Source organism: Cyprinus carpio, chromosome A10 (assembly GCF_018340385.1).
Source record: "Cyprinus carpio isolate SPL01 chromosome A10, ASM1834038v1, whole genome shotgun sequence".
NCBI lineage: Eukaryota > Metazoa > Chordata > Actinopteri > Cypriniformes > Cyprinidae > Cyprinus > Cyprinus carpio.
This window is the reverse complement of record NC_056581.1, coordinates 8718257-8862435: the sequence shown is the minus strand read 5'-3', so window position 1 is coordinate 8862435 and position 144179 is coordinate 8718257. Positions and strand designations below refer to the sequence as shown.

General features: G+C 36.4%; 2 protein-coding genes and 1 pseudogene across 4 annotated transcripts in view; 2 read left to right on the top strand and 1 right to left on the bottom strand.

Annotated features, from left to right (window-relative positions):
* The window catches only part of LOC109055049 (phosphatidylinositol transfer protein alpha isoform-like), a 25572-nt gene extending 757 nt beyond the window's left edge, over window positions 1-24815 (top strand). The window contains exons 2-12 of one of the 2 annotated variants that reach the window (XM_042765028.1): window positions 7288-7318; window positions 15789-15934; window positions 16624-16715; window positions 18553-18560; window positions 18794-18868; window positions 18958-19041; window positions 19109-19186; window positions 19331-19441; window positions 20521-20643; window positions 21266-21350; window positions 22077-24815. In XM_042765028.1, the coding sequence (XP_042620962.1) occupies window positions 7288-7318; window positions 15789-15934; window positions 16624-16715; window positions 18553-18560; window positions 18794-18868; window positions 18958-19041; window positions 19109-19186; window positions 19331-19441; window positions 20521-20643; window positions 21266-21313 (796 nt within the window). In that variant the 3' untranslated portion in view covers window positions 21314-21350; window positions 22077-24815. The remainder of the gene's footprint in view (window positions 1-7287; window positions 7319-15788; window positions 15935-16623; window positions 16716-18552; window positions 18561-18793; window positions 18869-18957; window positions 19042-19108; window positions 19187-19330; window positions 19442-20520; window positions 20644-21265; window positions 21351-22076) is intronic. The other variant, XM_042765027.1, reaches the window with a different exon arrangement.
* A 1064-nt stretch (window positions 24816-25879) lies between these two features.
* On the top strand, window positions 25880-36511 carry inpp5kb (inositol polyphosphate-5-phosphatase Kb). Of its 2 annotated transcripts, XM_042765026.1 has the most exons (13): window positions 25880-26116; window positions 26708-26762; window positions 28868-28972; window positions 29389-29497; window positions 30090-30206; window positions 30705-30880; window positions 30970-31081; window positions 31401-31510; window positions 33403-33610; window positions 33794-33931; window positions 34055-34138; window positions 34335-34439; window positions 35467-36510. In XM_042765026.1, exons 2-13 carry the CDS (start codon window positions 26716-26718, stop codon window positions 35533-35535), a joined length of 1380 nt encoding a protein of 459 aa, XP_042620960.1. In that variant the 5' UTR covers window positions 25880-26116; window positions 26708-26715; the 3' UTR covers window positions 35536-36510. The 2 variants fall into 2 exon arrangements, with proteins under 2 accessions (XP_042620960.1, XP_042620959.1); XM_042765025.1 differs by lacking the exons at window positions 25880-26116; window positions 26708-26762 and adding an exon at window positions 27850-28645 and having other exon boundaries at window positions 35467-36511.
* A 14936-nt stretch (window positions 36512-51447) lies between these two features.
* LOC122146336 lies at window positions 51448-143634 on the bottom strand (annotated as a pseudogene).
* Between the last annotated feature and the right edge of the window lie 545 nt (window positions 143635-144179).

The window sequence follows — 144179 nt, the reverse complement described above, 5'->3', positions numbered from 1 at the left end:
TTCAGAACAACGTGGATCCGTTCACCTTGCGCATGTTTCACTGAACCGCGCGACGAACTACAACTTAACAATAAACTCCAAACCTCCCCCCGCCAGTCACCTTTGAAATATTAATAACCTTTCTTTGCCCACAAACACAGAAGGCACCGGCAGAAAGGTTACTGAAACCATATGAGGCTGTATTCATCTCCTATTTTCTGACGTCCTTAGTGAGAAAAAAAAACCCGGCCTGATGTGTTTGTTGAATTTAATTAATTTTGGGTAGTGTACACATTTTTAAATTACTTAAAAAATAATTTCTGTTAGTAATCTTCAGGGAGTCTGTTAGCAACTCAAATCGTCTTTTGGCGCCTCTATCGTCAAACTATAGCAAAGACGTTTTCAACAAACACTAGCGATACATTTAAAGGTCTAGACCTACTCTAATAAAATGAAAAATATTACCGTAATTTTGTTTTGTTGATTTAGCACAAGATACAGACCGCGATTGAGCAGCTGTTGCCATGGTTACTTCCTAAGTAACTTCCTAAGATTTTTGTTCGCTGGTGTTAGCAGCACACTCTGAAGTAAACTTCTTTGGTTACTGTGTAAACTTAGGGCACTTTCATCTGGTTAGGCTGGGACACCAGCATTATACCAGTTAACAAGCAATCCATCTGGTTTTTCTCATAGCAGGGACACAGGCTACATTTGTCCTTAAAGGGATAGTTCACCCAAAAATGAAAATTCTGTCATTAATTACTCACCCTCATGTTGTTCCAAACCCATTTTTTTTCTGTAATATTTCTATTATTTAAGGGGATTTTACTAAATATTAATATCACTGATATGCCAGCGTTTTGGTCAGTGCACTTTGGCAAATTCTGTCATCAGAAACAACAAAGTGCAGATGTACATGTACATCAGCTTAAATACAAATTCAGTCTTATTAAAATATTATGTCATAATTTGGTAGCCTGCTTGCCTAAAATGTTATGATGTGCGTAGCTAATAGATTACATTAGGCTACAGTGATTTAAGTGCGTTTGACCAGAGACTAGAGCGCAAGTAAAGAGCTGTGATTATGTGATTAACGGTGGACGTCTTGAGAAGCGAGAAAGCTTAGAAAAACGGCTTATAAAAAGGACAAGGACGTTACTGTTTTTTTACAATTCGATATGTAAAATTACGGTAATATCACGTGAACACTTCACATGAAATTCTGTCAGTGTGAGGGGGAGATGTAGGGACGCACGCCAAGAGGCACACAAGAAAAATACAACTGCACTAGGCTGTATATTTCTGGTCAGTTTAATAAATAATTAATCACAAAACTATCACAAAAATTAAGTATCTTTGGGATGATCTAGGGGCACAAGGAAATTCTCAGACCCGGGCCTGTGGTGGGGGGTGCTGCAGCACTCTCATCACCCCTAGTTCCCGCTGCTATGCCTTCGTTCATCTTCAGAACACAAATTAAGATATTTTTGATGAAATCCGAGAGCTTTGTGACCCTGCATAGACATCAAGGGAACTACCACGTTCAAGGCACCGTAGCGTAGTAAGAACATTGTTAAAATGGTCCATGTGATATCAATGGTTCGACCTTAATTTCAAACTCTGCTTGTAAACAAATCAGATCCATGTTCTACGTCAGAACACCGGCTCCTGCGTCGGCAGCATCACACGCATGTGTCGTGGTACTGTCGTGAATGGTGGTGGAGACTGATCAGAAGAAATCACTAAATAAAGTCACTATTTTTGCTTTCTTTGCGCACTAAAAATATTCTCATAGCGTCATAACATTAAGGTTGAACCACTGATGTCACATGGACTATTTTATCAATGTCCTTACAACCTTTCTGGGTCTTGAACGTGGTAGTTGCATTGCTGTCTATCAGGGGCATCATGCACTCATGATTTTTGAGGGGGCATGTGGGGGTGGGGGGTCATGCTTGTCATGTGACACACAGCAGCCATGATAACACTATAACTGTTATAGGTTGTTTACAGGATGTCTTTTTTTTTTCTTTCCTTTTTATTCAAAATATTTCCAAACATGGAAATATCAGGAAATATCTCGATTCTCAAATATGTGTAAGTAAATGCGTTTTGCAACCTTATAGGCTGTTATTTGATCAATAAATGGTGATGGGCAAAGTATACTAATAGTGTAATCTATTAACTACATATAAAAACCCGACTTTTTACTTAAGTACCATTTATGGCTATCATGCCATGAAATGTTTTTAATACGACTGACTTTGTATTTAAATGTAAATATAAATGTATAATTCCGTCAGTGAGCAAGTGAACAAAACACTGCGTTTCAGCGATGACTCATCTGAATGTCTCTGACTGGCCATTGCATTCATAAGCTCAACAGAATCGTTGAGCTTATGAATGCAACGATTGGTTATAATGCAGCACTGTACAAACGTGTCTATCTCTGGCTCCACGCCAGCCAGCAAACGCATATTTGAATTTAGCAGCGGATGCTGTGCCGCACTGAACAATCTAATTACACCGTTGTGATTGTATCAAATATAAACAATATTATTCGGCTGTTTTTTTTCTTTGGCACTTTGAATGGTCATGACGCCTCTGCTGTCTATGCAGGGTCAGAAATATTGATCGACCGATATTGTTTTTTTTAATAACCGATACCGATACCAATTATTTGCATGTTTATGTGCCCGATAACCGATATGCAGAACCGATATTTATTAACTGTTATAAAGTTAATAAATGACTGAGTGAAGAAAGAACATACTTCACTTTGGTTTTTCTTCTTTTCAGTCATCTTTTTTTTAAAGTCTTCATGTTAAATTTTATCTTTATATTACAACAATAAGAAAAAAAATTGATTTATAAAAAGCATCAACAGCAACAACACTAATATTTACAATAAGCAAAATAAATGTAGAATGTCTAATGTTTTCAAAATAAATAAAGGACAGGAGTCATATCAGCTTCATTTATAAGCTGGTTTATAAGAATTATTCACTGGATAATGTTAATTCACTGAATAATATTCTCTGGAATATTGGAATATAACAAAACATCATATTTTATTGCATTTTTCAACTGGAATGTTATATCAAAATTATTAATAATGTTTTGACCTTCTAGATTATGAAATGCCTGCTGACAGCGCGGTTTATCTGTGCAGTTACACAGAACTATACTCAAACTGATAATAAATAATTAATTTCCATAGTGTTGTATTTATTTAGATTTTATTAGCAAAATAATGGTTGTATAGTAAATGTTAATACAATTTAGGGTGTTTTAAACAAGTGAATCTTGTTAAAAGTTACATGCTGTGGCTGTGCTGGAGCATTCCTGAGCATCAACCCGGTGAGTGAACAGCAATATGAAAGGGGCTTCACGAGACTAATGATGGAGCAAATTTACAACAGAGAGAGATAATTAAATTCAGTGCTTTTTTTTCCAACATGCGCTCATTCTTGGCTGTATTATTTAACTCATGCAAAGTTACGTCTTTATTGGGAGAGGATATTGACGGATTATCTGCGTGACTTCGACTTCATGAGACTAACGATGAGCATAGACAACAGAGAGAGAATTAAATACAGCGCTTTTATTTCCAACATGCGCTCATTCATGGCTGCATATTAATTCAGGCAAAGCTATGTCTTTATTGGGACAGGACTTGATGGATTATTTAACGTGACTCCTCTGAGTCGGTCTCTATTTCTTTGAGCCAAGCTGCATAAACTACATATCAGGCATTCATGTAATGCATCTAATTTGTGCATAACTGGCTGTTATGTTAAATAAAGTTTACTAACTACAGCAAATCAAGTACCTGCACGCCATTGTTGTTGTCTTGTCTACCCTCAGACGCACTGCAATGGCGATCCTGCACGCAGGAAAAAACCCACAAGATTGCAGCGTTTATCGGTGATTCCGATATTACAAAACCGATATCCGATTATAATAAAATGCTTGAATATGGGTGAAAATATCTGTAAATCGCTATATCCGTCGATCTCTAGTCAGAAAGCTCTCGGATTTCATCAGAAATATCTTCATTTGTGTTCCGAAGATAAACAAAGGTCTTACAGGTTTGGAATGAAATGAGGGTGAATAATTAATGACAGAATTGTAATTTTTGGGTGAACTAACTCTTTTAGAAATACCTCTTTTTCTTTAATTCCACTGTCAAGGGGTTCTTTTGTTCAGGAATGTGCACGCACACATCTTCTGTATGAGTTTAACGTGACACATGTAACAAGGACGCACTGCAAAGGTATTATCATGTGTCATACACTCCTCGTCGCCGGCATCTCTCTGACGTCACTTTCAGCCACGTCATGGAGATTTCAAGGACTAGAGAGGGTTCTGCAGAGAATGAGGTTCAGTTCTATCAGTTCAGTTCTCTTGTTTTTACTGTAGAGAATGAGGTATCTGTTATGCGTCAAATGTAGCTTATGATTTTAAATAAAAACATGACATAGTGTTAATCTTCATATATTTTAAAATTAGCTTACTGCAATAACAAACAAATAATAACAAATGGCATGTTTTTAAGAGGATCCAGTTCTCTTGGCTTTAAAGTGGATGCTTGTACACCTCAGGTCCCTCAGGGTTTGCTGACCATGGTATTTTTACTAATGCACAAAAATAACTTTCAACATTAAAAATACCCTTGGGTGAAGAATTAGACTTTTAACAGGAACTGAAATGTGGTTTGAGTTTCTGTTTTGATCAGTTGATTTAATACAGATTAAAATCCAAAATTGAATGACCCTTATACAGTATATACTATTTTTGGATAGTTAATATGAGATTGTCTTTAATTATTATTTAAATTTATGAAGGTAATAAGGTGTTTAAAAATTGTAGTGAAATGAGATCCATATAAATTTTAAAGTTAAATCTTGATGTTTATAATAAAACAGTCTATGGACATGTTATGCATTAAACTCAACATATAAGGATTTTTGTGCTTTTATTAGACATAATAAGTAGTCTAGTATTTTTGGCTATGTGAGCTAAAGCAGTAAGCTCTTGTTCTGTGTGTCTCTTTTTTTTCACTTCTCTGGTGACACTTTCCTGTGATCTAATTCACCTCCAGAATTCAGACACAATGTTTCTTGGGTCTCCTACTTAATTTATATGCCATAAAACCTTTTTAGTCACACGTGTCATGCCAATTTTACAATCTATATGGGAGTTTCTCAACCCTTCTGGCCTGTGAAATTTAAAAAAATAATCTCTTAACTAGTTTATTTCGTTTGTCTCACTAACAGCATCCAACAGTGTATAAAAATTCATGTGAATTCTGACATTTGTCTTTTTTTTTGTTACAAAATCATTTTCAAAATATAAATAAAACATGATTATGTAAATTTAGATGATCATGTTTTAATTATGTAATGATTTATATTTTCATAATGTATTTTCATAGTTTAAGACTGAAAATCTGTCTTTAGGAGAGGGTTATAAATAAGATGCATTAGAAAACTTCAAAAACAAATTATGAAATGTCACATTATTATGTCTTAATCTCTCTCTGAATGCATTTTGTTTCACATATTTAGTGAAATAGAGAAGCTGAACTTTCAGCTGAATATTGAATTTCAGAATCTATTTGTAAACTTGATTGTCTTGTTACCGAACAATAAGTAAAGCCTTTCTTATACAGTGAAATGCAGCCATGCGGGCAAAGCCATTTATAATGCAGAAAGTTGCCTGGGTGTCATGGAGGCAGAGTACATGAGACACCAAATCCAGCACGGTGACCGAGTGTTCCTGTCCAGGACACAGGCAGCACTCAGGAGGGCAAGGTGATTCCTGCTATTAGCAGATGATAACAGCACACAGTAAAACACATCTGTGCGACCATGGCATTTAATAAATAGTGAGACTTCCCTCAAAAGGACTATATACTGCAAAATCATGTTCAGAATTTGTATTTTTGATTTGTTTTCCAGTACAAATATCAGAATTATCCTAACCTGTTAGTCTCATCAAAGCATGGACTTCTTTGCCAATGATCTTGTCATACATTAAAGGTAAACCTGGTCCTTGACCTCCTGACAAGCTCATGTGTCCCGTCACAGAAGCCCTCATAAGTCAGATGTAGACAGTCCTGAGGGGTGTGTGTGTGTTTGTGTGTGTGTCATAAGGCAGATAATGAGAGAGCTGTGCTGGATTGGAGCATGGTAGTGGTGTTGTCTTACTCCTGAGAAGTATTGATTATATATGGGAGCTGCACAGAGTTTGGTACACTGCCAACTACCATCCAGAAACAGTACACAGATATCAGAGATGTGCTTGACAAGGAATAGCTTTTATAGGTTTTCTAATATGAACAGGTTCATTTTGTATTCTGATACTTTAAGCCGATAAATATAATGTGTTGAAGAGACAAAGCCAAGGATGTCCTGATGCAGAGATTGTGTTATAGTTTCTCTAGCATTTTTTTGCAAGTGCTGTATGAGCTGTAAATGACTGTGGAATGAACAGCTTCCCAAACACTGTTTTCCAATGTGCACTGAGAAATTTCATTAATGATAAAATAATTTAAAAAAAAAATTGCAAAGATGGCTTTATATTTAAGCTATATTTATTTTATATTTTAGGGTACTTATGTTGGTGTAAAAATGCAGTATTTATATATTTTTATTTGTTTTTAACTTTTTTTTAACATTATATATATGCACTATGCTGTTAAAAAGTTTGGGATCAGTAAGATTTTTTAAAAGAAATTAATACTTTTATTCAGCAAGGACACATTAAATTGATCAAACAAAGTAAAACAGTAACATTTACTGTATAATGTTACAAAATTTCTACTTCAAATAAATACTGTTCTTTTGATGTTTCTATTCATCAAAGAATCCTGAAAAAAAGTATAACTTTTCACAAAAAATATTAAATAGCACAGTTTAAATAAAACTGTTTTTAACATTGATAATAATAAATAAATGAATAAATTACATTTATTACATAATAAAAGTAAATTACATTCTAAAATATATTAAAACAGAAAACATTTAAAATTGTAACAATATTTCACAATATCACTGTTTTTAATGTATTTTGATTAAATAAATGCAGCCATTAAATAATAATAATAATAAAAACATATTTATTTCAAACTTTTCACTGTGTATGTTGTGGTAATAATTTAAGAAATTGTCAGAATAGTGCCCAAAGAAAAATCCTATTAATTTCTGCAGTTTAAGAGACATGATGGTAATAGCTATAATGATAGATTAAACATGCTTATTACTGGTAGATTTGAAATAATTAGTTTTTCTTGCTCTCTTGCAGTCGAGTGATCCTACCGATTTCTGTGGAGGAGGTAAGTGCAAATTGAGTGTGTGTGTTTGTGAGTGTGTGTCTGTGTACAGTACACAGTGAACGCTGGTAATGACACTGAACCCAAACGTGTGTGTGCGGCGTCAATCGCTGATTTGCATGTGTTGAGTTCGGATGACTCAGTCTTAGCTGGTTTTGACAGCAGAGGAGTCACGATGTAGTTTAGTGATGCTCTCCATGTGCACTAAGCCACAGATCTGCACACCCCTCTGTCATTCAGTCACTCATGAGTCAGTTATCTCAGCAAGAGGATGAATCTTTCTCCTCTCATGCTGTTTGATCCCGTACAGCCCGTGCAGAAACACTAATGCATAATTTCTCTCAGTTTGTGCCAATTCATAGCTGTGCTTTTGGCCTTGTCAGCAATTCTCCCATCTTTGCTTCCTCTCTGTCTCTCATTCTTTTCTCTGCCCCATTCAGACTGTGCATTCCCTGTGTCTCCCAGTCTCCTCATTTCCCATGATCCTCTAATCCTCTAGCGTTTCATTCTATTCAGTGATCTGGTTGTGAATATCTAAAGAGTTACCTGATACCACCTCCTTCTGCTTCTCTTTCTCTCAGCTTTTCTCGTCATCTAGCCTCACACACATTTGTGATCTGTAAAGAAATACAATTCAGACTTTCACTTTTATGTTTGAGGTGGAAAAAGGGGGGAAGTGCTAACTGCCAAGATTATCAGTTTATTTTGAGCATTAAAGGTGCAGTGTGTAATTTTTGACCACAAATCAGAATATGCTTCTTTGGCCAAGTGTGCTTTTTGCTTTGAACAATGACTGACAGTTAGAAACTGCTGTTTTGTCAAGGTTTGCAAATCTTACACACTGCAATGTTAAAGGAATAGTTCACCCAAAAATTAAACAGATTTGGCAGAGATTTGGAGAAATTTACTATTTAGCAGCACTTGTCACTAATGGATCCTCTGCAGTGAAATGGTGTTGCCAAGTCCAGACAGCTGATAAAAACATCATAAAAATCCTCAAGTAATCCGCATGACTCCAGTCCACCAAATAACTTCTTTTGATGTGAAAAGCTGCGTATTTGTAAGAAACAAATTCATCATTAAAGTATTAGTTCACTTCCATAATAAAAAAACTTTTACTCAAAAAAATTTACTCACCCCCATGTCATTCAAGATCATGTCTTTTTTTCTTTAGTCGAAAAGAAATTCAGGGTTTTGAGGAAAACAGTCCAGGATTTTTCTCCATATAATGGACTTCAAAGGGGACCAAAGGGGTTGAAGGTCTAAATTGCAGTTTCAAGCAGCTTCAAAGAGCTCTACACGATCCCAGCCAAGGAATAAGTGTCTTATCTAGTGAAACGATCTATCATTTTCTAAAAAAAATAAAAATAAATGCTTGTCTTGCACTAGTTCGACTTCACGCATTATGTAATCACGTTGGAAAGGTCATGTGTGATGTAGGCAGAAGCACCGACCCAGCATTTACAAAGCAAATGTGCAAAGAAAGTCAAATGCCCTTTACAAAAAAAATAAAATAAAAAAAACTACCTGCACAACACCTAACAGCTGGCCTCCGTTACATACGTACGTTGTGTACCCGCCTATAGGTGCAAATTACATATTAACATGTTCTTCAAATAACAAAACAAAAATATTGTGCCAGACTTTAGACCAGGTTTTTGTTGGTCAATGGCGCAGTCTATTTCAGTTGCCTCAAAATAGCAACGCACACCTCGTTTTCAGACCAGCACACCCATGGGCGCACAATACATTACATAATTGTTGATATTAAATGAAATATCTGGACATTAAACACTTATTGAATAACATTACAGATTGATCTGAATAAACAGAGTATGTGCAACTTTGGTGTATAAGGCTACGAATGATATAAATCATAATGTGATTTTTTTTTAGAAATTGTAATCAGGTGCTAAAAAAAAAAAGAGTACCCATTAAAATGTCTTTACATCAAGGACCTGATCATGGAACAATGCACAGTGCAAGCACAGTGTTGAGCTTCTTGAGTCTGTTCAGTAAGGAGCGTTTTGATTGGTGGATTAAAAGCTCATCGTGATTGGCTGAACGGAACATCCTCCAAAAATGATATTTACGAATCTTAACCTGTCAGGAAGGTCTCAAAAATACTGCACACAAATTCAAAGTATTCCACGCATGTGTGACGATTTGCAAATGCAGATTCAACTATCCATAAATACATGTAACATCATTCATAAATGTGTGATGTAATTTAATTCAAGAACTTGATATAAACATATTTGCGTAAACATTTTAATTCACACCATTGCTTCTGGCTAAAATATGAGTCCTCTATCCATAATAGTGCTGTCTAATCTGAATCAGGAGAGAAAAATGCACATATCAAGCACTATTTACAAGTGAAAACAGTCCAAAACAGGTCTAAACAAATCTGTCTCTGAATTTTGATGTGAGAGGACAACAGGGGATGGGCTTTTATACTGGAGGAAGTGTTACTATGAATTATGGACAGAATTTAAAATGCCTTGATGGATTTGTTTCTTACAAACATGCAGCTTTTCACTTCACAACACATTAATGATGGAGTCATGTGGATAACTTTTGATCTATTGTGATGTTTTTATAAGCTTTATCATTTCTGTTGGCACCCGTTTACCATCCACTGGTGAGCAAGTGATGGCCTCTGTGGGTGATTAAGTTTTCAGCAAATCTCAGGTATTCCAGCTATTATTAAACTATTCCTTAAAGATCCAGTCACATAATTAACAATCTGATCACATAAAGCATCTCAGGTGCTCTTAGACTTCCTGACTCCAGCTGTTTATGTCTTTATAAATCATGGCCTAGTAATTTGCTGGTATCTTTGGTGCCGTATGAGCAGGTGGGTTCTGCCCTGGGGGATAAACCCTTCCTCTAGGCCAGATTATACAAATTAAAGGGCTGCTTCCAACTTGTGAGGCCCCTCTTCATCTGCACTCATTTGTACATACCTCAGCATATTCTGCAAAAAAGTACTGTCAGCCAAGATCCATTTGGATAATAGTCTAATCAATTCTGTCACATAAAATATGTCTAGGACAAGACATTTTAATCTAAGCTCTTTGTGTCAGGTCAGCGTCTCCTCCTTGCACCCAGTGGGAGTTTAAAAGGTTAAAAAAGCAGCTTTTGCATTGCATTGCATTCATTAAGACTGCACAATTAAATGGATGTTGAGCAGATTAGATTTAGATTGAGTTTAATGAACCAAGGGTGGGTGAACATTTCTAGTTTTAATCATTCATCATCAATTTCATTGATTAGTGTATTTTCAGTCAGAGTAATGATCCTTATTGTTGAAATGCTTTCATTGGCATAAAGAGATTGCAGATAAAATATGATTGGCTTCAATGGAAATGGACATTTAAGGGAACCAATTCATTTATAAAGGTTGATCTATAATTCATAGAGGTTTATTTTGTACTTGCCCAGATGAATATGAAAACTTGAAAAGTATAGTTTCACTGCAGTATTTGTAAGTACTGCAGTGTACTGCAATACTGCAAGCTTGTGATTGTAATATTGATTTTATGCAGCAGTTCAATTAAAAAAAAGTTAATGTTAATATCCAGCTACATTTTCAGTGTGGAAGTAAGCGATTTCTTGTCAATGAACAAGATTTCATTCAAGACTTAGCCGTTATAGAAACAGCTAGAATAACAGTGCAGTAAACCTTGTGTGTTTATGATTATGATTATAAAATAATATGATAATATTACTTAACTGTATTATTGTACAGCAAAAGTAACTAGAATCGTCTGACACTGGAAGCCTTACACATTCTAGTAGAAAAGGGCCACAACTTCTCTTACATTAAAAATAGAGTGGATTGAGTAACTTACATTTTAAGCACAATATTGACATCTATTTAATACGACAATGTAACAGTCCCAAACAATGTCAAAGCAGGAACATCACGCATCTCAGAGCAACATGAAGTGTGTTATTCGTTTCTGAATGAATTTTTAAAATGAATCGGTTGAGTGAATGATTCAGTGACTCACTCACTTGTTTTGTTGCTGAATGAATTAGAGTTTTGAATGAATCGTTTGACTGAATGATTCAAACTCAAGATAAAAAACAGTCACTTGTCACCACCTACTGGCACAACTAAGCAAGTAAAAATCCAATAACCATTTTTTTTAAATTACAGTTAAAATGTTTATCTTATTTTATTTGTATATCCCAGGTAACGGACTAATGAAGACATTTAAATAATAATAATAATAAAAACTTTAATAAAATAAAAAAAAAATTTTATTCAACATTTAACGTTTAGTCAAAATATTGTTGACTAATATTTCTTAGATTGCTTGAGGAGAAAATAACAAGGATGAAATCTTGAATTCACATTTCAAAAACATAGAATCGTGGCATGATATAAATTCCTCTCGCTGCAAATTTTGGCCCTCTGTGCCTCCCATTTTCATAAAATTCCCAGAATCACCACTGGTCATTAGTTTCCAAGTTTGCAGATGTGAATAAATAATGAAAATCTACTGTACTTTCTTTTGAGCACCGAGAGCAATCTGTTGAAGTTTACTTCACTTCGGAACATTCATTCTTGGATTTGCGCTGCGCAACCTCTTCAAACACGGACAAGTGTGACATCATATATCTCTGTAAATAAATACAATTTAAAGTCCCGCACACTTCAGTGCACTTTGAATGGAACATATACGTTCAATTCGAACTGGAATCATGGCGGAATATTCTGTGGTGTCCACTTTACAGGCCACTTATGTTTGAATAGAACAAACGTCTGAAGCCATAAGACAGGGGTCTTAAGACGGCAACCTTTTCTGCGTGACGTTCCATTTTTTATTTTTCTAGTTAACCACTGTGCCAACCCCCCACTCTCTCTCTTTTTTTAATGCATTCTGTATTTACACCGTACATTCACATTTTTTAAATGATACGATAAAAAAAAAAAAACTTTTCAAAAGTTTCTTGAATAACAGATGTACATTGTGACCGTACTGAACACCACTGTATGTTTGTGTGTATGTGTGTGTGTGTGACAAGGCCAATGCATTAAAACTGTTCAGTTTAATCACCATTTTATATTAATGCGCTGCTTTATTTGATGCACACGCACACACACACACCACTCCCACAGAGATCTAAGAGCACGCTGTGAAAAAAGTAACATTCAGAAGCTCATAAACTTGTCAGCGCTGCCACACGACTTTTATTAATCAATACTGAATCGCTACATTATATTTCTCAGCAATGAGGGGGTAAAATTTGTATCTTTACATTATTTATTCTCAGATTCATTGTTTGTAGAGAGAGACAAATGACACAGATGATTTGGTAAAATATCTCTCTTTCTCTCTCTCTCTCTCTCTCTCTCTCTCTCTCTCTCTCAAAGTGGCCATATTTGAGAAAAAAAAATTGAGTAGTTGGCATCACTGGATATAGCTGTCGGTCATTTAACATTTTTATCGTAAAACGTATCGTTAAAAGTTGACTAATATTAAATGATTTACAGCTTCATCTTACATCGCTTTCTTTAACGTTAAAGTGATGCTTTGCGCTCTGCTTCTGTGAACAGTAAACACCACCTACTTTGAAGTAAATTCTCACACTTTAATAGTATTTATAGTTCCTAACAGGCTGTGTGACTATGAGAAGTTATTACCTCAAAATGTATGTCAGAATGCAGTTTACCCTTTTGCTCGCGTGCCAGCGATTATCCTGTTGGCACGCGCGCCGTAGGTTACCGACCTCTGCCACAAGAGAAACATACAAAATGTGCCGAGCAGGGGGTGCGAGGACTGGAATTGAGAACCGCTGCTCTACACTGCTCAAAACTTACGTTTGAGTCATCAGTGGCAAATCAAACTGTGAGTCAGAACAGCCGGCATTGTAGTCTTCTCTCCTAGGATCAGGAAACAGTCCTCCATAAAATGCATGGCACACATCTAAATATTTGGGTTGAACTGTTCTGGAATAGTGTTATAAATACAGCTTAACCACTGATTTCTAGTTGTGTCCTCTTTTAGAAGACCAAAGTAGTTTCGCTTGCACAATGAAACAGCGTCTCCACAACATGACGTTGGCGGCAACAGTGAGAATCAAAGTTATGCCTTCTTTATTTGCATGTACATTTGGGCAGCATTATGCAAATCTTCCCACATCGTTACGTAGACATGTGGGGATGTGTTTAAATGAGGTGTTTTAGGAGGGCGTGGACGAGTCTTAACTTTTATAAAGAATATCTCTTTGGGTTTGAGACTTTAGTCTTTGTAACTTTAGGGATCTTATCTATTCACAAACAGCTTGTAACACTCCAAAGAGAAAGGAAAACTTGAAATCGCATCAAATGACCCCTTTAAAGAAAGAAGGCAAAATGCTATTCCTGGAGTCCTTTCATTCAGCAGGGAATGATGGATTAAGAAAGCTTACTTGCTTAAGGACAGCTGTGCAGTTTACACCCCCTTATGACACTCCCTCATTTCTACCCTTCTTCCTCCTCCTGTTTATAATCATACACATACACAAACACCATAAGCTATCTGTCATTGTAGGCTGGCTGGTGCATGAGACATCCTTTCCCTCTGTTAGCCTGTCGGTTAGTCTGAGCTCACATCTTTTAGCTTGTCCATCACCATCAGTGAACTATAATCAGGGCTTAACCACACTCTCATGTAGCCTACACATTATTACATGCTGCTCATTCAAAAAGATTACAGTTTTGTGCACTGTCACTTTAAAAAAAAGATGTATGGCACACTAATACAAAAAAATAGCACATCTGCAGCAGACGAAACCCTGTCCGATGCTATGTGTGTGTGTGGTTTGCAGAGTGAGTGGGATGATAATGTGTGATGTAGGTTGGATTTTCATATTGCTGCAAAGTGACGCATTCTGCTACTGGAGTCTGATTGGCTAAGAGGACAGAGGAAATCTCTGATTGGCAGAGGAATGATGACACAGCATAGAAGATACAGAACCACATACTACACAGGAATCATGAAATCCATCCATATATATATATATATTTATGTATGCATGTATGTATGTATATAACTATCTATGTATGGATTGGAGTGTGTCACCTTGCTCTCCTCCCTCTCTTTCTTTTTCTCCCCTTTTCTCCTCTATCTGTCATTTTCTGGTATCAACTGGTATAAATAGGCTTTGCGTCGTCATTTTCTTTCTTCTGTTCTCTCTTTCTCGCTCTCTTTCTCTCTCTCACACACACACGCTTGTGTGTATAGGGATGAATGCCCACATTTAAACAGCTGGGCTGTTTCTAGGTAAGATTCAGGAGGTGTTTAACTCGAGTCAGCATGAGTGAAGGCTGCTGACAGTGTACACGTGTCAGGACACTAAATCTTTCAGTCTACACACTCGATCTACACTCTTAAAAATAAAGATACTTTACTGGCATCTATGGTTCCATGAAGAACCTTTAACATCCATGGAATCTTTCAATTGGACAAAAATGTTCTTTATAGTGGAAAAGGGTCTTTATATTATTCAAATGTTTTAGGGGGAAAATGGTTTAAGAACTGTTTGCTGAATTGTTCTTTGGGAAAATCATTCTTCTATTGCATTGGTGACAAAACACACTTTTTTAGAACCTTTATTTTTAATAGCATACAACAAAATGGACTAATTTTACTAAACAATATCTTCAAGTTTTCTCATTTTATATTGTCATGCCCATTCAAGTTTAGGGGGCATGACAATATATAAGTGTATATTGTGAATGCTTTTTTATTGATTTATGTATTTTTGTAATTAAGCAGCAAGATTATTGTATAGCTATAAAAAAAAGTCTAAATTACTTAAGCGATGTCTAAATGTCCAGTTCAGTTGCATTTTACAGATCATATTCTTTAAATTGAAAATGAGCATCATTAGTAGATTATATTTTTTGAACTTTGACAACACGTTGTGATATCAGAAAATCATACTGCTAATGGTACGATACTAACAGAAAACATGCTTCATTTCGATACGAACATCACTAAAATTGATAACTTGCCATTTAGAAAGTGAGTCAGATGTTGATTCAGTAACCGCAGTTCAGTGAAGAATTCATCAGATTCAAACCCCTAACTTGAATCTTTGAATTATTCATTAAAAGCCTGCTCAAAGGGGTTATTAGTCTGGGATCTTACCAGACTACACTGGCCACACTGAATGGATGAACTGGTCTTTTTGCAGTGTTTACTCTGTACGATGTGTGCATGTGTTTATATTCTAACTATATTCTCTACAGGATTATATTTGATTAAGATATGAAAGAGGCTATTATTTATTAAGCATACTTCACCAAAAGAGGAGGGAAACACACACACACACACACACACACACACACACACACACAGAAACAGGAGAAACCAGTAATAATAGACTGTAATATTCAAATATACCTCATATTTGAATACAGACATGCTTATGAAGTTTGAGATTGAGAAGTGCATTTCTATGTGTCCCACAGTATCAGGTCGGGCAGCTATACTCAGTAGCAGAGGCCAGTAAGAACGAGACGGGTGGAGGAGAGGGTGTGGAGGTGTTGAAGAACGAACCATATGAGAAGGATGGAGAGAAGGGACAGTACACACACAAAATCTACCACCTGCAGAGGTGCTCACACTTACACAAACCCACAGACACATGAGTGTAATAATAAAATGTGCTAGATTAATGTTAAAATGAGAAAAAAAAAAAAAAAAAAAAAACAGTGCACTAAAAAATAGGTTCATCATTTACACATTGTTCCACACCAGTATGGCATTTGATCTTCTACAAATAAAAAAGTTTAGCAGAATGTCCTGGTTGTTATTTTCCACACAATGAACTGTTGAGCTCAAAAAATGACAAAAAAGCACCATAAAAATGGTCTTTTGTTGGTTCCTCACATAAAACTATCAAATTGCTTTAGAACACTCAGAATATGAGTAATATGGACTAGTTTTATGTACTTATATGATGCTGATTTGACATTTTGGTGCTTGAATTTTCCTTTTGCTTCATTTTCTGTTAACTAACGCTTTAAGGTAAAAGAGATGTGTAATTTAAGTTAAAATAAATGTAAAAATAATGAATGTTTTCAAACAGATTTCCAAAATACCTCCCTTGTCTGTTATTGGTCAGACAAACAGATAGCCCCGCCCCAAACGTACACCATTGGTTGAACCATTATTGCTATGTTGACCTAGTTAAATTGCTCAAACAAACAGAGCAAAGTTTTGGAGAAAGAATTATAGCAAAAAAGACACATTTCTGTTTATTTTGACTATAGTCTACTTCTAATTGCATTTTTGCTTTTTCAGTAAAGTCCCGTCATTTGTACGAATGCTTGCACCAGCATCAGCACTGAACATTCATGAGAAAGCTTGGAACGCCTACCCATACTGCCGCACAGGTAACACACACACACACACACACACACACACACACTTAGAAGCTAAATTTCTTTTCATGTGCTCTTTGTTTTTCTTGCTTTCTTATTATTATGTCCTCCTATCTATTTCTCCCTGTCTTTTTCTCTGTCACTGCGTTTGCGGGGCACTGAATAATTCACTGTTTGAGATGAGCAGGAGTGGAGTTACAGCAGAGGAAACTGAGATTATACTGACACATTCCCTTCACATCATTTTCACAGCCGCATAGACGACAGACTCCCCATTTGCTGAAGAATGTTATCAAGATATTTCTAAATCTCACTGCAGTGCTTAAAACGAACTGAAGTCTACAGTTTTGTTTTTGAATAAATGGAAAAAGCTGATATGGCAAGTATTGAGCTGTACTGAATGTTTTAATTATTTAATAATATAAATATTGCATAACAAAATGATTTGTTTGAGATTATTGGCCAACTGTCAGCAAGCTGCATGAAGAAAGAAATGTGTTTTCCACTATTTGTCCAAGTTAAGGTGTCTACGGATACAGTAACACTGTAGTGCGTCAGAGGTATTCAATTAAGAGCCAAGAGCTCTAGCTTCTACAGTTCCTTCACAGGAAATGTCCAGACATCTGTTTCAGGAGTCAATATGGGATTTTTGTATTCAACCTTACCTAGTAAAATTAAGAAATAATAAATCTTACAGTGGACATTGGATGCAAAATTCACTTTTACATGGTGTTTGCATACTAATGCGTCTTAGCAGTGTGTGGACACAACCACCCTACAATGATAAAAATCCATTCACCCCAAAAAACCTAAGCAGTCTCAGTTATCAAGTCCGATGATGGAGTGTCTCATATTAGCATATTTCCACCCTCAATCAGTTGTATGCTGTCCAGAGCAGCTGTAGCAACAACATCTCACAATGCAGGTGTTTTGTAGTTGGATGTAAAAGTGAGCATAAGAGTCTTCATTTTCTCCCATTGTGGAATTTTAACCAAAGTATTTTGCAGACATTTCATGAAGACCCTAAAGAATCATACCAACCTGTGGAAAATGGGTGTCCGATGTTCCATTTAAAGTTGCAATAAAATGGAAGTAGTGATATATCTTTCTTCTTTATTGTGATGTACATCTGAGTGTAACAGATTATTGAAAAATTAATTAATCCATCGGTTGTTGATTGATTTCAGGTTGTGGGGTCAGTTGTGGAGGGACTGGGTTTAAACAGAATAAATTATTGGAATCGAGATTATGACATTTTGATGAAAAATTACAATGTCAAATTGAATAATAATATTAATAATAATAATAAAGCATGCCTAGGTGAATCGTTCACAATAAGATATATAACATGCTTTTGAGAAATAGATGGGGTGAATTTTCATTTCATTTCATGCTGATTTTAAGTAGTCAGAATTGCCTATTCAAGTCTGCTTTCAAATATAGAATCACAAATCAAAGAAAATACCACACTGACATTTTCATCAAAAACATCATTAGAGCAAAACATCATCTTTAAGTGTTTAACAGAGTTGCATAAAATTAACAGAATTCATTACTGAGCTGATTTATAGTTTCACACCATTTTTATGTATAAGTGTTTTTAAAAGTTTTTTGTTTTAATAGAATTTATGAGTAGTGATTCACGGTCTGAATAGAACTAATCTTAAATTTGAATTAGGATATAATTTTAGTATGTTTACTTCCAGACTAAGTTCATGTGAGCTAAAATGAGGTTAAATAAAATTAGAAATGGTCTTAAATGAAATGTAATGTTTTCTTAAACAGAAATGATCCTATTCATATTTTATTCTTTCCCCCCCTCTATTGTCTGTCCTGCATCACCCATCAGTAATTACTGTAAGTATACACTCTTTGCAAGTACACAAATATGTATTTCTCTAGTAATACTTGTCATAAGAATAAACAAACATGTAGATGTACAGAAAAAGCACATACAAACACTCTCTGTTTAAGTGAAAGAGGTGACAGTAACTTTAGCTGGAGTGAAAGAGAGAGGACAGACGTCAGTATATATATCACTGCAGAGTTTATGGTTTTTTAGTTTGTTCATTGATTATCTGTGTTTTTAGAATGAGTATATGAAAGAAAACTTCCTCATCAAGATTGAGACGTGGCACAAACCTGACATGGGACAGCAGGAAAATGCGAGTATAGTTTGTGTGTGAACTCCACAATTTTGTGTAAAACCTGACAATCGAGTTCTCAAGCATGATTGTTGTGTTCATCTGTACAGGTTCATGGGCTAGACCCAGACACCTGGAAGAAGGTGGACGTGCTGTACATAGACATCGCAGACCGGAGTCAGGTGGAGCCAAAGGTGGGCTTCACTTAGATAAAACTGCTACCTGTTACTTTCTAATCTGATCAGTGCTATCTGTCTGTAGGACTATAAACCAGAGGAAGACCCCACTAAGTTTAAGTCTGCAAAGACTGGAAGAGGTCCGCTCGGTCCGGATTGGAGGGTGATATATTTTAAAGCACTTCTAATGGCTGTGTGCTTGAATAAAATTTGTGTTAATGTAGTAAGTGCATGCTTGATGTATGAGTGGGAAGCTTATTAACGGGAAATTATATGCAAATGCTTAATGGATTTTGGGTCTGTGTAGAAAGAGCTACCTAAAAAGACAGACTGCCCACACATGTGTGCCTACAAACTGGTTACTGTCAAGTTCAAGTGGTGGGGCCTGCAAAACAAAGTGGAAAACTTTATTCAAAAGGTCAGTGTGATTGATTAAAGAGTTTATTAAAGTTAAAATCAGAAATCAGGTTTGACCATATTTAGTGCATGTTCCTGGTCTGATCGTCTATGATTCATCTGTGGATGTAATACCTTAAAAATAAAGTTTACTAAGAGGACTTACATTTTTGGCCCTCTTATTTTCACCTGTCTTAAAGGCTTTGTTGGGAAAGGCCACAATTTTTGTCTTATCCAACATTTTAATAGTCCAAAAAAAATATGTTTCGTTTGCCAACTCTATTCAAGCCACAATCATTCAATAAACACTACTGTTAAATAATAATAATAAAAAAAACTTTTATTCAAATAGGACACATTAAATCGATCAGAGGTGACAGTAAAGACATTTACAAAATGTTTAAATTTATAAAATATTTATATTTTATATATATATATATATATATATATATATATATATATATATATATATATATATATATATATATATATATATATATATATATAAAACTTTATATTCATCAAAGAATTCAGAAAAAATGTGTCAAGGTCTCCACAAAAATATTTTTCATCATTGAGAATAATAAGAAATGTTTATCGAGCAGCAAGTCATCATACCTGAATGATTTCTGAAGGATTATGAGAGACAGAAGACGAGTAATAATGCTGACAATTCAGCTTTGACATCACATGAATACATTATAAAATTTAAATATATTAAAACAGTATTAAATTTTAATAACATTTCACAATATTACTGTTTTTACTGAATTTTGATCAAATAAATGCAGCATTTTGACTTGAAATCTTACTGACCCAAATATTTTGAATGATAGTGTATGGTTTGAAGTCTGATTAAAATCTTTTTTTTTTTTTTACTCATAAACAAATGCCATCAGAAAGTTACAGTTACTGTTAACTGATATAAATTGCATGTTGTCTAATTCCTGATTAAAAAAAATGTATGTAAATAAAATGAGTTCTGATTACCATTTCATGTTGACTTTAAATGTCATGTCATGGCATCTTGTGGATATCAGTTCAACCTATATAACATTCATCTTCCAAAATGAATTTTGTACCTCTTTCTCCCTTTAACAGCAAGAGAAGCGCTTGTTCACTAATTTCCACCGGCAGCTGTTCTGTTGGATTGATAAATGGATCGAGCTGAACATGGACGACATCCGCAGAATGGAGGAAGAGACCAGGAGGGAACTTGATGAGGTCAGATGAGATGTCCTCCAGAAGATTTACATTTACAGTACCCTGTCTTTGTCCACTTTAAATTATTCCTCATCTCTGCTGTTCAGTGTGAACCAGCCTTTAAATTGTATTGATGAATTTTAGCCAGTTAGCCAAACAGTTTGCCCTGAGATATTTTGTTTTCCAATTTAACAGAGAGTACTGACAGCTGAATTCATTTGTAGCGAGATTGAGTTTTTGTTTATGTTCTGGTGTTTTGAGTGTCGCCTACGGCCTGCCACACATTTTCCCACCGTACAAAGACAATTATGTGTAACAAGGCAGATGAATAATTGAATGTGGCCCATAATGAGGTCCAGTCACTGTGAACAAAAGGGGCAGCAGAGCGGAGCAGGTCACAGTTCAGCGCTCTCAGGTGCCGTTTGGGGAATGAGTGACATCATGTATTGGCGGGATCCCCAGCTTCACATACTTTGCAGGACTATCCCAGAAATCAAGTGTCTCCTCCTTGACTTCCACAAGTGATCTGTGAAAAAAAAATCAGTAGAAGTCCTTCCTGAATCACATTTTTAACCCCTTCTTCTTCTGCAAGGAGCTATTTACTTTATGTACACATGCATGCTTTTCCATTGCTGTCTTCCAGATGAGAGTGAAGGATCCAGTGAAAGGCATGGTGGCTCTTGAAGACTGAGGCTGCTCTGTGTTCCTGGATGCTGCTGTTCAAAAAGGTAATTCGTGATCTTTAGCGCCCCCTGATGTCATTTATCTGAAACAGCAAGTGAGAACTTAAAAATTATTTAATCTTTCCTAGTCTATGAACTCAATATATAGGCTATGTTTGGGATAGCATACTCACATTAACTTTATTTGGAGTATATAGTTTATATAGTATGTACAGTATGCAGATTTTCTGTATGCATAGAATATTACCACAGTGCACTGCACTGAACTTGGCCTTTCATTGCCATTGTGATGAATGAACCAGATGTAATTGTAGGCGAAACATTTTTTAGCCACAATCTCTAGAAGAAATGTAATAAAAATGTAAAATAAACAGGTATTTTCAAGTTAGTAACCATGCCCCAGCTGATAATGTCACGTGATGTTTCAAAACAGAAATATGAAATGCTATTATAATTTAAAAGAACAGTTTTGTGGAAACTTTTTTTTTTTTTCAGGATTCTTTGATTAATAAGAAAACTCAACTAATTTTGTTGTATCATTAAAAAAAAAAAAGATTATTTTTGATCAATTTAATCATCCTTGCTGACTAAAAGTATTTATTTCTTTTTAAAAAATCTTACTAATCCCAAACCTTTGAATGGGAGCATGTACTGGACCGTATCCAATCATTATTTTAGTAATCTCTTCTGAACATAACTGTGGTGTTTAACCTTTAGAGTAAATGAATGTTCTTGTTCTCTCTCTCTCTCTCTGCCATGTCATTTCCTGAGTCTTTCTCAGATCAGACCTGAACTACTGGAGACCAGCAGCATCACTCTCCTCAATCAAATCAAAGCAACATGTCTTTTTAATCCTAATCGAAGTCCTTCATCGTTTGTCCTGAGCATCCTTCATATCCTCCTTTCAGTCTGACAATGGAGCACATTGACTAGTTCAATAGGCTGTTATTCCAGTTCTATCCTCATGCCCAGTTTCTGAAGTCTACCTACTTAAACAAATACAGGGACGATCAGCAGTTCGTCATTTATGATGTCAGATCATTACCCTAACATATGGAGCTCGGCCGAACTGTGTTTTAAGATGAGTTTAATGTAAAGCAGATGATATTTATGTGTATATATATATTCAGAATATTTATTGGCAGTGGAATTATTGTGGCAGATGTATAAACAGGGTTTTTAAGTAATTGTTCTCCTAATTTTTGTTGCGGATCAAGCAGGTTTCCTTGTTTTGTTTTAATCTGTAGTGATTTGTTTTTGTTGCTTTATTTTTTTAATTTTTATTCTACCCACTTTTTAATCTATTTACCAGCTGATTCAAGATCTAAGTGTGTCTCTTTATAGTGTAGTACTGTACAATCATAGTCGTGTCATCCTGACCATTAATTTATTTGTAACATGAATTGTGGATTCATTTTGACTGGCAGCTGCTTGGTCACCTTAAAATGTCAGACTGCAAGTACTGTTCATAATTTAATGCCAGCCAGAGTTTATTATAACTCATTGAACAATATCACATTCTTGAAATAAGTTGAAGTTAAAAGTATTGCTGTTTGTTAATCAGTCGATATTAATGGTTTCATTGTCATCTCTTCTACAGTTTCCCTGTGTGTGCTATTTTAGTCAAGTTATTGTATTTATTTATTTTTTATAAAAAAAGACAGGTGTACAGTAGGTGTAGCTCTCCCTCCCTTTGCTGTTTTTGATTGGTTTACAAGATCAGGCTCCGCCCTTTCCTTTAGTCAGGGGCTGACTGTCTTTGAAAGAACTTGAAGAAGCAACAGGTCTTGACATCTTTCATAAAAGGTTTATTATCAATATAAAAAAAAATGTTTTTTTTTTTTCCTTACTATTTTGTTCGCTACCAGATGAGGTGCTCAAGGAGGATATTTTACGTTATGTCTCTCCTCCTTTCCATTTTATTGAAGGATTGATTATTGTACTTTCCCTTTTATAACTTGTCTTGAGGATAAAGACACATTTATCCAGATGTTAGCAATAATACCTCCTTTCACAAACCCTTCCAGTCAACATAAATGATGTGATATAGAGACTTTAGAAGTGTATAATCCATCCCCTCTCAGAATGTTGCGTCATTAGGACTTTAATACAAATATACTCTCACTTCCAATCGCTCCTTACCTGGAATCAGGTAAGGAAGATGAAATGGGTTGAGGATGGGTTTTTAAATCAGTCTTTTCTTAGTAACGTGATGTATGGATGTATGTGCGTTTGAAGTTCTCAGTGTTTCTTGTTTTCGCGTGAGGGATATCCGACATGGAACTAGAATGGAGGTTTACACCCTTGTGTTTCTTTCAGCCAATGCTCAGGACCTGTTGATGCACATCTAAATTCACTCTGACAAGAGTTAAACTATTCTTGTAGAATTACATCGAATTATTTGAAATGTATAAAATGCCATTGAATTCTTAATAAGTGAATGCTGGTTTAATGGTGTAGATTGTGTGTTAAAACATCTTTACTGTCATAATACAACCACCGATACACCAGAACTGTGTTGGTCCTGAGTCTAATCAAAATGATGTATGTATGTATGTATTGAATTGTATATAATATATAAATATATGTAGATGAACACATAAATATAGATATATACATAACTATATAAATATAGCTCAGACTATCCTGCCAGGATATCAGCACATACAGCCTTCCATCAACCCAACCAGAGTAATTATATCTAGTGGTTTAGTAATGGTTGGGTGTTATCTGTGGGTGAAGTTACTGTTTTCTGGAATGTGGCGATTATGGAATTAAAAACTAGATTTGAACTATTGATTTATATGCAGTCTATAACGGGACCTTCGGATAACTCCGCCCATCACTGTCACTAGCCCCGCCCCTCCTCCCTGGCCGCTCCTCTTTGGCAGGATGGTGTCTAAATATGTTTTCATTCATTGATTGTTGTTGTTGTATTTTTGCTGTGAGCCATAGAAATCTCTCACTTTTGAATTCCTTTCAAAGTTTACACTGTGAACGAAGCCACATTTATGTCCTTTGGACTTGAGAAAAGACCCTTCCTAAGGGGTTTTTGGACTAGGTTGTCATTCTTCTCTCAGGAGACTCGAGTGGAACTTGTCCTTGATCAGTCCAAGTTGGTGTTTGAATGACAGACAGGTGTCTTATAAAAGGGAACTATCCACATGAACTGACCATCCACAGTTTGTGTTACCATTATGTGAGACAGATCATGGTAAACAGGACTTTCTCATAGATATGTTGTTGTTAGATTTCACAATATGTTGTCGAAATTAAAAACCCAGTGATTCTATAAATACCAAAAAAAAAAAAAAAAATGTTATGAATTTATGTTTAACCCCACCCTGTCATGTTTTTATTAATTTTATTTTATTATTTTTTATTTATTTATTTTACTGTGAATTTGTGCCTTTTGTCATCTTATCTTCCAATAAAACTACATTGGAGATGTGAAAAAATAAATAACTCTTAAAAAGAAATGTTTTACTGCTTTACATATCCTCAAGTTTTTTTTTTTTAAATACTTATTAAATAGTTTTTTTTTCTCTAGATTTGTACATTTTCTTCTTTGATCAAACACATTTTTCAGTTGTATGCGTAACATCAGAGTTGTTCCCCTAGTGGTTAGTGCACTGACCCATTGAGCTGTGGTGCTCATGTAGGTGAAGTGTTTGAATCTGGCTTGCAACATTTTCCAACCGAACATTTTAATGATAAAACCCATTTCTTCATCTAATTTCCACAATAAACATGTCTAGTTACTTTAACCTAACCCATTCAATGACCCCACTCGGGACAAACACAAACACGCACAAATGATAAAGAAAAAGGATCACTGCAAACCCTCCTTCCTTCATTAAGTGAAACTTTCAGCCTAATCAGGATTTGAAGAGATGAAGCCAGATTAAACTAACCCCTTCTTATGAGGCCTTCAGAAAGGGGAATGTGTTTGATTCAGACATTTGGATTTCATTTTCACAGTTACAGCTATATGTGGCATCTTTAAATGTTTATTAAATGTATTTATTAATTATACTCAGTAGCAATATAAATCGACTCGTTCAGCTCTGAGATAATTAAAGAAAGCAAAGGGCCGTGGGAGAAATTTACCCTTAATCTCTGGTCCTAGAAGTTCTCATTTAGATCAGCTTTGAGAAGCTGGCATGTTTATAACAAATAAATTATATTCTTTAAATTGACTACATAATAAAATAAATAAGAAAAAAAAGGTCGTATGTGTCCCTTATTTAAATCACTGCGTCTGCATGAATCATCACAGTGGAGTGTACAAAAACAAGTTTACGGACTTTAAATTAGGCTAAATATTAAGTTAATAATGTCGGACCTCTTTTAAGACCCTTTAAGTATAGCTAACAGCTCCTGACAACAACTCAAATGTCATATTGTTCATAAACTAAACTATTAATCAGTATTATTTAGACTAACTGTCAATGCAGAAAACACTTGGCAAGGGCAATTATTTTGAATTCATGATTCATATAAACAGTTGTTTTCAATGAACAGAGAACCCTCTGTTTCATGCACTAATCAAAAGGATTGCGATATATAGCCTACCAGATCGAGTTAGACACAGTCAAGTCTTTCATAACTTAGCCAAGGCTTTCAGGCGTTTATATGATGAAACAGTAAAGTTCTGCGGCTTTAAGAGGTTTCTGTGGATTGGCCGGACAGTGAGGAAGTAAAGGGGTGTAAACACGTACCCCAAACCCTCACACAGTCCTATAGCACCTGTTAAGTACGGAATAGATATTCAAGACACCTGCCGAATCTCCACAAGACCGAGACTAAAGGTACGATTTTTCATTCAAAAGTTTAATATCGCTTTCGTTACGGTAGGCTTTAGAGGAGCTTAGTTTAGATTTCGGAACATTTTAACCTGTAAGTCCCTAAATATGTTAGCTTTATTCTATGGCTGTTTAAATGTAGCCCACTTTTTCGTATTTGAACGTTGTGTGACAAACAATAACAAGTCGTTGTTACATAAAACTGATGTAAGGGAGAAATTAGATTAGACTATTATGCTTTTTGAAAAAAAAAAAAAAAAAAACGTTTATATTTATTACCCCCTATTCAAGCCTTGAACAAGTCTTTAAGTCGAAGTGGCCAATGTCAAGTATTCTTTTTTTTTTTTTTTTTTACTATTAAATAACATTTCGGTTATATTACAGCTAGGCCTAAGTACAGCACAAAAAAGTCACTTTTGCCGGTAACCATAGCAACAGTACTGCGCTCGAGCGTTTTCAGTGAACATATAATAATCAGTTAACCTCCAGATTTTTCTTTTAAAAGCTCGGATGAGACAGGATTGACTCTTTTAGATCAGATTAATGTTTACATTAGCCTACCATGTACGCTTGTTTATGTGGTTTTTGTGTACACAGGTCTGAGTATGAGCGCACAAAATGTTGGATCCAGGGATGGACATCAGGCTTTCAGGTAACGCCATCCTTGATCAATGAAATGAACCTCACTTTACTTCAAAATAGTCAAGAGTGAGGGGATAGAAATGTGATTTAGAGAACTGAGATGGACGGGAAGTAAAAGGAGTTAAGTCTGTTTTATTGTCCAGCATTACTGACTGTTTCTTTTTGCATGGAACCAAATTGCTTTGCCCCATGTGCCTGCTCTTTTTCTTTCTCTCTACTGCTGAATGCTTCTTTGCTCCTAAGAATTTGCATGTGATTGTATTATAGAGCAACGAGGTGGAAAGATAGTATTTATTAATATTTGTTTGCCTAGTACAATTTTCCTGGTTTAAGCAAAAAAAAAAAAAAAAATAAAATAAAAAAATAAAAATAAATAAAAATAAAAGTAAGGTGTACAGCAGTCTAATGGTGTACAGATGAGCACAAATTGCCAAAGATTTATGTCAGCACCTGAACACTGAACAGACTTTATTTATTTATTTATTTATTTATTTATTTATTTTATTTAATAATTAAAAAAGTATAATACATTTTATATCAAATGTTCATAAATATTTCATGTATAATAATAAATATTTAATTTATATTTATAATATATTTACCCATTTTTATTTAATTACATGTATTCTTTTGCTTCAACTGTCTAGCAAGCAGTTTACCAGTTTTCTCCCCTTCCTCATAGAAAGTAATTCCCAGTCTAAATAAGGCGTATTCCACCTTTTTATTAATATTTGCACATTTTTAATAACACAAACGTCAATACTATAAGTCGCAGATAACCACAATTTAAAAGCAGTGGATAACTGTGTTCATCAAGTAATCTGGAGCACAGTCTCCCACATTGTAGTTTAGTTTGTTAGGGAAGAAAGTTAATTAAACTCTGATAGAGTAACATTTAACTCCAAGGAAGTAAAAATGAGCTCGCTCAGATTTAATTTAAAACTGCTAGTTATTATGCATTATGCGCTCATATTTTAATTTAATTTCTTTGAATTTAGACACATCCCCCCACATCCCCCATATCGGTTGCAAAATTATTACTTTATTTATATATTTTGTAGAGTCCAAGAAATATTCACAGTGTTGAGGCCAGTAAGCGGATTAGCTTCTGTGGACATTTACTTGCGTCGCTAAAGACCTGCAACAATACATACAGTGATCTGGAGATCAGGCCTGTTAGTGATTTTTGCATTTTGTATTCCTGGCCTCATTCACGTGGCTCTCCACTGCTCCAGATTACACTTCATAATCCCAAACACTCTCCAAAACGCATGCTTTTACACACACTCGTCCATTCAAGCAACAAGATACAATGAGAACATGTGAGGGGTTATATTTATTGCAATTGCTAGCTTTCTGAGGCTTTCTGGGGTCAAAGGATAATGATGAATTGTTTCTGAGAAGATCGGAGAAATAAGAATCTTGGAACTATAGCATGTAGGCGTCGCTTGAACAAAACCTGGGATATCTGCATCTGCTGAACCTAAACCAGCTCTTGGACACCTAGACATTTGAACTTTTTTGGACCATTTTTGGACATTTGAACTTTTTTGGAGAAAACACAACTAATTCGATAGAGAATCAAATAATAAATCTACTCACTTCAGCTGATCTCTTGGTTTGGACGAATCAGGCTTCAGATTATCAGTTGTTTTGGAAGAACAGCAAAAAGATGTCTGACACATTTGATGTTCCACGTGTGCGCTCTGACAGTACGTCTACCATGGAGTCTCAGTCTACTTCATCACGGATGATTCTTCGCGAGCGGCTCGCTCAGTTGCTCGTCTGCTTAGAAGATCTCAGCTCAGATGATGAGGCAAATGAGGAAGTGTCCCGTACGCTAGATGAAGCCTTTTACCTCTGTGGAAAATACACCAACAGAGAGTCCTTCAGGTGTACTAAGTCATTGAAAACTAGTTTCAGATAGGCTTGTGTTGGAGTAATAGAAGATGTGGATTTTGTTGGTTATTTGCTAGCAAGTTCTTTGTATTTTTATGTTTACATTATTTTTTCATATACTTTCCCACATTTCTCAGATATTAAATTCAAAGTTTATATGAACCCAATTCATTCATTGATTCATTACTGCTCTGTTTGTCTTCTTCTCTTGTTCAGGCTGCACATGGTCACATGGAATGTTGGCACAGCGGAGCCACCAGCTGATGTGAGGTCTTTACTGCATCTTGACTCACAGCAGGCCACTGACCTCTATGTGATTGGGTGAGTTAATATCACCTGAATCACATGATCAGCAGATTTATACTCAAAAAAATAAAGTAATTAAAAAATAAATAAATAACATGTTAATTTACTAATATATATACAATACCAAGTTTGGGTTTGGTAAGATTTTTTAAATATTTTAGAAATAGTCTTTGATCAAAAATACAGTAAAAATTTTAAGTAATATAGTTAAACATTATAACAACTGTTTTCTATTTTAATATATTTTAAAATGTAATTTATTTCTTTGATGGCAAAGCTGAATTTTTAACATCATTACTCCATGATACTAAACCTACACCAATTTGTGTGTGTGTTTATACTATATGTATGAGACAGAATGCATTTCTCTGTCAATTGGTAAGCTTACTTTGTTTTGTCATATAAGATGAGCAGATGTGTTTGTGCTCTAGTCTACAGGAAGTGAATGCCAATCCAGTGCGGTATATCTCTGATCTCATTTCTGAGGACTCATGGAGTCACCTTCTCATGGATACCCTGGCACCAATGGGATATATAAAGGTACTGATTGTGCGTCTCAGCATTGCAAACTCAGTTTAGAGAGTGTGAAAGACAGAGAGGTGTTGAGTGTCCTTATACATATGCTTATATGCAGTTGCAACTGTTACAATAGAACAGAGAGACAAAATCAGGATTAGCCGTCTCCTCATTAAGCTTGTTAACCTCCATTGTTTGCTGTAGGCCATTGAAAACACTAGAGGCATTGTTTCACATCAGCACATTTGTGTACCATAACCTCTGATTTGATTGGAGCCCGTTCCATTTTCTGCCTTTCATGACTAATTAGCTCTGATTTAAAAAACTGAATTCCACTTCACCAAAAAATCCCAGGAATTTGCAATACCAATCTCCTTATTTTCTTACGTCAGCGTATCAAGGACACTTATCCATTCTAAGCTCAAACACATGTGTCCTCTTGTTTTCTTTCACTGTTTAAGGCCTACTATAGCTTTCTTGCATAGAAACCATATAAAATCCTCTTTCTGTGATGCTGTCGGTTTTAATGTGGAGGTCAAAGCGGCTTGTGACGTTTGTGTTGAGAAATGCACTGAAGCTTTGACGTACGAAAAGGCTTTTTTTTTGCTGTCCTCAGGTGACTTCAGTGAGGATGCAGGGTTTACTTCTGATACTGTTTGCAAAGCAGGTCCACCTGCCTTTCATCAGAGACATCCAAAGTACATACACCCGCACAGGCCTATTTGGATACTGGGTATGGTATAGCCTTTACATCTTTACATTTCACAGACACTTATTGTTATACACTAATTTCAATTTGATAGCATATTCCTTCAAAACTGACATTTATTCTGCTGTTCATACTGTTATTTTACTGATTTAATAAGATTTTTGAAGTCTCTAATGCTCACCATGGCTGCCATTTATTTGATCAAAGATATAGTAAAAACAGTAATATTGTAAAATATTATTAAAATTTAAAATGGTTTTATATCTATATATGTAAATGTGTTTTAATGTGGCTGGTTTATATTTTAATATTTTTTGTTATTTTTATATTTTTTGTGCATCCTTGCTGAATAAAAAATGGCAGTGTATATAATCTGTATGTTTTGTGTGGAATAAAAAATAAATAAATCAATAAAAATCAGCCTAAACCTATCCTTTTAGATGTATGAATATGTGAGTATGACTTGGTGATTTACTGTAATAATATGCAGCTAGACTAATTCATTTTTATTTATTCTTACAGGGAAATAAAGGTGGTGTGTCTGTGCGTTTTTCTTTCTATGGTCACATGCTGTGTTTTTTGAACTGTCATCTGGCGGCTCATATGAACTACGCCCTGCAACGCATGGATGAGTTTGAATATATACTGGACATGCAAGACTTTGATATGTACAACACTCCACAAGTGCTTGACCACAAGTCAGTGCTAAGTTGGGGTCAAATTTGCTCACGTTCATGCATTCTCACATGCATCATGGTTCTCATATTGCTGTTATTCTGTATCTCAGGGTAGTCTTCTGGTTTGGTGATCTGAACTTTCGCATAGCTGACCATGGGATGCACTTTCTCCGCTCCTCGATCAACAATGGCCGCTTTAACCTGCTGTGGAACAGAGATCAGGTCAGGCAAACACACAAATAAAGATAGCACAAATACACACTCTTCTGAAGACAATGGCTCTTTAGCATGGTTATTATAAATTAATTTTTTATTCAGAAAAAGTAAAAAGTGCATGAATAGAAGTGAAATTAAAAATTTCACTCAATAGTTGTACGTGCTTAGAATATCATCATAAGCTTAGCAACATGCAAATGTCAAAATGTTTGAAAAACAAGAGACATGTTTGCCCTATTCTATTCTATTCTATTCTATTCTATTCTATTCTATTCTATTCTATTCTATTCTATTCTATTCTATTCCACTGATTTCTGGCTCTTAGCTGACCATGATGAAGAAGAAAGAAGCTATTCTTCAGGAATTTGAAGAGGGACTGTTGTGCTTTAAACCCACTTATAAGTTTGACCGTTTCTCTGAGACTTACGATACAAGGTACATACACACTTACACATTATCAACACAATACAAATGCATTATGTTCAGTGCCTGAAAGTGGAAACAGTCTTAGATCTCAATTTATCTCTATTGTGTTTCTTAGAAGAAATTCATGGTTATTCTTTCTCCACAGAGCACCAAAGACATGGTTTGGCTTTATGTAAGATTTGAGAAGAAATGTTTGTGTTTGTTGCATTGCCTTATCTCTACCTTAACCCATTTATTACCCAGAATTCCTCTCACAGAGCACTCAACATCACATCCCTGTAAAACACTGCACTCCTCTTACTCATCGTTCAATCTTCGCATAATCTCCTGTCAGATACTCCAGAAAGCATTTCAGTCACGTCTATACAAATTGCAAGAAAAAGTAATTATGAGGTTGAAGATCTTGATGAAGATGTTTATTGCAGCATAGCAGTGACAAAGTACATGTTGTTCCTTGAGTCGAAAAGAACCCCGAACATCCTAAGCTCAAACATTTTATACAGTTACAGTTTACTACCCTAATGTAAATGAAGTTGCTCCTATTATGCAAAGGAATTGTATTTCCCATCAAACATAAATGGCCGAAAATAGGAGGTCTTCCGCATCACAGAGTATTTGAAACTGTCTGTGTACAAAAGTGTCTTTAGCACACATATTTTCCTCATTTAGCTGTCGCGTGCTTGCTGAATTGTTATATGGGTTGTGAAATATGTCTGGGAAATTGTGTTTTGCTGTGTCTGTAATGGAAGCAGAAGAAGTTTGTGTCTCCAATGGGAAGATCAGCTCAAACTTTGAATTTATTTTCAAGATTACCAGTCAAGGTGAAAAAATGAAATAAAGGTTTTCTGGAAAAATTAAAAAAAAAAAAAAATTCTGCAGGAAATTGTGTATACACCAACCACTCCATTTGTCCATCCAGCCCTTCCGTCATATTTAATACATGACCACACATCCATGAAATGCTGTCAGTGTGTCATTGGGCTTTTAACAGCTGTCATGGAGAATTGCTTTGCATCTGTCATATAATATGTCACTAAGCACCTCATCACTTTGTAGAAAGCTTGTTTTCACTCTGTTATGCTGGTGTTTTAGGGCATTTGTGTGCTGTTTTATATGGTAAAAATAGCATATCAGTTTCATGTCTACATGGAAATGGGAATTTCACATCTACACCACATCTATCTATCTATCTATCTATCTATCTATCTATCTATCTATCTATCTATCTATCTATCTATCTATCTATCTATCTATCTATCTATCTATCTGTCTAGTTTGGGGTCGGTAAAGTTTTTCTTGTTTTTGAAAAAATACTCTAAAGCTCACTGGGGTAGCATAAAAAAATAATCAAAAATAAAGTATAAACAGTAAAATTGTGAAATATTATTATAATTTAAAATAAGTCTTTTCTTTGAATATATTTTAAAATGTAATTTATGTCTGTGTTGGCAAAGATGTATTTTCAGCATCATTACTCCAGTCATCTAGAATCATTCTAATATGCTGATTTAATGATCAAGAAATATTTCTTATTATTATCAATGTTGAAAACAGTTGTGCTGCTTAACATTTTTGTGAAAACTGTAATCATTTTTTATCTGGATTCTTTGATGAATAGAAATAACAGCAAAGAAGAACAGCAATTTAATTTAATTTAATTTAATTTAATTTAATTTAATTTAATTTAATTTAATTTAATTTAATTTATCCTTGCTGACTAGTATAAAGTTCTTAATAAAAAGTATATAAAAAAAAAATTACAGACCCCAACTTTTTTTAGTATGTATATATACTATCAATATAATATAGTAAAGACTACAATCTCGCTCTGCAATTATTAGTTCTGTATAATTTACATTCCTTCTCTCTTTTTTTTTTTTTTTGCATGGGTCAATGATTAGTGGTAAAAAGCGGAAGCCTGCCTGGACGGATCGTATCTTGTGGAGGATAAAACCCAAAGCTATAGACACTGAGGATGAGAATAGGTCGACAACATCATCAGCTGACGATGATGAGTATCCTATTAAGGTGACACAGGGCACGTACACCTGTGATGTCTCGTATGGGGTCAGTGACCACAAACCCGTCATTGGGACCTTCAATCTGGAGGTATGAATTATGTATGCCTTGAATATTTCATCAATCAGATGGCAATGAGCTGATCAAATTAAAGTAAATGTGCTTAAATAATAATAATAATCAATATCATTTATAATTATGATTTTAGATACATCTACTTTTCAGCGTACATGAGTTCGTTTAGTCCAAATTTGTTTTGATTTCTTCATGCAGATGAGAAAAAAGGTGGAGACGCCTCTAGTCACACTAACCGTGGAGGGACGCTGGAGTGCAGATGAAGATGCCACATTCACCTACACCATTCTGGAAAACTTTGAGTCCTCAACCTGGGACTGGATCGGATTGTACAAGGTGAGAGGGAAACAGAGAAAAAAAGAAGTTGATGGATGAACACAAACACAGAAAGAGACAAAAAGGAGATCTGTATCACAAAGCGGGTCACTAACTAGTGGTGATTTATATCTGTGTGTGCAGATTGGCTTTAAAAGTGCATCTGATTACTCCACCTTCGCTTGGGTCAAAGATGATGAAATAGCTGCCAACGGCGAAGTCGTGACGGTATGGCAGACTAAAAGTTGTAGTGTTGAGAACAGATCTGCATTGAGAAAATAATGACAATAACAGAATTTTATATTACTTTACTTTTACACTTAAATCTAAAATGAAATTTAAAACCGTTGTGTGCATTTAAACTGCATGATGCTAACAAATTACTACACAAGGACTAACATGAGGAGTGCACTTCCTGTTTCAGGTCCAGATGAGTAAAAGTGAGCTCCCCCTGCTGGCAGGGGATTATGTTCTTGGCTATTACAGCACCAACATGCAAACACTTATTGCCTTTAGTCCGACTTTCCAGGTGAGTTTCCACAAACACATACAGTACAGACCAAAAGTTTGGAAACATTACTATTTTTAATGTTTTTGAAAGAAGTTTCTTCTGCTCATCAAGCCTGCATTTATTTGATCAAAAATACAGAAAAAATAGTAATATTGTGAAATATTATTACAACTTAAAATAATAGTTTTCTATTTGAATATGCTTAAAAAAAATAATTTATTCCTGTGATGCAAAGCTGAATTTTCAGCATCATTACTCCAGCCTTCAGTGTCACATGTAACATCCAGTCTATCACATGATCATTTAGAAATCATTCTAATATTCTGATTTATTATGAGTGTTGGAAACAATTCTGCTGTCTAATATATTTGATGAATAAAAGGTTAAAAATAACTGCATTTATTCAACAAAAAAAAAAAAAATTCTAATAATATATATTCTAATAATATATTTTCTTTACTATCACTTTTTTATCAATTTAAACACATCCTTGCTGAATAAAAGTATCAATTTTATTTAAAAAAAGAAAGAAAAAAAAATTACTGACCCCAAATTACTGACCAGTAGTGTATATTGTTATTACAAAATATTTATATTTTAAAAACATAGCTTCTTCTTTTTTTGTCTTTTTTTTTTTTTACTTTTTATTCATCAAAGTATCCTAAAAAAGTATCACATGTTCTGAAAAAATATTAAGCAGCAGAACTGTTTCCAACTTTGAAAATGAATCATCATATTAGAATGATTTTCTAAAGGATCATGTGATAATGATCCTAAAAATTCAGCTTTGCATCACAGAAATAAATGATAATTTAAAGTATAATCCATTTAAAAACAATTATTTTAAATTGTAATAATATATCACAATATTACTGTTTTTTTCTATATTTTTGATCAAATAAATGCAGGCTTGATGAGCAGAAAAAACTTCTTTCAAAAACATTAAAAATAGTAATGTTTCCAAACTTTTGGTCTGTACTGTACATGTACCTCTGTGTTAGCTTTAGGCTATACCTTTCTGTTCATCTGCTTTGTCTGGATCCAGATTCTTGAGTCTCAACAAGCTGTAATGGAGGGTCTGGTACCTGAGAACATCAATGGACATGAGAAGTAATTGGATAACTTCTAAACTCTGGGGCATGTTCACATATGTAAAAACTTACAGCAGGAGATATGATTTGAGATCATATTTGCCTGTGTAAACAGACCTTTGCTTAGTTTGGTTTTAGAAGGTAAAACTGATTCTGATAAAGTCTGGTTTAATGAGTGTGGTTTAAAATCTAAGGCTTTAAAAATTCCCAAACACTCAGTCTAGTTACTGAACACGCTGCAGCACTCGTTTTCATTCTCTCTTTATCCACAGTTCTTGTTAAATGAGTCTGTGGTGAGCTTCTCCAAACACACACACATATTGTACACATTGCGCTATTCTAATGTAGTAGGCCTATGTAGAACCTGTATCTGCCACTAGAGGACAACAAACTGACCATGTTAAGATCTACACATTTCAGTGTCAAAGATTTTCTTTTTTTTGTTTTGTTGCAAATTTGATACTAATATCACTGTAAAACTAATAAGAGTGTGGAACTCTCTTAGGCCTATATTTCATGCCAAAATCAACACATAAATGTTGAAAAAATCCTCATTTTTTTTTTAAGTAATCAAGTTTTACAATACACAATTATGCATTGTTATATACATACATTATATATATTACATATATACATGTACAATATTATAACATACATTAAATGCATGATGTTGCATTTATTTTGCCTATTATATCTGGAACTGATTACGGTATCTTACAGTTTTACTAAACATTGGTGCTGTGCTTTATACAGTATTTCACTGTATGTTTTATATGTCAGTGCCTTTCTATATGATAATGTGTGACTTTTCGGTATCTAGAACAACAGTTGACCTTCTGATTGTTAAAATGCCATTTTGTTTACACTGTCACTGAGTTGATTCAACCCTTTATGATTTGTTAAATGTATTAAAATATTTCTGCAATCAAGCACTTGAACGCAACAATGTAATTGGGATTGTAAGCTATTACATTAAAAGGTTAACATCTGAATATCTGTTGTTGTAAATTCATATCTAGCTGTATACTTTTATTTATAACTGAGATGAGTTGAAATTATATTTTGAGGTAACTTGTAATTAACCTGGAATATTCCTTTAAGGTCTACCACACACATTTGAAGGTTAATTACATTGCTGACATTAATTAGTGTGACATGAAGCGTGATTTTTCATCCAACAAAATCCAATCTCTAGAGTGACAATCAAACAAACTTCCTCTTCAATCTATCTCAGCAGCATTATTATTTCCCTTTGGAGTTGAAGGTTTACATGTTTTTGTAGCTCACTCTAGGGGGCGCTGTATGCTTGTTTATTGTCTTGTTCATAACGCACTGTATTTGTGAAATTGACGCAAACCCACTCCCTCACAGAACATTACATCATCACTCAGTTAGGCACAATACTCAGCACTGGCGATATTGTGTGGTATTACCTCCAGGAGCATTTTCATGGATAATTACAGCTATAAATCTGTCTGAGGCGCCTGCAGAGCTCTTCGAGGAGGAGGTCGTCGGAACACACTGTGAGTCAGTCAGTGATCATGAGCTAGGAGACAGTGGCACTAGAACAATTCTTTCTTGTGAAGACAGTAAATCTATATTTTGGGATGGTAAACCCAAAACATCTATAGGGGTTTATTATTATTATTATTATTATTATTAAGGAACACAACTCTCTGAGTTTGGTATAATGGGCTTGTCTAAACTCCAAAAATAAGTGACCGATAGCGTTGGCTAGATATCAACTTCAAGTTATAAGATGCAGTTAAGTACAAGTCTGCTGTTTTTATAATAGTTAAAAAAAAAAATAAAATAAGATATTCAACTAACATTTTATACACCATATTGCCAGTTCCCAGCATTTTGGGGACCCTAAGCAGATTTTCAAAAGAAGGCCGCCCCATAAGCAAACCCCATTCCCCATTGTATACATCTTACACTGACACTTTATTGTAAAGCAATGTTATTTTAGTATCATTCATGTACTATTATAGTTTTTGTTAATATATTGAATTATTTTTATATTTTCTGCTATCATTTTCATTTTAAAGTTATAGTAATTTTATTGTTTTGGGTTTTTTTTATTAGTTTTGTTTATTTTCTGTATAGTTTAATTATAACTATAACTGTATAGTATAATTTTATTTCAGTTTTAGTGTTGTTATTTTTGAACACCAAGATAATCTAAATGAAAATGGGAAATGTTGACTTGTTAGCTAGCTAAGATAAAACATTTTAAGTATTTTGTTTCAGTTAACATTATTTTATTTCAAGTAACATTTAAAAAAAAAATATTTGGGTTAACTATAATAACCCTGTTGTAAAAAATGAACAAACTGTCTTAATCATCTACTCAGTGTTTATCTTTTAGTATACATAATATGAAGATATATTTATTATTAAGCACTTTTAAAAATTATTTAAAACTTTTAAAAATGTAAAAGCTTAACCATTGCTTTCAGAAAAATGTATGAAAATTTTATGAGATTAACACCTGTATTATGAAAATTAAAGAAAATAATTAATTAATTATTATTATTATTATTATTATTATTATTATCAATAATAATACAGAATTATCTATTTTGGGCTGGCATGTTTTATTCCTGATTAAAATGCAAAAATGTATAAGTGTTCTAAAAATCTAAACCATACTGATAATAAGATATCTAGAATTATTTGAGTATTTTGAAGAGCACAAGACAACAAAACCGTTCATGTTCATGTTCATTTTATTTATTTTTTGTTACACATGCACAACGCGTCTTTAAAGCACTCGCAGCACGATGCAGAAAAAGCCATTTCAACAATAGCTATATTTTCAAAATTCATCACGCAGGCTACTCTTATCTTGCTCACTTTTTCCTTTTCTCAATTTTCTTCAGTCTGCACCAGTTTTATAGTGCTGCCTCTTCATTTTCAAACATTAACACACGCAACCGAAACTTTATAAAAGTTATTGTTATCGACCATTACTGTCTGAACCCTGACATGGGGACCCCTGGAGGCCACAGGGCCCTATGCAACCGCTTATATCGCTTATTAGGTTGGGCCGGCTCTGGCCAGTTGTCTATTTCTCACCTTTGAAAAAATGTTAACGGAAGAGACATTCAACATTCCACACTTCGTGTTTTGGTTATTTAAGCACATCTTCTGGGTATTTAAAGTGCACTTTTTCTTTTCAGAATTTTCAGTGTGAACACACTACTCACACTATTTATACTTCAAAACATCATGGAATTAGCCTGACTTCGTCATACTCATATTCTAGGCAGAATGTGAGTAGAATACTGCTCCATTGCACTTGAATTATGGGGCGTGTCTTAACCGAACCAGTAAAAAAAAAAACCTCTGCACTCAATTGGATAGACCTACAACCAATCAGAGCAACGCATAGTTGTCAACAGAGTTCAACTGCACGCACGCACGCTGGAACTGGAAGAAGTAGGAAAGTAATGAGTGTAAATGATCTTTGCCGCTGTTGTAAAAAGAATTTAAGAATTCGCGGAGTACTTACAAGCACGAATAACATTTTTGAGAGAAACACAAAAGGTGCATGTATATACGAACAAGTTCTCTGTTTAGGATTAGATCTCGACAATAATGAAAATAAATCTTATCGCATTTGTCGGCCCTGTCTCAACTTTATTACACGGTTGCAAGGCGACTTGACTAACTTTAAAAAATGGAAAGACGACGAAAGAGACAAGGCTGAAGAAGCGTGTTCATCTGAGGCTTCAGAGAAAAAAGATCGTGAGCCTACCTTCCAAGACGCCCTATCTTACGTAACCGCAGATAGCCTGTCCATTATCGATTAAAGCCTGCCCTGGCAATTTGATTGGCTCGGCCTTCTGGGAGCCGAGCATAATTACTCCTCAATGGATCGAGTCCAGACCGAACTTACTGTCCAAAAAATGTTGTGGGCGGGGTTCGGGCTGGCACCCAGGCTATCATGGAATAGTGCATAAGTACGCAATTTAGGATGCATCTAATGACTCACTCAAGTGAGTTGAGTTCTGATTGACGGGGCCCCTACACAGTGTTCACTGCTCTCTATTCTTTGAGCACAACATATTCGTTTAAGTTCACTTGACAAAATGCTTTCATTCAGAACACGTAGATGAAACTGAGAAGTTTGAGATATGATGATGACATATACTTCTGTAAATATATATATAAATTCTAATTTCAAGCACAAAGATACAATGAATATATGCATACTATTCCTGGATACAAAAATCATACATGCATTAACACCAGATATATAAGTTCAAAGCAAACAGGATTCCCGAAACAGCAACAACTTTTGCACATACAACTGCCTTATTTACTATTCCTTTATATTACAGGCTCTTATGTATTGAATTAATATTTTACTTCAATTAAAGTTAATTAGAACTATTAAATCTGTAGTTGCCCCAATGGACGCTAATGTAATTCTTGAATCCAGAGTTAATAGTATTAGTAAGATAATGAATCAGGCAAAAGCCATGCTCCTTATTACAAAACAAAGAAGAAGAAGAAAACTGTGGTATGACTTTATTCTCGAAATTTTGACTTTATTCTCAAAACATTTTGACTTTATTCTTGTAATCTTTTTTTATTTTTTGCCGTCGTAACACTTTTTTTCCCCCCTCATGTTTATTTGACCACCCTGGCTGCTGTTTGGGGTAGCAACAATCTCCACTATAAAGACATGAATGTCTTCAATATTGATAAAACGTCTTATTAGTGTTTAAAAGCTTGGGCTGGGAGCTCTAGCAAAATTAAAGTGCTGTGATAAATTAAACCGAAGCAATTTAATTAAATGCATTAAGGAAAAAAGTGTTAATTAGAGTAATTAGGTGAGATTTTTGTCTCCTGTTGTGTCAGAACAGCTGCTGAGACCTCACACCCAAGAGAACGGTTACAAGGGAATTCTTCTTCTTCCCTGGAGAGGACACTAGATTCTCTGCGAGGCCCAGGAGATTCATATTCTCTAAAACATCCGACTGGCCCATGATGTCACCCGGTGTTGTAAAACTTTTTAATGGCCCACTAAATCAGAATCATGGATTGGAGGCATTTAAGGCTAAGTGAAGACAGGATAAGGTTATGGGGTGAAAGAGGGAAAGCAGGATGAATATAGAGACATGAAAAGAGAGAGAGAGCAAAATGACCTTCCTGATGTCATAACACAAGCAATATCCTAATGAATGTTCACAACAGTACATAAAAAGCTCTTTGTGTTTTTGCAATGCATTAACCTCTAAAATTACAATAACCTTCGGATTGAACAAAATTATAATTTCCGCCTCTTAACCTTAACCAAGATGTAACAACCAGGTATAAATGGGGTTTTCAGGTTTGAGGTACCTCCAAGAATAAACTAAACCATGTCTTAAAATGTTGGGGATATTGGCTGCTCTGATAAACCTGCCATATAAAAATAACAATTCACATAGCTATACACCGGCCAAGCTCAAAAAAGGCAAAACAATATTTCTCTTGAGAGAAAACCTTGAAAGCAAGTTATTGCACCGTTAAAATGAGCTCTAATCTGTTGAGTGAAACAATTCTTTATGTAACCTGGGAGCAACAAGCAATACAGCTTTTATTAATCAAATCACTGTTCTTTGACCTCACTTCACACAGCAGGACATGAGACAGGTCTGGGATCAGTCCAGCAGGACCTGAGAAATGATTGGGTCCGGGCATCTACGTACCGACAAGAAAGACTTGTTTCTCTCAGAGGGAAAAAGGAAATCAGTGACTATATCTAGCAAAAGTTCTCATGAATAAAACATTGTGGGTAGGGAGTGGAAACAGACTCATTCTTGTAGGTCAGGTTGTGGTTGATTTCCACAGGGAGCTGCGTGCACTTTATTAACTGGGCCTGCACTCACCTGCTGGAACTGGACTTGAGCACCCAGTGTGAGCGCCAAGAAGATACTGTTGCAATTACAAATAAAAAAAATTACTGTTTTAACACCAGAAGCTTCGCTATGTTCCTATTGAAGCTTTTGGAAATAAGATGTCAGAGTCTGTGTGGCCTCATGTGAGTGCTTTATATATTGTGAGTGTATTCAGTGGGTTTTATCGTTTAAGGAATAACTAGATTGAGCTTGTTGAGCATCTACCTCATGTATAGACTATGTTTGGACTTAACCACCCAGGTACCTCACCCCATATATATATATATATATATATATATATATATATATATATATATATAATTCGTTCTAATTTTTTAAATAATTAATAAATGTTAACTTCCACAAAATACATGTTATTATAGTTCAGGCTTAAAAATCAACACTCATTTTTTTTTATATACAATATGCAACAGGGGGTCCCAGCTGCATGTCTCCATCCATCAAGGCTTGAAGACCCCTGCTTTTGAATAACTTTCTTTAAGTACAATCAGTATCAGTAACTAACACTACATTATCAATAACTGTGCTTATTCAAATAGCTATTAATAATGTCATAAAAAATTCCAAAAATCCTCTAATCTCTTTACTAACCCCCTGCTGCACTCTTATGGAGCCCCAGTGCTTGAAACCCTGGATCTATATTATAAGCCTGCTGAAGCGGATTATGTTAAGATGCATCTAGTCTCTCTTCTGAGATTTTATATTTTGTTTTTTTATTAAGATTTCATTGTAGTAGCTATTGATTCATGAGTCACTGAAGTTAATCTCAGAGCACAGCCCTGTGCATTCACAGTTCTGCACCTGACCACTAAGTGTCACTGCTGCAGTTTGGAAACTCATGGGAATCTCAAAGAAATGAGGCTGTAGGCAGCATGAGCTGTTCTGGTAAACCCCATACTCTCATACTGAATTTTGTCTAAAAAGTACTCATAATCTTTCTACAAATAGGTACTCACGTCAAAGTTTGTTTTGGGCATTTCCTAAGCAAATTTACATTATACTGTTTAAAATATAACTAGATGAGAAAAATGAAAACATTCAAACACTCTCTAATGTAAGATGATAAGAGTTGATCTGACTAAGGAAGCCCCAGTCTATGTGATTGTGAGGAGGAGAATGAGTAAATAAATAAATAAAAAAAGCAGTTGATATTTCTTTGTTTACATTCAGGCGTGATGTTAGCAGAACGCCTACATCTATACAGACACAGCCGATCTATTTCAAGAGAAGAACTGAACTGAAGCTCACCCTTTAAAAAGTTTGAGATATGAGAGAGGAGATGAAAAGAGCTAAAATCTCACTTTCTGGCCAGAGTCACGGACAGACAGACCTTTGAACGAATGCTTTTGTCAGAGCTCTGTCTGAGTTACACCGCTGTTAATATCTTGCTCAATTAAAATGCCTGCTGCGATTAGCTGGATCTCTTAAAAGGCACTTTGAGCCAAAATGGTATTAACAGGCTCATTGATTCCTGGCATAACCATCTTTCAGTCGGCTCATCAGCACCGGTAATCACGCAACTCAGGCCATTACAAACTACATGGCTGCCAGTGACCCCTGACCAGCTGGCTAATCCATCACTGACATTTAAAACAAAAACGCTATCTTCAGGTACAGTGGTCCTGGAGGAAGCAGGGCAGGACAGGAGACCTCATGCAACTGGCTAGGCTCCAGGAACATGAAGATAAAGAGAAGACCTAAGCTGATAACAGGCACCATTGTTGTTCAATCTCACTGTAGAAGATTTGGCATGTTTTGGTGCCCTTAAAAGTTCAACTGAAATTTAAATTCTGTCATAATAACTCACACCCATGTTGGTTCAAACCCATATGACTTTCTTTCTTTCTCATATGGAAAACTAAAAGGCAACTTTAAAGAATTTTTTTTTTGCTACAAAAAGGACACAAAAGCACCTTAGAAGAATCTTTGAGTAAGGAAAAGGTCAACATTTAAATTTAAGTTAAACTTGAGATACAGCCTAGATTTCCCTGGACATTCATAATAGATGTACTGTAGCAATACTTGAAACCAGCTGTTTTGAGATCTTTTCATTCAGTGAATCAGTTGATTGAGTTCACAAAACTGGTGTAAATGATTAATAAACCAGTTGTACTTTTGAGGAAGACCTTTTAAACAAATCAGCCAATTCTGTTCACAGGGCTAGTGTCAAAGACTTGTTCGCGTGTCAGACTGATTTGGTTCTCATTGAGTTCAACTTAATATTAGAATTAACATTAACAGCTAAAAATAGAGCACATGGACTACTGTTATCATGCTTTTGCATCCTTTTATGAAATTGGTTCAACAGAAACCAACCGAGTCTTTGAAACCAAAGTCAGTCATATGGTTTTGGAAAAACTTGAGGTTGAGTAAATGACGACAGACTTCTCATTTAATTTTCATTGTGGATAATCCCTTTAAAAGCACCTTTTTATGTTCCTTCTTCTCCCAAAGTAATATTAACTTGTGAAAAAAAAAAAGATTAATTCCTTATTTTAACTTGTGTATGAAGGCAGAAATGCTGCTTTATTTCATGGTTAATCTGATAAATAATTACCTCTTTTTCAAATTGAATAATGTTTTTATCCACTTCCTACATCTAAAGCAGATATTTTAAGTAGATCAATGTATGTTTTATTCAGATCTTGGTGTGTGCCCGAGGCTAGAATGCAAAGCGAGTCAGCATTAACATCGGAAATGTAAAGATGGTGATTTGACTCATTAAAGGCTGCTGTATCAGAACTCATGCTAATGCAGGAAGACAGAGCAGAAACATGATGAGGCCAAGCTCCAGACTGTCTGCCCTGCATCTGCGAACACAGGTGATGGAACTCCCTTAGGAAATCACAGCTGCAATGATTTAGGCCTCAGTCTAAAAGCTAGTTGTAAATTTGACTAGTCATCCAACAATGGACTCGTTTTTTATGAGGTGGATTTATCCCCTTTAATGCAGCTGCACATACACACGTAAACAAAACCGTTGTTCCCTGCTTATAAACTAAGTCAGGTTAAAAGTCCAAATGTAAAAAACATGCAAAGCAATTTTCATAAGGGTAAGACCAATTAGTCGACCAGTCATTCAACTAACCTACTAGTCAATTTTGGACAATCCTGAAATGATACTAAGCCTCAATGCTAGCATGCTAAATGTAAGAACTGAAACACTCCTTCAAAAACATCACACTCAAAAGCATTAGTTGAAATCAACATGAGGTTGGTTAAAAAAAAAAAAGTCTTTCAAGATGAATGATCAAGACAGTCTCGCTTGCTAAGCTAGTTTAACAACCTGCTGAGAAAAAAACAGCACACCAGGAACCAAAACACAACGTGCTGCTGACTAGCTAAGCTAACCTTTCTAGCAAGAGAGCGAGAAGAATGAGAGTGAGGAGAATAAGAACAAACGACGAGAGGTGTAAAGTGTTTCAGGCATTAGTTTTTGATCGAAGCCACCTCAGTGAGAGCGAGACTGTGCAGATGTAGCAGCAGGAGCTTTGGGCTCAGTAGGGACAGGATGAACTCCCTGACACTTGCTGCAAGTGCCCCTGCTGGTTAACCATGTCACACGCACTGTCTCAACTTCTCACAAATTAGTGCTCTACACTAGTTTGTGCTTAATAGTAATTGCAGGAAGATAAGAATTGTGGGTTTTAATATGTTTCTTTAAGCTTCAGTGTAGATAGATGTTTAAAAAATTATGCTCACATTTAGCCATTACTGGACATCATTTACATCTACATCTTATTTTAGATGCAACCACCTAGCACTGAGGCATCAGTATTTGAGCCGTGTGTATGCAAAGGCAGTGGTTCCCAATCCTGGTCCTTGAGAACCCCCAGCACTGCACATTTTAGATGTCTCCCTATTCAAACACACATGATTTAACTCATCAGGTCATTAGTGAAGACTCCAAGACCTCAAATGTGTGTGTCAGATAAGAGAGACACCAAAAACGTGCAGTATTGGGGGTTCTCCAAGACCAGGATTGGGAACCACTGTGCTTAGGGTTCTAGTAACACCCTAGAACAGGGGTGTCCGAACATGGTCCTGGAGCAGAATTTAACTTGCCATGCCTTAACACACCTGCTTGGAATATTCTAATATGCCTAGTAAGACCTTGATTAGCTTGTTCAGCTGTGTATAATTGGGGTTGGAGCTAAACTCTGCAGGACAGTAGCCTTGAGGAGCAGTATTGGACAACCCTGCCCAAGAAACCCTAGCATCCACACAGCAACGCACATTTTTTTTTTTTTACAGACACCCTAAAAAACTCAAACTTAAGATGCACTGAGCTCAAGTTTGGGTGGTTTGTATCCTAGGTTATACTCCAATAGATGTGGACACAGTGCATGAAGGCAGCAGGTTCAAAGGTCCCTAGATTTATTTTGATTACGGCAGCGCCTCACCCCAAAATGCTACAGGGTGTGTCTGTCTGCAAATATGAATTTGCTCTTAACACAAAACCAGAACTTCAGAGACTCTTGTGAGAAAGAAAAAGAAAAAAACACTTTTAAATTTGTGCTCTTGCAAAGTAGAGGAACAAAAGTGTCAAATGACTGCAAACCATCAGACATTCACTTCACGTTCGACGCTCGCATCACCCACAGTGAAGGTTTGTGGCTTGCAGTGCCTCTCTTTGAAAAGTTGAGCAATGCCTTTGGGTAGATAATATATTTAAACACTCTGATCAACATTTTATAAGCATATAAAGCAGACAGAATACGGAGGGTTGTCTCTCCCCTTGAGTGTCCCAGTCTATCCTCCAAGGAACATGAGGAGTTTTTCTCTTTCTCTTCACCTCATTCTGCTTACTGCTCGATATATCTTATCCCAGAGTTGCTCCTCCTGCTAATGAAGGCCATTTCCTCATGTGGAATGAGAGGTTACTAAGTCACCGCATCCATAAAACTGTGATGACCTGTAGAGTGTCCGATAGCAAGGTGTCCTTCCAAGAACTGTCGCTCACTCAACATGGTCACTGGGACCCAATGAATGTGGGTCAGAGGGAAGGTTATAAATTAGTATGAAAACACCCACTGTTCTTTCCGCCCTCCATCCCAGTCTGCTTCCTTATTATCTGTACAGTGTGGCTGAACATGGAGGATTCAGATTGCTTTAGACAGAGAGTGAAATGAAAGGGAGCTTTTTCATTCCTTTGATCACAGAGCTTCACACTTCTGTATCTTTCCTCTGTTCTTTTCTTCGGGAATCGTCAGAAGAGCTGCGTGGCCCATCATGAGCTGCAAGGATCTCATCAAGAAAACATCTAAGGGCTGTAATTATTCAATCCTGCTACTCATTAAGAAATCTTCTTGCCCATTCTTCAGAGAGACAAAGATGGAAAGAGGGAGAAGGAAAGAGGAACAACTGTTAAGTGCAGCCTGTGCTATTCCGAAGTCATCAAAAGTTGGCACTGGAACGGTTAACCCAAAATTTTATTCACTTTGCAAACACACAATGCACATAAAATGGAAATAGAATGGTTAACAATGGACAGAAGATTTTCAATTAGTCTCAGCCTCATAGTCTGTCCTAAGTCAGGTTTTTATTGGGAGCTACACTAATGCTTTTGAACACAAAATAATCATTGTATTTGGAGTTTGCTAGGTTAGTGGCATAACATTTTAAAAAAAAAAAGATATTCACAGTTTTGTTTGAGTTACTTGGTACCAATTAAACTAGATATCCATGAGCGGAGCGAGATATATTATGCTTTGTTTTTGGAGTTATGTCTATGAAATAATAAGTACTTAGTATTTATTACTTCTGGATGAGAAGACAATCACATTTCATATTTCTTTGAACATTTTTTTTTGTCAAATTTTAATTTAAATTTTTAGTAATAAAGTGTAGTTATTTAGTATTTTTGTAATTATCGCATCTTGTTTTTTTCAAGTAATTATTTGTATTGTTATTCAGAAAAGTCAAATGACATTTACAATAATATACAGCAGCTCTTCCATTCACTTTTCCAATTAAAACCAAAATTATGCTACAAGTGCATCAAACTTTAACACTGCTTTCCTAACACTTACAATAGAGGGTTAAATCTGAAAACAGAAAAAACAGAGGACACATTGTAAGTGGAATGTTAACAAAATGGCTGATTCAGCACTGAATGTGTCCAAAAATTGTGAGAAACTTCTTTAAAATGAAACAAGCTCACCTGCTATCAAGCCCAAATTGGAGGGGAGCAAAAACCTTTTTCCTGATCTGACAAATTGGAGCTTTTTGAGCAAGCACTGCTGTGTATAAAGTACTTCTTCTTGTCCCAAAAATGAAAACTATGAGGGATAAAGTGAGCAATTCATGCAGAAAACCTGTGGAAAGGGCTGTTCAGGGTAACCGGTGATGCTTCCTACAAGCGGGCCTGATCGAAACCAGCGTGATGTTTATTTATGTCCATGTGCTGAGGGTACCATGTGAAATCTGCAATATTGAACAAACACCCTAGCCATCCAGCACGACTCATCCTTTCAAACTGCGATAGCTGTGAGCAAAGAAGTGCAAATTCAGATTGCAAATGCTGGCTTGTTTCTGAGAAAGAGAATAGAATGAATGAGATAGCAATAGAACAAGAGAGATAATGCAGAGAGAAAGAGAGAGGAGGGAAATCAGTGATTGAGATGATGGGTCCCATTAAAGAGAAATGGCGAGAAAAGACAAACTTTAAACTGACTTTGAAGCAACAGTCCTTTAAATAAATCATGTTGTGAGTCTCCCAAAATGGAGCCTGCATCCGGCACCTGCGTCTCTTTTTAATAATTCATTTCCTGTCACAACCAGACATTCCTCTAAAGGGTGTGTGTATGGTGTGTAAACTTGTTTGTGTGTGAGAGAGAAGGAGGGTGTTTATCTCTTTTTATCAGGTCTTTAAAACGTAAACATTAGAGGTTCGCATAGGATAGACAGCTTGCACTTACAATGAACTGAAAGAAACAATGACGAGTTTGAATTCTGCAATTTAAAGTAATAAAAGAGGAATTAATAAATGAGAACATATTTAATGTCATTGGTTTAAAAAATGCCAAGGTTTCTTAGCAACAGAAATTATTCACAAGTATAAAGGTCAGTCTCTAGGGGAGACCGGGGCAATTGTAACATTAAAATCATTTGAAAAGCTACCAAATAAGATAGACTGATTACTTTTATTCTGCACACACTGAGTAGAGTTCTCTATGTCTGCCTGAGACAAATATAGTTATTATAAAATACAGTAATATATAGTTATTGCACTGTGAATGTTTTTGCAAAATAAAATAAACTCAATAAATAAATAAAATCGACATAAAACTGAGTGCGAATAAATGACAGAAATAAATTCAATGTTATAAAGGAATCTTTTCCATCATATATTTATTAATGGTGAAATTACATTATACAGGTAGATATATCAATGTTGAAAAAGATGTAGTTAGATTTGTAGCATTCTGAGAGTTATGAAGGATTATTGCAGGTTACACTTGCTCCTGCATTTGGGATGAACCATATTTTATCCATTCATCTATCTATAAAAGCTTTTAATATCTAATATGGCCAAGAATGTGTGATTACATTGAAAATGTTTGTTTCGTTTTCCACCTATTCATCCATCTTTTTTATTCATCTGTATACCCTTAATAAGCTGCCTAGCCAGCCGACCATGAAAAGGAAGGAGAGGCAGAGCGTAAAGGATAAATATGAGGAAGACGTTGAGAAACTAATAGGCTGAGTTTCCTTTCTATAGCAGAGAAAACAAATGATACATTTATCAGTCTATAAATAAGGGGCAGCCAAAGATCAATAGCAATATGAAACCAAGGGGGTGTGTTTATGGACCTGCCACAAAAGAGAGGGAGAGTTAAACAGAAAACTTATATTATGAACAGAAAGTTACGAAGGCTTTCACAGGCTATAACTGATTGGAGACGGCTCTTTCAACTGTTGGTTGATTCCCTGGCTTATTTCCTGGCCCCAGCCCTACATCAGAAAACAGCCTGGGGTAATGACTGAATGGCCGGTTAGCAGTAGAGAAAAGGGAGTGAAAGAGGGAAAGATAGAGACAGATTGAGAAAATAAATCAGGTATGGGGAACGGTTTGAAGTTCAGCCTAAAACCTCCCCAAGGGTTCATCTCCATCTCCAGAGTTGGGTTTGGAGTCTCCTGCTGTATCCAGACCAGCTCTGCACACTCAAAGGACTCCATACACTCATCTGAGTGACAAACACATCCTTAAAGATGGAGTATGTAATATTGATAGCTAGCAGTTATAATGGTTTCTGCAGTCCAAATTCAAAATATTAGACGGGGTTGTTTTTCCTCACACTTAGCGGGTTGCCAGATTGAGGACACACAACAGGAACAAGCACAATTGACAATTAAAGGCAACAAGCCTTACACTGTAAGTTTATGAGTTGATTTGTCATTGTTTTATTATGCATCTGGTCATAGAGCATTTTAAATGGATGCTGAGGCTTTTTAGGTCAGGTAGAATCTGTGTTCTCTGAACCAGTTCGTTTGGTGGCTTCCATGGCTGAAATACTCTGTGTTTTCCACCAACTGGCAACCCGGGTAAATTGGAAGTGGGTGAAATCACACAGACTAGTATGTGAACTTAGCATATTTCCTAAATATCTGCCAACATACCTAAATACCTGGTGTTTTTATACTTTATACAGTCAAAAAAAAAAAAAAAAAAGCAAAAAGGCCTAATAAATACATACAGCACCTTTAAATCAGTAAAGAGCTCCTATAAAAGAAATACATTGTGTGATACACCCATGTGTAGTCACAATGAATGTTTGTTTTATTATTAATATTTATGATGTGACAAAAAGGGGATAAAAAGATAAAAAGCGAATAGCTTGTTTACGGTGGCTAATTGAGTCTTTCAGATGAAAGTAAAGATTGGTCTGTGTTGTGTTTGTGATCATCAATTCCCATGCTTATAATAATACATTTATTCCAGTATGTGATAATTGAATAGAAACATTTGTGTCAAGTGTAACCGTAACAATTTAAACGATACAAGATAACAGATGCATGATGAAGACAAATGAGTTTAATAGTTCAATTGTAACGTTAAATGGTTATATAAAAGAAGCGTTCACAGAGAAAATGAAAAAAAAAAAAATGGCTGACTGAAGGAAAATTGTAATTGGAAAGTGTATTTTGTGTCAGACTGATAAGTATACAAGCTATAATGATTAAATGTGTTAATTTATAGGAGTGATGAATAAGAAACAAGTATTTGAAGACTTTATTGTTGTGAAATAATTTAAAAAGAATGGTGAAAACACTGAAAGAGAATTCATTACTATACTGTAGATATGATGTTAATGTTAATAAAGAGACGCTACAAGCTGTGCCTGAGGAAAGCCACAGAAGTTTGCACGTGCTTTTGTTTCTCCTGATAATTTAGGTACTTTTAATCTGTTTACATATTCAACTCCTGGGACCTGTAACAATTGCACACATCATACTGTACACAGCTTCTTCACTGGATGCCGAAATTTTTACACTGTATAAGGAAGTTTAATACTGTAAGAACAACCTTTATACTGCATTAGGACACTTTAAAAAGGTACAAGAACCCTCACACTGCATAAAAAATACATTGAATTCAGAACCATTACACCCCACAAGAAACCTTCACACAAACAACTTCTGAACCTTCAAAGTGAATAAATACCCTTTAAACTGCACTTAGAAAACCGAACAAAGAGCCTATACACTGTATGATTACCTTCTTACTGCACAAAGCAACTTCAAACGTGCACTAAGGTCCTTTAAGAGGAACTTTTAAAATACATGCAAATAATCTTTACACAAACCAGCTTTACATTGCACAGCAAACTTGTAGACCTCTGCAAACAAACTTTTTACTGCATAAAGGAACTTTACACAGAATGAGGACGCTTTACAGGACATGAAGACAAACATTTACACAGCATGGCATACAATTAAATATAGAATAAAGAATAAATAAAGAATATTCACATTACATGAAGAAATGTTGTGCTGCATGAACTTTGCAAAGAAAAAAAAACAAAAAACCTTCACACTGTATTTCAAAGAATCTTTGCACTAGACAAAGAAACTTTACACAACATACTCGTAGATGTCTGCGAACTTTACACTGCATAAAGGACCGTTATACAGAATGAGTAACATTTACATGGCATTAAGACCAGAAATTTCACAGCATGATATACAGTTATACTGCATAAAGAACTCAAAACTCAAACTCTCCAAACAAACCGACACAGCAATAAGAATGTTTCCATAACTGAAGAACCTTCACACTGCATCAAAAGCCCATATCTATCAAACAAGCAGTTTGGGCTGCTCTGCAAAAAAACTTACTTAAAAATCTTCAGCTGATTTATGGGAAGGGCAGCAGTGCTCACCTTCAGAGTTCAGACTTCATAGACTATATAAAGTGGATTGTCATAAAATTCAATGAGCTGTAATGAGGCCTGAATGAGTTCATGATTTATTCAATCTCTTGCTCTACTTTAAAGCCATATTTTTTAATAAACGCCTCTGTTTAAATGCCTCTGTGGCCTCGGCACCTGTCTAATACTCTCTGAAGCTTACTATTGCATAATGAAATACTACTGTGCTCACTTCTTTAAAACCACTGCTGTTTTGAGCTAGATCCGGTAAAGTGTTTTATACAAGTAACTGTAGCATTTCACTAGGGTCAGAATCAAGGTTCTCTTTACAGCACGTCCAGTGTGCTTTAATGCAAAGCTTTGGACACAAGAGACCACAAAGATACTTTTTTAGCTGCAAGTATATCACAAACACACACATACTTACACAACCTTGAAGTACTACACAGACAATAATCTAAGCTAAGATGAAATAAGCAAATATTTATGTGGCTCATTGCACATTGCAGCATATGAGGAAAAGATACTGCACAAACCCAAATGTAGCTAACAAATCTTTTCATAATAGGGGGATTTAAGGAAGCAATCAATCTCCAGAAGTGATTGGGCTCGACCATTGAAACTCATGGGCTCTGTGAAGAACTCCCATGACCCCCGTACTGAAGCACGTCCAAGTTCAATTTGATCTTATATCTGATACAAAACATGATCAAGGAACTGTAAGGAGACTCTAGTGAAACGCTCTTTGGTCTTGTGACATTTATCTCTCTCTTATTCTCTCCCTCACTCTCGTCAAGAGTAGCTCAGGGACAGATGGTTGGTCGGATCATGATAAACGCATGAGATGTGATGGATGGCTGCGCTGTTGGGTAACAGCTCAAGACAAGAGGGAAGCCACCACACAAATGACACGCAAGACACTGATCTCTGTCTACATCTCTGGCAGTGTATGTGTGCATTTTTTAAAGATTGAGCATATACTTAAAATTTTGACTCATGAAGATTCACAAGAATGCTAAACAAATACCGTAAGCACATTAGTCATGGTGTATTCTGCAGCAATTTTGATGATAAATACCAGCTTGTGACCTTGTAATCATTTTTTCCCGTAACTGAATTATCAGTGTCTCAATGTTGAGTGGATCAATTCCCTTGCTAGTGTCCAAATTCATGTGAACCACATACTGATTCACGTCACAGGTAAATGGCAGGAAGAGTTGAAGAGTTGATTGCCAGTAAGTATAAGTTATGTATCACAGGGACATTTATAATTATAATGACTAATTCATCTGAGTCTTTAGTCAAGAGTTTGTGTCTAAGGAACATATCTCACCCTTGCCTTCCTGTGGAGGCCCTCAGGCAATCCTCTAGGCCCCCCACTAGCAAATGTAATCATTAGCTACAAAATAATTTACCCCCTATCAGAGCTGTGTTACTGTGTATGTGTGTGTTCACAGCCAGACCAGTGAACAAGCTCCACACGGAGAGGAGAGAAGCTGGGGAGACCTCACTTACTCTGAAATAATATTACTAAACTTATTAAAATACTACAGGTTAGTGGATTCGTATTATCAAACATCCTAAATGTAACAGTAACACAAAGGGCAGTTAAACACTGCATCATGCAAATGAAGTGCAAACTTTTTGGTGCGAACAAATTTCAGCTAAACGTGTGATGAAAATACATGCATACATCTGAACAGAAAAGTCCTGAAGGCCAAAGAGGAACAATGGCTTATCTTACATTAATATTATATATTTTATGCTGTATCTTACACAATAAGACAGAGATGATATATATATTTTTCCTGCATAATTTCACAATATTTCTGCATATATTTTCGATGCCTGCAAGGGTAATGCATTAAACATTTCTTTCAGTCTTACAATTAGCATACAGTCTACTTTTTTCAGTCATAAGGTGCCCTAAAGGTCAGTGTCAAAAAATTTATTAAAATAAATAACAATTAAATAAATAAAATAAGTCACTAACTGTTAGCATACATAATCAAATCAGAATCGATACTGTGAAATGCTACAACAAAAAAATAATTTCTGACATTTGACTGCTGCAAAAAAGGACATCTTATAACTATGGAAAATAACTCTCGTTAGGTAATAAAAAACATTTTACAATGACTGGATGAATATATTCTGTGCCTTCACAGACTTACAATACAGCACCCACGTTTAAGTTTGCGGTTCTCGACTGGTGAGTTTCATATGACGATGCTTGTAAAAGCTGCCAGCTGCTGTCGGGATTAGAGAAAGTCAAACATGTTTTTTAATTGGGAGCTGCAGATAAGAAGGGCAGGTGGCAACCTTATTCTTATTAAACCAGAAAATCTCTACTTCCAAAAATTATGGCTCTGCTCCAGACCAGCCTTCCTCACTCCCAAGAGGTGTACTCCTGTCCTCCTTCAACAAACAAACAAAACCTCACAGAGGAGAGGAAAAAAACATCAGGTTCAGGAATTGGCAAGCACATCATTTTAGAGAGAGATTATATCTGTTGACTTGCCATGATAGTTTTCAAATCGGCAATAAAAATGCCATGGCTCTGGGTAAAATTGGGGATTTGAGAGGGATTGTGGTTGAATCTAGTAAACAGACAACAATGGCATGTGTGCAAGCAGAACTGCACCCTCCCAAGCAACCCTGATTTTTCCAGAATTTCCACATCTTCGGGGAGGCTGGTAGGAAAGCAATCTCTCTACTCTTTAGATTTCAGTCTTTTTTCCTGCATTTCCAAATCCTTTCCTGCTCAATCTATTTTTCTTGCCTTTTCTTCTTTTCCCCGGGTTGCTTGGAAGGTGGCTGATTTCTCTTAGAGCCACACCCCACTAGTTCTGAACGGAGGGCGAGAGTATCTACTGGGCTCCTCTGCTTTTCACAGAAAGATTGAACGACTCTTGGGGAAGGAATCGGGTCTCTGCATCACAGGAAGCACTCTGGGAATCAACACGGCCGTAGGTCGTTCACCGAATATCCTAATATAACCGCATGACCTTCTCTCACTCTCTCTCTTTATCTGCTTTGAAAGTTTTCTCTCATTCCAAACACACCTTATCATTTCTCACAAGCCTATTCAACCTTTTTATTTCTCTTTTAAAGACTTTTTTGCCTACTTTAATTCTGCCCTTAAATCGCCTTTGTTGAAATGCTGAAAAGGGTCCAGTCTATAACGCATCATTTTAATAGCCCTGAAAGCTCTCATTTCATAAGATTCATGTCTGCTTTCATCTCAGTGTAGATAAACAATTTAGTTACTTTCATTCTTTGGCTACACAAATGATGTCTGTGTACCCACCCTGTGTTCACCGTGCGAATGAGATTAATGTTTGAATCTTATGATAGTATCTACAGCTTTAATCAATCACCATTAAATCAACATTAGACAATCCAATCAATCGCTCCAATTTGTTTTGCCATGTTGTTTTGAGTCCAACTGTTGTTTATCAAAGGCTATGTTAAGAATGGAATACAAGTGTACTGCTACACACAGGGTACAGACTACTGTTTGTTATAATAAATTTGAATGATGTGTTTTAAAATGCAGTACATTACTGAGCACCCAAGGGGACATGCTCATGGAAGAAAAATATGAGATGGGAGGAAAAATTTATTTCAATGTTTTTGTGTTCACTCATAAAACTTACTTTCGTAAAAAAAAATAAAAATCTGTTGCCCAAGTATTGTGTTCCTCCGAGAAATTTTAAATTTGCAAAATTTGGCTTTCTTTGTCCAAAAAATTCAGTACTGTTCTGTTCACCCAAGAAACTTTGCATTTTCCTTCCACCACATGTTATTTCCTTTAGAAAAGTTTTGAGAGTGGATGCAAAGGCATCTTTTTTCTTCTTTACTATCAACATATGACATGACCATTTTTAAAACTGTTCATGTCAGAGGACTGCTCTGGGATGAAATTATCCAAAACTCTAGCTTGCTGGGAAAGCCTCACAAGACAGTGCTTGTAGACTGAACTGAATTATAACTCTATATTTAAAAAGCATCCCAAACATTTAATATGAAAAAAAAAATATCACTATTTTTGTATAACTAATAAATCTTTAAAACATATGAGTTGGAAAAAAGACAATACCAATGATCGGGTCTCAAGGGGCTCATCTTATTTTGTGTAAATGTGTCTTAACTTTATAATTATGAGTTACAAATACAGACATAAACACAGCAAAAGAATGAGACTAAGCCGAAAGGCACTAAAAACAGATTACAGCATGTATTTATCAAAGTAATTAATGTTATTGTTTCAGCTTACTGCCTTTAAACCGGTTTGAGCGGCAGTCATTGAAAGTCCCTCATGTGTGCCCTATGAATATGTAACATTATACAATCTGTAGCCTTTTACCTCGACTTGGTGCATTAGTCTTCATGAATAATGCAGAGAAAAGTTTCCCTAGTGTGCACTGAGTCCCAATGTCCTGGATGTACAGCTCTCTGAAACTTTGCTGAAGATGCTCCTTTCTCTCAGCATCCCATTCGATCTGAAGATAACCTGCCCCTGGACACGTTTTAACTGGGGAACCCTTAAGCCTGCAATAGACCTGACTGCACTCTCTTCTCTCTGCAGGGATAAAGTCTGGAGGACTTCTGTCATTTTATGCTTCTCTGAATGTGGTTACACTTGGTAAATGCGAACAATGTTTGCTGAGAAATCATGAACAAAGCACATATGTGAGCCCAATAGGAAAACTGAAAAATATATATATATATATAAAAAAAAAGATATTAAAAATAAATAATTTGTAAATATTTTTATTTTTATTTAATAATAACAACATAACAGTATTCTATTTAAGTAACTGTATTTTATCTTGTTGTACACTCTCACTCTTTTGAAAAGGTACTGCCCCAGTGGCAGCTTTTGTACCTTTTTTTTCTGAGAGTGTACAGTTTGTTCCTTTACAACAAAAAATGTAAAGTTATATTTTTATATATATATATATATATATATATATATATATATATATATATATATATATATAATATATATATATATATATATATATATATATATATATATGGTAAATACACACTGAGACGACTATATGTGACAAAAAAGCCCATTTGGGACGGCATATCTTCATATGTGCGCTACATTTCAGACCTTGGTCTAAATGCAAAATGTCAAATGTCTTTCTGTCCAAACAATGGAGGATACTTCCTTTTTTGAAAACAAACTTTATTTTGCCATTCTTTTTTGTGTCACAGATAGAGCAAAAACAGCTTATCTCCTGTCTTTCTGAGAGGCTTTGTTGATTTTATGCGATTCATTCGAACTCTCCTATGGGAAAACCTCCATCCCCACGTACCCTTCCAGTATTGTGACTATTCCAACCCGTCCAGCATCAGAAAGCATGGCTGTGATCACCTATCTGAAGCCGGCGTGAGCCAGCCACGTTCTTATCGACCCGCCCGATTGGCTGAACGTCCCCTCTGCACTTCATTGCCCTGGAGACCAGAAGGATCGATATTCTTCCACGAGAAGAAATGATTGATCTTCCTCCAAGACCCTGTCCCTGCCTCCCCAAAACAAAACACTCCAGCGGAGGAGAAATCTGGCATAATGATCAACTTTAAGCGATTAGTAACGGCTCCAGCCAGTCAGCAGCACAGCTATGGGAACGAGGGACGGCAGATATGAAACAATACCAGACCTTCATATCAGCCGTGTGTGTGCCTCTGTATTACACATGAGACATAATGAGGATGTGACTCACAGCAAAATGTGTTTTTCAAAGACAGATCAAGCCAACATCCTGGTGGGATTCACACTTCAACATCTACAGTATCATCTCTGAGAGTCAGAGACACAGGACAGGCCATCGAGAGAAAGAGAACGGTACAAATCTACTGGCAGGTAAAAAAAAAGCAAAAAGGCACTTGAATATCAATGAGTGTCATTTTAAACTCTACATTTAGGTTTATGGCCTCGAGGTGGGAACAGAGGAAATATTTTTTCACAAAGCCCACACGGGCTCTGGTTAAAGGCAATGTTTTAATGAGAAGAATACACTGGCAAACACAAAATGAGGTGTTCGGGGAGGCACAAACGGCAATATTTACCGCTCTATCCACTGGTCCCATACTTCTATCACCCTCGTCTCTCATCTTCAAAGCCCAACGGCTGGTGGCATGGAAAGAGGGCTCCCCCCTTGTGAGCAAGACACAGAAAGGGCAGCGGCAGGGGCTGGAGGAAGCCTAAGTGGCCCTGGCTGAAGGGTGTCTTTATTCCCCGCCAAGCGGGCTCGCTGCCTGGGCCGTGATTAAATAGAGGCCCTGGTGGGAGGCCTTCAGCTGGTGGAGCTCATCTCCGGCAGCTCCCCGCAGCCCTTGTTCTCTGAAGAGGAGGCTGGGGGGTATGAGCGGAGTTGCAGGGTGGGCGAGGGTCTTTGCTCTGGGTTTGCTATAATGAGAGGATGATCATTCGAGTCTGAGGCTGCTGGAGTGTGCATTGGCAACATGGTTCAAACTGACTGTTCAGTATATGTGTAGCTCTGTGCCTTGCAGAGGTGTTTATTACTTGACAATGAGGCATTTATAATGGATCTTGTTAAAGCTGATTTGGCAAGATATATATATATATATATATATATATATATATATATATATATATATATATATATATATATATATATATATATATATATTAAATGAAGTATCTTATGCTCACCTGGATTAATTTAATAAAAAAAAAACTCAAATTAATATTGCTAAATATTATTACATTTTAAAATAACTGCTGTCTATTTAAATGTATTTTAAATTAAATGTATTCCTATGATGGCAGCCATTATTCCAGTCTTCAGTGTCACGATTCTTCAGAAATCATTCTAATATGCTGATTTTTATTATTATTGATGTTGAACAGTGTTTGAAGCTTAATGTTAACATAAAAAATGTATTCAGCAAATACACTAAGTTGATCCAAAGTAACTGTAATGTTACAAACTATATCTATTTCAAACAAACACTGTTCCTTCTATTTCTGAAAATTCTGAAAAAAACATTAACACAGTTTTTTACAAAAATATTTACCATCAAAGAGTAAATCACATTGTAAAAACTATATAAAATAAGAAAATAGTTGTTTTAAATTGTAATAATGTAATATTATAGCATAATATTACTATGAATGAACATTATGAACTAATTCATAAATTTACGACAAAGAAAAAAGTACTGATTAAAAAAAAACAATAAAAAATCTAGTATTTCATCATTTACAAAACTGAAAAATGATATTGTCGTTACATCTCTCTCCCTTTGCTTCAAGCACCAAGATTTTCAGCTGCAACCTGGTAATGCACACGTACTGTTTGTCTTTTTACTTATTTATCAAACCCTTGCCTGACAAAGTGTGCCTCCTAAGCAACTGTTGACTATCACAGGCATGTAGTATCCCTGTCTGCATCCCCTCACTGTGAAAAGAGGCAAACTAAGAGCAAAAACACACTAAATGAAATATAAATGTGGAGGAAAGGTCTGGGATATACTCCTACAGCACTTTATCGATTGCATTCTCTTTTCCAGAAGCAAGGAGACTGCAGAAGACCCCTTGCAGAAACTCAAGCCTCCCCAAACATAGAGCTCCGTTTTGGGGGCAAAATAAATAGATCCCACCCCATCTGAGGCAGTCTGCCAACACAATTTGTTTTCTTGATCTGAGGTATAGATGCATGGGCTCACAAACAAGAATCTGATACTTCCAGCGACTCACGCAAAAGCTCAGACTCATGACAAATACAAACAAGAGACTTGAAAATGAATGAAGACTAGAATTAAACTAATTATGCAGCTTTATGCAGTAAAGTGGGGTCCATATGTCTGAGACCATTTATTTTGCATTTTCATTATATTTTATATTGTCAGCAGCATAACAATTTGAGTGAAAAGATGAACTTCTAAATGTACAGTACATGAATTTCTCAATATATAATATTTAATAATAAAATATTTGTGTTCCCCATTTGCTTTTATATATTATTATTTTTTTTTTTTATTTTTTTTTTTTTTTTTGTTTTTTTTTTATTAAAGCACAATGGGGATAAACCTATACTACTAAGCCAAATACTATTTAAAAGCGTATAAAAAAAAAAAAAAAAATTGTATAACAATAACATATATATATATATATATATATATATATTGTATATATATATATATATATATATATATACATATATATATATATATATACAATATATATATATATATATATATATATATATATATATATATATATATATATATATATATATATAAATACCATTTGTCTTAGTATTTAGTTTGCCCCCATTTCACTTTAAGTATCATTATTATTATTGGCGTTATTATTATTTAATATTTTTGTGTAGTAGTACTAGTAGTAATAATAACAATAATAATAATAATAATAATAAGATAATAATAATAATAATAAAATATTAATGTTCATTTTAATACTGTTTGGCTTTGTATTAGGTTTGTCCCCCATTTGCTTTAATTATTAATATTAGTAGAAGCGGTAGTAGTATGTGTGTGTTTTTTTTTTTTTTTACATTTTAAATTTATTTTATTTTACATTTTAAATTGAATTGGCTTAGTATTTGGTTGGTCCCTTTTTATTTGGAATATTATCATTATTCTTCTATAAATATTCATAATAAAATGTATGATCTTATTATTATTAAATGTCCTTCCTTTAAAACTAGGATTAAATTGGATAAATTAGATTTTGAATCCCAGATTTTTAATGTGCTCTCAGACATTGTGACTCCACTGTATGTTCAATTACGTAAATCTGAAACATTTGCTAAACTTCTTTGGAAGTTTCAACAAACATTCTGCCTTTAATTGACCTGGTTTATGGCTTAAAGTAATGTTGTCTTCCGCTATACGCTAAAAGCTATTTCAGTTTAAAAACAACAACAGTACTGGTTTCATCTTTGTGGATTTTAACCGGGCTAAGGCTTTCTCTTTTGGTGAGTGAGGGTATTTGTGTGCGCAAATATATGCGAGTGGGTGATGTTTGATGAGCCGTAGTTTCTCTCGTTGTAGGGTGTCTCGTTCTCTCTTCCTAATTGGAGTCTCTGTACAAACACAATCCGAACGTCCCAACACAGCATCACTTGCGCACACCCACGCACAAACACGCATACAAAGCCACGGACAGCTCGTTTTGTGTGATGACAGTCACCTCTAGCATCTCTGCAGCCAATTAAATGTGTTTTCAAGACTTGTCAGATCGTTTTCCCCTCCCCCTTCCTCCCTAGTGTACATGTTCGTCTTTACACATCAATGGGAATGTGTCACAACCAATGGCAGGCCGGCCTCTAAAGAGCCATGAAGGGTTGAAGGACACACACGGAGGTCTTGCACTGCAAAACCCTGTAAAAAACCCACTCAGTTCTTACATTGCAAAGCACTGTAAATATACATCATGCATGTGTAATGCATATATATATATATATATATATATATATATATATATATATATATATATATATATGGGTAATGTATATATAAGAAGTGACCTAACCTCTCTCCCACATACAGTACTAGCTGTATATTTAACAGCTCATTTGCACACACATAAACATACATCATTTCACTCCTACACATATATAAACACTCTCCATTATGTGCTATTCTTCTGGAGATCACTGGTGAAAGGATACTCCCCAGCATGCTCCACTGCTACCCTGTAGTTGATGTAGATGTTGCAGGGATGGAAGTTGAAAATGAACAGCAGGTTTGCACGTTCAGACATGATCACCTTGTCAGCTTGATTTAAAGTCGTGACCGCTGCCTGTTAGAAGCAAAAAACAAGATGTCAATGACTGTCAAACATGAATAATCTCAGAGAAAGCTGGTAATGTTCTGATGTAGCTCACATATCATGTTTTTTTTTTTGTTTTTTTTCTAAAATTTCTTGGAAAAATAAAAACAAACAAATTAAACAACTGTTGATGAGATTTAAGAAAAAAATTGTTTTTTTTTATACTAGCTGGTATGTTTTTTTTGTTGGTTTTTTTTTTTTTTTTGTTGTGTTTTTAGAGGGTTTTCAAGCTAGGTAGTCAAGCTAGGCTTGGAGACTAGCAGATTGATCATCTAAAATGAATTAAAATGGTTTTGGTGAGGTTTGGGGGACCAGATCAGAACCACTGAACCAGCTTAAGCTTAAAGAGTATAAAGCTGTTTAAAGTAAAGTAAAATTAAATAAATGTTCTGATATAAAGAATAACTTATACAAGACAGAAGTGGCAGAAACATGCTGCAGTTTCATGTAGGAACATTAAATAAATAAATAAATAAATAAATGAGCAAACAAAACAAATGGATGAATAAATGAATAAATAAATCCTACTTCTACTACTACTACAGTACTTACATATATATTATACATTATACACCGTGTGTGTGTGTGTGTGATTATATATAAGTGATCAAAGAATGAATGTATGAATTAATAAATAAACACCTTTTTTTCAAAAGGGTATAAAGCAATGTTTGAGTAGAATAGCTTAGATAATTTGCTCTTGGAAGAATTTGATTAGCTATATTTGAAATCATACTGAAATTTTTGACTTTTGATGTCAAACTGCGACATCTTGGCAAATCTGAGCACAATGTGAAACACAGATCTCTTCGAAACTCTAGAGGAGACATGTGATGAGTCTTTTTCTTCTCAAAGATGAAACATTTGAGAAGCATGTGAAATAATCAAAAGATTCCATTTATATGATTGTTAATTTAATTATGAATCTCTGTCTTTCATGTGTCTAAGACAATATAAGTCTCTGACTGGGCTGATAAACATATTGGACATAAGTTGTGGTTCAGCAGGGTTTTATACAGTTTAATGCAGTGGAAATGGTATTTCTGCTGTCTTCATTAAAAGGCTGTATTATGCAATTTCATTATCATATGGGCCATGCATCTCACATCACATTTATTATGGGAGATAAATAGCTCCCCGCAGTTTAACAGATGGCAAGGACAGATCCAGCAAGGAGATTTACTCTGGTTTCTTCTGTAGGTTAAAGCCAGTATGAGACATGCACATTTATGAATGTGTGTATGTGCATCTCACCTGACCGCCAGCCAGCCAGCCAGCCAGCCATATAGCGTATAGTTGTCGGTATCGCAGATTCTCAACATCCACAAAGTTTAACTGGTGATGAGCATAATAGTAGCTCTCGGTGTTTCCTTTTCTGGGAAAGTCAAGCCCTTCTGGATGGCCAAACTCGTTACCTGGAGAAAGAATACTTTGAAAAATGAAGATTGCAAAAGCTTGTGAAAGCTTTTATCAAAACAAGAAAACACCCCAAAGCATATTAAATTAAGTTTGTGTGTTATGAAAATATTATAACTTACATCTCCTACGGGTCCTTTCACACAAGTTTTTCTTATACTGCACTGTTTTTAACTAAATAAGATTTATTTTACATTTTACCATCATTACTATGAATACTTGTCCATCAACAGGCAGAAAATCAGCCTTATAGAAAGATCTCCAAGAAAAGTTCAAATGCATTTTCATTCATCCATCCATCCATCCATCCATCCATCCATCCATCCATCCATCCATCCATCCATCCATTCATTCATTCCTTTTATCTAAGTATTTTAGTTTTGATACAAAAAATATCTTTGATAAGTGACAGAAACCTGTAGTCCTGTTGAAAGAAGTCTTATTGGAGTTTATTTAACAATACAAGGATTTACATGAAGGAACAATAGAAAATAAATAAATAAATAAAAAATAGTATTTAATACTTTAATCTATGTTAATATAACTGCACATTACATATAACATTATAAATAAATAATAAATAATGCTTTAAATTATGCAAATTCTACTTCTACAAATAATAATAATAATATATAAAAATATTTCAACTAAAATAATTATAGAATAATATTTTATATAAAGTACAAATAATAATAAATAACAAAATAACAACAACATAAATAACGAGAACAAGAAGGGTTAAAGTAATTTCATTTACAACAAAATAAATAATTTATTTTTGATGAAAAGCCACATCTTCTCTTTCTGATCAAAACAGCATTCCTTTCTCAATTAAAGCATGTAGCTAATTTTATACTAATGAGTCGTTTCATCAACATTCACTGATTAAAACGAAATGAAAAAGAGCAGCAGCTGAAAAGGACATTGAGACAGTGAAGGATCCATAGCAGGAAGAAGAAATAAAAAGAGTGAAAGAAAGAGGGGAGAGTATCAGAGTGATCAAATCCCTCAGCTTCCACTTGAACTTTACCTAATGTGCACTGGGACTCTCTGCGGCAAATAATTCTGATAGAGTCATATCATGTGTCAACTGGAGAGAGACAGAGCATAGGCTGGCCGTGGCAGACGCTTGCACAAAGAACCTTGACAGCTCAGACTCCATAATTAAACGAAGAGAGTGAAGATGACGAGACACTTTGTCTCTCTTATGGCCCCTGTCACCTCCGTCATGCGCCTTATCCTGCCGCCCCATGCGCTGAATACAGACACAATGATAACAGATGTCCACTGCTCTTCACCTGCACTATATTAAGATAATCTTAAATTATGCAATGCTTGCACTGATGTGGTACTCCTGAAAGTTATGGGACAGCACTGAAAAGAGCAGTTTAGGCCCAACACATCTGCTGTTTTTCGGCAGAATGGATCTCCCAAGTGAAAGTTTTGCATGAGTGAATTAAAATGCTCCATAGATTCTCTGCCTGCACAAAATCCTGCAGTTGTATGCATGAGTCTTTTTGAGAGATATATAAAGCTCACTTCATACCACCGGTTGATTGACAGATAAGAGGGGTCGAACTGTATCGTTCGAAGGTTAGATCAATATGGTAGCTATAGCTTGGCAGCATATAAGGGAGATGGATTTCAACGAGGCTAGAAGGACTGCTGCTGTCCAGGTGTAGGTTAATAGCTACTATTTTTCTTTTTTCTTAAAGCTGGGAGCAGATGCTACAATCTATAAATTGAAGCGTTACAGAAGCAAAAGTAGAACTGAACATTTTCTGAAGAAAACGCCCATGCAAAACTCAACTGTGCAGCAGTAAGGTTTTGTGGGATGTTGCTAGGATAATGCTACTGTATGTGGTTGCTAAGGTGTTCTAACTAGTTTTAAGTGTTTTGCTATGTGGTTGGCAAGTAGTTTGAAGAACTGAACTGAGAACGCCTTTTAAATTACAGTTTCAATTGAAGTGACAAACAGAATAATTGCAATACATATTAAAAATTCATATTGCTTATTTTTTAACAGCAAAGATTGTCAGTACAAACACTGAATGTTGGTTTGACAATGCCTTGAAAGTTTTGGAAAAGTTTAAAATCCATTATGTTTGAAGGTTTATACACTACTGATTGAAAGTTTGGGGTTGGTATGATTTTTTTAATGTTCTTGAAAGAAGTCTCTTATGCTCACTAAGGCTGTATTTATTTGATCAAAATAGAGTAAAAACAGTAATATTGTGTATAATTTTAAAATACCAAATTATTTTTCTATTTTAATATATTTTAAAATGTAATTTATTAATGTGACTGAATTTTCAACAGTCATCACTTCAGTGTTCAGTGTCACATTTCTTCAGAAATTATTCTAATATGTTGATTTACTGCTCAAGAAACATTTTTTTTTATTATTATTATAATCATTGTTGAAAATGACTGCTTAATATTTTTGTAGAAACCGTATTACAATTTTTATTTTAGGATTATTTGATGAACAGAAAGTATTCATTGAAAATTTTATTGTAAAAAGCATTTATTTGAAATAGATTTTTTGTAACAATGTAAATGAATGAATGAATGAATGAATGAATGAATAAATAAATGAATAAACACTGTGAAAAAGTATACCTTTTCTTAAGAATTCACACAATTTCAGGTATTATTCATGTTTATAGCACAGATAGTACAAAAAGTCTAAGTCAAAATCCTGTAGGGATGAGCAGTGGTGTTTTCCCTAGCAAGCACCACGAAATATGCTAATTTTAGCACTTGCACAAAATGCTGATACATACAGAAAGTCCAATTTTGCATTTGTTTGGGTAAGTCACAAGAGTGCATCAAGACAACAAAACAGCAAGATCAAAAGCATCAGGCCACAACCATGCAGTTTCCCAGTGAGACCTTCTGAATAGCACAGAGTCAGATTTGTCAATTAATGTAAGCATACTATTTTCATTTTTGTTTTGGCAGTCCACCCTCAAGTAACCACACAAAGAGCATGCATGGCACACACACTTCCCTTTTAAGATTTCACTAAGCCCATAATCTGATCTGACGTGCAGTCATGTTTGAAGTCAAGTTTCTCTTTGGTTACTATAGTGTGAGGCCAAAGATCCTGGTGAACAGCAATGGGATTTAAATAGTTTGCATGAAAAGCCCTCCAAATGAACCCATAAATAAGAAATGGACTTCTTTTTAGCTCTCGATCTCTTTCATGTGTAACAAGCTGCAAGGTGGAGATTAGATGGTCTTTGAGTTCAGTGTCAATTTAAAGTGAAAGAAAGAAGCTCTTGCCTTCACTGTTAAAGATAATGTGACTTGTATGCGGCCACAGTAGAGCCGGGACTAACAGATGAGGCAAACAGAGACTCAGTCTGGATTATGGCCAGAGAATAATAAAAAACACATAGACATATAGTGTTCAAACAGTACAGCATGCTTTTTGAGAATGATGTGCATTTTTCAATGCATGTTAGGAGAGGAATATTACAAAGTATGTGATGATAAATGAAGTATGTCTTGATGAGAAATGACATTTTCAGCTGTAAATAACATCATTCAAAGCTACCTGTTACTTTTAAATTACCTCACTGTGACGAGTGGGGCGGGGGCGAGAGCCGTGGGAACGGAGCGAGGCCGGTGGAGTTATTGAAAATGAGCGACACCTACACCACTCACCGGTCTCGAGTCCCACGGAGGAGCTCTGGAAGGATAAGAAGAGGAGTAATGACAGTGAAGGACGAGAGAGGACCAGGCCTGGATTATTTTGTGTTTTGAGAGCGTCTGTGCACGGCAGTTGTCCACGAGGGGCTGTTGTGCTATTTGTGTGTTTATTTTATTATTAAAGTTTTTATTTGAATGTTCACCGGTTCCCGCCTCTTCTTCTTCCCGACTTACAAACGTTGTTACATTCACCAAACAAAAGGTAATTAGTTGTATGCTTCCAACTTTCTTCACACATCTAATTGGCTCTGCTGGATACTATGATCAGTCAAGTGTTTCTGGAAACCAAATTCAGATGAATATAAAAAGCATTACACCAATATCTAACTGTGGATTTCTAAAAAATGTTAATGTCTTAAAGAATGAAGTTAATAAGTTTATTTCATTGCATCATCATTTAACAATGTCAATCATAGTTAAGCAGTTTAGTTTGTCACATCATATTTCAAAAGAGCCCACTCTGGTCACCTGCTGTGACAGACGACAGTTTTTGCCCGAGAGCTTTGCATATTGTCTACAGGGCTTATGTCCTGTTAGAAATGCCATGCCATAATAATAATACTAATAGTATTAATGGTTTTAATATTATTCTATTATTATTGTTATTAATGATAATAATTTGAGGTATGACTTGGGACAAATTATGCACTAAAGTCCAAATCTCTACATATAAGCAATAATAAAAGTGTTTGCCTTGGTAAACCCCACTGAATATGCTAATTCCATACCTTTATACAAAAATATGCTTATACAAAGAAAAAGTTGTTGCATTATGTTTGTGACAGTCACAAGAGGTGCATTCAGACAACAAAACAGTAAGATCAAGACTCTTTTGCATCACAAAGGCCATGACCTTGCTGTTTATTTCTGCCAAAATAAGTCCCCTAACTTAGTCTTAATAACCAGGAGGCAACATTAGCTGGTTGCTTTTAAACATATAGTTTGTGTGTCTGGCTGCTTTTGTTAAGTGTGCAATTTTGCCTGCTGTCTGCCTCTTCCTGTCTTAATTAGGGGGAATAGAAGTCTGTTTAATGGGAGGAATAACTCACGTTCTATTCCAGTAGGAGCAAACATTTGCCTTTACTTCACCATATATCTAATAACACACAAATACACCAGCCCCAAAACGTATTTGGCTACTTAAGCCACCCTTAAAAAACACAAATGTCATTGCAGTAGATAAAATATAACGCAAGTGGCATTTATGTAGGGAGCAACTGCAAAGCAAAAAATCCACAAAAACATGTTTGTTTGGACACTTTCTGGTCAATAATGTTTAGTTCTGGATCAGCGTCAAGTTCATGAGTCATGCAGCTGGGTCATATCATGGCAACTCAATGAGAAGTCCTCAACATTCCTCTTTAAAAACAATAAGAATCATTTGTGTGCAAAGTGTCCCACATTTTGGTTTTTAATTCAAAATGGGTCAAATTCAACAATTTGGACATGGAACCAGATTGAGATCCTGATATCTCTGGTACTGAAATATATGGCCTTACAAATGAAGATTCCACAAGAAAACCTCAAGTAACCAGAATCTAAAAGGATATTGAGATATCTTTAATACTTCTTGAGTTACAGACACGCAAACTTTGGAAGATAATTATTTTGACACTCAGACGGGTATGCACTATGCAATTGTTTAGATAGCAGGAAGATACATTTCTAGTTTCAACATTATTTGGTCTTCAGAATTTTGAAGCATTTGGTTTTTGACCACTGAAACTGCATAGTGTTTAACAATTTACTCATGGAGCCACATCAAGATACTAGCGTCTCTGAACCAAATATAGCTTTAAAAATCAAGATAACAAAAGAATAGTTTAAGAACCAGTTTTTAGAAGGATATTAAGATATCTTTAAAACTTCTCAAGTTACAGGCATGCAAATTTAAAAAAAAAAAAAAAAAAAAAAAAATCTCTCTTGTCAGACTAACAAGAGATATCCAAGAACAAAACAGAAACAAACAGAAGAGGAGAATAGCATGTTTTGTTCCCTGTTTCCAAGTTCTCAACCTTCCCTCTTCCATTTAAAAAGACTGAAGATGTACTTAAAACAGAGAGTAAATAAATACAAGCCAACGCTTCCCGCCATTTAAAAAGACTGAAGATGCATGCATGCAACGAAGAAGAATGGCACCCCTTTCAATTCAATTAAAGCCTCTTCAGGCCACATTGCCTTCCTGTGTGCTTCTCAGGCCTTGTCTGGCAGCCTGGGACCCGCGCTGTCAGGCTAATGCTTCTCTGATTCTCCCGCTGAAATTACTAGGAATTCATGTGAGGAATTCGGTGTTTTCCTGCTTCCGCTTCCACATACACCAGTGACAGGCTGATTTGTTTTTGTTTTTATTTAGCGTTTGCAATGATGGTAGTAATAACAAACAGCAGAGGCAGACGGAGAGGAGCCAAAGTCAATGAGAGAGAACTACTAATCAGAGGAGGAACACTGCTAACATCAATGTCCAACAGCACAATGATCCGGAGAGAAAGAGGGCAGAGAGGAATGGACGTGCACCGCAACCATCTCATGAACCAACGGATGTTAGTCTGCCAAGCCTGAAGCAGCTCTCACAGTTCAAACAGCAACCTCTGAAATGGGCTGGAATATTTACAGAGCTGTGCTAGCATGTCGACTGGTGTAGATGATGTAGCTGCAGCATGCTAATTAACAGTGTTAGCGGGGAGAGGGATCGATGTGTTTGTGTGGATGGATTTAAGCAAAACTGAGCATTGATTTGAGAAGGAGTGCAGTCTACTCTTTCACCTGAACAGCCAGAATGAACTTGCTCTGTTCCACCAAGTGCTCCTTTACCAGTTAATATTAGTTCATATTATCTGTTCAGCCAGGTTGTACTTTACCAGTTAATATTAGTTCATATTGCAGTTACTAAAAAATATAGTAAAAAATAATTGATCATGTTCTATATTTCTGGGTTTTTCTGAAAAGCCTATATTAGACTCCATTGTGACAATGTACCCCAAATAGTGTGACAACATGCCCACAGAAGGCTGAGCTGTGTTTGTTGAATGGTATCTTTTTCTTGTACAATATGAGTGGAAATGTTCAATAGGTTTTTTGTAAGACTTCCAGGCTTGCTCCTATATGGAACTTTAGTTACATAAACAATTTCACCTTGAGAAATATTCAGTGTAAAAAACTAGCCCCAGTTTTCTGTATACTCTAAAATATTTTTGTTTATCTTACTATCTTGTAGAACTTGCTTTATTTTTAATTTTATTTATTTATTTTTTTAACTGGGAAACACACACACACACACACACACACACACACACACACACACACACACACACACACACACACACAAACATTAAAATAATTTTTATGCTTAAAAAAATAATAATTGTGAGGTAAGGTTTAAAATATATAGATATAAATTTGCAATTATGAAAAAGTTTTTACACAGACCTTCATAAACAAAAAAGAGGCTTCTATAAATAATAGAAAATATAACATTAAAATAAATAAACAGTGAACAATATACATAACACAGTGAGCACACGAAATTCTCTGCCTTCCAAAAAGGAGCAAAGTTTTGATGTTATGGACACAATTTCCTCTTGAAATGCAGGTATGTCCTTTTCCATGTTCACCAACTGTTTGTTTTTTTTATCTTTTTTAATTTTTTTTATTTTTCCAGTGCTGGCATTCTCTCGCTTTCAGGTTAAGAGGAATTTTTCTAGGATGAGGAGCTTTAGGCTTGACATGTCAGATTGATTCTTTTGCTTGAACAATTTGTTCTTGCTCAACACGGGATAAACGACTGCCTTGCCATCGATCTGATAGCGCTGCCGTTTGGCCTTGAATGTTTCAAGTCTCAGGCATACTTTCCTTTTTTTTTCTCTCTGGATACGCCACTCACCTTTGTGTGCAATTATACTGAAGTGCCTTTACTTACTATTTGCAGATGGAGAGATACAAAGATGGTGACCTTTGGACATTTTACTGTTTTCAGTACTGTCGCACAGACATGGATGAGCAGACAAAGTGAAATGCTTTTATGCGTTTGATAGAAGAGGAGTGCCCTTGTAATGAAAGGCATCTTTACTCATCCAGACAGCAAACTTTTACCACCTCAGGCCTGGCACGACTGAGAGTAGTTTCTTTTCTTGTGTTGTAATGTTTGTGCATACTTACTTAGCTTTCTTTTTGGCCACATTTTATAGTGGTATTTATATATATTTTAATTGTAATGCCAATTGCAACCACACCAATATTGGTAACTAATCTTTTGAAATCCATCCCAAAAAATCCTCAGGAGGAAGATCCAGTAGCACATGATCACCACAGATCCAATATGCCTTAAAGCTTAAAAACTAGTTTACGCCTGCCAAGAACAGCAACAATCCCTCTTCCTTGGTGGAAGCACACTAAAGCAAAGCACCAAGTCTCCTGCAAAACTGGTTGCCAAGGAGACTCACCCATGAAGTTGAGATAGCCCTCCCCGCCTAGACTGTGAGTTAGGAGACGGATGAGTTTATGCAGATGGATGCCACGGTCTATAACAGGCATCATGGTAATAAGAGTGCTCATGTTGGTGTACTGTACATCTATTTGTCCATCAGCCAGAATGCCAGTGACAAGTGTAGAGATTTAAGCATGTGTAACCTTATATAATGAAAATAAAACCTCAAGCTACACCAACTTCAGGACATCTGATGAACAATTAAGCAACAGAAAGTTCATGAGCAAGTACTGTTCAATTATACTTTTCTATAACATCGACAATATTTGGAGAAACAGAACAAAATTTGCATCCAATATTTCGATTAACAGAATGAGGATGCATTGTAAGCAGCTCTAAACTGAATGTGAACCCAAACTTAAGTTTACACTTTGACCCCTGCACTTGCATACTATATCCTCTGCACTTGCATTAAAAGGATTCAAATTGAATTAGTTGGGGTAGAATACATAGTCTTTGAATGCGAAATGACGGGCTGACACCTTTGGGCAGCTAGTTTATTTGCTACTGTGTCTAGTTGAGGTCAGAGCTGCATCTGAGAGTCAACTTGGGACAAAATTCAATGTAGCGAGCTCAATCACCTGAGAGTTCTCTACAGGCCAGGTGTGGGTTACTTCATGTGTGAAATCCCAGATTGCCATTTTGCATTTGGATGCCGGTCCCCTGGCCTCTGTCTTTCTCATGTCCTGTGATTTGGAAGAGTCATCTTGAAGCTGAATCTGTATTTAGTGGAAGACTGGCTCATTGACCACATTAATGGTTGGAGCTGGTGAATCCCATTGACTTTGCCAATACTGACTGTAGTTCTGGGTCGGTGATTTGGCGTGCATTGCGGGAGCAGGTCGATGGCTATGTTTGACTCAGTGGAGCAGTATTCAGGTCAATGATTGGATCAGTGCTCTACAGTATGTTGTCCCACAATGACTTATTTGAGAACGAGCTCACACTTTGAAAGAGTTGAAACAAAGGATGAATGTTCCGTTCGCAAAAGTGACCTCCCAAACTGTTTCTAGCTTGCAAGTGCTCTGTGTTGATTGGACACGTTTTGAGTGGCCAAGGGTCAATGAGCACAGCTGGATACTAGAACAAGTCTGGCACCCTCCATAAGAACACAGGATTAAAGTCTTTACTGCTCGAACTCTCTCTAACGAACACAAACACCTGCTTGCTGCAAGACACCTGTTTCTGATTATGAGAATTTACCTCGGGATGTTTTTTCCCCTGGTGAGCATATTCATTTGGCACATCATTTAATTTTATAAACATTTCAAAGCATACTGATAACTAGTCGATAGACTGCTGTTTGATTAGTGTTTGTTTGGCAGTATAAGGTCAGAGGGTGAGGAGAAACACGCAGAAAGAGAGAAAAAGTGAAAGAAAAAGTTTGTACTTCAAATTATTTGCCCCTGGATTAATGTTTTGGAAAAAAAAAAAGTTTAAACCAGCCTAATGAGGTTTTGTTCTCCTTGGGGCTCTTGTTGGCTGGTCATACCGGGACAGCAGCAACGTAGCAAAACAGACCATCCTAATAAACTGGAAATCTGGTCTTCAGATGGTCTATCTAGTCTCCCAGCCTGGTCTAACTGGTTAGGCTGGTCTGTTTCGCCACTTCTAGGGGAGTTTGGGCCATTTGCCTACTGGTCAACCACTGGTCTCTTGGAAACCAGGTAGACCATGTAAAAATCAGCTTCCCTGCCTGGCCAACCTGGTTAGATTGGACTGACCAACCTAATAGGCTGTGAATCTGGCCTTTAGATGGTCTAACCGGTCTCCCAGTCTGGCCAAGCTAGTCAGGTAGGTAATTTAGCTGGTTAGGTCTATGTTAGGTTTAGTACTGTCTAAAACAGCACACTTACCTTTGGCTAGTTTAGAATTTTTTAGTTAGTTTGTTTGTTTTTTCAACACAGTATACATCATAATAAAGATCTAAAGCACCACACATATAGTTAGGATGCATTTAAGTCATTATCACAAATAATCTTACACTAATGGCACATACGGTATGAAACACCAGTAGGATGTTAGCACGGCTGTGGAGGGAATAACCGCAGGGAGCAAAGAGACAGAAAGGAAGTGACTCTGACAGGCCCATCTCTCTTTGCTCCTCCTCTCCTGCTCACCATCATTAGAGCAGAAGGGTGACGGACAGATAAAGGAAACCTTTTAATAACACTGCAACCTTTTAAGAGGGGGCACAATCGAAAGAGCCTACAGGCGAGCTGGAGCCAGTCAATGCAGCTGTGCCCTGCCATCTACTCTTTCTCCTAGCCTCCCACTCCCTATCTGTTCCATCTCTCTCCCGCTTTCTCATTCTGTCAGTGGAAGGGGAGACATCTTCCACCTACAATTTCACAACTGCTCCTCTGAAACTTCTCTGTTTAAACAGTACTTTTCCTCCTTATTAGAACCGTTCCCTGCTCTCCCTGATGGGGCTGACTCTCACTCTGTCATTAGCACCAATGTGTTTTACACATAGAGGACGAGGCATGTGATAGGATTGGGCTCCTCTGAGGAAAGATGCACTGATGCTGTGGTGACATTTTATCAGCTGGTTGTTTTGCCTGTCATCCTTTACATTCACGTTGTTTATGTTCTCACTGAGATTAGAGGAGTCTCCTCCCACATAGTCTCTCGCCTGGGGCTTTGCTGTGGAGTAAACTGTCCTATACTTTCTCTCTTAATTTTCTTATCTCTTTATTTTCCTTCCTTATGCTCTCACACTTTCCATAGTAAGCCCAAACTCCATTTAAAGTCTACATAAATTGAGGACTGATGCGATTAACTTCTTAACACAAGTTTTCATTATCCTTGATTCGTCTTTGAACATTATTCCAAACAAAAAATTTGTCTCCATAATCTTTCATAAAATGTAATGACTTGTCTGATGATTGTCTGTTTTTGCATTTTCTGCATAAGTGATCGATTAATGTTAACCAACAGCCATTTAGGCACTGTCTGACTATATTCTGATATGTAATGCACTTTTTTACGTAGACTCATCTTACATTTTTTTTCTAGTTAAATATCCTGATTCATCCTGGAATAGATCACATTAAGTTAAATGGGTTCCGCCTTTAAATGCTGCATATCGAATCACTTTTAAAAAATGACACAGAATCAACCTTCCCAAGATGATTTTACAGTGTATATTTTTATGTGTGCATCATATGAATAATTAGTACTTTTGTGACATAACTACTACTATTGTGAAGCCTAATTAAAGACTAATCTTGGTCTGGGACTACATTACTGCATATTTAATGTTCTATGAACCACATTAACACTTTTTAGCACCAAAACAGACAATGATCAGTATTTGAAAATGAGCTGTAAATTCCTACCACTGGTCTTGATGTTTAAGAACGACTACCAAAATAAGAATCCTATAAAACTGAACAACAGCATTAATCATGAGCTGGAGAGGGACAATGCAATCATTAATGATTGTACTGCCTCGTTGCCTTTGTCCTTATATCATAAAGGAGGGGAGACCATGCATGGAAAACAAAACAAAAATGAATTATACACACATAAAATCACTTTTAGATTTGAGTTCGTTTTCAAACTGATTTACACTTTTGCAGAAAGTTGGATATATATTTAATTAGAACCTTTGTTATGAGGTTTTGGTTTATGATTTGCTATTTTCACAAGCATGGTTATTCATGCTTGCATATGTGATACAACAGAGGACAGATGATACAGTAGTCCTGCACAACTGAATTTTAAATAATGTGCACATATTTTTGGAAATTGTTGATAAACATAACTGAATATTATTATTTGACAATGCAAGCTGTCTGAACCCATACAATTTTTTTTTTATCCCATGGAATACATAAGGCAGAAACGTCAAACTGAACTTTCCATACAATGTTAGAAAAATGAAAAGAAAAGCACAATAAAAGTGGTCTTTACAACACAAACACTCAATTCCAAGACTCCTGAAGCCAAACAAAAGACTTCCGAGAGGAACACAAGGTGAAATGAAAGCCATTCACTTAAAATCTTGCTTGATCTTCAATGTGTGGAAATTAGCAGCTTGGACATTTCACTAAATAGCTTTTTTTGTGTTTGACAAAAAGATAAAGTCATACTGGTTTGGAATGACATGACAGTGAGTAAATGATGACAGAATTATCGTGCAAAGTGAACTATCCCATTAAATGTGATAACATCATTATTACGTACACTTTATGCTAGAATCAAAGAGTTTGGCTCAGAAAAGTTTCCTTCCCTAGACAGAACTTTGAATCACATGCATTCAAAGCCAAAACTAGAAGCTGTGTTTATTTTCCCTCTTTTAAAAAAGATCAAATCAAAAGAAAGGAATGGTTTCCTGTGGAGGGAGTGCATCAGGCCAGCGTGTTACATGCCCTGCGAGCACACTTACACTGCTTTACAAAGGCAATCTGTAAAGATCTTTCTGGTCGAAATATGCTGCAGTCTGCCTGTCTACCGTCTTTGTTGTGTTGTGCCATGTAATTCATTACAGTTCACTGAATGTGACAAGAACTTCGGCTCACATTTCCTCTTAATATAAGCTACACAAAGAAAAATTAGGAAGAAGCAGAGGGTAAAAAACTGTCACGTTTTTAACAAAAATTTCATGTGCAATGAAGCTAAAAAACTGTAAGACACAGATAAGCAACATAAAACACAGGGACTTAAACAACAGAGGAACAGGAATAGAGAGGAACTCCAAATATACTGCAAAACAACAAAAGAAAAAGAGCAGCGGAACTGAAATCTCAAAGCAAAGTGTTTTTTCTTTCTGAAACCATTTCTCCTTTTTTACAAGACACTTTTATGTGATAAAAAGCAGGTTTTTCCATATTTGAGAAAGGGTTAGTACACTTATACAAGGGACGCAAAAGAGATGGAGGCAGAAACCACAAACTGCTTTTGGAAACTCAAAGTTTCTCGCTCTTGCAGGTCCTCAGAATGCAAATACAATCTTCAAATAAATATGCCATGCTGAACAGCAACGAGAGATGCGCAACGTTGGTACCTCTGAGCCACAGGATGTAAGGAAAGGATTAGAAACATGAGTCCCGGTAGGATAGCTTTAACACAGAGATTCTTAGATGATGTAGAGACGATGGGATTCTGGGAAGTCTTTTGTGAAGCAAGGATGAGAATCTGTCTTTACAATGGATATCAACTCTCATTTAGCAGTTCATTTACACTTTCAAAGGAATAGGTCATCCTATTGTCGTAACATATGAACTACCCTGCACACAGCACTTTAGCCTGATATTATGCACTTTTGTTAAAGTACATTATGGGTTTATATTTACGACTTTGGAAGATGCTTCTATCCAAGAATGCATTCAATGCACGCATTGCAGTTTATACTTTTCCTGGGAACCTAAGACCTTACTGTTGCTATGTATAAGCAAACATTATCATTAGCAAATCATATATGCGTTTTAAATTTACATTTGTAATGGTGAATTGAAATGCAGGAGTGCTTATCTCTGTGTTTGTGCTTTTGAGCAGAAGAAGAACATAAATAGAAAAATCAATAGATGATAAGCTGTGTCATCTCAATGGGACTGGTCCTCTCCCAGAGGTCAATGCAAACACAAACTTTCTTTAAACACCTTCTTTAAACAGTCTTTAAACACCTTAGAATCCAATCAATATTCTGAGTTTCCTGAGGATTTTTTTTTTTTTTTTTAAAGTATCTTATGCTCATCAAGGCTGCATTTATAAGTAAAAACAGTAATATTGTAAAATATTATTACAATTTTAAATAACGGTTTTCTGTTTTTAAAGGGGTCATATGATGCGATTTCAATTTTTCCTTTCTCTTTGGAGTGTTACAAGCTGTTGGTGCATTAAGAAGATCTGTAAAGTTGCAAAGACTAAAGTCTTAAATCCGAAGAGATATTCTTTATAAAAGTTAACAGTCAACCACACCCCCCTAAAATGGCTTGTTCTAACACACCCCCACATCTCTACATTACTGTGTGGGAAGCTTTGCATAATGGCGCCCAAATGTTCACGCAAAGAAAGAAGGCGTAACTTTTGTTCTCGCTGTAGTATTGTTGTTGCCGCGCCAGCATGTCGTGAAGACGCTGTGTTTCATTGTGAAAGTTTCATTGTGTTTGGCCTTCCAACAGAGGATGATATCCACTTCGTCATGCATAAAGCTCATCTGTGCTGGTTGCTGAGGAAATACATCAACTTAAGTTCGCGCTGTGGATCACCTTTCACCGTTGACGAAGCGGAGTCCTGCCCTGGGTAGTCACATGTGGTTGCCGCTAGTCCGCCGGCCACTCCTTCGTCAAATCCACCAGCCGTGCCGTTCACTCAAGCTGGCCCCGCTCACTCTAGGCCTCTATTTACAACACTGTTTCAGAACAGTTTAACCCAAATATTCAGATGTGTCCAGCGCATTTTAGGGAGGACTGTTTCCTGATCCTAGGAGAGTAGACTACAATCCTGGCTGTTCTAAATCACAGACTGTATGTATGTTTTTGTTTTTTTGTATTTTTGCAATTGAGGTTTAAAAGGTTTTGGGAGTTGTAGGTTGGGTATTGCTTGCTGTTTTTTGTTTTTTCTATAATAAAAGAAGATATGGTTTTATGTTTACGCGGCCCGATGCGATGCAACGCAACGTGTAAAAAGACAGTATAAGTCATTATAATCCATAATTATGTCCCCACTGGATGCAACAGATGCCTTGTTTATAATGGGTTTTAATGTTTTTGTCTAGTCGCTCTGGCCTGGCCGGAGAGGGCATCACAATATGGTAAGGGGTATAACATTTCTGTCACATGCTTGAGGTATTCAGCCAATCACAACGTACTGGATAGGTGACAAATCAGAACACACCTCGCTTTTCAGAACGATGAGCTTTGTAAAAATCTATGCGTTTCAGAAGACGGGGCATAGAGGAGAAACAATAATGTACATTATGTGGAAAATAATGTGTTTTTTTTTTTACCTTAAACCGCATAAACACATTTTATTACACCAAATACACAAAATAATGTTCTTTTTAGCATATGACCCCTTTAACATACTTTAAAATATAATTTATTCCTGTGGTGGCCAATCGGAATTTTCATCAGAAGCCATTCCAGTCTTCAGTGTCACATGATCCTTCAGAAGCCATTATAATATGATGGAAACAGTTTTTATTAGTCTAGTGAATCTGATTAGCTTTATTTAAAGACAATAAAAGTACACAGTATATGAGAAAATTCATGATGAGCACTGGGATAACTAAATAAATCACAAATTCTAAAGATGCATATAAATAAATAAACAAACAGACAAATACATAGAAGCAGAATAGCAGATATATATATATATGGATAACTAAATAAATCACAAATTCTAAAGATGCATATAAATAAATAAACAAAACAGACAAATACATAGAAGCAGAATAACAGTAGGAGCACCACATGACACATCACACAGACACATCAAACACAAAGCAGACTACTGCTGAGCCATGGCTCTGACTAAACTAAATATGACCATGCCATTAAAGCCTATGAAATAAAATGTAATTGCTAAAGAGACAGCGAAGAGAAGTGAGAAGGACAGAGAAGAGAAAAACAAGCACAAGTACAGTACCAACTGTGCCTCCCTGCTGTCATATGCAGATGTAATTCCTCAACTGTTCAATAGAGGGAGGAATGAGTACATATACTTCACCCAAAGCTTAAGGACAATTGTGAGGATTTCCCTAAAAAGAGTTAAAATTTAAATATTGGTGGCACATTTTATATCTGAGATGGCACATTTTATATCTGAGGTTCCTACAGCAGACGAACAAGTGCCACTGAAATTAACGGAAATGCTTCTCTCTTTGCTAACACATTCAATGACCAATCAAGACCCGAAGCTTGAGAAAACAGTACTGCAGACACAACATATCATCTTCCCTCTCATCATAAGTTTACAATAACTCCACATCTCATGAAATCTGCTATTTAACCAAACAAACGGGAAGTGCACATTCCTAAACCGTAGACTTAATTACTGCAAACACAGCTCCCTCGCAATCACACACAATCAGCGCAGTGCTATGCAGTCTGATGGGAAGAGAGAGCCAGTTATCTGCCTTAGCGATCATACAGTACCTTCTTTTCTCTCCCTCCTACATTTCTCCTCCTCAGACCACAGGAAGAGAAATAAAAGTATATTGATACATAATTCATCCACCGGAGGCTGAACTAAAACTCCAATATGCTTTAATGAGGAAGCCAAAATCAGAGTGCCTTCCCATTACAATTATGCGTTACCAGGTTTAATTGTTCCTCTTGAGAGCAGACAAGCATGAGGGTGGGGTGCTGACGTTGGGGTGGAGGTAATGGAAAAGTATTAGATAATTTGAGATAATTTGCTTAAGCAAATTAATCAAATCAACAGCCACATGGAGCTCAGCACCAGGATATGAATTAAATAAATAAGGGATGTGGAGTGCTTTTAGCTAGAGAGGCCAGAAGGATATTAATCTGTTTTCTAGTGGCACTGCTGGTAATTACACACGATGGCTTTATTTGCCATCATGACCTCTTTCTCCCACAGCACACAAGAGATACACTCACATGTAAATACTCGTCACAACTACACACCGATAAAATTAATGATCATGCTCATAACAGCCTTAAACCTGCTCACAAAGATACACACTAAGTGCTCATGTAGTTAACAATATGCGTAATACAATACAATAAGGTATGAGAGTTTGTGCTGTATTGTTAATACAACCAAGTAAGCCATGATGTGCAGTGGATGGGCTTATTGCTTTAATAGTTACTATATAAACATTTTCTTTAGCATTAGAAAGCATTAGAATAAAACAAGATTACACAGTAACAGTATGCATTTCTATGAATGCTCTGCAGCCATATGGCAAAGAGATGTGTTATAGCTGCTACTAAATATTGTACATTTTAGCACAGCTGGAGAGCTGCATTAACCAATCAGAAGCAAGACAGAAGCAGGTTGTATGATTACTATAATAAAAAAAAAAAAAAAAAAAAATACCATTACAAATACAGGGAAACACAGACTGGCGGTTAGTGGACAGTCTCTGGGACACTGTGTGGTAGTGCTCGAACAGTCAGGTTTAAATCTGGCTTGTCTCATAGTCCAATTTCATATCCCATATTAGACAAGACTGAAATAAAATAAAACAACTTTATAAAACAGGGGAAAAAACCAACAACCTCAAAACAAAACAAAACAAAAATAAAACAAACTCAAACAAAAACCTCAACACAACATGAACAAAACCTCAACACTAACAAAATGAAACGAAACAAAACAAAACAAAACAAAACAACACAACATAAACACAAACTAAGGAAAACAAATTAAACAAAAACAAAACAACCTCAAAACAACACATCACAAACAAAAACTCAACACAAACAATACAAAATCTCAACACTAACTAAATGAAACAAAACAAAACAAAACAAAACAAAACAAAACAAAACAGAACAAAACAGAAAAGAACAGAACAGAACAGAACAAAACTTCAACACAACACAAACAAAACAAAACCTAAATTAAGAATAAAATACAAATATTTAAGTAAAATATATTACTTAATGTACACAAAACAAAATGAAAAACAAATAAAAAAATCAACAAAACCAAAACAAAACCTAGACAAAAATATTAATAAAACAACTTTAAAACAAAACCAACATCTCAACAAGAACAAAACAAAACCTCAACACAACACAACACAAGCAAAACAAAGACCTAAACACAACACAAACAACACAGAACCTCAGCACTAACAAAATTAAACAAAACAGAACAAAACAAAACTTAAAATAAAAGATTAAAATAAATTATTAAAGTGAAATATGTAAAATATTATAAAACAAACAAACAAACAAACAAACAAACAAGTTTGTTTAAGTGATAATGCACACACAAACACCTATATGATACTGTACAGTATGTGTAAGTAAACACCCAACAGACAGAAGCAGACATTATAACTGCCCCCTGCCACAGGCCACCAGAAACTCACTCACATTGTGATCTTATCTTTTTTTTTTAGATATAACATTTCCATTTCTCTTCTTCAGGAAGTATGACTGAACTCTCGCTCTCCTCTCTGCCCTGTGAATCAAACGGCATCGTTAATAAACCTATTGATTCCACATATTAATGTATTCATCACCGAATACAGTGAGGGAGAGAGAACAGCTGCTCTCTTTATGGAAATCTCTAAAGATTTCATTAGCTTTTGGGGAGGTTTCATTACGGACTGTGGCCCTCTTCTCCTCCTGTTTCTCTTCACTCTGTTCATCATCTGAATTATCGATTCGGAGTGGCAGACATTTTAATTTCACAAGCGAGCCACGCTCAGCCGACCTCCGTCACAGCACAGCGCGCAACTGAGAAGCCCTAACGCTGTTTGTGTCATAGGAGGAGAGGAAGAGAGACACAGAAAGCGAGAAAGCAGTGGAATTCAGTAGTAAATCAGGAGGGAGTTTGCCCTTTTGAACACCTCATTGTGAAAATGAGAGTTATGGCATGGAGAGGTGAAGTGTGGACGTGTATTTCTTAGTCTGAAGGGGATCACAGACGCAGGGTTACTTTAGTTTGTCAAGGGATTAAAGGAAAAGTTCATCCAAAAATGAAAATTCATTTACTCACCCCCATTCTTCCAAACCCATATGACTTTCATCTAAAAATAACATAAAAGTACTATAAATCTGGGAGTTGTGGGTTGTACTGAAAGTCTTCTGAAACCATACGATAGCCTCTTTTGTTCACTAAAGCTGCATTTGTTTATTTATTCTAATAAATGTAAAAAATTTGATTTAATTTAATTTTAATTTATTCCTGTAATAGCCACACTGAATTTTCAGTCTCCAGTGTCACATGATCCTTCAGAAATCATTCTAATATGCTGATTTGCTGCTTAATAAACATTTCTTATTCTTACTATCAGGGTCTTCTCAGTGATATTTAGATATTTTTCTTTAAATAAAAGAACTCATTAAGAAGATTATTAGCAGAACTTTTAGCACAATTAAGACTTTTAGCAGTGGTTTTCATGTCTTTTTTTTAATGCCTTTTCATGTTTAAACTTGGCACAACATAACGGACATGTAAAACTTAGTGCCATTGTCACTGATTCCACAATTGGGGCAAAATTTGACCACAAGCGTAAGATGAGATTTCAGAGCTATGGTGACAATAATGATGAGATAAATTTCGGTCTGTACTCACACAATGCAATCAAATGTCTTTAGAAGTCCTAAAAAAAGAACACATATGAAACCTGTATGCGTTTGTTGTTTGGAAAAGAGCAGCATCAACATTCCTTTAAACCTTAGAAAGTCACTCGTGTTTGAAACCTCATGAGAGTGAGTAAATGATGACAGGATTGTCATTTTGGGCTTAACGGTTCTTTTAAGATTGTAAACAGGGATACGCTTGATATTCTGTGCTCAGTTAAAATGCAATACAATTTGCAAGTCTTTTTTTTCTATGATTAAATACGATTTGTTTCACTTGTTTTCAATTATTTTTCGGGGGTTATGTTCTGGTTTGGTGCCAAGCGTGAAAATTTTGCCTCTCCTATGCGAGACTTGAAAGTGATTAGAGTTTTGGAAGTTATATTGAATAAGCCTGAAAAATGAGAGGAGTGTGTGTGCTTGAGACAGAACAAGCACAGAACTCACACAAATGCAAAGGCTTGGTGTAACAGAGAGACAGAGACAGGGATATCAATACACAAACCTTTTAATGGCATTCAAAATTTTGCCAAAGGACGAATGAAACATGGGAATGGTTGGACTGAAATAGAAGCCTGACAGAAAAAAAGGGGGGCTGCTATCTGAACAGGCTGTGCCAGATCTCAGATTACACCCTAAACTCACGAAGCAAACTCAATCAATACTCTTCCTTTTGTCATTTTAAAAAGGCATGGCCATGCAAAAAACTGGCTTGAATTAAAGCGGAAATGCCCACGCTGATACATGCGCAGATAGAGCAGAGCCAGCAGGAGATTTGAATGCACGACAGTCACTGTGCACTACAAATACACAGCTTCATAAAGAGAGTTGACCCCAAAACGTTGAACTGCAAACATCAAACAACATCATTTGCACAGAACCAAACACAAAGGAGCAACATCTGTGTGGAGAGAGAGAAATCACAGGAGATGGGAGCTCACCTGGATCCATTTGTCTGGCACAGCCATGGTCAGACAATAATCAAAGCCCAGTCCTCCCTCTTCAATAGTCCTGCATAGGCCTGGCATCCCTGATACATCCTACACAAAATCCACGAGGAATGGTGAGCAGGACAGTGTGAAAATGTGTATTCCCTTCTGGAAAAATACAGAATAAGCTGTGCTTTGGAACACCTGGCTTCTGTTTGGTCCAAGCTGGTCATAACAAATTCTTTAACCAAGATACATTTATCTGGGAAGCAAAATGACAGCAGCTATTTAGCCTTGTTTTCTTAAAAAGTTATGAAAAGTAAATTCGTTTTTGCTTAAAACAAGAAATAATTCTTATTGTTAATTCTTCTTACACCACAGACCAATATTTTTGTTGTTTTTTTCTTAAATATCTTTCCAAGTCCCACTGTATCTTGATTTAAGAATGTTTAGATATCTGTACTGGAAAACAAGACAAAAATACTAAGGAAAGAAAATATTATTTTTGCAGTATAATTAAAGTGAATGAGGACGAAAGCCACAAACTCCAAAATAACACCATAAAGGTGTATGGAGCACTTTTTTTTTTAAATCATAAAAGTGCTCCATACAATTTATCCCAAGTGTCCTGAAGCTTTGAGTTACTTATTGAAAATCTTCCCTCCAGCAAGCTATTACTGTATCTCCTGCAACTTCTCTAAAGAACGGCCTAGGATAGGTGGGGCAGATGCTATGATTTTCAGTTGATATCAACTTAAATTCACACAAAGCTATTAACCAGCTAGACCAGATTATATTACTTTAAACTGGAATTTCCAGCAAAGATGAAGCCAGAGCACAGAGAAAAAAAAAACTGTGTTTGATTCAGATCTGACCATTCCTACAGTATGACTGATTTCCCACACTTCTTTATATTACATTGGGAACTTTTAAGGTTGAGAAAAGTTAAGGGTTAAAAATGGCAATCCACTTTAACTGAGGAGCCGCTTTCTTTTGCTTGGAGGCAAAATGTCCACTGGCAGGACATTGAGAAATACTGATGCAGAAAGGATTTTTCTGCAGTGAGAGGTTTTGGGATTGAGTAAATGTATGGAACGAATGTTGCCTGGTTTGCGGCAACCCTTGAGATACAGATTCCGTCCATCTTCAGGGATGTTGTTGTACTCTTCTACTTCCCCATTCATTCTGTACTTTTGATTAATCTCATTGGCAGATGGGCAAATTAAAACAATTTGAAATATGCCTGCTTCTATTACAACCTGCGAAGAAGAGAGCAAGAGCAAGCACCACATGGTGCCTGCCCCTGAAAATCTCTCCTGTTCTTTTCTTGAATCTTTTGGCCTTAATCACCCAATTATCTCCCTGATCCATTAGCCACAGCATTCAGCTCCGACCTCTCAGGAGCTCCGTTTTAAATAAACGCACCGGCACAGAGCAGGAGAATAGAAAAGAATGAAATGAAATTTCCACTCGGGAGCAAGAAAAAGGTAATGGGAGCTGTAATTGGTGGGAAAGTGGAAAAATTATACCTCTTGTGAAAAAATAGAAATGTACCACGGTGCAAGACTCTCACCTCTGCTACAGTGATGCATTGTGGGTAGAGCTTGTGGAGATTGGCCAGCATAAGTAGACAAGTGTGTCTTCATCCACATGCATTCCGAATACTCACTGTAGTTCCCTGAAAATGACGTGCCTGGACAAAACCAAATCATTTGACTTTAATTCAGAGAAAACCTCCAGTGGGACATGAAAAAGCAAAATTGCATTGCATGTTTTCAGAGAGTTGGCTATTTCTGATTTTTTTACTTAGCCCTTTGGAAAATAGTTTAAGTATGAATCAAACAATTTACTGAGTTTAATGTGTGGATTGGAAAACTGGGTCTTATTCAGAATGATGTTCATTTCAGTTTTCACTATAAATCAGCATACAGCACAACCAGTGTAGACCGACTCCTGAACAAATGACTCATATGAGCCGATTCTTTTAACTGTAAGTGAATCAGCATACAGCATAACCAGTATAGAAAAGAAAAAACTTAATTCATACAGGTCTATTCCCTAAACAATTTTGCTTCTTAAGTAAATTTACCTTGAAACTTGGATATTTCAACAGGAAAAGACCAGAAATAAAACAGAAAAAGACCAAATACTGTTAAGACAATGATTTCTAATCACAATGAATGACGGTTGTGTTAGTTTACAACTGACCAATGCCATGGTATTGGTACAGCACTGAAGTCACAGCGTCAAACCTGAAGCCATCAAAGTGATACTCTTCCTTCCACCAGTGCAGGTTGGAGAGCAGGAACTGCACTACCTCCCAGCTATGGGAAAGAGAGAAAGACATTTTCTCCAGAGCTTCCACATAAAATCGACCCTTGTCTGATGAAATAAGAATCCAAAAATCAATCAACTAGAACACACTCTGGTGCATATAAATACATAGAAGAAGAAGAAAAAGAAAAAAAAAAAACATCTAGCTGTTCACAAAGGACACATTCTACTTGTAATATCTGTTCAATGATTTACACATCTGCCACAATAATGTTTTCAATCATCTTCATTTGGGAATTATCTTCAGTATTTAAATGTGCTCTTAATTGTAATATTTGTAAATTGTGTTAAATTTGATTGAGCTATTGCCATTTCATGTAATGATTTCATTGAAGTTTGAATTGATTGACAGCACTAAAACACATTTGAGTAATGGATTCATTCTCTGATTAAATAGTAGCTGTAACACAAGGTTGGTTGATTCTGCCCAAAAAGACAGATGGAGAGAGAAAGAGAGAAACAGGCAGCAGGAGCAGCAGGTTGGGTGGCTGGTGGTGGTGTGATTCCCTGAGGAGAATGATGAACAGTGTGTGAATGAGGAGGAGATGAAACTAACTCAAGACTGAAACCATTCTTTCATGTGAAATGGCACTCTGAGAACAGCCTCCTGCTCTCCATCTATTGCTCTTACTGCTTTTCTTCGTCCTTTTCTAATCGTTCAAATCAAGCATGATGAGTATTATCTCAGTAATGTCTTAGACCAGTGGTTTTTAAACATTCAGATGTTAAGAATCCCAAAATATGATGAACCCCTTCCAAGAATTATATGCACTTCATACACAGCTAAGACACAATTATTCATTGTATTACATCTCACAACATGTGGTTTATTACATTAAATAATTGGCTTTTATATTGTCACAGTACTGAAGTCAAAGCAAATCATAAAGTTATATAAAAATACTATCCTGAGAATATTTACTTAGTTAAGTCGACAGCATATACATACATGTATACACACACACACACACACACACACACACACACACACACACACATATATATATATATATATATATATTTATTTTTTTAAGTAAAATTTTGAAGAAGACAGACTAAAACAATATTTTTTTTGCAAAATGTAATCCAATAATGTATAGTGTATACAACTTTAATGTATATTTAATAAAATATATTTAATTTATGTACACTTTTTAGCAAGCAAGTTGTTTAAATGTGTTAAATAAATAATTAAAATGAAAAAATGCAATCAATATTTAAGGTTAACCCTAAACCCTAAAAGTGCATTTTGTAAAATTAATTTTTATTTCTCTCTCTCAGTTTTTCTCCAGCCCCCCTTTTACCTCCTTGCTGACCCCTAGGGGTCCCCAGACCCCTGTTTAAAACTCCTGCCCTAGAAAATACCCTAACAGCTGCATAGAAACACATTAAAAACACTCCACAGTTTTTGTACAGAGAGGTACCACTCACCTTTTCTTCAGAAAATATACAATTCAAGTTTTAGTGCACAGAAACCCAGACACAATGCACACTGTGAAACCATCACAGTGTAAATTAGCACTGATATCCCACTAACATTTTGGATGAGGCCCCTGCGCAGTCTCTCCTCCTCTCTCAATCCTTTATTCCTGCAATTAAACGAAGTACTGAGTTTTCAACAGTGGGCCTATGAAGCCTTCCAAAAGTAAATCTAACTTTCTCGCCGTCCCCCGTCTCGTGTGCATTCAAATATGTGATTAGGTAGAACAGCAGGGATTCAATTCTAACAATGTTATGCTTTTAATTCTTTGATTTTAACAGTGTCGTAAAAGCATTCAGACTCACCGCAGGAGCGTTCAATTCATTAAAAAGTGATAAGAACCTCTAGCATTAACAATATTAAAATACTCAACACAACTGAGTTACTTCACTACTTTTTCTTTTTTTTAAACCGCTGACCACATTCGTGTCACGTCAACTACTACCACAGCTATATTTCCAAGCAGGCACTGATGTATTCAGTCCACACTCATAGAGATGTGCTTGAAGTTATAACTGTGTGCTTGCATGCTTGTATGAATATGGTGGCACTTATTTTATTAACACAGAAGAGGGGTGGTTTGTAAGGGGTTTTGGAGGTTTGGTTTTGTGGAGTCTTTGGTTTTGTTTTGTTCAGACCTGTAAGTTTCAGATGTATAAAATTTGGACTGACCCAAGAGTGCATAGCTGTGGGCTTAAAGAACTATAGCCCTTACAGAAGTCAAACAATACAGCAAATAAACAGTATCATCAATTTAAGATGAGGGAATCTGCAGAGGTCTTGTCAAGGATGCTGGAAAGAGTAAAGTTTCTGCAACATAAAAAAATAAAATAAAAACATATATAAAAAACCTATTCAGACTTCACGGGCATGAAGTTAAATCACAAATCTCAAACTCTGCGATCCCGACACAATTTGTGTCGTAAGTATAAATTGTTATATATAAATTATATAAAATTCATAACATATTCAAATAAATTAAAAGAAAACATTAACAACAACAAATATTTATATTACATAAATACTTAATAACATTATATTATTCAAATAAACATGCAGAAAATAACAATTTACACAAAATAAAGACAATAAATAATAATAATAATAATAATATACAAATATTAATACATACTTTTATATTATATAAATATTTAATACAATATACATTATTTATTACATATACCTAGTATATAAATATTATAATTATATAAAAATAAGCAAATGAAAATGTTTAGATGGTTTGCAGACCTCTAACTCACATGCTCATAAATTCACAAAAATGCACAAAAATCCACAACATCTATTGCTGTGCAACTGCGAATACATGAATGGCCATTATAACAATTCAATCTCAGCTAATGCACTCTCCGTTGCCACATCCTCCCCTTTCACACACACACACACACACACACACACACACACACACACACACACACACACACACACACACACACACACACACACACACACACACACACACACACACACACACACACACACACACACACACACACACACAGTCTTTCAGTGCAGAGATACAGTCTTGCCACACACTGATAAAAAGCTATGCATATTATCCCGATATGAAGCTTTCATAAACAGAGGGAGATTGCATTTGTGCATCTGTGGAATCTAACGGGAAGCTGCTCTGATATGATAAGGTTTCAGAACCCACAGGCCTGCCTCCACCCTCACCATAAACAGATTAGGACCATCACCTCAAACTGACAAGAAGGAGAGAAAGAAAAGGTGGGAAGCACAATAAGATTCCCACAGAGGCCAAATAGAGATGAGTGAGAATGGTTGGGATAGTTGAAACCCCCACAATCCTTCAACTTCAGACCATTTTTAAACAATTCATCCCTTTCAAACCTCAAGCACTCCAGCAAAGTAGGGCATTGCTGATGTGTCATGACATCAAACCATTTAATATTATTATTATTATTATTTTTTATTGAAATCTTTAATACATGTATGTATTTGTGCTGTAGGACAGAGGTGAGAGCGCAGGGCAGGCACTGGAGCCCATGAGGGTTAATCATCCAAGAGAGCGGCAGAAGTGGTCAGATGGGCCACTGACCAGGACTTGAACTAGCAGATCAGACAAACTTCAAACATTATATGCTCTACATGTTCACAATAGACGTGTAATACACAGTTAAACACTTCAATATATATATATATATATATATATATATATATATATATATATATATATATATATATATATATATATATATATATATATTAGGGCTGTCAAATGATTAATCACGATTAATCACATCCAAAATAAAAGTTTTGTTTACATAATATATGTATGTGTACAGGGTATATTTATTATGTATATATAAATACACAGACATAAATTATACATTTAGAAAATATTTACATGTATATACATTTATAATATTTATATTATTATAATTTATATTATATATAAATATATTTAATATATAAACATAACATTTTTCTTAAATATATACATGCATGTGTGTGTATTTATATATACATAATAAATATGCACAGCACACACACATATTATGTAAACAAAACATTTTTTTTTGGATGCGATTAATCGTGATTAATTGTTTGACAGCCCTAATATATATATATATATATATATATATATATATATATATATATATATATATATATATATATATATATATATATACATATATATATGTATATATATATATATACATATATATATGATATATATATATATATATATATATATATATATATATATATATATATATATATATATATATATATATATATATATATATATATATATATTCAAAAAGCTATTATGGTTTCAACAAAATAAATAATTAAACAGCACAACATTGATAACAAGAAGCACCAAATCAGCATATTAGAATGATTTCTGAAGGATCATGTGAGCATGAAGACTGCAGTGATGGCTGAAAACATTTATTTTAAATTATAATAGTATTTCACATAATGTTACTGTTTTTACTATGTTTTTGATAAAATAAATTCAGCCTTAGTGGGCATAAAAGACTGACCTCAAACATTTAAATGATATTCTAACTCTTTTTAGTATTTACTGAATACAATACTTCACATTCAAAATTTTAAATATATAAATCATATGTTAGTTTTTTATCACAGTATTTCAGCTGTTAACTTAAATAAATTCACTACTTTATTTTGAGTAGATGATATCTTTTTGCCATCCCTAGACACTATGAAAGGAGAAGGAAATTTATGAGTAAACATTCTAGCCATTTCTTCATTATAATTAATTATATTTAATCAATTTAATTAATGAAACTAATTTAATTTATTTTAATTTAAGTTAATTTGTATTAATAATAAAATTGTTATTTTTTTTTTAAATATGACATTGACTATTGTAATATGATACTAAAGGTGCATAAAATTATTTCTCATACAAAGAAAACACAAAATTAATACTTTGTTTTAAAATAAAAAGTATACATTTTAATTTTTATTTTATTTATATATTTTAGACAGCAATAATATTTTAACTATGCAATAATAAACATAAAAAAATCTTAATGTGAATTAATATTCAAAAGGATTACACTTTAAATAATAGGAAAAATACTGAAATATTAATATATCCACTACTAACTTACTTAATTTTCAATTGTGTGAAACAGCTCAACAGTTTTTCCAGCAATAAGCTTAAGTTTTTTTTTTTTTTTTTTTTTTTACAATTACATTTTACCTTCATTAATGTAGAGAAATATTTAGTTAAATACTACGGTTAATCACTTTGTTTTATAAAGTTTTTTTTTGTTTGTTTTTTGTTTTTTTTTGTTTACTTATCTGTATTTGGTGTAAATGGACGTTCATGTTTAATACTGTTGCACTAATTCATATCCTCATTATTTTTGTGCCAGACTGCTAAATATTCGCCTAACAAACTCTATTTGCCTAACAAATTATCTTGTTGTGCATCTGACAATATTTAAGACTGTAGTTAAACTAATACGAATAATAAATAGCTTGGATAACAGTTTCAAAATAGCTTCCTCAATACTGCACATTATCTTGTGCTTTGGGTTTAGTTGCGGTCTGCACAACAAACACTTGCTATGTATGCCAAGAAAATCCTTCATCAACAACATATACAAAATTCTTCAATCCAATTCCTTGAAAATAAAATGCCTGTCCTCAACTATTAGATCAGCCAAACATGCTGTAGGCCATCCGAAAGACGGGCGGCTCGGCAATGAGCGGAGGAAACTGTTTATACTGTATATGCGCAGTGACTAATGACCAGACTGATTTCAGAGAGAGAGAAACACACACTGGCAGCCCGTTTCCTCACCGCCTTTCTGCCAAACACTAAATGCAGAAAAGACTGAAGGCTGTATATGGGCTCATTATGTTTCGGTTCAAAAAAAGATTATTTTACACACAAACAACCTGACTTCTCTACCATCTGTTGCTGTGGGAGACTGGAAGAGTCGCTCTCTCCCAGCAGAGTGAATGGAAGTTGCAAAACAGGCCGCTGATTAAAAACAGGGTGCGCTGACGTGGCCAATCAATAGCAGTAAGACCAGTCAAGGTCAAAAGTATTCTCATTTACAGACAGAGAATGGAGTAAGACGGAGACAGTGACAGAGAATGTTTAGCGGATTTCAGTGCATAATCTCGTCTATGAAATTACTGTCAAAAATGTTCATTGCAGAAAGATTTATTTATTTTATTTATTTAACTTTTTTGCAAAAAATAAAAATTAAATTATTTGAATTAAAACATAGAATTGACTAAATGAATGTGGGAAAAAACAACAATGCCATAGTAAAAAAAAAAAATGTGTATATATATATATATTGCTCTATTCATAAAATAACATAACAATTAGGCCATATTTATGCCAACACCATTGACATAAACATGACAAGAAAAAAATAACACAAATTTACGTAAAACTTTATGCCAGAGTAAAATAGAAGCTACATGTATTTTAATAAATTGCACTGAAAACATTAAAGGGGTCCTTTTATGCTTTTTCACTTTTTCAACTTTAGTTAGTCTGTATTGTTGCTGTTTGAGGATAAAACAATATCTGCAAAGTTACAAAGCTCAAAGTCCAGTTCAAAAGGAGATATTTTATTTAACAGAAATCACTTTTCAAAAACTACAACGAACAACTAGTTTGGACGACAACGCATATTTTCTGGAATTTGTGATATCACAAATAACGACGAATGGGGCGAGACTTGGTTGAGCTGCACAAGAGAAGGCAACAAGTGTTATTACTATGTCGGAGACACGCTAGTGTTCCCAAGGCAGACGAACTTAGAGTGGTTACAATCATCCGGGGTTAAATCGCGCTCAAATTGATTTGATTTTGAGCTCGCAGGCGGCTATGGTAAGGTGAATGACATTTCCAGACCAGGCGCAGAGTGGAGCCAATCTCAACACACACTGGCCCAGCTAACCAATCACAGCACACTCCGTATTTCTGAAGGTGGGCCTTCATTTGATACAGGAACTATTCGAGCCGTTCATGCCAGACTGGGGAGAGAGGTGTTGTAATAATGTAAAATATGTGAAAAATTATGTTTTTCGAACAACTTAGTATGAGAGCCTGTTCTAGTACACCCCCAAAACAAAATCAAGACTTTGTAAAAAAGGCATAATAGGACCAGTTTAATATTATCAAACTATTACACAATTTAAAACAACTGTTTTTAATATATTTTCAATTATCAGTGTGATTATTTCTTATAATTAAACAGTTGTGCTGCTTAATATTTTTATAGAAATTGTTTTTTTTTTTTTTCAGGACTCTTCAATGAAAAGGAAAAAAAATAAAATATGTGTATATATATATATATATATATATATACACACACACACACACACACACACACACACACACACACACACACACACACACACACAGTATAAATAGTATAAAGTTGAAACAACCCTTTATTATTTATTTTTAGTTTACTTTTAAGTTGTGATAACTTATTGAATCACAGCAATAATTTTATACAGTGTGTGTGTGTGTGTGTGTGTGTGTGTGTATATATATATATATATATATATATATATATATATATATACACACACACACTGTATATACAAAACAAAGAAAGATGTCTCTGTTTGCAGATCTGGAAGTTGACCTACCATAATAAAATGTATGTAGATTAATTCTGCAAATCGTTTAACAAAAGTGATAGAGAGTCATAGGGTGGTAAAATGTGCATCCATTCCATGATGGTGACACAATAGTTCAGCACTTTTCTATGCATCACGCACACAAGCACTGGGTCAGACCTGAGGGCTTAAAATAGCACCGCAACTTTAATTGCAAAGTGCAAATGAGGGCCGGGGTGAAAGGTCTAGAGATGGCTTTAATACACTGCTCTGATTTCCTGAAACTCAGCACAAGAGCACACAGGAATACGAGGAGATCTTCTGACTTCTCTACATTTCATCTTCCTGTGCATTGATCTCTTGCCCTCCTGACCTGTTTTTCCCTGTTTTTTTTTTTTTATCTATTCTCAAGCCCTTTGATGCTTTGTTCACTCAGATATAAGGGTGGGTGGAACAAACTTTCCAAACTATTTCCATCACAATAATGGTATTTATTATTACAGTTATTGAAATTCAAGGAAACAAATATTTAACTATCCATGTGTGATGACTTTTTAGATAATCTACTGAACTTTATCATTTAAAACTGAAAATACATCTCATTTGATTATTTTCTTATTTCTCTTTTCATTAGTAACTTAATGGGCACAAACCAAAAGACACTGATAAGCTAATTATATATATATATTTTTTGTCAATAACAATAAACAACATGTGTTGAAATTCTATACTATTGTGTAATAAATTAATTAAAAATAAATCACTAAAAACTAAAATCGATTGTTAAATGTAATAAGTGAATTTAAGCATCACAACACTGTAAGGTACAGTATGATTACAGTATCATTTTGAGATTTTCTAAATATTACATTTAATGTTTAAATGTACATAAATTGTACATTTAATGTTACTGAAACAATTGGTGTTTTAATAGATTAATTTTGATGAGAGATAGATGATAGTAAAGGTAACCTAAATGTAAAAAGGATAAATGACAGAAATGTGAGATATGAAACAATTTCCAAATATATCTCAATAAGTAAATAAATAAAACAAGCAAATAAATGTATAAAATAAACACTAATACTGATATATTTAAATTCATAATTGTTTCTTTGTTGAATAGTTTATGTGCTTTTTTCTTTTTTTCTTTTTTTTTTAATAACCGGAAACACTACACTTATTCCAATAAAGCACCTTTGAATTTAACTTAATTGAACTGAATCAAATTAAGCTGAACAGAACCCAATCAAATTAATCATAAAGTGCCACTTCAGACAGAAGAAACTGCCTCAGGAATCATAAAAAACAAATCCTCATGAGTGTTACTCTGAGCTTTGATATCCCACATGCCGTGTTATGATGACCCGCGGAGCATTAGGCAGCTCTCTAAGAGTAAACCATACAATCCCTTTAATTAACTGTGGACCTCAGGCTGGGCTGCGAGCCGTCGTTGATTGTTTTGGTATCAGTGTTGGTTGTGAGATTTGATAGGACTCAGTAGAGAGGCTCAATTAATCTGACTGTCAGCTCAGAGAGCAGCCAATCAGCAACCAGACAACAATGTAACACTTCAACAGGCCACTAACAAAGGAAAAAAAAAAAGAAGAAGACAGTTGATAAAAGGAAGGGATTAAAAAGACAAACGCATGTCCACATGGACACACATTTGAAACCTGATGGCCAACACCAGGAGAAAGAATGACAGAGGGAAAGAACAAACTTGACAGAATGTAAAAACAACATCAACAATGGGTATTTCTGTAATAAAATGGCCAGTTATAATGTTAGTCAAAGCTTCATGCACCAAAAATAGTAATAATTTAGTTATTCATGGCTATTTACCATCATTTTATGAACTTAAATTAATCAGGAGAGCGTTTCTTGTGCACTGTTATAATAAACTGTTAAGTTTTAAAATCATGTTAACATATATGTGATTCCCATATGCTTACTCCCACACATATGCGATTCATTAAGTAAACAGCTTTCTCCATAACATAATTTCTCCAAAATGGTGCTGTAATGAACAATGCATATAAGGACTACTATACTATTATTGTTCTCTGACATTTTTCTTTATGTGATGTTTGATCCATTGCAGTTTCCCTCTTTCTGTAAATCATATTCAGGGTTTCATAATGCATTTACTATACGTTAGCTTGCCTACTGTCCCCAAGAACATGATCTATGTAAGTCCACATCACACCACAACTAGAAACTGTGCATCTAACCAAAGATTAAGAGGTTACATTTTTGACATCAACTTCACAGCAAACTAAGCAATGCACGCAACATTATGGCATGTGCTATAGTATACAGGTCCTTCTCAAAAAATTAGCATATTGTGATAAAACTTCATTATTTTCCATAATGTAATGATAAAAATTAAACTTTCATATATTTTAGATTCATTGCACACCAACTGAAATATTTCAGGTCTGTTATTGTTTTAATACTGATGATTTTGGCATACAGCTCATGAAAACCCAAAATTCCTATCTCAAAAAATTAGCATATTTCATCCGACCAATAAAATAAAAGTGTTTTTAATACAAAAAAAGTCAACCTTCAAATAATTATGTTCAGTTATGCACTCAATACTTGGTCGGGAATCCTTTTGCAGAAATGACTGCTTCAATGCGGCGTGGCATGGAGGCAATCAGCCTGTGGCACTGCTGAGGTGTTATGGAGGCCCAGGATGCTTCGATAGCGGCCTTAAGCTCATCCAGAGTGTTGGGTCTTGCGTCTCTCAACTTTCTCTTCACAATATCCCACAGATTCTCTATGGGGTTCAGGTCAGGAGAGTTGGCAGGCCAATTGAGCACAGTAAATACCATGGTCAGTAAACCATTTACCAGTGGTTTTGGCACTGTGAGCAGATGCCAGGTCGTGCTGAAAAACGAAATCTTCATCTCCATAAAGCTTTTCAGCAGATGGAAGCATGAAGTGCTCCAAAATCTCCTGATAGCTAGCTATATTGACCCTGCCCTTGATAAAACACAGTGGACCAACACCAGCAGCTGACATGGCACCCCAGACCATCACTGTGGGTACTTGACACTGGACTTCAAGCATTTTGGCATTTCCTTCTCCCCAGTCTTCCTCCAGACTCTGGCACCTTGATTTCCGAATGACATGCAAAATTTGCTTTCATCCGAAAAAAAGTACTTTGGACCACTGAGCAACAGTCCAGTGCTGCTTCTCTGTAGCCCAGGTCAGGCGCTTCTGCCGCTGTTTCTGGTTCAAAAGCACACGCCTGTGCACGGTGGCTCTGGATGTTTCTACTCCAGACTCAGTCCACTGCTTCCGCAGGTCCCCCAAGGTCTGGAATCGGTCCTTTCTCCACAATCTTCCTCAGGGTCCGGTCAACCTCTTCTCGTTGTGCAGCGTTTTTTTTGCCACACTTTTTTCCTTCCCACAGACTTCCCACTGAGGTGCCTTGATACAGCACTCTGGGAACAGCCTATTCGTTCAGAAATTTCTTTCTGTGTCTTACCCTCTCGCTTGAGGGTGTCAATGATGGCCTTCTGGGTTAACCTCTTACCCATGATTGCGGTTTTGAGTAATGAACCAGGCTGGGAGTTTTTAAAAGCCTCAGGAATCTTTTGCAGGTGTTTAGAGTTAATTAGTTGATTCAGATGATTAGGTTAATAGCTCGTTTAGAGAACCTTTTCATGATATGCTAATTTTTTGAGACAGGAATTTTGGGTTTTCATGAGCTGTATGCCAAAATCATCAGTATTAAAACAATAAAAGACCTGAAATATTTCAGTTGGTGTGCAATGAATCTAAAATATATGAAAGTTTAATTTTTATCATTACATTATGGAAAATAATGAACTTTTATCACAATATGCTAATTTTTTGAGAAGGACCTGTATATTGCATACATTCAGTATACTCATGTAAAGCAATATATACTATATAGCAAATCACTTGTTGCATTTGTTACTCACTTTGGATAGGTTCAGAGGAGGGACGCAAAAGAGGGCAGCATTTGGGTCAGTGCCTGAAAAATGCATATAGTAGGTCATATGATGTCACAGTTTTGAATGTGCATAACACCCTGGACGTTACAGTGTCTTTACATGATATACTGAAATATTATATTTTAAAAAAAAAAAAAAATCTTAAAGGGGTAGTTCACCCAAAATATGTAAATTCTTTCATCATTTACTCACATTTTGTTGAGTACAAAAGAAGATATTTTAAAGAATGTTGGGAACCAAACAGCTGATGGTAGCCATTGATTTCCATAGAATGGAAGAAAACACAATGAAAGTCAATGGATGCTGTCAACTGTTTGGTTCATTGGCTTATTTTTCGGGTGAACTATACCATTACATTCTCTGTGTGAGTCTCTCTGTGCATGTAAAGGAATAGGAAAGAGAGAAAAAGGTCTCTCTGTGCATTTTAAGGTATGGTAAATGGTGATATTGGTATTATAGAGTTGGAAGGCAGAGATTTCACATATAAGAAAATCTCACATACGACAAAGCATAAACCATTATTGGATGCATCCTTCAATCCCAGAATGCTTTGTAACAAGCTCAGTGGAGAATTTTTATCCAAGATAGTGGACGGAATTGTGAAAATGACAAGATACAATATCACTGGAACTGTTAACAAATATTTCCTACCGAAAATCCTAAGCAGCCTTGATTTTTTAAAGTCGACATATCGCTGTTCCTTGACTGTTTAGGTATCATGAAATTGCTGTGTTTTGCACATTACACAACAGAATGGCGACTGGAAGTCACACATAACATATTTCAAAAGGAAGAATCCCTGACTCTGTCTCATTTACAGAACACATATAACAGAACACAAAGCACACATAAGCAAATTTTTTTTTTGGCACAAGACTGGAATTCCTCCAAATGGCAATAGTGGTCCTCAAAAAGCTTGTAATCCAGGTTGTCTGTAGGCTGATTTGCAGTGAAAAATAGAAAAAAGAAACAGAATTCAGAAGAGCGAATGGATGGGGATATTTCACAGTGCAAGACTAAATATTTCTCAGATATCCAAGACACATTGGCGCTTCTCTCAGATAGCATCTTTGATAATTTACACAATGTATGTGACTTACAGTTAACACAGTTTTTGTCTACACCTAAACAACACACACCTATGCTAGTAAACATTTCACCTGCAGATGCCTGCGTTCATAATAAGCTAGTTAGCGCATTTGCTATGCATAATTTACTGGGGCCAGTTCCAGGTGCAGTGAAAGAACTTTAGCATAAAAATCTCTCACAGCCCACTTCATTTAAGGATTTGACTGAATCAGAACACCAACAATTCTGTGTTCTCGCTCTCAGTAGAAAGCATAGACCTTGCAGTGGATCTCAGCTTTATTAAAAGCTTCTTTGATGGGCAGTGTGTTAGCAGACAACAGACCAGAAAAAAGCCCACACTGTGTGATTCTGACGGATCTTATGAGTCTCTTCCAAACTTTGCCTAACTCCCCACCAGTCTCTCTGGCCCCAAAAACAACACTTCACAGGCAGAGGCGGATCCTTTGGGATTCAATTATAACCAGTTAAGTGAGATGTGCTGGACTGCAACAGCATGTCTAATGGTTTGAACTCTACCACATCAAAATAGCTTCCAATTAGACTTCATAAATAAGCACAAATGAACTGCGGCAAATTAGAGATAACACACAAATGCAAATGCACAAACGTACACAGATGCTCAAAAACAGTGCATTAAATATTAAAAAGTTTAAAAATAAATAATAAAGTATTATTATTATAAACAATTCTGCCACCAAAAAATTTGTTCACGTGTTCAATTATCTACATTTAACAGTATTATTATTATAAACATTTTTGTGACCATTATTTTTCTTTATTTTTTGATTTATTAATGTTCTTCTGTAGTATTTATTTTTGGTTTTTGAAAGTCTATTGTTGTTTATGTCTTGTGGTTCATTGAAAGTCTATTTGATAGTAGTAATAATAATAATAATAATAATAATAATAATATATTAGGGTTGTTATTCAATAAAAAAGTTAATCTATAATTTATCTAGCAGACATTACAAAAAAGTAGCTTTAATTTAACATAAATTTTATTACATATAAACTTTTAGGCTACAACGGCCTAATATAAGCTATATAGGACATAAAAGAAGATAATTTGAGAATCATCTCAGTATTGTTATTTTTCAATGAAAGTCATTATTTACCAAAACAGCTTGGTTACCAACAGTCTTCAAAATACCTTATTTTATGTTCCAAAAAAAAAAAAAAAAAATCATATTTAAATATTCATTTAATTATTATTATTATTATTATTATTATTATTATTATTATTATTATTATTATTATTATTAAATGCTGAAATTATATCCTGAATAAGAAACTAAAACTGCCAGTAGGTGGCGGTAAATGTCTTTATAAGTCCATTGAGTCATTCAGTCGTGCATTCGATTCATTCAAATGGCTGATTCATTCAGAAACAAATCTCCACTGTGTTTCTCGGAGACGTACAACAGTTCTTCTGTGGCTTTATAGTAAATATTTTTGTTGGTAAAATTGAGCAAAATCACAAAAAATATATAAATATTTAAAAAAAAAAATGTTGTTGAAGTGATTTCTCCAAGATGTGCATGGGCCCTTCATTAAGGCAATTAAAATTTCATCAACGAGACTTTTCGCCAGTCTGCCCTGCGGCATTCTTTCATATCTTAAAAATTACATTTATAAAAGTGTCAGACTGAATGCAACAGCCAATCCTTTTGTATATCAAACCTAATGAGGTCTATTTCATTTTAGCATTTACGCGCACACACACGCGCACATGGTGCCAAATGGCTATGTGCTTGAAGTCTATTGTACTTAGATATTAGCTGCGCTGCCATACAACGTCTTTTTGTTTTGCTCCGTTAGCTTTGTCTCTAGATGTTTGATTTCTTCAGTTCTTTGTACTTTTGTTTCAAATTCAGAATTGCATTGCTCGCACCTGCCTAATGATGCCTGCTGCCTACGCATGAAAGGATTGAAAAGGTTTATACCTTCTTAATTTTCATGGGCTGAGACATTTTCGAGCAAAACTCAAAGGGTACGGCTAACTCACTTTCATAAAAAAACAATTCCTTCAGTCAGTGTTCCACACGGTCTGACTCGAGGCTGTTCTGACTGACTGCAAGAGACACAGATACCATCTTTACGGCCATCACAGAGAGTGTCAATGGATTAAAAACAAAGCTCATCAAACATGTAATTAGACTGCAAACAACTCCAGACACTGTGTTAATTACAGAGTGAAGTCTACTGCAGGACAGCTGCTAATACACGCTGACGGCCAGCCAGTACTAACAAAGCTGTTGTCTGAGATGAAATAAACAAGTGCGTATTACAGCATCTGTTGCAGGAGGTTTACTCTTTCAGTCTTCAGGCTTTGTTTTTCATGTCTTGTCATGTCTTTTATAGGCATACAATGGTGCTATTTCTAAAGAGTTGTTGAAGAGAGAAAATTGAACGTTGTACTGATAGCATAAAGTTGAACATTATAATTTTGTGAGGTATTTGGAAATAAAGCTGAGAAATTGCATGTTGCTGGATATTTTGAGTTTTCTTAAGTATCTTTTTCAAGTTCAACCATGTTCTGTAAAAAATACATAATTACTATAGATACTATATTATATTATTATCCTATATTATGTTATTATATATAACTATATTATATACTGAGTTTGATCAAAGCCACTTTAACACACAAAATCAGCTAACTTGCAGTAAAATTACAATATTACTTTTAATGTCCCATATCTGCTATTCAAAAATGCAATATTTGCACTTCCGCAACAAAATGTTTTTTTTTTAAAACAGAATATATTTCAAACTGAAGAATTGAAACTAGATTAAGAATGAATGTTAAAAAAATAAAAATACATTTGTTGCAGTGTATATTATTATTATTATTATTATTATTATTATTATAAACTGTTATACAGTACTACATTATAATAATATTATTAACTTATAATAATTCTAATAATATTACTATATATAGCATATACTATTATTATAAATTATAATATAATTTAATAATATATAATAACAATTATTATAATAGTATTATTGGTTATAACATTATGAATATTTTTACAAAAATATTTTAAAATAATGGTACATAATATTATTAATTAATAATTATTATTATCTATTTTGTTGTGGTTAAAAACTTACACTTAAAAAATGTAAATTAAATTTTTTTTTTTTTTTTCCGTAGCAACTAACTGTGATAAAATAAGTTTAAACTGAAGTACTAAAATCACTTAAACTATAAGCGAAATAAATTAAAGCCAGGTAAAATTATTTATAAAAACAAAAACTAATAACAATGACAAAAGAAAATAACAATATTATTAAAACCGGTAACACTTTACAATAAGGTGTCATTTGCTAACATTAATTAATGTATTAACTAACATGAACTAACAATGAACAATACATGTGTTACAGTTTTAATTAATCTTTGTTCATGTTAGTTAATGAAAATACAGTTCCCTATCTGTCGGTCACTACGAGTTATGTCGAACAACATATGGGGTCTCACTTGGGAGGCCAATCATCTCTGAGTTTAAGAGAAAACGCCAATGAAAATTGGCTAGTGGATTTAACATACCTGAGCCACTCCCTGTGCCTACGGGTATAAATAGGCGACAGGTGCATCCACTCACTAGATTTTTGCTTCGGAGCCGAGTGGTTGTATGAAAAGCTATTATACTCCACAAAGCCATTCATCTGCTGTGTGTCGGGAAGCTGTTCTGGTTGGCGGTATGGCGCGAACAGCGGTGTCCCTTTCAGCGATTCCCCTGGGCGCTTCAACTAAAAGAGCGGATTTCCTAAAAGAGTAAATCACGGACGATTCGCGTCTTTTTAAAGACGCCGTTTCGTCCGTGTCCTTCTGGATGCAGTCGTTTCCTGTCCTCTGACAACGGCCACGAGCGGGATGGTTCATGCCCGCACTGCGTGTGTGACCATGGCAACGCTGTGATCGCGTCTCTTCTTTCTTAAAGGGAAAGGAGCAGACCCCTCTGTCACTACCCGTTGACTATTCTCTGCCACGAGCAGAGGACTGCCGGCTAGTGCTCTGGGAAATTTGAGGGTGACAGTGAGAGCTTCTCCTCTGGGCCATGCCCCACGGACCTCTCACCCCTTCCGCAGTGCTTGTCCTGTGCGGCTGCTGGGTGATTTTGCTGGGCTGTCTTATGGCGGTCCCAGCATGTCATTTGGTTTGCCGCCGGTGGATCAGATGTCGATTGCAGCATCGGGGGATGGGCTGTTGACCTCTGTGGATGAAGATTCGGCGGGGCTGCCACCCTCGGGTGTTGTCGCCACTGCCGAATCGGACCCAGAGTTGACAGCCGTGCTTGCCCAGGCAGCTGTGAGCATCAGGATGGAGGTGAATACACCGCCCAGCCTTGAGTGCTCACGGCTGTTTGATTGGTTCTTGGTGTAGAGCGCGGCTCACAACCGCGTTTTGCTCTGGTTCCTTTCTTCCCGGATGTGCATGGGGAAGTGACGTAGTCGTGGATGGCCCCTTTTTACGGCCAGAAGCCGCTCGTTTCCTTTCTCCGTCCTCACTACCCTCGATGGTGGGGCAGCTAGGGAGTGCGTCGACATTCCCCAGCATGAGAGTGCGATTGCGGTGCACTTGTGTCCGCAAAACAAACCCACTGGGAGGAATAGTCCGCGTCTCCCGTCTAAGGCCTGTAAGCTGTCGGCCGCTCTCGCTGCCAAGGCTTACGGTGCTGCGGGCCAAGCTGCCTCTGCCCTGCATGCCATGGCAATCCTGCAAAATTCACCAGCCAAGGCTTTAACAAATGCATGAGGGTAGAACCGACCCGAGGTTGATGCAGGAGCTGCGCACGTTGACTGACCTCACCCTTCTGGGCGACGGGAGTCACGAAGCAGTCCCTCGGGAAGGCGATGTCCACTCTGGTGGTCCAGTAGGTCCATCTCTGGTTCAGCCTGGTCGAGATGAGAGACGTTGACAAAGTGCACTTTCTTGACTCTCCCATCTCCCAGGCTGGCCTGGGCGGCGACGCTGTCGAGGGCTGTGCCCAGCAGTTCCCGGCAGTACAAGAGCAGACTGAGGCCATACAGCGCATCTTGCCCCGATGTGATCCTCTGGCTGCCACCGTTCCATCGTGGGGCGTGCCTCAGCCTGCTCGTCGCCGTGGGCGCCCTCCTGCGTCCTCCACATTGGCTCCGCCCCATGCTGAGAGTTCTTCGAGGCCGGCGAGTCGAGCCCCGCGCAGGAGAGCGGCGCCCCCCGTGTCACATCCAGCCGCGAAATCATCCAAGAAGAAGACGAAGCGGCCCTGACACAGGCAACTCGGAGACGTGGGAGACTGCTCTTCAGGAGATGGCGGAGACAGTGCCACTCCTTCCCCCGGAGGAGGGCCTGGTGGAGAATTATTTTTGGTACCCACAGTTTCAATAAAAGTGCAATTTCCCTTTCCTCTGAGTTGCAAGGCTCGTGGGTTGACAATGAGCGAAGCACTGCCTCCTCATTCTCACCCATGACGCCCCCTTTCGCCAGTGGCCAAGAGGTTGCGGTTCGGAGACGCAACGCCTCTCCACGCATCTCTGGCCAGTTCCTTCGGGAATACGGTGGGTTTTTGGTGTGATGGATAATTATTTGTTGCTTTATTGGTCATCCGACACAACTCCCCATCACTGCACCACTGCGGGTATGTCGACTTTCCCTTTGGTGCCACTTGTACGGAGTTTGGGGGCGTGGCTTGCGCTGCCCAACCCGTCAAGCTGGCTCATTGGGATGGTTCGACTCGGTTATGCGATTCAGTTCGCCCGGCGACCTCCCAAGTTCGAATGGCGTTCTCGAGGCTCCGGTGGCAGTCCGGGACGCCTCTGTCTTGCGCGAGGAGATTGCTGTCCTGCTGGCGAAGGATGCAATCAAGCCGGTCCCTCCAGCCGAGATGAGGAGAGGGTTTTACAACCCTTACTTCATCATACCCAAGAAAAGCTGTGGCCTTCGACCTATCCTGGGTCTGCGAGTCTTGAATCGGGTCCTGCACAAGCTCCCGCTCAAGATGTTGACGCAGAAACGTATTATCAAATGCGTCCAAATCCAGGATTGGTTTGCAGCGATCGACCTGAAGGATGCGTTCTTTCATGTCTCGATCCTCCCTTACCACAGACCGGTTCTGCGGTTTGCGTTCAAGGGTCGGGCATGGCAGTACAAGGTCTTCCCCCTCGGGCTCTCCCTGTCTCCCGTGTCTTCACGAAGGTCGCGGTGGGTGCCCTTGCCCCACTCTGGGAAGTGGGCATCAGGATCCTCAACTATCTCGACCCGAGAGGAGTTGTGCGTTCACAGGGACCTGGTGCTTTGGAACTTCAGTCAGTGGGGGCTTCAGGTCAACCGAGGAAAGAGCAAGCTCTCCCCTGCGCAGAGAATCTCTTATCTCGGTATGGAGTTAGACTCGGTGAGTATGACGGCACGTCTCTTCAGCGAGCGTGCCCAGTCAGTGCTGAACTGCCTGAGTTCCTTCAGAAGCAGGACAGTGGTACCACTGAAACACTTTCAGAGGCTCCTGGGGCATATGGCATCCGCAGCCGCAGTCACGCCGCTCGGGTTGCTTCATATGAGGCCACTTCAGCACTGGTTGCACTCCTGAGTCCCAAGATGGGCATGGCGCCGCAGTACACATCGTGTCACCATCACACCGATGTGTCGCCGCCTATTCAGCCCCTGGTCGGACCTTGCCTTTCTACGGGCCGGCGTGCCCTTAACAAGTGTCCCGGCATGTTGTTGTCACAACAGATGCCTCCAACACGGGCTGGGGCGCGACATGCAACGGGCAGGCAGCTTCAGGGTCCTAGACAGGACTTCGACTGCTTTGGCACATCAACTGTCTGGAGTTGCTGGCAGTGCTAGACAAGCACGTGTTGGTCCGCACGGACAACACTGCGGCTGTTTCGTACATCAACCGACAGGGCAGTCTACGATCACGTCGCATATCTCAACTCGCCCGCCATCTCCTCCTCTGGAGTCAGACGTGGCTCAAGTCGCTGCGCACTATCCACATCCCGGGGGAGCTCAATCATGCAGCCGACGCGCATTCACGACAGCACACTTTCCTCTGATAATGGCGACTCCATCCCCAGACGATCCAGCTGATTTGGAGTCGATTCGGGGAAGCCCAGGTAGACCTGTTTGCTTCCCACGAGTCCTCCCACTGCCTACTCTACGCAAGTATGCGTTTCCCCCAGTGAGCTTGCTCGCACAGACACTGTGCAAGGTCAGGGAGGACGAGGAACAGGTCCTTTTGGTTGCCCCTAACTGACCCACCCGGACATGCTCCTTGTGACAGCCCCTCCCTGGTGCATCCCCCTGAGGAGGGACCTACTATTTCAGGGACTGGGCTCCATTTGGCACCCGCGTCCAGATCTCTGGAACCTCCACGTGTGGCTTCTGGACGGGACGCGGCAGACCTAAGTGGTCTGCCACCTGCAGTGGTAGACACTATCTCTCAGGCTAGAGCCCCTATGTTCTGAGGTGGAGTCTGTTCACGAATTGGTGTTCTTCTCAGCAAGAAGACCCCCGGAGATGCTCGGTCAGAGTCGTGCTTCTTTCCTGCAAGAAAGGTTGGAGTGTAGGCTGTCACCCTCCACCCTGAAAGTGTATGTGGCTGCCATTGCAGCCCATCACGATGCAGTGGACGGCCGGTCCCTGGGGAGGCATGACCTGATCGTTAGGTTCCTGAGGGGTGCCAGAAGGTTAAATCCTCCTAGGACACCCCTGATTCCCTCCTGGGACCTCTCTATTGTTCTGGCTGGACTTCAGAGGAGTCCCTTTGAGCTGCTGGATTCAGTCGAGCTTAAGTTCCTGTCTCTCGAGACATCGCTCCTGGTCGCGCTCACTTCCATCAAGAGGGTCGGGGACCTCCTAGCATTTTCGGTAAGTGAAGAGTGCCTTGTGTTTGGGCCGGCCTACTCTCACGTTGTCCTGAGACCCCGGCCTGGATACATGCCCAAGGTTTCCACCACTCCCTTCCGAGACCAGGTGGTGAACCTGCAAGCGCTGCCCCTGGAGGAGGCAGATCCAGCCTTGGCGTTGCTGTGTCCCGTAAGAGCGCTTCGCATATACGTGGACCGCACCCAGAGCTTCAGAAGCTCTGAGCAGCTCCTGGTCTGCTTTGGAGGTCAGCAGAAGGGGAAGGCTGTCTCCAAACAGAGGTTGGCCCACTGGATAGTGGATGCCATCGCCTTGGCGTACCATTCCCAAGGCGAGCCGTGCCCCCTGGGGGTGAGGGCCCACTCCACATGGAGTGTGGCCTCCTCCTATGCGCTGGCGCACGGCGCCTCTTTGGCAGACTTCTGTCGAGCTGCGGGCTGGGCGACACCTAACACCTTCGCGAGGTTTTACAACCTTCGTGTAGAGCCAGTTTCTTCCCGTGTGTTGGGTAACAGGTAATTGGCGGGAAGGGCTGGCTGGGTGTCACGCTTGCTGCGCCATTCCCCCTAACACGGGGATGCGAGCGCCTTTATTCTCCCAGTAGGGTTCCCCGGTTGGCGTACCCTGGTAGAGCATCCTCCAGCACCCTCGGCGGTCAGACTTGGCGGAGCAGTCTGCCGCCAGGCCCAGCACTGGTGTTAGCATGCCCGGAGTCCCGGTCAGCCCCTGTACTGGGCTAGGTGTCCATATGACTTGATTCCCAACGGGTAATCTCATATGTGTATTCTCCACGGTAAGGTTTCCCTCTTGGCAAACCCGTGTCTTCCCTTGACAGACCCGCTCTATCAGTCTCTTCTGGCAGCTGTTCCATCCCTACTCTAAGGTAGGACCTGCCTCAGAGACCCATTCCATATGTAGTACTGCCCCCTGGGTCAGTCCATATCAGTGTCTCCACATGTCACCTCCCTATGGGTAGGATGTGGTCTCCGTAGCGACCCTGTTTTCTAGGCTCGCTTCCCCATCATCTTGCCAAGCTGTAAGAACAAATAGGGAAGATTTGAAGCAATCTTTCACCGAAGGTTGAAATCCCTTCCAAAATTTTTTTGTGGACGGAACAGCAGCATGGCCTTCTCCAGCAGTGATGTACTCACCCTTTTGGTCCCCTTCGGTACCAAGGTTAGTGAATTTGCACTGGGGCTTTGGGAAGGTTACGACCTTAAACGTAGCTTTTGTGACACGCCGCAGCTTGTCAACAATTGCAGCGCCACATGGTTGTGACGGTGTTCGGGTTGTGGCGTTTTCCATAGGACCCCATATGTCGTTCGACATAACTCGTAGTGACCGACAGATAGGGAACGTCTCGGTTACGTACGTAACCCTCGTTCCCTGATGGAGGGAACGGAGACGTTATGTCCCCATGCCACAACCTTGAACCATTCGCTGTTGCCGGGACACGTTCTCGGCTCCTCAGCGTAAAACCTAGTGAGTGGATGCACCTGTCGCCTATTTATACCCGTAGGCACGGGGAGTGGCTCAGGTATGTTAAATCCACTAGCCAATTTTCATTGGCGTTTTCTCTTAAACTCAGAGATGATTGGCCTCCCAAGTGAGACCCCATATGTCGTTCGACATAACGTCTCCGTTCCCTCCATCAGGGAACGAGGGTTACGTACGTAACCGAGACGTTATTCATTGTTTGTTCATGTTAGTTCACAGTGCATTAACTAATGTGAACAAATGCAGCTTTTGATTTTAATAATGTATTAGTAAATGTTGAAATTGACATTAAATATGATCAATAAATGCTGTAGAAGTATTGTTCGTGCTTAGTTCATGTTAACTAATACAGTTAATTACTGTTAACTAATGAACCTTATTCAAACTAAAATGAAAACTGAAAATACAAAAATAAAAGCCAACTCAACATATTTATGTGTCCTTGTTACACGTTACATGTACTTACTATTAAAACAACAACAAATTATGCATAATTAAATAATAAAATGGCAAGTAACCCTAAGCCAAGTACTAACCCTAACCATATAGTAAGTACATGTAGTTAATTAACATTACTCAGTACTTAAATGTATACTTTCACTGTAACAAAGACACTTTAAAATAAAGTTTAACCATACTGACTTCCGGTTCCAACATGAGCGGGTAAGCATGCGTTCTATGACAGCTTTGCACTAAATCCAATAGAATACAGCTAAAACATCTTTTAATAATATTTTATTGTTAGGAAAGTCACAGATTTTTAATTTACAATTGATTTATCTGAGTTGATGATTTAGTAAATTCATAGTTAAACATGCCAGCCACACCTCGAAAAGTAGCAAATCGGCGTCTGCCTCGGTCTCTGCTACAGGAGATATACTGGCTGAAAATCTCTTCTCTGCACTCAGAAATATGTTCAATAAAATCTGATATCCGCGTTCCAACAGGAGGTCAGCTCTGCGATTTCGGCGGTCAAAATCACAGTGGATGAGCATGCTAATGCTTCAAAACTGGCAAGCTTGGAAGCTAACGCTTCCACTTCTTCAGATACGGTAGTCAAGCCGCTTGTTGATCACTCTCATCAGGCATTGTAAAATCATCCCGGTGAGCCCCTCAGTCTAATTCAAGGAACTTTTAAAATGCATTTATTAATAACTCTAATTTAGTGGATATATGGGACTTTTTCATCCCACCAAGAGAGATTATACCTTTTATTCACACGTTCATAATGTATACACAGGCATTGATTATTATTTTTGTAGAAAATAAATTAATTTCCAATGTCATGGATAGTAAGATCCATTATATACTAATTTCAGATCATGCTCCTGTCACATTTGAACTTGCCTTTAACATCCTTGCATTCTGTGTGGAGAATGGATCCTCGACTTGTCAATGATCCTAACTTTTACAATAACATGCTTACACAATTAGAAATATTTTTTGAGAATAATGATACCCCAGAAGTTTCACCAGGACTACTTTGGGAAACACTGAAAGCTTTTTAAGAGGATTTGTTATCTCTTATCAGGGGTCCAGAAATAAACTGTATATATATATAAAAAAAAACTTTTAGAGTTAGGGAAAAAAAATAATCAATTAGAAAATGATAATGTGCAAAATCCCTCATTAGAAACTTTTTTTTTTTTTTTTACTTGGTAGATTTGTTCTCATTAGTGGTCAAATTAATCCTTATCAGAATAGATTTAGTCCTGGCCGGAATGTTTCACAAAATACTAGGTGCCTGTTTAACATAATGCACCATTCCAAAGCTATTCAAGAAAATCTGGTAATAATCTCTCTCGATGCTGAAAAGGCATTTGATAAAGTGGAATGTCACCATCTTTTCACAGTACTAGAAAAATTTCACTTGGGTGATGAATTTATAAATTGGGTTAAGATTTTGTATAAAAGTCCTACAGCTCAGGTATTAACTGATAATACTTAGTCTGGCCCCTTTAGTCTCCAAACAGGGAGTAGGCAAGGTTGCCCCCTTTCTTCTCTCTTATTTGCATTGACCATAGAGCCAATTGCTCAATACATTCAGTCTGACCCTTCTATTCATGGTTTTAACACTTTAAAATCAGGCAATAAAATATCTTTATATGCAGATGATATCCTGCTATATATTACCAACCTGTATTAAACCATTCTTTCATAGAAACTGTCATACAAAACACTTTTGTGTTCAGTTTCGGACACGGAGTGTATCAGATCAGGGAACGTCACGGCCGTTTACAGACCCACGGAAGTGAGGCGTGTCTCCTCTGATTGGATTTTAATGGAAATGAGGGTGAGAGGGTCATCCTTCGGCTATTTCCGATGAGCTGTGTCAAATCCATAAGGATAGTCGAAGGAGATGGAGTCGACACAGTTATCATTTACAATCACCTTCAAAAGATGTAAACACCCGGGAAGAACAACACTCATCACTGGTGACTCACTTCAAAACAAAAAAAAAAACTTTTACAGAAGTATTAGACACTTCATTCTCAGGCACTCTGAGTTTATGTATGATGAAGAGATGCAAAGGAAAGAGAGAGAGGAGATTGTTAGAGGGAATTGACAGAGGTAAGAGGTGGATGAGACAGGCTCATTTACACCACAAAGACGCCAACAACAGCAGCAGGCCACAGATGAAAGACTTTAAAGAAGAATCGATATATTACTGCCACTACACCAAACCCTCATCAGTATCAAAAATAATTGGGGCTAAACAAACCCTGAACGAAAAAAATAAAAATAAAAAATTAATAAAAATCAACAACATCAAAGCCTTCAAACAACAGTCCACAAAATAGCAGATTAACAAATAAAACAGAATTAATAAATTCACAATACATAGCTTTGAAACTGTATGGTCTATTGTCCTTTTATTCCATCACTAAATGATCCTCAAATTTATCTGTGTAAACAAACACGCACACTCTCATCAAATTGCAAGGTGAACTACAGAAACAAGTAAAATATCAAACTTAATATATTTTTAAAAAGTATCAAAACCACATTAAAAAAAAAACTATGCCATTTTAACATTAATTAAACTCAAAAATCAAAGACTGAAGAATGTCAAAACAATGGCTATAAATTGCCAGCTCTCAATTAACTGTGATGCAAGGTAATTAACAGCTAGATTAGAATAGATAGGCTGTTGTTTTTGAGTTTCTTTCAAGAAACACCAAGCAGCCATTGATTTGTTTGTCTGAATAAACAATCTGAAAGTATATATAATAACAATGCGCAGGGTATAATGATATTACATGATTTGAAAACCATCTGCGTTATTTCAAGATTAATTCAACAGGACTGTGAGAATGAGAGCTGAGCTGTTTTAATGTGCTTGGTCTTTTATCTTTTTTATTTTATTTTTTTTTTTTACGCTTTGTGACGTGCAGTTTCCTAGGTTTCAAGATATTTTTTTCTCCTTGAGCACAAGACTAAATCCCAGGCTAAATATTTGATGGCTAAGAGTACTTCAGAGAAATTACGCAAGAAAAATGATGTTATTGGAAGCATAAAAGTAAGCTTACATACATAAAAAATGTTTGGGAAACCTTTACAATGAAGCATGAAGCAATCAAAGTGTAAACACAATCTAATTACTACATTGTAAATAAGACAGTTATCAGTTAAAGTCAGTGATGTTGCTGTTAACTAAACCAAAAACTAAAATGAACTGAAATAAAGTTGAAATTAAATAACTATAAATATTGATGAAAACTTGTAAAAAAATGTAAACGCAAATTAGAAATGTTGCATCCACAACTAACTAACTAACTAAATATATATATATATATATATATATATATATATATATATATATATATATATATATATATATATATATATATATATGTTTTCAGTGCATATTTATTATTACATTATTATATACTTAATATTGTAACATTTACATTTTGTTAAATATAATTAATTGACCTATTATAATTTAGTGTAAAAATAAAAATATATACTATTAATTTATATTTTTGTATTTTAACATTTAAATTTACTAGCTTGTGCATTTACAAACTACAGTATGACAGTAGCTTACATGTTACTAAACAGCTACATACCACAAATAATGTCACTCATTCTTTCAGTTGTACAAAAAAAAAAAAAAAACAGTAAGCTTGACCCAAATGATGACCAGTAACTTTTTCACTCTAGTACAGCAGATATTCCATTCCATCTCTATCAAGTTTTGTAAAAACATTAAAATATCGCCTGCTGCAAACAGGAACCCGAGAAGAAAAACACAGAAGTAGAGAAGGAACAAAAGTCATACAGCCAGAATCAATAACAAAGATATGACCAAGACGTAACTGCCAGACAGGACTATCATTTTGGTGGGTGAGGCATGACTCTTCACATTCAAACAACAATGATGTGAAATCCCATTACAGAAAAGGGCAACGGAGGGCAGCACTGAGACCTCTAATGGATCAGAGCTGAGAGGTGGCATAAAGAGAGCCTGTCATCTCAGAGATGAGGAGAGGGGAGAAGAAAGACGAGGGACAGGATACATTTCTTAAGGTTCTTATTGTGAGTTAGGCAACACAGATTGAAGATTTACCAAAAAAAGCCTGTTTGTAAACCACAAAGTACCACATGTGACGCATGCCACACTTGCCCAGTAATCAAAGTGGATCATAGGTGAATAGCTGTGATGGTTCAGGAAACACCAGAGTACCTCTTAGACGTCTTAAGATGCTATTAAGATCCATTAGTGGACCATTAACATATGAAAGCTTGTGGAAAACTCAAGGGCTGTTTAATGTTCACAAATGAGAACTAATTGAAAAGGACAAGAGTTGGGAATGTGAGCAGAATGTATTCAGCTTGCATATTTCGTAGCCTTGGTTCACCTGGAGTAATTCATGTGTTGACTACCCCAGAGCGAGTGGTTTCCTCTGGAGCCTTCATGAAAGAAGCAGGAGTCCATCCCGTCAAAGTAGTTCAGCCCATCTTCTGTGTTGCTGGAGGCGTGACTATGGACCACATCCAGAAGAACCTTGATGTCCATGGAGTGTGCAGCATCAACCAGATACTTCAGATCATCAGGAGTGCCGAAGTGGCTGAGGGAAAAGAGAATACGAGGTTTTAGAGTAAATTTGTGTTTGATAGGTTGATGGTTATGAGGACTTGTAAGCTAGTTGATAAAGTTTTGATAAAATAAAAACGTAAACTGAATAACTAATTAGCAGCTAATTATAAAATACTACTTTCCTCATGATATAATATCCACCTTCAATAGCAAATCTCATAAATAATCTAACTGGAAAGGAGATATCCTTCAGCAATAGGATTGGAAAACAAGAACCAGTTCTTATATTAAGAATTTTATTATTAATTATTATTATTAATAGACAGGGCACAAAAATGTAGTTCACTTAATTACATCATTACAGTTACAATAAAATGATATATTTTGTTACAATCAGTTGCATTTTATTACATATTTTTCAATACGTTTTGAGTTAAAAAAAAAAATTAAAATCTAATTTATTACTATATAATGTTTTGTAAAAAAAAAAAAAAAAACCTTCAAAAGTACTAAAAGAATAATTAAAGAACCTGATTCATTCTGAGGAATCAAATCAGAATCATTGCATTCTTTCTCATGAAAACATGGCACAAAATTTTTGAGACAGAAACATTTGAGCCAATCACCCATAGACTGTAAATACAGTAGATGGACAACATATCTCCACTTCGTTCCAAGTTCCATTACAGAAATGTGAAGCCAAAACATCTCAGTATGGCTACTATAATCTTGCCAGAGCCAGAGTAGTGATCCTAATGCCTAGTTCACACTACAGGATTTTAAACCCGATTTAAGACCGATTTGCAAGGTAATGAGCTCGCCGACAGGTCGGGCTGTGATCGGGGGAAAATCAGCGGGTGATCAACGATTGGCAATCTTTATGTGTGAACTACTCAACAACGCATCAAAGAGCCTTGCTGGCGCGTCGCCGATGCCTCACAAATATCTAGCATTCTAAATACCTGGACCAATCGGCTGACTCGACATCACATGGTGTTGTGAAGAGCTACAGCCAATCAGAGAGCAAGGCATGGGTTGAGGTCAGCGGAGGAAAAACAGCAGCAACAGCATAGTTTAAGAAAAGTTTGGAGACAAGAAATGGAGTAAAATTTTTTCGAACAAATCATCACGCAAACAACTTGCAGCACTAATTTCTTAATTAATTTTCAAATAAACAACTCCTGTTTCACTTGTTGTTTTGTGTCATTCCCATTCCACTTCTTGTGTATGCTTGCATTGGAAAACCTTGTAGAGCAGGGGTCTCCAACCCATGCTCCTGGAGAGCTATTGTCCTGCAGATTTCAGTTCCAACCCCAATCAAACACACCTGAACCAGCTAATCAAGGTGTTTAGGGCTACTTGTCAATTAAATGCAGGTGTATTGGAGCAGGGTTGGAACTGAAGTCTGCAGGAAGGTAGCTCCCCAGGAGCAGGGTTGGAGATCCCTGGTGTAGAGTCATTGGGTGAAAGAGCTGTTGTCAGCTCGTGTAGTGTGTGACCCTGTGTTGCGGATCATTTATGTAGTGTTGCGTATTGTGAACACCACAACGACTTAAAGTCAGAGAGCAAGTCATGTAGTCTAAACAGCACAGTGATCTGCCCACATTTTAAGTCGTGTACAGTAGTGTGAACAGTAGTGTGAACTAGGCTTAAGCTAGAGACTTGGTATCAAAGTCCCGCCCAAACTCCCACAGACCCAGTCGCAAGCTCACAATCATGATGCCACACCCCATTTTTATAGCATCAAATAACTAACTAAAAGCAAACTTATTAGAAAAACAAACACTTGAACATACATCAGCGTGATAAGAACTATCTAAAATGAAGAAAACCATCTATGGGAAAAAATTATTTGAAGTATAATTTGATTATTTATTTTGGCGCATGTCCCATTCGTTTACATGAGGGCTGGGGCTTAAGGCTGGGTTTACAACCTATACTGCAGCAAGCCACCGGATGGCGATCAAAATGTTTTGGCTTCACTTTTCAGGTTGTGTAAGGCACACTTGCAATCACCATGGCCATAAATGATATAACACCTAATGACATTTTTTGTGATTTAAATTTTGCTTGCAAAGGTGTATTTAATCAGAATACAAGAATTTAAATGGGCATAGATGGGAAAAAGAAATATTTTTGCCTGCATAAATGTCTAGTTATGGCATCTACTACCAGAAACCGACAACTAAAGCTAATCAAACCACAGCTAAATAAAGTGTCTCCTACAGAATAACAAAAACAAGTAGAATCTGACACAGGGGTAAAATCACAAAAACAAATGCTTCTGAACTCCCTGCATGCCCAGCGGTATATCTATGCCACAGGGTAAATATATCAGGACAAAGAACAAGTAAAGTGAGAAGAGAGAGAATGATATTCCAGTTCAGCTCTCTTGCCCGCTCCCTCCACCTGGCAGAAAGAGGAATAGGTCTTAAATGTGCATGAGTGATCAATCATGAGTGAAATTACTCTGTATACATTGCACTTTATCTGGACTGGTCCACCAGTGCCGGCCGCCTCAGCCAGCCAAAGCCAAATAAAGATTCCCAATGACTCTGTCATATCTTATTAGGTTGAGGGAGTTGCTCACTCCCCACATTCAAAGATGAAATTTTCTTTCATGAGAGTTTATTTATTTTGGAGACCCAATTCTCTTTTTTACTATTGTTATTTATCGGGGCTTTCTTCTATTTGGGGATTAGCAGCAAATGTGTTTACAGTAAGATTACTGCCCTTGACAGAGGACCTCATCCTGATTTAAAGACTGGAATTACTGCTGCATGGGCTGAGAGACAACCCCACCAAACCCTGAGCTCTAAAGGAAAATGAAAAGCATTTAGATACTGCCACATGCTTAGTCTACCAGGCCTTGTAGATATAACGTTAATAAATAAAATGTGACCAGGGCACAGCTAATGCATTTTGGTGAAGGGGAAGTGGATGTTCTTGCCACATCCAAAACAACTAGATCTGAAGTCCCGAGGTGAATATAATTTCCTTCAGGACAAAGGTGTTAACCTTCGTTCTTAAAAATACAATGCATAAGCGTCTTGGCAAATCTAAGGCTGTTAGTGGTCCGACAGTTTTAAGGCGGAAATACAAACATAGTACATAGTGTACAGCAGCGGTTTGTGTTCTATTCTACTTTGCATAGTTTTGACCATGTGAGGATGATGGCATGAAGTGACAAGATGAATTTACACTAAATACTGAGTTTGATTAAACACGCAGTGACAAAAGATATGGGAAGTTTCTCTTCCTTTTGAAAAGTTACGCCTATTTTTGTTATTATCCATTGCATTGTTCAGGACTGACCAAACACCCATTTTTGGGTTGCCACCCACCATCACAGACATTAAAGCACAGACAACAAATGCAGCTGTTGCATGAATTAGGCAGAGCATCCTTCAGGCGAGGCATTAAAATGGCCTCCTGACATTCTGTTGTGTTGAATTCCCCACCTCAATTAAGAATTTGGCTTTGTTTTCTTTTTGAAGCTGGTAGCACATCCAGATGGTTGGTAGGCCGTTGTGAATACCTAGCTTGCTGCTGGAGCTAGTTTTAGTCGGGCCAGCAGGGGTGCTCATTCCCTGACTTGAATGGGTGCAAAATTTCTAGTGTAATGACATGGAATTTAGACTGTGAAAAGGAGCATCCTTCAGATGATGCATTAAACTGGCCTCCTGACATTCTGTTGTCATGAATTCCCCACCATGAATATGAATTTGACCTCATTGTTTAGCCTGGTAGCGCATCCTGATGGCCTTATTGAGCTTATTAGGATGTGCTACCCCTCTATAAGAGCAGCTTCAAATAAAATGCAGACTACAAATGCAGCATAAGGCAGAGTCTGGTTCCTCACTAAAGCTAAGCAGACTAGAGCCTGGTCGGTACACTGATGGGAGACCATTTGTGAAAATGTAGCTTGCTGCTGTAGCTAGTTTTAGTCCAGCCAGTAGGGGGTGATCATTCCCTGGCTTGGATGGACCAGCACCTGTAAAAAGGAGCATCCTTCAGATGAGGCATTAAACTAGCCTCCTTACATTCTGTTGTCATGAATTCCCCACCTTGAATATGAATTCGACCTCATTGGTCAGGCTGTTAGCGCATCTTGATGGCCTTATTGAGCTTATCAGGATGCGCTACCCCTCAATAAGAGCAGCTTCAAATAAAATGCAGACTACAAATGCAGCTTTTGCATCCGGTAGGCAGAGTCTGATTCCTCACTAAAGCTAAGCAGACTAGAGCCTAGTCGGTACATTGATGGGAGACCATTTGTGAAAATGTAGCTTGCTGCTGTAGCTAGTTTTAGTCCAACCAGTAGGGGGTGATCATTCCCTGGCTTGGATGGGTGCAAAAGTCTTATTATAATGGATCAGACTTCAGAATGTAAAAAGAAACAACCTTTTGATAAAACATTAGACCGGCACCTGTAAAAAGTAGCATCCTTCAGATGAGGCATTAAGCTGTCCTCCTGACATTCTGTTGTCATTAATTCCCCACCTTGAATATGAATTTAACCTCATTGTTTAGGCTGGCAGCGCATCCTGATGGCCTTATTGAGCTTATTAGAATGTGCTACACCTCTATTAGAGCAGCTTTATTAAGACCCCTGTTATACACTGCTACAGTCACTACGCATTTTATTTCACAACATAGCTTTGGTTTGGAGTTATATAACACACCAACACAAATAATACATTATTTAGCTGATGAGGGATTTGAACCTTCAACCTTTATGTTACTAGCTCAATTCTTTATCCACCAAGCCACGAAACTCACGCATGAAGGCGACCTTTAATTGCCAGAAACATGATACAGTATATTAACTATATTTCAAGTCTACTTAGGGATATACATTCAAACCTCTTTGGGTTATGGGTTCGATACCCAGAAAATGCATGAACTGATAAAATGTATCCATTGAATGCAAGTCGGTTTGGATAAAAGCATCTGCCAAATGCATAAATGTAAATGTACTGTACCTGGAAGCTGCAAAGAAGTTAGTGACCTGATAGTCAAAACTTGAATAGGCATGTTCCATGATTGCCATGAGTTGGACACAGTTGTATACTGAGATGAACATATAAGGACAAAAAGTGTTGAAAAGAAAAAAAGAATTTTAAACGAGTTTTACAGTAAAAAGGCTTTTAACAAAACAAGATCTTCGAAGTGAAACACATCTAAGGCGTAATCTTTGTGTAAGTTGTTATCTTGACAATATGGATTAATTTCAAGCACTTTGACATCCACGCTGAAAAAAGTAAATGAATTAATACATAATTAAAAACAAGTGAAACCAAAGCATACTGTAGGATTAAATGTCAACTGCAGCATGATCTGAATCTTCAATAGCAAAACGACAGCATGGTAAATTACAGTTTAGATGATATTATGCATGAAAACAATATGTGAACAGTGTAAACACTTTCTGTGAATAATCAGCCTGTGATAAACTTATAGCGATAGATTTTGATAAAGAACATCAAAGAAGTTTTGAAACTCCAGTTACAGGTGCCCTTACCAAAAAGTAGTATACTTCAAGTTTATTTTATTAAGTATACTTAAATAAAGTTCAAGTATATTTTTTAAGTATACTTTATGTAGCAAGTATACAAATATCAGTGTTCTAGTAGTGTACTTGTAAGTATACTGTTTCAATACTCCTTGGGACTAAATTGGTCCACTTTCTAGTATATAAAAATAAACTTTTAAGTATACTTTAAGTATAACAGTAGCAAACTTGAGTACACAACTAGTTTACCTCTATGTTTGTAGTTTGTACTGCAATTATACTAAAAGTGAACTTATAGGTATACTGATAGTTTACTAATTAAATACTTTGTACACTTTTAAGTATAGTCTCAGTAAACTACTAGTTTAGTAGTTTTATACTGCAAGTATACTTATAAGTTTTCTTTAAGTGAACTTTACAAAGACTATGAATTGGATTCATAATGATAATCAAAACGTAGATGGAGTCAATCAACACCCCAAAGCTTGACTATAATTATTACCTCTTCATCTGTCGACATTTTGTTCCATAACGTTACAGTTTTAATGCTGTTTCATGTGAGATGACCGTGTTAGATTACATGTGTCAGTATCTGTTGTTTCTTTTTCTTCTTCACTTGTGTTTTTTGGAAATTCTGTAGATGTGTACTAGCGCCCTCTACCGAATAACAATGAAAACACAGATTCTAGGAGCACAAGTATAGTTCAAATATATTTAGACTTTGTGTAAGTATAAGTTAAGTATACTTAAATGTCATTTTAAGTATATTTTGTGAGGAGTACATTAAGCCCATTTCTGAGAAGTACATAAAAAGTAAACTAAAAGCATACTTTTCTATTTTTAGTTTAAAAGGAGTATACTAATAGTACACTTGAATAAACTTCTTTTTCGTAAGGGTGGTTTAGGAGTTCTCCTTCAGGATGTTTCCTGGCCCAGCTGTCCATACCCTTGGCCTTAAGTACACATCCTTTAATTATAAATAAATGGATCTATCCTGTAGGTAAGAAAAATTTGATAAATTGACCATTTCTATTGGTATTTTTATGAGTACTTTAAACTAAATGTTTATTTTTACAGAACTAATAGGTTGTTTTTCTATCTGAATTGTGTCATTCTTTACAACCGTGTTGCAATTAGTCTCGGAGAGAGAACTGAAGTGAAACAGTAATTACTAAAAAGCTTTTTTCTCCATTTCAGTTCACTCAATCTTGTTCAATGGTGTCCCCAACAAAGGTTATTCTTTTGACTGTTTTTTTTTTAAGCCATTTTACAAAAAACAACACCGCAAGGGCAATTCCAGGATTCAATAACATCAAATCAAACTGCTGTGAGTCCAGGCAAACCTAAACTTATTACCCCTCCATTAACACGTATGACTAAAGCATTTGTCATATCTGAGATTCAAGTAAATACATTTAAATACTACAAATGTGCTTTGAGCATTGTCTGTGATCTTCCAGTTGGACATTTCCACAGTGTTTGATGCTTGAGAATGGCACCAAAATATAATACAATATTGAATAGTAATATTTCATATTTCATGACGTGTGCTCATCATATTGAAGGAAAAGTTACTAGTAGTGCCATAAAACATTTTACAAACACCTTGGGCAGCAAATCAGCATATCAGAATGATTTTAGAAGGATCATGTGACGCTGAAAACTGGAAAATGGTTGTGAAAAACACATTAAAAGAAAATGGCTGCTTAAAATACATTAAAATACAAAACAATATTTTTTGGATAGAAATGTGTTGTCACTTGTATTCCTTGCAGTCTTTGTGACTGTACCTGAGTCATCTGAGAGAGTAACCATTGTTTGTTTTTTCACAGCATGGTACTAAATAAGCTACACTTGCCTTCCTCCGCTTCTGCGATACTTGCGTTTCACTCCTTTTGTTTGCCAATCACTTTTTCATGTGGATTTTGATTAAATCATAGTACAAAGGATGCTTTTGTGTCCTGCTCATCTGACTCAGTTCTTCCTCCGCCGAGAAATAAAGAAAAAAAATCTATTTTCAATAGATTTAAAATTCAGACCTGTCAAGTAATAATTTATCATGCAATACACAATGAAAAATCCCAATAACTCAAGGGCAGGCCATATGTAACATATAATAATATGAAGACCTTGTTTTCCAAATAGAAATGTTCCTTTCATGACATTTATTTTAATATTCAATGGCATTTTTTTAAGGCATAGACTTTAGAGGACTTTGAGTACTGTGTTGTGCTTGTGACATTAACGTTTTATATTAGAAGTCCATTTCAACATATATTTCTGTGCGACAAGAAATAACTTAAAATTAATTCCCTGAAGTTATCTTCTTTTTTTTCTCAGGGAAAAATAAGACATGAAAGGATTTATGGGCAAAATAAGGGCACCCCCATTTTAAAACTAGTGCCAAAAAGCTCTTACATAAGGAGACAAAGTGCAGCTTTGCTTTTGTTGCCTTCTGGAGGGTTGAAGAGCACATTAACTGAGGCACAGAACCCAGGGGAGAGTGCCGATCATGAGAGAGAGCAGTCAAAGGAGCCACAATGACTCACTATTTTAACACCCATTAAAGTGGTGAAAAATAATTTTACGCTAAGTAACTCAGTGCTTACAAACAGATTTGCTCCAGGCAAAGGTTAACGCTTCAGCCCTTGAGAAAACAAACAACAGAAGGTTATGTTTTATTGATCAGACCAATCCAATGAACACTAATGTGTAAGGTACCTTCTGTAATCCCCACAGCTCAAAACACCTCATTTGGAACCTTCTGACATAGTAATTGTAGGCTGGCTTCCTCTCAGGCTTCCATATCAAAAGCTCTGTAAGGGAACAATCATGGGAAACAGCTCTCTGTGCAGTAATGGAATCACTCGAGGCGGCAGCTGTTCTCACATCTGCTAACTAAACTTAACAGTCCGCTTGTGACAGTTAGCATGATATTCCATGTGGAACTGCTTGGCGTCTGCCTCTTTTGCTTCATTTGTGCCACTGCATACTGCATGATCTTTTTAGGTTGCATCTTGAGCTATTTGTTTTTAGAACTGGATGCAAGGAAGGCAGTGCTTTATCTAAAATCATGATGATGACATAATTTGACAAAATTCAAATGGTGTGAAAGTTACTCATGGGTCAATGACATAATTAAATAAATAAATCTGGCAAGATTTTAAAATCTTTTATAACATTTATGCCATTTTCAAGAAAAAATTAAAGACTCTAAAATGTCATCTGGTGCAACATCAAGTGTACAGAACTTAATTATTATTTACAAAAAAGTTTTCAAAGTATTTATTTATTTATTTACAAATTCATAAATTAATTCATAGATATAATTTTGTTTTTGGGGAGTCACACTACATGACATTTTACAACCAGAACTAACCTTGACCTGTCATAAGATAAGACAAATTCACCTTTACACACAGTCATGCTGAATAACGCGACTTAGAATTTGGACTTTGAATTTTAGTTCAAATATAAATAGGCAGTGAAGGATTTTTTCTTTTCTTTTCTAAGAATGAATAATAACTGCTTTTAATATGGTTTTTACTAAAAAATGTAAGTTTTTTTCTTCATTATAATATCTGGGCATTTGTATAACTCTGGCATTTTGACTTTATCCACCATTACTCACCAATTAAAAAAAGAAAAAAAAAAGAAAAAAGTATTTTAATTCATTTTAATTAATTTCATCAACATTTTAAGCAGTGTCTCCCTTTAAATGCATGAATTGGATTTTTAATAAATTAAAATTTTAATAAATTAATAGAGGGCCATGCAATGTCATGTTTCTGAAGTGATACACTCCAACAGCTTTCAGTTATATTCCTTTGCTGCCTGCTAGTGAAGTGATAAATAAAGAATAAAATCAACACAACCACACTATTTAACACAATGAAAACATGCTCAGTCTGTCATAGTCAAGTATACTTCTTTCAAATCCGATGAAGCAAAATTACCTTGCTCAAATGGATTCTTTGTTCAATATTAAGTTTTTTTCTTAAAGCCTAAAGATTTCTTCTGGCCCTGGAGCTCAGGGTTAGCGATTGGCCCTCAGAGAGGGGTGTGTTCCACTTTGCTTAGTTTGTATCATTTTGACTTGTGTGTGTTTTGGCAGTGTTTCTGTTGATTTCATCACTCACCAAGATCCTTAATGTGAGGAAGCACATCTCTGGTGAAGTTTTTGTACGAGGCAATCTTTTCCTCAGGCGAACTGATGCCCGCATGGGCCTCATAGATATGAAGGCTTCTTGGCCGTGGGGGTCTGGGGTGCTGGAACTGGGGGCGAGAAAGAAGAAAGGTTAGATAGAGAAAGGGCCAGATATCAATCCATTCTTCTTCAGTGAGCTTTGATGAGAGATTTTGCTAGAAGGTTCTGCTGAGCATCTGGGTTACCTCAAAGATCCTGATGCAACACAACACAAATATTTGACTTGATTGACTCGCTTGCAACAATACAATAGAGACAGAGTTCTCAGTCTAAGTCTAGAGTTTTGAGCTTGAAAAAGTAGAAAATGCAACTTAGAGCAAACTTTTATTATTTAATTAATTAATTAATTTATTTATTCAAAATTTTGTCATCCACAACAATGCAAATATAATATAATCTAATTAAATTTACATTTTGTGTTTAATTTATCACCATATTATTTAATTTATTTAAAAGGGAATTTTATATTATATTACATTACATTATTACAAGAAGTCAGTCCTGAATAATATAATATAATATAATATAATATAATATAATATAATATAATATAATATAATATAATATAATATAATATAATATAATATAATATAATATAATATAATATAATATAATATAATGCATCTTTTATTTATTGATTTGTCACTGGAAGATGACTTAGAAGTGTCAAGAACTCAAGTTACTATAATTAATTCTGTGGTTATTATATCTCAGGAGTCTATTATTTTAACCCTTTCATGTTTAGTATCATTGTAAAGGTCTCCATTCGATGATTTTACTCTGATCTTTTCTGAAATCATTATTTCCAGTAGATTAAAGTGCAGTCTGGTGTTTCCGTAAATCTGTGTCCAGGATAGATCATACCGGAGTACCAGTGAATGAAGCATGAGGCACATCATTAGGGACTTCAGATTTCTGACTATCACTGATTTGCAGTTGGAGTTTTCATGATTATAAAAACAAATAGACTTTTTGTTATGTGCTAACAGGGTGCAGCCTACTCAAAGGTATTATAATCATCCTGCATCCTCTGAGTAAGGTCAGAACTGGCGAGTTTGTGTCCGTGAGTTCACTAAACTGCCGAGTGAATTTCTATGCGACACCAGGTCCTTAATGAACGAATGATTGAAAGTATGGGATTTCCAGAATAAACAAATATCTATATAACTGATATTTGTGATCAGTTTTTAATTAGAAATACAGTCTAAATTTAATGATCACTTGAAATCGGAGTCAGATTAAACACGGAGCTAGACTAAAATTTAAACTAAATCCTGATAAACTAAGTGTGCCTGTAAAGGACCTACACGCATTATACCTTTGCCCACACCATTGGATTCCCTCGGTGGGCCAATTGGGTGGACCTTACAGATTAATCTGATTAATTTATCATCATATTATTGATTTATTTTTGAAAAAAAAAAAAGAGACAGTTTATTTGAAAAGAAAATGCCAGTTCTGAATGCAATATAATTTTAATATAATATTGGTTTTAGTGTGCCAATCTTTTCTGTTTTATTGCCAGACATAACATAGGCAATTACATACATACACACAGAAGTGAAATGCAAAAAAGAAAGCTAAATCAATTGTGGCTCGCTGATGGCAAAGATGCCATTTCCAGAAAGCAAAAAGCAATATTTCCTGCCTTTAATCATGCAGCAACCGCTCTAACTGCCAGATGACATTGTGTCACCAATTCATCTCCTGTAAAAAAAAAAAAAAAAAAAAACTAGATTATGAGCATGATGCCATTGACCACAGTCGCTGTCTGATGTCTGATGCCATGAATAGATATCAAAGGAAAGTATGTCTCATTGTCATTGTGGAAGAACCACCCATATCAAAGCCGTTTGCAAATTGTTCTTCAGCGAAACGAAGACATCAAGAGGGCGAAAGCAATTGTTGAATTGCCTCCGATTAAATTGGCTGTTTAATGTGACGGGCCACTTAAGAGGAGGTGGTTTCGAGTGTCATTACTAACACGGAAGAGGGGTCGCTGTAAGAGTGGGCTGCTTCAGAGATGCTAATGGCTACCGATGATAAATGGTTGAGAGCCACAGGAAGGCCACATGCTGGCCTGAACAACATCACGGTCCTGTAAACATTCCCTCCCGCTTTGACTTCTATTGTAAACTACCTCCACCTTAAAAACAAATAGCGATTTTTGAAGGAGATTAATAAAAAACAGGTATTTCCACAACCTTTTGGCCCTATGAAGATCAAGAAAAAACAATGAAAAGTAGCAATTATAGATCTTTAATCTTATAAGAAAAGTTCAAGAGAGAGGATTTGTTTGTGTGTGTGTGTGTGTGTGTGTGTGTGGTGAAACTGAAATATCTTAATTTTTAGAAGCAGCTACCAGTCGATGATGACTGGTGTGATGTACGATTCTCCACTGACCCTCTGCAGGGCAAAACCTGACTGTAATAGGTTAAACCACGCCAGAGTCCATAACTCAAACCCTCCTCCCTGACAGCTCAGAAAGCATCTGCCTGAACCTATAACACTGGAAACCTCTGAGAGCATGTGCTTGTGTTTGAAAAGCAAAGATAGAAGAACTAAGCTTATGTGTGCAAAGAACCAAGACTCTTGCCTGGAAATATGTTGTTGTGTTAAAAGCCTGGGTATCCCATTTGTAGTACATATTTTTTTCTCAAAATTAGCATCTCTGAAGGTTTTGTTTATTGTTTGTTTGTTACTTGCAGTGTCTAAGTATAATACAATGAAGTATAAATAGTTTCTCATATTATTTGTAAATAGCTTCTATCTTTTTGTTATATCTGGTTCTCAAAACCATGTGAGGGTAAATGAGTTTCTCACACTTGCTGCAACATTCTAGTAATTTACAAAACAGATGAAACAGCAAATTCGCCATGGATGATTCAGAAGATGAGTCTTCAAGTTTTAGTAAACTTTGAGTCTTAAATGTCATCGTTTCTCATGTATTTCATATTTTAGTGTTTGACTAGCTGCAGAAAAGTGTTTTTCTTTTTTTTTCTTCTGACATTGTTTTTGAAGCAATTTCTTCATGTGTTTATTTTTGGCAAATTGTGTGAAAACCAATGGGGTTCATTTTGACTCCTGACAAATTCATGGCCCCAAATGAGAAAAATTCCTCATTACAAAAATTCAAGAAGAAATAAAGTAGTTTGAATATTGAATGAGTGTCAAATTGACCCAAATACAAAGTGAGGGTCCTAAAATGTCTTGAATAATTGCTCAGAATGTATATTTCTACTCAGCTGTGTACACTCACCTGGTGTGGTTGTGGAGGGTCCCAGTGAGTCCAGTCATAGGTGACAGAATCCAATGTTTTGTGATATATTTGGCCCTGGGAGAGATCCGAAACAGATATTCACCTGTTTTAGTCAGGAACACAAGCTACAGACAGAAATGGCAAGTGTGACATCTTGAAATAAATTCAAATTTTTTTTTTCTTTCTTTTTTTTTTTTAAGCAAAATAGAAGCATCTAGACATATACATAAAATATATATATATATATATATATATATATATATATATATATATATATATATATATATATATATATATATATATATATTACACAGGTTGTTTATTTGTTATTTTTTGGAAAGAAAATTAAACTATCATTTAGCAAATATGCATTAAATTGATCAAAAATGTTTAGCAAATATGCATTAAATTGATCTATTTTGATTAAATGCTGTTCCCTTTAACTTGCTATTAATTAAAGAAACAAATAATAATAAACAAATATAATAAACATATATATATTATGGTTTCCGCAAAGTAATAAACAGTTCAACTGTTTTCAACACTGATAATTAGAAGAAATATTTCTTGAGCAGCAAATCGGCATTAAAATGATTTCTGAAAGATCATGTGACACTGAAGACTAATGGCTGCTGAAATCTAATATTCATACTAGTATTTCACTGTTCTTAGTGTATTTATTGATCAAATAAACACAGCCTTGATGAACAGAAGAGACTTTCTTCAAAAATGTGTGAATGCTGTATATAATGCAAAATACATTTTCCATGCAGTTCCTTTGGGGGTTCCTGTGTGCTGCTAGTTGATGCCATGGTTTAAAAGAACCATGTATTAAAAAGGAAATATTGAGAGCTTTCATCTAGATTCTAAAAACAGCTCTTTGTCATAACCATGCCACATTTGATGAATATTATGACAAAATGAAGATTTCCTTCCCCCTCCAATACTCTTTTCCAAACTCACCTCTCTTCATAAGTCTACCTTATTTAGTAAAAAAAAAACTCTCTCTCACACACACAAACACACCAGGTGGACAGGTGTTTGGTGATGAGAGCTGACATAAGGGAGGAGAAAAGCAGAAGAAAACAAAGCACTTTAAGAAGGTCCATCATTGCTTCAATCTCTCGGGGGGCAGCTTGGAGATTGTCACAGATCAATAGTCGCTCTGGAGAGACATTAGGGCGGGACAGAACATCCTTAAACCGCTCTGCTCGGCTTTGCACAGACTATTACCAAGCTAAGAACATACCATCGCTTTACTGACAGCAGAAATAACACTGTGACTTAGAGAATGACAGAGAAAGGCAGAGAGAGAGATGACTTAGAGTTTGACTGTGAAAAGCAAGAGGAATAGAGTTCACCAGTAGAGTTCTGGAAGATGAAAAATGCTATTAATGTCATTAATATGTAAGGTAAATAGACTTTTAATATTGTCAGAAAAAAAGGTACAAAAGCTGTCACTGGGATGATACCTTTCAGAAGGTACACTTTTGTACCTTATTTACCCCTATTAGTACCTTAAAGGTACATATAAGTGCCTAAAGTATACATATAAGTACCTAAATGGTACACATTAATATTTTCTGAGTGTAGGGATGCACCAACATTAACAATTATGCAACATTAAAATTTTACAGGTATTAAAATTCTATACTATTTAATCTTAATGAAAAATGTCCAAATAGGGAAAAAATAATGTGCAATTTAACATGTGCATATAACTATTCAATATTTTACAACATTTATTTATTTTTTTAAAAGTAATTTCTGACATCTGATATATATTGTGCATTCCTAATTTTTAGTCTATTCAGCAACTTCTAAACTGCATATAGTAAAAATAGGGCAAATATACTGTACTTCTGGACCAAAAAGTAGCAGAAAAAAAAATAAAAAATCATCCTTGAGTTTTATAGAGAGTGAATGTAATTGTATTGGCGCTATATAATCACATAAGTTACACCTGGCAGGTACGTTTCTCAGCCATATAGAATGAGCCAGACAGGGTCATTTATACAATATTAGCCTGAGTTTAATTTAGAGTGAACAAACAATCTCATCTGCATTTAGCACAAGATTAAAGTTCACCTAGATACTTTTCATCTTCAAAAAGTGACATCAGACCTTTAATTGTTAATTCATTACTATCAAAGCATCCTCCCTCTGATCTGTCATAACACTCTCCAGCCTCAAATATTACATGACAATCAATAAGTAAAGGACTTGAATTGTTAACAGGGCTCCTGAGTAAACATCTGGAAATTTCTGTGTGTAGACGGAGAGATATGGAGGATTTAAGTTGCTTAGGCTTTTCCCACACACAGATGCTATATCTCTTCCCACACACTTTCAGCAAAAAAGAAAACCCTAGAAAACTCTCCTTTCTCCTCACTTCCCTCAGACTCCAGTTAACAGTGTTTTGATTTCCCCCGAGATGACGGCTATACCCCTGAACCAGCTGTCTGGAGTCACTGAGGTATCTCTCAACAAACAGAAGCACAACAAAAAGAATGTACCCGCATAGAGAATTAAACATGGCCTTGCAGGAGAGCTTGCTTGGAGATCTCTGAGCCACCCGGGGATCTCTATTGATCACCTTCGGCTGCTAGAAGTCTTTGAGCATCTAGTGTTCCTGGTGTTTTTAAAATGCAATATCACTACACAGGGTACTGGAATATTCATGGATGAATAAATGAGGTTTAGGATTGTAGGTCCTGGTGATTAAAAAATAAAAAAGAAAAGAAAAGAAAAGAAAAAAAAAGCTGAGATGATTTTAACTCATGCTTACAGCAGGTTTCAAATTCATTTGGCACCCAGCAGAAGGCCGTGTGTGGGAAATCCATTCGGCAACACTGATTAAGGGGACGATGAAAGGGAATCTCATAAAACATTGAGAGTGCATGGATGCACCTGAGAACATGTGCATGTGTGAAATAACACTGACAAATGTAGGCCTCTCTTTTACCACATGCTTAAGGTTTTACACTAAATCAGGTCTACTGATTGATAGACTCGTGCACTGATTGTCACTGAGATGCTAAAATGAATTCATGAGTAACCAGTAACTAGTCTTTCTTCTCCTATTGTGAATTGGAAAGTTGGAGGTGTTTCTATAAATGAGGTTGAAAGGTTGAATAATTTTCTATATAACTACTATATACTACTACCTATATCAAATTAATATCAAATATCAGTTCAGCTAAAAAAAAAAAAAAAAAAAAAATACTGGAAGGACATCAAATGAAAATGTAAATTTTTTTGTTGGATTTAAAAAAATGAATTTTGTAGTGAATAAGTTGTAAATAAAACAAAGGAATACGTTTTACAAGAAAATACATTTTCCTAATTCAAAATTTACCATTTAACTAGGACAATATATAACTATATACATTTAACTATATATAACTTTTGCTTCTTCCAATGTAAATGTGTATATACCCCGTTTAAAAATTTGGGGTCTGTATATTTTCCATGTTACATAATTATCTACCTTCATATTTACATAATAATAATAATAATAATAATAATAATAATAATAATAATAAATAAAAAAGTTTATTTTAAAAAATCTTACTGACACAAACTTGAAAAAAATGAAATAAAATAAAATATACATAAAATAGTAGTGGTATAAATAAAAAATAAAATGGGCTACATGATTATTTTTGAATTACTTTTGATTATTTTCCATGCTGAGTTGTTCATGTTCTCTGCTCAAAACCATCTTATTATTTTTTATAAAGAAGGTTAGAAAAGAGGCCAGTACACACAGATTACACACCTACAGCATGCCTGAAGGAGAATTTGAAGTAGGGGAGAAAAGACACAGACCTGGTGAGAATGAGAAAAAAGGAAGGAAGGGCAAGAGAGAGAAAAGTGCACTCCTGGCTAAAGTTCAGCTGCCCCAGTTTCCATATGTTAAACCTGGCCGCTCACCACCCATTATAATCTCTCCCTGCAGGCTTAAAGAAGCTGTGTATGACAGCCAATTACCTTATAGAAACCTTCACACAAACTCAGGACTCCATCTGTCCACCTAACACCCAGGGAAAAAGAGAGAATTCAGCCACTGACCGCTTTTATGGACATAAATGGACTTCACTTCCGCTCTCGCTCACTCAAAAACACACTCACTCACTCACCTCTCATTTTCTCTTCTCAATAATGGCTATTCAGTTTCTCAACACTTTAATTTCAGCCTAAATAAATAAAAAAAATTAAAAGGACGCAAAATCCCAGTACACTTTTCCCCACTCAGGAGAACGAAATTGCGGGAAACAGGACTCACAGCAGTAACATGAAAATCACCCTTAAAGTAAATGATTTATTTCAAGAGTTCATGAGAGATGGAGGTGAGCTTCAATGTGTGGCCATCTACCTATGTGGTAATACAGTTTTCAGTATAAACAAATAAAAAAATGGGTAGAGTAAATAATACAAATTAAGCATGAAGAAGAATTATGTAAATTAGATATCTGTAGATTTCAATTATAATACGTAGCTTTTAAGGATATTTTCTCAAAATACTTTTTCGCCAATTCAGTATGACTTTCGTACACCAAAACCAAATTTTTATTGCATTTTTTTTTTAAATCAAATAATAAGTTTGAACCTAGGTTTATCCAATGTTTAGATTTCTATTCTGCAAATGTATGCAAATTAGTGCATATTTAATTAAATAATGCCTAACTTGCATTTTTAAAGATTTTCACCCTACTGTATGTACTTCTGGTGTCTTCCCTGAACTAGGGATGTACCCATATTAAAATTCTAGTTGATTAATGCTGAATTATATTAATAATTTGAAATGCTACAAGTGAGATTTATGCATCACAACAATATAATGTAAATTCTAAAAATGGATATTAATTTTGAGAAATATTTAACCAGAATTATTATTATTATTATTTTTTATTATGATTACCACTATTTTAATATTGGTTAATAAAAATGCCAACCAATACTGCTAAATTAAGAAAATAATAATAATAATAATAATAATAATAATAATAATAAAAACAATATAATCAGAAAATGTATATGGTACTTTTACAGTACATTGTGCATCCTTAACTGAGAGACTAACTAGTGTAACTGATAATGTATCTGGTAAATAACTGTCTTTAAAACACACCCAGGCACACGTTACAAAAGGCCGGAAGTGAAAATGAACTGTAGTTTGTCTATGCTCAGCTGAAACAGCACTAATGTGATATGATCAACCTCCGGTGTCCGGCGGAGTCAGGGTGCTTCAAGACCCATAACATGGGACTGCGGCAAACTGTGCTGGACATGTGTACCCCCCGCCAACTCTGGCAAATGGAAACTTGTTGGGCATTCAATGTCCCCATCTGCTCCCTCTTCCCATCAACCCCAGATTAACCCTAAGAGCCAAGTCAATCAGCTTTGCCCCACAAATGCTACTCAAACCTGCCAATGAGCATCGATCTTCTGGGATAGAAAGAGCCAAGATCCCGTTCTGCTTTAGCAGAGCGACTAACAGCTCCTAATCAGGTTGAAGAGACACACAACCTTTCACTTATCCAAATGTTTCCTCACAAGAAGAAGAAAACTGTGGCCAACAGAACAGATTTTAAATTCCAGTAAAGACCAGCCAATATCTCATGAGATGCACTTTAGATGTCTATGTTGATATAAATCATGGAATATAATACAATTATAGCATTTAGGATTTAATATAACATGATACCGTAATGTATTTGGTACCTTGAGCTTAGATTTGTCCACTTTTGGAGAGAGGTATAGTTCCCATTTCCCATACTCTTTCTGCGTTAAAGGATGAGACTCTTTTTCCCAGGAATCTGAAGGTGAAGAAAAACATATTTAATTATTAATAGATGCTGGCCTATTTTTGACCTGTGTGTGTGTGTGTATATATACATATATATATATATATATATATATATATATATATATGAAGACATCTTTTAGATAGATGGTTATTGGCAAGCACAAGCTACAGTATGACTTGCAGTAACACTACCCACATTGCACCTGGGTCACTATAGTGGCAAACTACAGACACGTTTCCACAGGGCTCTTTTTGAGAGGATTCTGTTGTGGCATCCTTCCAAACAGGTGTTATGAGTTATGAGGAGCTCTTGATATAGTTGACTGGAGCACATTTATGCTATACTTGAACTCTGTAGCTCCTAAAAGTGATTGCTAGTCTTTCTTTGACTTCTCTTACATGTTTCTTTACATTAACAGGTGTTTCTTCTCCAGGAAGTATCTGGACAAGTAACACGTTTTGTTAAAGCATTTGTTTACTTTATCTCTAAAAGATTTTAGGAATATGTCCCTAGGTTATGACTGTAACCATAGCTCCCTGAAGGGAATGAGACACTGCATCGGAAAAGCTTTGGGAATGCGCCTGAATGACTGTATCAAAGATCAAAGGACTCATAAGCCAGAGAGACAGCCTCAACTATCCACCTGCTTAATGTCTGCTTGGTTGCCAGGAGCCCTTTCTTGGGCGGACCAAAGCAGTTGGTCATTTTTCCTCCACAGGGCAGCTCTGTGGATATAGGTGTCCAGCGCTCTTACTGGACACACCAAATTAAGCTTCTCCTGGTCTGAATCCCGGAAGGACTGCAGTACTATGACCCATGGAACGACAGTGGGCACCTTCAGCACATACCCCGGACTTGGGTGCAAGAAGGCTTTCACAATTCCTGGTGCAAAGTTGGTACATGATGAGGCCCTAGAAAGGGCATGAAGGTCACCAACTCTCTTGAGAGACAAGATGGCTAAAAGAAACATTCTATAGTGTCAAAATTTGTTATGAATTGTTAAAAAAGGGGCCTTATTTAGCCCGTCTATGACCACGGCCAGATTCCATGCTGGGACACTAGCACGTAGTGGAGGCTTCAGCCTCAAGGCACCATGAAGGAAATGTGTCACCAGTGGGTTCCTTCCCATTGACTGATCATCTGAAAGGGCATGGTAAGCAGATATACAGTAGCCGCCGCATATACCTTAAGAGTGGAGGGAGTCAACCCTGCAGAGAAACGTTCTTGCAGGAACTCCAGCACTGTACCAACTGGGCAGTTAACTGGGTCCAGCTGATGATCTCTACACCATGAAGTGAAAAACTTCCACTTCAGGGAGTACAGTTTCCTTGTGGAGGGTGCTCTGGAGTGGAGAATGGTCTCAACAACCTGAAAGACCAGAAGCTATGAGGGCTACTATCAGTAGACTGACCAAATCCCAGCGGACTCTTTCCAGGACTCCTGAGAGCAGAGCAATCGGGAAAAGGCATGGCATCTAGTCCCAAAGGAGCTGGATGTGTGAGGAAGAACCACAGAGGACACAGTGAGTGGTCTCCCAAGATGCAAATAGCTCTACTTGAACCTGGCCAAAAACACTTCAACTCTGCCCCACAACCCTGGGGTGGAGCCTGCATTCCCTGGACCTTGGCCCCTGCCTCGACAGGATGTCTGCTCCTTGATTGAGGTACCCAAGGATATAAAATGCCTTCACAGAGAGCAGCTTACCCTGGGCCCACAGGAGGATCTGTTATGCCAGTTTGCAAAGTGCGTGCAACCTCCCCTGTCGGTTGATGTATGAGACCACTGATGTGCTGTCTGTCTGGACAAGCACATGATGGCCTCTGAGATCTGGGAGGAAGTGTTTCAGAGCTTCTGTAGCCTCTCTCAATAGTCTGTAGGACCCATTGAGACATGTTTTGCAGAAGTTTCCATGCTGCCAGATGATCTATTAAGGGAATCAGTGTCTCGAGACTGACCTCTGGTGTACTTTGTGCAGTCACTCGGCACACTGAAGTAGATGACTGCCAGGGAACAACTGAACTGGCCATTCTAATAACCACCTTGGAGGATCCAAACTTCCCAAAGCCACTATGTTTCTGGGCGAACACTGAGAACTGTGCCCAATGGAGACCACTGTGCCCTAAAGCACTGGAGGTGGCAGGGTTGACAGACCGCATGAGGTGTACACCACTCTTCCCCAGAGGAGCTTGGCCTATTTCTTCACCAAAGTCTTTCGAGAAAGAATAATGTTCCTCAGATCTGCCATCTTCCTGGAGGACTTTGGATGAGAGTGCTGACCAGATCCCTGATCTCTTTGTGGGGGAGCACTGGAAGCGATGTTCTTCTTCTGCTGCACCCTGTATGAGGAGCTGGAAGATTCACCTACACAGCAGCCCCTAAGACTGGACCTCAGTGAGGAAGAAACCACTGGAGTGCGGCCACCTGCTTCTTTACCTCGTGAAACCTCTCGATGACAGAGCAGACAACATCACAGAAAAGGCCAGAAGGAGCAAATGGGGCATCCAAAAGGAAGAACCTGTCCTTGTCCTTCATATCAGACAGGTTCAACCAGAGATGTCTGTCCATAGCCAGAAATACTGCCAATAGCTTTGGCCATTTCCTTGGTGGTCTGGAGAGAAAAATCAACTCTTTAATATCATCAAATTGCATTTCCTCGCCTTCATCCAGGTCTTTAAGCAAGTCTGCCTGGTATGCCTGTAACACTGCCATGGTGTGCAGACAAGCACCAGCCTGACCTACCACCATAAAAGCTTTACCCACCAAGGCCAATGTTTTTTTTTTTTTTTTTTTAAAGGCCTGGTGGGCAACGCCGTAGCCTTCAGGAATAATGCTGACCCTAGGGACAGATAGCTAGCAAGCATCTGTTCAACCCGGGGCATCGTCCCATAGTCATGTTCTCTCAGCACCAAGACGTTAGAATAATTACTAACATAATGGCTAAAAAGATGAGCTGAATAAGGTCTTTCCCATGATCTCGACACCTCATTGTGCTTGCTTTTAGGATGTTTCCTGCTTCTAGCCCAGCCAATCAATTTTTAAGTTAGCCACAACACGAGTCACCACCTCATACATCTCCTTATACTGGATGGACTGGGATGACGAGTCCCCAGCCTCCTCCTGATCGATGCTCTCCACATCGACCTCCTCAGAGGAAGAAAAACAAAGCAACATGCTCTCACTCCAGAGGGAAGAAACCGCAGAGCGTGCTTCCAAACCCTGAGAGCAAGCACTGGCTCTAGAAGGTAAGGGCACAGAAAGGGCCATGCCCTTCTGCAACCCCTCCTCAAGATCCATCTGCAATCCCCACAATCTCAATCGCCGCTGTGCCTCTGCACTGTATCGCCGCTGTATATCCCTGCCTGTAATGAAACGTGGGCAGGGAGGAACACACTTACTAAAACACTGCTTGTCTGACTTATTACTCGCCATTCTCTACATAACTGAATTTGTGCACTGGCACAACACACACAATTCAAACACACCTTTTAGATGGACACAACACAGATTGCTTGCTGAACAGCAAAAGCTAGCGCTGTTTTCACCAGATATGTTTTAAAAGCTTCCTGGTTGCTACATCACCCTGCCCATGGCGTCTCATCACTCTACTAGACTGATTTCACATGTGGTTAACGGTTACACAGATGCATTCCCAAAGCATTCCGACAACATCACCTCTTAAAGAGCCCCGAGAAAATACCTTTTTTTCAAAACTAGGTTTTCAGGAAGTCTTTATACTAAATTTATGAAAAAATATTTAGTGTGATATAATGGAATATCAGGCTAATCAGGCAAACCTTGACCTCTTGATGAACACCACTCCAAACACAGGATTATTAAACTGAACATATCACATGACTGAAATATCACATGATACAGCCTAGACTTAAAAAAATAAAAGTCTGAGAAATGTTCAGACATGGCAGCTACACTTGCAGATTACTGTGATGTTTTCACAGGCTGTTTGGACTCACATTTCTGATGTCACCCATTCACTGCAGTGGATCCACTGGTGAGCATGTGATGTACTGCTAAATTTCTCCAAATCTTTTTTAAGTTTAGGTATATATATATATATATATATATATATATATATATATATATATATATATATATATATATATATATATATATTGTGAACTATACCTTTAAGAATAACTTCCACTGCTTAGAAAAATGCTACATTTTAGTGCAGGATTTCAGATTCTGTCAAAACCGGCAAAGAATCTGCATACCTTTGCATGGCACAGTATATTTACATAGCTTTTAAAACCAGCTCCATTCATCCATGGCTTTAACAGCTGAATAAATGCAGAGGCAAAGAGTAGTGAAAATTCAGAGCACCATACAGCATCTGACTTTACCGACTCCCTCAGACTGTTCATTCAGTTTCTGGGAAAAAAGCCACGCAAGACTGTGTGACCTCCTCTCAAAGCACAGAAAAAAGGCTCTGATTTGTTATGGATAATTTCTGTCGTTCTGCCCTGTACGCCTCTGTGTATCTCTTTTCACATTACATACACTAATGGAGAGCAGAAAGCAAATATAAATAAATAAATCAATAAAAGACCAGTGCCAGTGTAATATGCCTACCCACCTGCAGCCCCCCGACACAGATCAAGAACCGGCTCCCCCAGACCCAAATTTCTCTCTCCCCCTCTTTCAAACCCTTCATTCCCACTGTGAAATTGAAACCATATAATATGAGCCATGTCAAAACGCAATCTCACGCCAAATTGGAAGTTGGGATTTCCTATGACACCGCCTCTGGCTCTCAGAGAGAGATAATTACAAAAAGGCAGAGGGATAAATAGAAAAGGGAAGGATGTGATATAGGTGGGGGATGGTCAGGGAGAAGAACGGCCGCTGCTCTTACGGATATAAGTAGTGTCACAGTGAGAGGGGAGACAACATTTTGCTGCGATATAGAATTCTAGTAAACAGCTTCTTTCCCCAGAGAGAACAATGTGCCCTTTTCACCTGACATTATGGATTCACTAACTCCAAGAAAGGTGTGTACGCATCGATAGCAAACACATTCACATACACACTCCATGTACTCAGTGATGGAGTACATCTGAACTATGCGTGTGTGTGTGTGTGTGTGTTTGTGTGTGTGTTTAAAGCAGTCTTTTCAGTTTATATATGTATTTACTGACACAAAAAAGGACCATTTTATTACTTTTTTTTTTTTTTGGTCATTGTACTATTATACTACCATTTTTTTTTTTTTTTTTTTTTTACTTTTTTACTGTAACCATAGTATTCTTTGAAGAACCTTGGAGTATCATATAAATGCCATGGTAAGGTAATTGTTTAGTGTCATGGAACATATCAAAATACCATGGTATTCCCATATAATACCACTGTACCTCCACAGACATTTGGGGATTGAGTGTTTCATAAAAGAGGTTAAGTGAAAACTGAGTATGTTAACCCTGAAATGAGGGAAATTAATATTAGTTCAATAATTGACTGTTCTGCCAGTTTTTACTTGATTTTATAACAGTGTTTTAGAATTAAAGCGACGTATTTACTCGGAAGTATGCAGAGTTGCGGACGTGTTTTTGTTGGGTGCTGTTGCCATGGTGAATTATAATTTCAGAGCTCCATTGATCATGGTTTTTCATAGTCAATGGACTGAAATCCTGCAGTGCCTGCAAGGTCCCCCTGCTCAAGAAGGCACATGTACAGGTCCATTTAAAGTTTGCCAAAGAACATCAAAAGTATTCAGTGAAGGCTTGGGAGAAAGTGCTCTGGTCAGATGAGACCAAAATTGAGCTCTTTGGCATAAACTCAACTCACCGTGTTTGGAGGGAGAGAAATGCTGATATGACCCCAAGAACAGCATCCCTACAGTCAAGCACGGAGGTGGAAACATTAAGCTTTGGGATGACTTCACCGTATTGAGGGGACAAATGGACAGGGCCATGTACTGTAAAATCTTGGATGAGAACCTCCTTCCCTCAGCCAGAACACTGAAGATAAACAAAAAATACCGCCAAGGCAACAAAGGAGTGGCTCAAGAAGAAGCACATTAAGATCATGGAGTGGCCTAGCCAGTCTCCAGACCTCAGTTCAATAGTAAATCTGTGGAGGGAGCTGAAACTTCGAGTTGCTAAATTACAGCCAAGTAACCTGAAGGATTTAGAGAGGATCTGTAAAGAGGAGTTGATCAAAACCCCTCCTGAAATGTGTGCAAACCTTTTGACCAAAAAAAAAAAACGGTCTTAACTCTGTCCTTGCCAACAAGGACTTCTGCACCAAGTACTAATTCCTGTTTTGCTTGGGGATCAAATACTTATTTCACTCACTGAAATGCAAATCAATCTCCAACCTTTATATCAGGTGTTTTTTTTTTTTTCTGGATATTTTGGTTGGTATTCTGTCTCTATACATTACTATACATCTGTGCTGCTTCTGCCCTGAAAGAGAAATTGATTTGCGACATGCACAACAGCACTCTCGTCCCATCTAGATACAGTGTTAGGATCACAAGGAAGGCAATTTAAAGACTATTTTTTCACAAATCATCTACACTGCAATCTTGTAATGTCATCTGTATGGCTCTGTTGATGGAGTAATCCTGTGTTTGATTTCTCAGTTCACGACCCCTTTAAATTTTAAAATGAGAAACAGTCACAGTTATGAGAAATAAAGTTGCTATTGCAAGAAATACAGTTGCAATTAAAAATGTGATTGTGAGATCAATTTATGACCCATTCATAAAGCCATTTATGAGATAAAGTCACAATTATGACAAATAAAGTCACCATTGCGAGGAGTACTGTTGCAACTGCAAGAAATAAAGTTGCAATTGTGAGATATTAAACTGCATTCATGAGAAATAAGAAAAAAATAATAACAAAAAATAATCACAACTAAAAGACAAATTGTCAACAAGGCTATTTAACATGAATGTGAGTTCCTTAGCATCGACAATGAAGCTGTGACTATTTAATTTTAGTTAACATAATTTTTTAACTACTGTCCTGTATTCTTATCCTGTTATTATTGTAAAAGTTCAATAAACAAATTAAGCCCCCCCCCCCAAAAAAGCAATATTTATTTATCTGTTATACTGACTTTTTGAAAGATATTTATTTTTATATATATATATATTTTTTTCATGTTAATAGAAAATAAATGTGATTGATTTGTTGATTTCTCACAAATCACCTCTTTATTGTTTTGCACTGGCATATCTCTTTGACTAATGCATCTTTGAGCCTATATTTAGTATAAGTAAAATACTTAAGTAATGTTAGAATTAGATACTCTAAGACTTTTACTCAACGTGTAGTGAAGTAATTTTCACTGTAAGATACCTGTACTTTTACTCAAGTATGGTTTTCAAGTACAATGTACACCTCTGATAAAGTCACAATTGTAAAAAAAAACAAAGCTGAAATTGTGCAATATAAAGTGTACTTATTAATTAGATCAAATATGATAATATTTGATAACTGATAATTAGATTAAAAAATCACAAATTTACTATGCAAAATGAAATCTAATCTGTGAGGTGTGAAATCAGAGATATCTTTTTAATTTGTTTTGTTTCAGTGATAGAATCCAGCTTTCATGCAAAGTTCACTGCTTTACTGCAACTTAATAATATAATATCCAAAAGGTAAATTATGTAAAATATAACTATAATCAGTTCTCGTTAACCATCTACACAGTCTTTTCTAAATAAAAAAGGAAAAATATTTTGCTTACAAAGCCCTTGTCTGATCAAAGGACTGCCGAACTATAGATCAGGTGTTGGAATAAGTCAAAAACACAAGCCTAATGAGGAAGCTGCTGAGATGCAAAGACAACATCATGAGAAGAACCATGAACTAGCCAATCATTCACTCCTTATCATCAATTATCATTTTAAAATGTGCTTCAGGCTTTGAGATCTATATTCTCTTCAAGGCATGTAAGCAGTGTATTAAGGGAAGACTTTGAGGGAGCATGTGTGCCAATATGCATCATGTCTTCCAGCTATAATCAATAACTGCTGAAACAGCATAAGTGGAGCCCCAGGAATAAGCTATATAGTATAGATATATAAAACCTGGAGCTGGGAGTTTTCACAGGTCACAAGCCCAGGACTCTGTTTCCCCACACAGCCTGCGAATCACAGGACAACTCCTAGTTAGAAGTCTGAAGCTGGCCAGAGGCAGTTTAAACGCTTTGCAAAAAGACATCTGGTGCATTTTTCTAGTTGCTCTCTCATTCCTTGAGGACTTCCGATTAGGTACCAAGGCTGTGATATGAGCGGTTTTGGGAAAGAGGAGAGGAGTGAGAAGAGCACACATGGCCTACTGGTGTTTGGACCACTGAGAGTCAGATGAAAACACTGAGTAGGATAGTTAGCAATCACTGAGCTGAAATACAATACAAACTTTTCTGCTAGATTGTAGGCCTTTTGATTTTCAGTATATTGATGTCTTAAAGGGACAGTTCACCCAAAAATTAAGACTGTGCTGGTTGCTCTTTTCCATGCATTACCATAAACAGGGACAAAGGACCATACAATAATCAAAAAGCAGTCTTTTGAAGTCATAAGACAGCTTTGAGTTGAACTTGAGAAAACAGAATCAGTCCGATTCATATATTAATCATTCAGATGTTTTTGTGAATCAGATACAATAAACAGACAGAGACCAAAGTGATTATACAGTTAGTCAGTTAGTTTAACTTGAGAAATGGATCAGTTTGATTTGTGAATGAATTTATCCAGACAAGTTTTGTGAATGAAATGTAACAAACAGACCACGATGTCTAGTTAATTATTATTCATTTAGTGAGTTGAACTTGAGAACTGGATCAGTTTAATTTGTGAATGAATCATTCAGACCTGCTTTGTGAATCAAGTTTAACAAACAGAACACAATTTAAGTCATTATTAACTGGACTTGAGAACTGAATGAGTTCAATATAGCAAAAGAACCATTCAGGCTGGTTTTGTGAACCATGTATAACAAAGAAAATGAAATTTAAGTCATAATTCACTCAGTCAGCGAACTCAGTCAGTCCAATTAATAAACGAGTCATTCATTATATTTTTTTTGCAGCGTATACCCAGCACACCCTGAATGGTCAAGATACATGTGTCCTTATGTTTTATGTGTGTGTGTGTGTGTGTGTGTGTGTGTGTGTGTGTGCAGAAGCAGGGAACATGTTTTCTGGCTTTCTCTTTTATTAAAGACACTGTCACACCTTGGTGAGGTGAGAAGGTCAAAGGGAAGGACCAGACAGAAGAGCAGACACTATGCAACTTTTAAACAGGAACTTTAAGATCTTTTCCTGACAACATGACAAGTAACACACAAAGTGGTCCCTTTCCTATTGGCCAACTCTACACAGGGACTGCAGGCTGACTCCACTGACAGAATATGTGATCCGTGAGCTCAGAACAGGTATCAGATGTTCCCACTCCCCCGTTTGACAGCTAAGAGCTTCACTCTGAGATACAAGGACAGCAACGGGTCAAAACAGATGGAGGCTTAGAGGAAAAAAAAAAAAAAAAGAATAAAAAAAAATAAAAACTTCAACTTAAAGTTTCCAACAACTACTCTCTCAGAGGAAAAAACTGAGCTCTGAGGCAAAGCGTGAAGGATTCGTTGAGATGCTTTGCTTGTGAAGAACAGAGGCATAAGAGCAAGGTGAATGAAACACAAACGGTAAAGAAAAAGCTTTCAGCAAAAAAATAATAAATTATTAAATGGCAAAAAGCAAGTATCCCGCTAAAATGCTAGCAGTCCTCCCTTAGAGTAGAGTTTGTGTTGTGTGTTTGCTGTTTGTAGGAGCCAGATCAAATAGGAGTTATTTCAAAACATTAAAACTAAAACAGAAACTATTTATGAAAAGCATTTCATGAAAAATAAATGAAAACTAAAACGAAACTAAACTACAAACAGTGGTTAAAACGAAGTGAAATAATGAACAACACAAACTGTCTCCATAATCAGAAAGAATCTGATGTAATTATTTGATTTGAAATAAATAAACCTAAAATAAAGTGGTTGAAAATCTAAAGTAAAATAAAATAACTGGCTTCATCCTCCTGGTTAGGTTTCATCTTTCTCATTCATTCATTGATATTTTCTTAATATAAGATTTCTTTTTTTATCATTGCTACACTTTCTGTCTTTTCTTCTCTGACAGTTAGTCAAGTAGCACTGAAACTGAAAGCTTTGAACATCATACATCAAAGTTTCCTCACACATATTTCATGCCTAATGCACGTATTTGACCAACCATCTGGACATGAAGATGGGAAAGACATGAATATTAAGACTGGAATTCACTAAAAATGAAGTGTGTTCACTGACAGCATTGTTCATGTGTCATCCAATAATAAGCCTCATTTTAGGTGTTAGCGCTGTAAAGAATGACAATGCCAGCTAGGGATGCATTGGTTATTGGGCAAAAATTTGAAAAGATTTTGGAAAGAAAATAATACTTTTATTCAGAAAAGATGCGAAAAGTGACAGCAAAAATATATTAAATGTTAAAAAAGTTTTCTTTGAGAATGCAGAATTTTTTTTTTTTACACAGAGCAGCAATGCTTTCAAGATTGTTAATACTGATTAAATTGAATTCATGTTTATTTGTTTAGTGTAATACATATAGTTTCAAACTGCTTTACATAAAGTAAATAATAATAATAATATTATATATATATATATATATATATATATATATATATATATATATATATATATATATATATATATATATATATATATATATATAATATGAAGAAATGTTTCATGACCATGCAAATCAGTATATTAGAATGATTTCTGAAAGACCATGTGACACTGAAGACTGGAGTAATGATGCTGAAAATTTAGCCTTACCATCAAAGGAATAAATTACATTTTAATATATATTCAAATAGAAAACATCTATTTTTTTTTGTTGATAATATTATTTTTTTTTTATTTTTTTTGAGAAAATATTGTGTTTTTTATATTTTGGATTTTTATTTTTTAGAAAGTTGCATGGAAACAACTATTGCAGTGGCACAATGTTTAGCAAATTCGCTCCCAAGTGCCCTGGTACCCTTTATGGACTAGCAACATTAACAAAGAATTTTGCACAGTCTGTATACAACAGAGGACTTTCTTTTATATGTAAACAAATCTTGGATGAAATTTGTCAACTTAGCCAATCAATTGATCTCCGTTAGGTTTTCCCACAAGGGCATCAGTTCAATTTTCAGACAGTGGTGAAGTTTGGCAGTCGGGATGACACAAACTACAGGATGTGTTCCTTTTACTTCAAGATTAGAGGGAATTTAGCCTTATCTTGAACCCTGCTTCTAACAGACTCTAAAATGGCTTTTAATGGAGTAAAACTTAGCATCAGAATATCAGTCCAACTGTCTCTTCCTCTCTGTCTCTCGACATCTCTAAAAGAACAATACTGTCAGACTACTTGTAAACAATCCAGACAAGCACACAATTGGCAACATACATCATTACGGCTTAATAAATCACTCAATGCAAACCCAGCAGATTTCTCGCCCTGCAAACGTGAAGAGCATTTTAAGCATTAGCGGCCTAAAATTATAGCCTGTTTCCTTGGAAACAATAAACTGCTTGAACTTTGCTTCATAGATCTGTCCATTAAGAAGGGTTTGTGTCTGGATGTGACAGACAGAGGTCTCTGCATGACAGAATTTTGGTGATGCTTACTGAAATCCCCAGTCAGGAAGACGGCCTCCGCTCCTGGAGTCCATTCCCTAAGGACCAGACCGTTGTCGGATCGCTACTAAATTCCAAAGGATCGGTAGCTCAGCGTGAAGCAATCAAAGATCCCTTCTGCCATCTCCAGCAAACTGCTTGGATCTGAAGTTACAACAACGATAGAGAGCAGGACAGAAATATACAAAGAGAAAATACAAATTAAAGACATTATGGACACAAGCTTTATTTCTTGACCTTTCACGAACCAGAGTTCTGCAACTTCAGACAGTTGTTTTCACATAAGAAGATCACCCATATTCAGCTTTCTCTATCAGCTTTGCATCCCAGAAAAAAAAAAAAAAAAAAAAGAGAGAGAAAAGAAAACCTTTTATTTTAAAGTTATTTTGCACATAAGATCTAGCTAATGAGTCACAGGTGCGGATATACACACAGGACTCTTTCCAACAACGTTTGTTGTACTGAAAAACAAGCACACACAGTGATAAAAAAAGAAAAAAAAAAGAAAAAAGAAAATAATTTGAACCCTTTAAAAAGGCTTCTGCTCCCTCAGTCTTGCTGCTTTAACCAAAAAGACATTAGAAATTTGATATACATCTCAGACCGACGGAATTTATTGATGCAAGTCTAGAAAGTGGATCAATTTCAGAGTGTGTGGACATGTGTTAACAAATTTAAAATGAAAAGATAAAATGTTGAATAAATTAAACCCACTGAATAAAATATCTGATTTGTTAAAATATATTTTAATATCTGTTTGAAATGTGTGAAATACTCAGGAAAAAGAAAAACAAAGCAAACAATCTTGCTGATGAAATCTCATTTGTGCCTTGTTTTTTTTTT

What these genes read in the sequence shown, in the direction of transcription:
- inpp5kb (XM_042765025.1), top strand. Translation starts at nt 28,425, where the DNA reads ATGTCTGACACATTTGATGTTCCACGTGTGCGCTCTGACAGTACGTCT. An exon ending in ACTGGATCGGATTGTACAAG is followed by an intron (nt 33,932 to 34,054) that starts GTGAGAGGGAAA and finishes CTGTGTGTGCAG; the next exon opens with ATTGGCTTTAAAAGTGCATC. An exon ending in CCAACGGCGAAGTCGTGACG is followed by an intron (nt 34,139 to 34,334) that starts GTATGGCAGACT and finishes TTCCTGTTTCAG; the next exon opens with GTCCAGATGAGTAAAAGTGA.